The following is a 141191-nucleotide window of genomic DNA, read 5'->3' on the forward strand; positions in this document are numbered from 1 at the left end:
CTTCCTAGCACACGCGAGAAATGGACTATCCACGATAGCAACAGTAATAATATAATTAGGATATAACCACGAAGCCGGATAGAGATGGAGCCAGAATCTGGGGGGCTATGTGAAGTGATTTCTTAACGTATGTTGAACCCATATGTACTGGGGATATAATAAGTATTTGCCATCTAAAAAGGCCACTCCTTGAGAAGCCATTATTAGAATGTAACCTACATATTTACCACCGGAAAGAGAATTATGTCAACACATTTACCATTTTTGCTGATGTGGCAAGCCACCTCCTCGTGCCAGCGTGGATTGGCCACGTGCAATGACCCTGCTGCCCCTGCATCTCTCCCTGTAGCGCCTGTGAGTTTGCTTTCTTCCCCCTCTCATCTCTATGATGGGTGGGACCCACCCTTCTTCTTCCACCTCCAGTGCTCCTTCTGTGCCTAGGACGCCCGCTCACGCTCGATGAGTTTCGGATGCCGCGGCTCAAGGCCGGCAAGCTCATCGTCAAGACCAAAGGTCCCGCTCTTTTCCCTTCCCACCTGGCTCATTCCATTGCTTTCACTTCATTTCAACTTTCAATCTAGATGCAAACAATTATGCCTCTTATGCATGATGCCTTTATGGCTGATGGAATGGTGATTACTAGATGCACAAGCTCGGTGATTTGATTCATACGGGCAAGAATTCGAGGTATACATGCAATCTCATTCAAGAATTCTTCTCAGGCAGCTTGGGGTCATCATCGTGGGTCAAGATGCGCAGCTCCAATTCCAACTCCACTGCAGGCTCCACCTCCTGCTCACTCGTCGCCTCCGAGGCGTCCCTATGCCACTCTTTCCCCTCCTCATCCCTCGAGGACCTCCAAATGCTGCTCATGTCGGACTGCGTTGCGACCATGTGCTCAGCCTCCCTGTCGCTGCACGTGTTCCACTGCTCTGGATCCTACGTTCACTCCAGCAATCGACATCCCCCGTCATGCTCGCCAACGGCTGTGTAGGGGAGCTCCCCATCCCCGGATTGCGTTGGGGGCCGTACACGGGGGACGGCCGAAGCGGGATAGATCAGACGGCGCCCGCACGGGGCTAGATGCGTGGGGCCTGGCCAAAGCGCGGCGGTGGCGAACGACACACGGGGTCGGACTGGAGGGCGGCGGTGACGGATGGCGACAGGGGTGGTAGACGCGCGGCAGCCAACCTCTCCTTTGCTCGCCCTTGGTCACCTCCATCCTTGCTCATCCATGGTTGGCTGGAGGTGGAAGAAGAAGGGTGGGTCCCACCAATCATAGAGATAGGAGAGAGGAAGAGAGCAAATGCACAGGCTTGAGGAAGAGATGCAAGGGAAGAAGGGTCATTTTACCTGACCAATCCATGCCGACACGACGAGGTGGCTTGACACATAGGAAAAATGATAAATTTGTTGATTAAACTTGACTTATGTGGCTAGGTTCCATTTTAAAACTAGCTTCTCAAGGCAAATAATTAAACATTCCTATGTACCGTGGCAATGCTACTCCGCTTACTACACCTACACCAAAAGCTAAGCTATATATATATATGCTTGTCTAAGAGCAACTCCAAGAGAGTACTCCAAAAACTTCTTCCCCAAAACTATATATTGGGGGTTCTTCCAAATTTTTTTCCCCAAAAACATATCAATCCACAGCAGATCGCTAATAAATAGCCCCCAATATTTTAAAACAGGCCACGTCATCGTATTGGGCCCATCGAAAGGGATGCGCGAGCGTGCGGGAATCAGGATTGGGGGAGGAATGCCAACGCTAAAATATACGCGGTGGTAGGTTGTTTTTTTAGCGTTGCTAAAAAATTGGGGAAGATTTGGGTGTACTGTTGGAGTTCGTTTTTTCTCTTTTTTTCCCTAAAAAGAGTATTGGGGTAAGATTAGTAGACTCTTAGAGTTGCTCCAAGGTGTTGGACACTACCCATTGCCCATTGCATAGAGTAGACAACTAAAAAAAATTGAAAATATAGAATGGTCAGGGGCTAAATGGCTCATAGGCTCCTGTGCGCGCGGGTGGATCTTCACAATTTACTTGTTTGCTTTGCATTGGTGATGATGTGGCATGGCGATGCAATCCTACTTAAGATGAACATTTGTCAATAAGTATATGTTATCAGTATAATTTTCTGTTTCAGAAAAAAATCTGCATTCGCCACCTCTTGGAACATGTGAATTAATGTACAATTCGAATTGAAGAAAATTAAACAGAATCAAGCTATTTTTGAGAGGAAGGAAATCCATAAGAGCAACTCCAAGAGACCGCTAATCTTACCTCAATACTTTTTTTTTGGAAAAAAGAGAAAAAACGAACTCCAACAGTCCACCCAAACATTTCCCAATTTTTTAGTAATGCTAGAAAACAGCCTACCACCGTGTATATTTTAGCGTTGGCATTCCTCCCCAATCCTGATTCCCGCACGCTCGCGTGTCCCTTCCGATGGGCCCAATATGATGACGTGACCTGTTTTAAAATATTGGGGGCTATTTATTAGCGATCTGCTGTGAATTGATATGATTTTGGGGGAAATTTTTTTTGAAGAACCCCCGATACATAGTTTTAGGGAAGAATTTTTTGAATTACTTTTTGGAGTTGAGCTAAGCAGCAGTCAGCAGTGTTATTGATGGTGGGAGATATTCAATGGGCTGCTCTTATTGTGCGGCCTCAATGGGCCTCAATAGCACATGCGAATCAATTGGGCCTCAGCCAGCGGCAGCAGCAGAGGCGCCCGACGGGAGTTCGGCGTGGTCGAGAGAGAGACGTACGCCATAAACATCCGTCGCCCCCGAGCACTTCCCCTCGCCTGTGCTGCCCCGTTCCTTTCTCCTCCAGCAAGTAAACCCCGTCTCCACCGCACCGCCGCCATGCCGACCGGTGAGCTCCTCTCGACCCCTCCTCCTTCCCGCCCCAGCCTCTCGATTTCTAGCGCCACGGTATCGATCTCGTCGCCCCGGTCTCCTCCAGTTCAGGCTCGAATCGGCAGCGGGTTTTTAGTTTGATTTTTGTTTATCTAAGTGTTTCTCCCGTTTATGGTCCCGGCCTGCCGCTGCTCTATTCGATCTGCCTGAAGTTCGGGGATCGGATCGCCGCCGTGGCACCGGAACGTTCGTGGGTTGCTGTGATTTCCCCTCTTTTTCTTTGTGTTCCGGGGAGATTTCGCTTGGGAACATAGGGTTTGTTTCTGGAACCTGAGTGCTGGCTCGCGGAACTGCACGGCGCAATAGGCTCTCTTTTGCCGCATTTGCCTTTGCTGCTTGCCGATGCGTGCTCCAGTAAGCACAGCGTTGTTTGAGCCACGAAGCATGTAGAGGGCCGAATGTCGTCTAGAGCCGTGCAAATTTGTGTGCCTAATGGCCCATAGCCACTGATGTTTGTTGCTTTAAACGTGCCACCTCTTATGAAAACAGTTTCTGATCCACATCCTTAAAGGAGATAATGGAAAGCACACTAAGTTCGACTGGCTGACTTGATGTAACATTGTAGAACACCAAAAAGTCGACAAACATAGGCTTTGTAGTGAAAGATTAATTCTGTGGCTTTCTATTTTAGAAAGAGAGACGGGTAAAATGGTGTCATTCCACTTTTAGGCATTGTGAATGTATTCTCTTTGATGCCATGAATTTTTCACTGCCCAATAAACAACTGGAGTGCTGGACCTTGTACGCTGTCCATCAGTGGCACAATGCTACATGTGCTTAGGGTTGGTACTAGATTTTTTTCCCCGCAAATTGCTAGGGCTTATTGAATGTGGTAAATTCTGCAAGATATGAGGAGGCTATAGTGAACAAAAGCTGTGTCATGAGCCTGATGTCTTTGTTTTGTGGTTTAAATTGTTTATGTTTTGTGGGTTTACTGAAAACAATTATGTATTATATTGTTAATTAAAGATGGGAAGCTTTAAAACCAGTAAGTTAATTGCACCCACTTTTGCAATTTTTTTTTTGTTATGGTAGTATTGTATCTATCCTTCAGAGTTCCTTGCACTTTTTCTCTTGGCATCCTTTGATATATTGTTATCTGGATCATTTATATGAATAACTCTTTTGGTATACCTGGCATTCTCTATTAGCTCCTTGTTTTGTTACAGAGCTCAATAAATAATTTTGCATGAAACTTCCTGTTGAATTTCCTTACAAGTTGTCTTAATATATTGTACAGATCAATTAAGGAACGTAGTTTTCCATCTCTATGTAACTACTAGAAATAAGCTTTCCTTTTAACACCAGACTTTGGTGTTATCACCTACAATATAATATTAGCTCAAACGTATTTGCTTTCACACTATATAACTAATGCTTTTGTAATAATTTCCAGTAAGCGTAAAATGGCAGAAGGAGGTCTTTCCAGGCATAGAGATCGACACTACCCAGCCGCCTATTGTTTTCAAGAGTCAGCTGTACACACTAACTGGTGTACCACCTGAACGCCAAAAAATCATGGTGAAGGGTGGAATATTGAAGGTAAACTATTTTGTTAAATGCTTAAAGATTCAGCTATTTCCATGGTGCATTCATGCACTGTAACAACTGGATAACATGTTTGCTATGTGTAATACAGGATGATGCAGATTGGTCTACTTTGGGTGTGAAAGAGGTGAGATGCTTGGCTTATTTGATGTGCTCGTATTTTATTGCATCAAGTGCTCAAATGCTATTTATGTTTCCGTCCAAATTACAATTGAATTTGAAATGCGCTCTGTAGGGTCAAAAGTTGATGATGATAGGTACAGCTGATGAAATTGTGAAAGCTCCAGAGAAAGGTCCAGTGTTTGTTGAGGATCTACCAGAAGAAGAGCAAGTGGTCGCACTGGTACATACCCAAATCTTGTTCTGTGCATATCCAAGTTTATTAGTTATTACTTCTTAATCTTGACCTTTTGAATTCATGATTGCTTTATTATCCATTAAAAAATGGATCTGGAATGATTAATATGTTAATCATTCAATTGGAACTGATGCTGGTATGTTTGTCATGAATCATGATGATATGCTTCATGTGCACATCTGTCATTACAACTTCGGTTCAATAGATGGGGTGCCCGAATTCTATAACCTTTGGAGACATACATGAAAGGGGAGCATATGCTTTGGGCTTTTCAGTGGCATTGGAGGACAATAGGAGCTTGGATACACGTTCTTTAACTAGCCACTTGGGATTTTTAATGTATTTTATCATAATACAGTATAAATTGACATCTGAGAGTAGGAACTACAGGCACAGTTAAGGTCCTTATTTCAATATAATTTTGTATAAAATTGTGATAGATAATTCTTCCATGATTAGCTGGGATACTGAAATCATATCTTATTATTGCTAAGGTTGGTATTAGTGGTGTGACCTCTTTCTTTCTTGGTTAATATTCTCTTTGCTGTAATGAGTTTTCCCTACTGATATTTAGGGGCACAGTGCTGGTCTTTATAACCTTGGGAATACATGCTACATGAATTCCACGTTGCAATGTCTGCATTCTGTTCCAGAGCTGAAGTCAGCGCTACTAAGGTTCAACCAAAGAATTCTCTAAATATTAATTTTGAAGAGGCTTTGTATTTGGTGTTTGATATAATTCTCTTTTACTTGTCCAGCTATTCAGATACTGCAAGAGGTAATGGTGTTGACCAAGCCTCTCATAATTTGACTCTTGCAACTCGTAACACCTTTGGTGAGCTTGATCAAAGTGTCCGTCCTGTTGCACCTCTACAATTCTTGCAGGTTAGCACCATCATTAAGATATTTCATCCTAGATAGCTAGGCTAGTGAATATATTTTTTTCTCCTGTTGTGGATTAATAGATCTCATTCTGCCACTGTTTTCCTTGAAATTCTACGAGCCAGATGAAGGGAACTCTTTTGAAAATGTAGGTGGTCACGGTATTTGTTTGGTCAAACATCTGGATGTTAGTTTATGCAAAAGTTTCTAGACTAGTGACACATCACTAGATTTGTGACTAAATAGATTCCAATATGATAGTTGTATTTTACTACTAATAGAATATGTCAGACCCTATCATTGAGGACCATGAAAATTATTACAGTTACTCATTGAAGATTATAAATATTCTAACGACCACTAATATTTGAAAACAGAGTGAATCATAGCTTACTGTTTCAGTATTTCTTAAAAAAAAATCTGTCATATTTAGCGTATCAAATGAAAAGGCCTTGTATGTTTTTCCTGTAGTTTGTTCCTGTTTTGATAAAGAATTTGCTTTAGGTTTAGGTTCCAGTATATATTCTGATTTGAGTGGTTTCAGTATGGAATTTTATGCTTTATTAATTTATACCTTATTGAATTATATGCGATCTAGTTTAGTAAAGTGGACGATTTTGAGGTCTCATGTGGAGTCAAATGTACATTATACTAACAGATCTTTTTAAAAATCTGATTCTGAGCAGACACTGCGTAAAAAATACCCACAATTTGCCCAGCAGCACAATAATGTCTACATGCAACAGGTTCCTTCTAATCACCCATGATTAAGAGTTAGGGTATCTACTGTGTATTTGTGTAATGAATGTACATCTTCATTTAAATAAATTACAGGATGCAGAAGAATGCTGGACACAGCTTGTGTATACACTTTCTCAAACTCTTACATCAGATGCAAGGTAACCTGTCCAGTGTCAACTTGTAGCACTTCTCCCTTGTAACCATTATGTTTATCATATTTATCTGTCCCTTTTTAGTACTACAAAGTATAATGGAGTCCCCTGTAATTTTTTATGGCAACGTTTGGCTACTCTTTCTAAAACCATTTGCTTACTTTTCACCCCCTGTAGTGAATCTGCAGCTCTTTCGATGAAGCAACTGTTTGGGATAGACCTTGTGAGCAGGTTCTCTCTTCCCCTCTCTTTATATCTAATTTCTGTTTGTATTATATGCCCTATATATGTATGTTATTTTTCGTTATACAGTTGGTAGTTTGGTATGATCCTTTTTTATACACCTTATATACAGAAAAACAGATGATTCCACCTTACATCTATGTTTTGTTGTCCTTTAAACATTTTATGGATTTCGAGAGCAGTAAATGATATAAAACTGTAGTCCTATACTTTGTATCTCTATATAGCAAACACACAGGTGACTGTGAAGCCTATTTATGATCGTTTTAGTGCTGTATTGGCTAAATGTTGTTTGGGTGTTTTATTTTCTGTTTTTAAGGAAAATAATTTGTTATTTGCTTAATGAGTAGTTGTGCATATCAACATAGATGAACATGCCCTAGCGCAGCTGTGGTATTTGTTGATGATTTCTTTTACTTCCAGGGTCCACTGTGCAGAAAGTGGTGAAGAGAGCATGGAGACAGAGTCAGTTTATTCCATGAAGTGTCATATATCTCAAGATGTTAACCACCTTCATGAGGGACTTAAGCATGTAAGTAATATTCTGTTTAGTTCTTTGTTTGCTTTTGACAACAAATTGCTCATCGCTAGTGCTGATAGGATAATTCTTGTTACATGGATTGAAATCTCTTTGCCTATCTGCATGCCTTGTAGTAGATTTCAGCTTTACTAGGTTCTTGGGCAATGCTACTGAGTTTCAACTCAAGCTACTGATGTTTATTAACTTTACTAGTAGTTAGAACACATCTTTCAATTCCACTGTATTGCTTATGCCCCGAAAAGCCTTTGAGTTTGTTCATAGCAGATGCCTATGATGAGCCAGTGAACTGGCAGAGTAAGGAGATAGAACAATTAACACAGGGTCAAATCTGAAGATAGCAGAGATGAAAAATTACAAGTAGATAAATGTTCCATCTATATTTGAGAGTGCTCGTATATTAGTTCGACCAGTCTCCAAGAAACCTATTGCCAGATTTGATTCGTTTTCCTTCCCCCTACATGTTCACCCTGTTAACCCCCCAACCCATTTGGAATCCAAAGTTTTATAACAAGTTTTTCCCGCTATATATTGCAAATTCAAATTTGTAAAAGCAAAGATAATTTAGTTGCCGCAGACAACGGCGGAACCGGGGGGGCCAGCAGGGGCCACCCCCCCCCCCTCCCCCCTTCCCCTAACACCGGTGAAAATTTTTAACCCCCAATCGATTCTAAAGCCCAACAGGCAGGCCTGCTTTGCACTTCAGTCTTCAGCTATCACTATCATCCTTCACACTTCACAGACTGACACACCCAACAACATATACGGCGCATGCGATCCTCATCTAGCTAGGCAGCTACTAGCTAAGCTACTCCTAATCAACACCCAACCAGAAAACTCCACGTTACTACGCGCATGACAGCTTTCTGCCTTGGCTGCCTGTAGAATGCAGCGAGCAGCCCAGCACCGAGCAGTATGCCATGCAGTCAATAGTCACACACTTGAGCACTTCAACCCTCGGGAAGCAGGTAATGCACATGCATGATGCACATATGCTTCACGCATATATAGGCCATTAGGCATATTAAGCGATTGTTATTCTCAAATGTCTATATCTATTTTCCTTTGTCTTAAATGCACATAGTGTAATGGGAAAAGTAAAATATGATTAAATGCTTCATTTCCATTAACCTTTTCCCTGTATCGAAATTGTGATTTTTATGGGTTATAAATAATAACTATAAGAATTAAATTTTTTTTTATCACGTACATATAATAGATCTTGATATATATATTTTTGTCACATGTACAAGTTGTCGATAGTTTTTGACGAACCCCCCCCCCCCCCCCCCCCCCCCCCACTCAAAATTCCTGGTTCCGCCACTGGCTGCAGAGAAAGAACCTGGAACTAGCACCTGCTTTCCTCCTGTTCATTCCTAAAAGTTCATGAAAGATGATACCCATTCAAATACCTCCATAGTTGTGTGCTGTTGCATTTTGTGCTTTTCTTGTCTCTTCTATGTGGGTTTTGAGGGGAAGGTAAAAATTAAATGGAGTATTGTTTGTCATATCATGCTCAGAATTATCATAAGACGATCAGTGTCAATCATTCATATTCTTTGTGTACAGGGCTTGAAAACAGAACTTGAGAAAGTTTCACCTGCACTGGGTCGAACTGCGATTTATACTAGAGAGTCAAGAATAAATGAGCTGCCCAGGCAAGTACATAAAACCTTCACATTTTTACTTGTCCTCGCTTATCCAGAAACATTTTACATATAGACTCTTTCCTTTTCAGGTACTTGACTGTGCAGTTCGTTCGTTTCTTTTGGAAAAGGGAATCGAACCAAAAGGCAAAGATTTTACGAGTATGTTAGCCTTTTACTCCCTTGCACTTGACCAATGTTTTGATGATTGGGTTCTGTATGGAATCTTTCGTCATTTTTCTCTCTAATACTATGTGTTAAAAATGTTTACCATGTTTGCTAAAACAATCTCTTTTGTGATTCTTTTATTGCCAGAAAGTTGATTACCCTCTGGAACTGGATGTTTATGAATTTTGCTCAGATGAACTGAAACAGAAACTCCAAGCTCCTCGACAGGTAGCTTTCTCCTTTTGCTGTTCAGCTTTGTGTTTCCATCATTATTGCTACAGTGTTGAATTGGATGCTCAATTTGCTTGTGAAGATGCTGAGAGATGCAGAAAATGCAAAGTTTGGATTGAAAACACAGGGGAAAGCTAGCAGCTCAAAAGAAAATGAGGTAATGGTTTTCTGCTACCTAGGGTACCTTGAATCATCAGTAAGAGCTGTGAAGAAATAAATGGATCAACGGTCACATTATGCTCTCACATGTTTCTGGATCTTCAATCTGTGCTGATGCAATTATTGCATTTCATTTCAGGGGTCATCAAGTAGTGCTGGGGACTCATCCAGCATGGACATTGACAAAGGCAAGTTGTTTGTTTATGCCTTCATCTTGTAATGATAACAGTCTGTTTGATATCAAACTTGTTTTCTTGGGATTGCATGTTTATAAGCTACAAAAAGTTTCACCCTCTACCTTTATTGATCGAGGTAACTGCTAGGGTTACCAAATTATATTTAAACTTATTTTTCTTGCTTGTGTGTTAAATGCAGCTGATCCTTCTGTACCAAAGAAACAATTGACTGGTGTCTACGATTTGGTTGCTGTCTTGACACACAAGGGAAGAAGTGCAGACTCTGGCCACTACGTTGGCTGGGTTAAGCAAGATAATGGTCAGGCCAGCTAGTCTTACAGCTCGGTTACTAGAATAAACTGTTTAACCTTTCTTTTAGGGTTACTGAAATTTCATTTTGGCCTTCAGGAAAATGGATCGAGTTTGATGATGACAACCCAAACATTCGCAAGGAGGAAGACATTTTGAAACTATCTGGTGGAGGTGAGCCACAGCCTTATACATCAAGTGAAATAGGACCATTTTAATGCAGACTATGAACAATTTTTTAACTCAAGACTATTGTTTGCCTATACAGGAGACTGGCACATGGCTTATATCTGCCTGTACAAAGCTCGTGTGGCCGAATCAAAGAGTTAAGAGGTCTCTTGGCTATACGCCTATACCGGTTCTACATTTCTCATGCCACGAGTGACTCACCTTGTTTTTGTGCTGCATGAGTGATTGGGCTAATTATTTTTTCCAGTTGGATAAGTGGCTACTGTCGAATTATCTTCAATGCCTCTGGCCTGCGTTCACCTGGATATGTATTTTTAGAAAGTCAAAGACGGGTACATTTTGCGTTACTTTTTCAACGTATAGACCAAAAGGATTCAGTGGAAAGTTTTACGTTAAGTGGGTCAGATCCATTTGCACCAAAGATCTGTGGTTCATCCGTTTTGCATCACAGGAGTGTTTCCAGTCTGCGTAAACGCTGGATCCATGTGTCTCCACTTCCGGGGTCCGGCCAGCTCTGGCTGCGGTCTCAGTAGGGATGAAAGTGGTACGGTACGGATATTATCTATGGTTCGTATTTGAATATGGTTCGTATTTGAATTCGAACATTAAGTACTGTACCGGATAATGTATCGTATCCGGATACTCAAAGTTGGATTAACTTTGATTTTTAAGATCCAATAGGATCAAAGTTGGATTTTTAAGAGGATACTCAAAGTTGGATTTGGATTTTTAAGATCCAATAGGATGAATATCAATATTCAACGCATCGTGACACTATTTGTATCCAAATTCAATCTGTATTCGTATCTGCATGTATCCGTTCGTATCCGATCAGTTTGCCTCCCTACTCACCAGTGCTCTGGACGCTTGTCTTCTTCCGATTCAAGGATGACAGTGTCATCCTTCATTTTGCGTTGCTTTGTGCTTTTCTTTTTGCAAGCTAAAATAAACACCAAAAAAAAGTTCGGTGTTGAAGGATCATGTCAACGCTACCCTCTGCCACCGCTCCATTAAAGTCCGTTCGTCTACACCCAGTCGGGTTTCCTTCCCATACACAGTGCTAAACTTTAGCACTCTCAAATGGAGTGCTAAAGTTTAGCATTTGGGGTTATTTGGATACAGTGCTAAAGTTTAGCACATTGGGTGAGAAATGACTATATTGCCCTCATTTATGACTGGCTTGGGGAAAAGTGGAGAGGAGAGAGAGGGGAGCAGCAGGGGAAAAAATGAGCTTGGGACCACTTTTAGCACCCATTAGCACCTTTTAGCACTCCTTGGGTGTGCTAAAGAAAATGAGGGTGCTAAACTTTAGCACACCCCTTTTAGCACCTCTGTTTGGGAGTCCAAGTAGTAAAATATGCTAAAAAGTGAGGTGCTAAAGTTTAGCACCCCCTCCAAACGGCGCCTCACTAGAGCTCCAAGGAACAACAAAAGAAAGGAAAAAGGTCTACGGGCACGCTTGGTTTACCACCAAACCCACGCGCCCGCGAGAAATTGGCTGCCGCTCGGTTCAGTGCCTCCACGTGGCGCGTCGATGCGCCCACACCTGCAACATCACAGCCACGGTAGATTTTTTCGTCCGCTCCTCGGTGAAACCTGGGCGGAGGAATTGGCTACGCGTGCGCTGGCGCGCCCACTGTTAGCAGGGCAGCGCTAGGCAAAAAGCAAACGGCTCCTACATAACAACCCCCCTATCGACTCCTGATCACCCTTCACGTATAAAACTAAGTTATTAATTCCCTAAACTTTGCAAAACCATTTAAATAACCCCTGTCATGATTTAGCATAGTGATTTTGCCACACTGGAGTGCTCTTTGCAAAACCATTTAAATAATCTCTGTCATGGTTTAGCATAGTGGTTTTGCTAAGTTGGAGAGCTGAGGTGGACCGAGAAGCTGACGTGGACTGACCGACAAGTGCGGGATGCTAGTAAGTGGGCAGGTCAGGCGTCAAGTCCCTCTCGTCTTCTTGCCAACTAGCTTAGCGGAGGACAAGAGCTCGACCGGCAAGGTCAACAAGACTGGCACCATGCCGACAACTACAAGTCCACAAGCAACTGCGTCGACCAGCTCTTGGGATTCTACAGCATGGCGCAGTTGCTCAAGGAGCCTCCAAGTCCGTGACCTCCTGCACTTGCTACGAGAGCACCTCCTGTGGTCCACCTCCTTCGTAACCCTTCTTCTTCCTCAACTCCGGCCATCTAGTCTTATCTTTACTATTTCGATTCCGCTGAAAATCTGTGCTTATTTGTGCTCACTTGAGGGGCTACCCACTTGCAGTCAGGACTCGCTTGTCAGTATATTCACGTTACTATTTCGATCCACCTCTGCACTCTAGTGTAGCAAAATCACTCTACAAAACCACTATAAGAGATTATTTAAATAGTTTTGTAAAGATATCCGATTTTATACTTGAGAGGGTGATGTAGTCGGTGACGTTGAAGGATCATGTCAACGCTAACCTCTGCCACCACTCCATTAAAGTCAGCTCGCTTTCACCAATCGGGTTTCCTTCCCTCTATGCTCGATGATCCAAGGGAGACCGCCAGAGCTTTAAGGAGCAAAAAAAACCCTCGGCTAGTCGGTTGTATTCTAAATAATACACACATTGCTATTGCCGGAGTTGGCTGGAGATAGAGAAGAGAAGTCGCTCTGCATATTGTGGGAAAAAGAATCATGGTTGGAGCCGTGGAGAAGAAGGATAAATTTGAGTGTTTGCAAGGAAAAAAAACACATCTACACGTACTTACTCCAATTAGAGATACGAAGCCATCAAGTTTCCTAAGTCAAATTCTTTTCACTTTAATAATTAATGTATTAAATTTTACAGAGATTGACAAACCTATATATTTATAATTTTATATATTACTAGCAAAGTTGCTACGGTAAAAGATCAATTGTGTTTTTTCAAACTAATGACATTTTTTATTTTCAACACTAAATTTTTATTCCACTTGTTGGATATCTACACATTTAATAGAAAACTAAAAGAATTTTAACTTAATTATTTCCTCCCACTCGAATACCTATTAAATTAAAATATTTTTTTATTCACTCGAATACCTATTAAATTAAAATATTTTTTTATTCAAGCAAGAGAGTTAAATCAGCCTCTGATGGCTTTCGACGGGGGCTCTTTAGTTCTTCTGACCATGTAATATCTTTTCACATGCACCGTATTTCATCAAACAGGAGATGGCGCGCTCAAACTTTTCCATCATGCACATCCTGTTGTAGGTACGGTGGCATAGGTTAAACCTTATTTGGATGGACTATAACTACCTTTTAAATGGTTATTAGGAGTGTTTGGCAGCACTCGACTTCAATTTTTTTAGCTCCACTCCACTTCAACTTCACTCTACCAACTTTAGAAAAATAATGAAGCCGTCTACATGTTTGGCAAGAAGCATGGATCCAACTCTAGAAACAGGTGATCTTATTGTGAAAAGTCTATTATACCCTTGTGATTGGGATCCGTATCGGTCTCCCCCTTCTATCCTCTCTTAATTTTATCCACCGCCGCTGGCCCTTCTATTTCCCCCCTCTGATTTCTTCCCCCTTCTATCCTCTCTTCATTTTATCCACCGCCGCCGGCCCTTCTATTTCCCCCCTCTGATTTCTTCACGCAATATGCAAACAACAGCCTGCCCCTTTCTCTCTCTTGCTCAATTCTTCGCTGGTCAAGCAAGCAGCTTGCTCCTCTCTTAAATCCGAACAGCAGCGCATCGACGAGCGAAGAGCCTGGCGCGAGCGAAGCAGCAGCCCAGCCCCGGCCCTGACCTCCGTCCCGACGAGCTGAGCAGCATCACGTGCAGTGCGGTCCCAGTGAACGGCGGTGGCCTCGGTCCCGACGAGCCGAGCAGCAGCAGCGCGGCCCCTGCTCCGGCCCTGACCCCAGTGAGGCGACCCGACCGTGGAAGGCAGGGGCGGCGTGCCACGGTGGGAGGAGGCGACGGGAGGAGGTGAACGATTCTTTTGTTGCGAGGCATGATTCAGCGGCGGCAACGCTCGATTCGGTTGCGGGGATCTCCGATTCGGCGGTGGCAGGGCCCGATTCGGCGGCGGCGAGGCTCGATTCGGCCAACGCGAGCTCCGATTCGGTGGCGGTGGGTTTGATTTGGCTGCGCCTGCGCTACCCCGACCCCGGCCGTGGCGGGCAGGCGGGCGGCTGGGGCCGAGGCCGGGGAGAAGCCTTTTCCCCCTTAACCCCCTCCCTTCCCTCCTTTTTCCATCCGAGCCCCCTCTCTTCAGAATTTGGACTGCGGGTTGATTCCTTGAAAGTTGAGGGATTTTTTTGTAAAATAACCACGACATACGGAAAAAACTATGCAGAACCCTTACTTGTTTTAATATTAGGTAGAATACTTGCTTTAATATTAGGCAGAGTATTTTTCACAATAAATTTAGTTAGATTAGTTTTGTGTTGCTAAAAATCCTCATAATGGATGGTCAATAATTTCTTTAAGAAATAATTTCAAAATAGTTATGAGCATTATGAGGGGCTTGAGCACAACAACCCAATTCTTTTGTTAGGCTAAAGTAACTTGATTAAGACTAACTTTCTGGTTAAAATCCACGCTTGAAGAAGGGGAGGCTGCTGCTCTTGCCTCTCATCCGAACAAAGATTGGATCGGATCCCCAACTCCGGGATACCTCGATGCGCCTCGTCCGCGCGATCCTCCCTCTCGGTCGCACAACCACCACGGCGGCCGCGTCATCTCCAGCTGCGGTGCTGAGGGTCGGCGACGCCGTGCGCGAGCGGCGGCGCTTCACGGAGGCGGACGTGGCGGCGTACGCGGCGGTGAGCGGGGACCGCAACCTGGTGCACCTCGACGACGCCGTCGCCCGGAACGTTGGCGGGTTCCAGCGCGGCCGCGTGGTGCACGGCATGCTCGTGGCCTCCGTCTTCCCTTCCCTCATCGCCGCCCACTTCGTACGCTCCCCCACCCCCTTCGCTCCCTCTGGCATTCCGTCGAACAGCACATGAGTATGTGGACTAACAGTTGGTGCTGCAGCCAGGCGCGGTGTACGCGAGCCAGACGCTGAGGTTCGCGGCGCCGGTGTACGTCGGAGACGAGGTGGTTGCTCAAGTCCAGGCACTCCACATCAGGGCCATGGCGGCGAACGGCAGCATGACAAGCCGATACATGTATGTACAGCGCAGCCATCCTGGCATCCTCTCCAAGAATCCATCCTAACGTAGCTGGTATATCATCTCATGCCCCGCTTGGTTCCTTTGCAGCGTAAAGTTCGCAACTAAGTGCTTCACGGACGAAGACGAGGGCTCTGTCGCCATTGACGGGGAAGCCATGGCTGTCCTGCCCACACTGGACTGGAGTTCAGGGACAGCTAGCAAGTAGCAGTGAGAAGATCGGCTGATCGTAGCACAATGTACAAGATGTTTTAATTGCTTCATCAGAATTCTTCCGCTGTGCTCTGACCCTACAACTAAAAGGGAACACTCTTCAACTAGCACAAAAAGTCTAATTTTCAACCCATAACAATAAAACTGGACAACTAGGGCCATCCAATTGTCAAAACCGGTCAATGTTGGCCCTTTGGGTGGTTTTGCATTTTCTATAAATTTTAAAAATTTTAATTTCATCCCAAAATTTATAACTAATTCATTTCAAATTAAAAAATTATGAATTTGGTACCAAAACTTTTATAAAAATGTAGGCTATTTGTCAGCACTCTATTTGGATTTGTTTACATCTTATTTGTTACTATTTCTAGTGTTTTATTGCTCGTAATAAAATTCAAGGAACATAAATAAATAAGATTCAAATGATGCCAAATAGAACACCAAAGGATATGTTACATTTTCAAAAATATTTTGGCACCAACTTGATATTTTTTGATTTGTAATGAATTAGTTATGAATTTTTTAATTAAATCTAAACTTTTTTAATTTCTAGAAAATGCAAAACCGCCCTTGAAACCATCCAAAGGGCTGAATTTGTTTGAGGTTTTAACAGTTGGATGGTCCTTCATATCTGGTTTTGTAGTTGTAGGTTGAAAATCAAACTTCCATCGCTAACGCTTTCCTAGCCATTTTTTATCTAACTAGTGTAATCATATCTCGTATATATTTTTTCATGATTTCCTTATATTATTTGTTTGATTTTTTGAGAGGAATTTTATCATTTGTTCGTCAAAGCTTGTTTTGCAAATGAAAAAGTTCAAATTACTCCCCTCAAGTATAGCGAAAGTCTAAATAATCTTTTAAACCATATCTTGGTTCAATTTACCCCTTAAACTATGTTATTTAGTTCAACTTACCTCATAATGCAATTCGTTATTTTTGTTTCTCCGTACACAAGTTGAATTTTAATTTGAGACTTTGCAGGGTGGTAGTGGCCATCATAATCTATATTAAAAAATATTTTATGAATTTTTCATCATTATTTTTTATATTATTTTGTATCTAAGGATACATTTTATTATTAAATATCCTATCCTATCAAAATAATGATAAAAAAATTCATGATATATATATTCCTAACATGTCTTATGATGTTTGATATCTTCTTGCAAAATTTGAACTTAAGACTTACTTATGCATAGAGAAAAAAACAAATTGCGTTAAGGGTAAATTGAACCAAATGATATAGTTTAGGGGTAAACTGAACTAAAAAATACTTTAGTAGTAATTCAAACTTAAAAAATACTTTAGCGGTAATTCAAACTTTGGTTATACTTAAGGGGAGTAATTTGGACTTTTTTCTTTTGCGATTGGGGTATGATATGCCCAAAAATGATCAAATAAAGGGCCTAGATCAGTCAGTCCAGTTGGGCCGAATTGTCAAGCGGGTCGCTTGAAGCCCATCGTCTTTACTGCATTAGAAATAATCTGAAACCTGATCACGGGAGATGGCATGATGTCATCACGTCACATGGTTCTATACATGGCCAAACGGGCGGCCCGGCTCAGCCTGGCACGGGCCCGTATCAGCTCGGCCTGTATCGGCCCGGCTATAGTGTCGTGCCGGGTTGGGCCACCCGCCATGCCATCTTACAGGCCTAGGCCCAACCTCTTTAAACCTTATGCGGGCTGGGCTGGCATGATAGCCCAACAGGCCGGGCCGCCCATTGGCACGTCCACGGCAGCAGCCGCCGCGACGGCGACCGTGTCCCCGGAGTCAATGATGGAAGGCGTAATGAAGGGGGACTTGTAGACGCTGCCGCCACGCGCGGATGGGGCGAGGAGGGATGCCACGAGCGTCGCGTGCGGGGTCGCCGCCTACTCAAACGTGGTGAGGGACAGGGGTTGGGAGTGGGAGTTGGTGGAGGAGGAGGGGAGGCGGCGCTAGAGGTCGCGGAGGCGCCGGAGGCGGTGGAGGGAGCGGAGGAGCCTGTGGGCTGCGGCGGGGCAGGGCGGGGAGGGGATGGGGTAGAGGAGGCCGAGGCGGAGCGCCGGGGAGAAAGCGGCGGCGGCGGTGCCGGGCGGCGCGAGGAGGGCGACGATGTAGGGGAGCGCGTCCTCCGGCAGGTCCTCTGGCGCTGTGCCCGGTCCCGCTGCCGCCACCGGTGAGCTCCCCATGGTAGCGACGCTCTGATCTGGGGTGGGTGACCGAAGAGCACCTGAGGCGTGGAGGAAGAGGAGCGATTGGAATATTCAGGTGAGGATTCCGCGGGTGGGCGAGGCGTTCCGCACGGTGGGGGTGTGATGCCAATGCCACTGACGCGTGGAGGGGAGCCGTCGGGGTTATACGCCCGTTACACGGGCCTCTGTCGTGCCACCCGTTCCACGGGCCGCCCGACGTGCCGCCTCTTCGACCCAAATCTGGCCTGCTACCTCGGGCCATGCCGGCACGGACCCGCGTAACGGCGGGCCAAGCCGTGCTGGTGCCGGGCCAATACAGGCTGGGCCTCGTGCCGCCCGTTTAGCCCGGTCCATTTGGCCATGTATACACGGTTCCCCTTGCCCTCGCGCTACCAGGTGGATGGCTATATAACACAGGCAGGCAGGACCCATTAGAAACCACCTAGATCCACATACCAGGTGGTCGGCTATATAACACATGCTGGCAGGACCCATCAGAGACCACCTAAATCCGCATACGATTCCTGTTGCCTCCTCTAATCGGCACCAATTCGAAGATCCTCTTGCAGCGGATCCCTCTCGATCCCTCGCCTAATTCCGTTCCTGAAATAGATCTGCAATTTTGTTCGATCATTTGCTTGTTTTTTTTTTCGCTGCAGGTCTTCCTGTGTTTTCTCGATCGTTTGGCTCCCTTTTTTCTGGATGATTTTCTGAAAGGGAGTTCGGCCACGTACACGAGCCGTGGCATCCAGCTTCGATAGCTGCGGCTCCCGTGCCCCGACGCTCCCAGATCGATCCGATCCGAGGTATACGTAGCCTGTGCCCGGCGAAAATATGGGCTCGTCAGGTTATACGCACCTCGCACATGCGTCTCTTGCTGCTTTTCGCTTCTTCTCCTGGTGTGTGTTGTTCATCCGATTCTGCGGTTGTCTTCATCACTTTGGTTTTTTAGCATGTGTACGTATCTTTTTTGTTAAGCACCGTGCTTTAGATCCTATGGTGCCATTCATCGTCGCACCGTCACGTATCGGGTATGGATTTATCTGCACGAGATTCGTGGTCTTTTCCTAATGCGGATAATCTGAGTTGGTGGTCACTGGCCACTTCCCTCCTGGCCCTTTTATAGATTACTAAGTATAAATATCCGTGCGTTGCTACGATTTCTTATCTATTCTCAAATTATCATCCGCTAGCTCCTAGCTCCTAATTTAGTTTAGTATGTTTCATAATATTTGTATACATCTCTGATAATAATAAGCGGACAACTCCTTTGAATTCTACATGGCCTATTTGAACGATGAAATCTCAATTTATATATATATGTAATGTGTTCTACATCTGGTTTAAACATGCATTAAAACTTCTGGTAAGATTCACTACTAATGCAACTCCTATCTTAGCTTTTATAAATATGTAAGTTATTATGAATATAAGAGATTGTCCACAAAACTTTCAGCCTATGAAAAGAAAAAAATTGTAAAGTTAAAATAAATGGTCAGTCCTTGATTATAATATGCTCAACAATTCATGCATGAGTGTATACACCCTGACAGCCTGACATCATGGCCTAGTTGCTCCAAGAAACATGAGCAATCAACCAATGCAAGTATCCTTCTGCAATTTGCTCCTCATAATGTAGTCAATGATGACCAAATGTTCTACCTACAAATTAATTTTCAGATTCAGATAGTAAAGGCATAGCACTCGACCTACTATCTTGCGGCTAAAAATTTCAAAATATAAGGACAAATCATATTTAAGATTTGATTGTCCATCAGTTGGGCTAAAATCATAGTTGGGCTGAAGATTTGATTGTCCGTCAGTTGCACCTAAGGAAAACTTTTTTATTTAGAAACTTTTCTACAGTGTGAAGGTTTTGCACATCTTTAGTTAATGAGTCAATTAGCTAAGGTAAAAAACGAACCCCAAAAATATACGTTGATGTGCGCTTGCTCAAATACGTGTAGACCTGCACGTAATTGATCCCGCCGATCAAGCAAGAAAAACTAGGGTAATCTCGATGGCTCCGAAGATGAACTAAGGCGGAGTGTAATCTCGGTTAAGGCAGTTTAGCTTAGTTGTATTACGAAACTATTCTAATAATCACCTCGTTAGCTCCGTCATAAAAAATCACCTCGTTAGAAAACAAATCCATCAAAAGTACTCTCTTCATCCATTAAAACAAAACGTAATTTGGTAGGGGGGAATCTTCCGAAGTTAATTTTGATTCTTAATTTTCTTACAACATATTATTAATAATATCTACAAAATCAATATAATCTTAAAGCTACTTTCAATACAAATATGTTGATGCAGCTTTTGTACACTGAACATGTATATAAATTAACTAATTGTTGCTCAAAATTTGTAAAGTTTTGACTTTTTTCTAGTCAAAATATGCCTTATATTTGTGGACATACTAGTGGGTAACAACTTAGTTTTTAACCAAAGGGATACCCCTTCTGTTTATAAGGCGCACACGTATATCAAGATTCAAACTTTACAATCTTTGACCAATAATTTAGCCAACAAATTTTTATTTTTATAATATAAACTTGACATAGTTGGATTTGCAATTAGATGTACTCTCCAATGATTATAAGTTTATAAAAATAAACAATATAATATAAAATAAATGAATGGTCAAAGTCTAATTTGGAAAACCGTGAGCCTGATTGGTTTGTTGCCCAAATTTTGGCAAACTAATTTTTTGACCACCGTTTGGTTTGTTACCAAAATTTGGTAACTTCTCCCATTTATCTTACCAAAACATTGGCAAGTTTTTTCCCAAAGTTTTGGCATGCACAAGTTTTGACAAGCAACCAATCACGCTCCGTGTCATGTCATGTCATGTCACGCTTATAAACATGCCTTATAAATAGGAATGGAGGGATGATTGAGTGATCCGACTGTATTTTACAGGCACTGTAAGCAGCCAAAAAAATGGGACCCGCCATCATACAATAAAACAATAATATCATCGCAAAAAACACAGACGCAGGATTTTGGATCAAAAAGGCTAGTAAAATACTTCCTGACTCGTGAGTTCGGCAGTAGTTGTTACTCCTTCGTGGCAAGCCGAAACAGGGTTAATTGCCCGGTATTTAAAACAAAATATGGGAACAAGGTATTCAAGCAGAAGTTTCTGCTTCTCAAGAAGCAGCTGCAAAATCTTTAAGAGCCCTTGGTGCAGCTGCTTTCTGCACAGAAAATTTGTTTGGTTCCAACTTCCAGGTGTACCTTCTTGTGCTCACAAACTCAATTTCCCCTGGCCATTGCAGTACTCTAGTTTGGCTTTATTCTTTCGATAGCCCAAATATTAGATGTAGGTGTTAGCCCAATAGATCACTTTCTCAGTCCACACATCCCACAAAGGAGGATTTTGAGTACATATAGGCCAACCATGGTTAGGTGGCTTAGAAGCTAAGCAAAGCATCTATAGAGCATCTAAGTAGATAAAGTGCATACAGGCACATAGATAGGTAAATAGCACACCCACACACACATGACTTAGTCTATCAATCTCCTCCTAAGTCTTGCGTGTCTTGAGGACCATCCCAATCCTAGAGCAGAGTTCTTGGAACTCGATCCTTCCAAGGGACTTGGTAAGAAGGTCGGCGAGTTGATCCTTGATGTTGATGTAGTTCGTCCTGACACTCCCTTCCTCCAAGCAATCTTGGATGAAGTGGTACTTCACTCTGATGTGCTTGCTTCGCTCGTGGAAGATAGGATTCTTTGCCAGAGCCAGAGCGAGCTTGCTGTCCACCCTGAGCTCCACCGCTTCAACGTCCTTGCCAAGAAGATCACCGAGCAGCCGAGCGAGCCAGAGAGCTTGAGTCGAAGCAGAAGAAGCAGCAATGTACTCGGCCTCACAGCTGGACAGGGCCACCATCTGCTGCTTGACCGACTGCCAGCTGACGAGGCACTTGCCAAGGAAGAAGAACATCTCACTCGTGCTCTTACTGGTGTTGATGTCGCCGGCGTGGTCGCTGTCACTACAGCCGATGAAGTGTGCCGCCTCGGGACACCTCGGGTAGTGGAGGCCGTAGTCGAGAGTCCCTGCTATGTAGCGAAAGATCCTCTTGACGGCCTGCTGGTGCTCCGTCGTTGGTCGCTGCATGAGCTGACTGACGTAGCCGTCGGAGAACGCCAAGTTCAGCCGCGTGTGGGCAAGGTAGCGAAGGTTCCCCACAAGGCGCGGTATTGTGTACCATCCACCTCGTTAGCCATGCTGTCGCGGCTCAGCTTCAGCCTCTCCTCCATCAGAGTGAGAGCTAGGTTGCGGTCAGTGAGCCCACCAAGCTCAACGACGTGCTTGGCTGTAACATCCGTAAAAATCACCAACTTAAACCACCCGCTAAAAAGTTATTTTCAAAATCTTTTTACCGTTGAGCTCTTGAAAATCCCGTCTTCCTGGCGATTTCGCCATCTTGGCACCCAAAGCCGACAACCATCATTTTTATCCTCTCCACAAATTCCGCCGCGTGCTGGTCGACAAACCGCCGTGCGTGCTCCGACCATTTTCCACAATTACCGCTGACTCTCCCTTTCTTTTTCTCTTTTTTCCCTATTCCTTTTTCTCTTTTCTTTTTCTTCCTTCTCTTTCTTCCTTTCTTCTTCTTCCTTCCTCCTTTCTTCTTTCTTCTTCCTAGCGCAGGTTCCTGGCTCCCTGCGCACCGCATTGCCCCGGCCCCCTGGCCACGCCTGCTAGCGCCGGCCTCCCTCTCCTGTGCGCTCCCGGCCCCCGGCCCCACACGCCTCGCCCCCTACCCCGGCTCCCTGCGTGCGCCAGCGAGACGCGCTAGCTGCGCCTGACCCCCACCCGCACGCCGGTGCTGTCTGCCGCGCCACCGTGCTACCCAGGCCCCGCTCCATGCCACCCAAAACCGCGCCCAGGCTCCCGGCCCCTACCGCCGCCTACCGTGCCGCCCGGCGTGCCTCACACCGCCGTTGCGCCGGCCCCGGCCCCCACGCAGCCGGCCGTCGTCCCGCTCCCTCCCGCCACCTATAAAAAGGGGGCACGACGCCGTGGACCACGCCACTCCAACCCCGCCCAAGCTCCTCGCCTCCCTCGTGCCAAATCACCGCCACCAGGAACGTCGCCGCTGAAGCCCGCCCGCCGAAGCCCCTACCCACTGCCGATTCACCCAAGGTAAAGGCGAAATGGAACCTCCACGCCCTCCTCCACCTTCCCCCACCGTGGGCCTCACCGCCGGCGAGGTTGGCTGGCCGGCCGCCACCGGGGAAACCCCCCATCTCTATGTCACAGTCCAGGGAAAAAGAAAGGAAAATCCCCCCAATTTCGATCTAACCCCCTACTTTCTCCTATTCACAAAATAGCCCTCCCACATCTCTCATACTCTTTTCACAGAACAGCCCTTCCACCTTCCAAAAATATTTACAAACAAGTCCCTGGTTCCTCGCAGTTAAGCCCCTAAGCCTTGTTTTAACCCCTAAACACGCCTTTGCCTCGTCATTTCATGCGCCAAACTTTCTCCAATCAATCCCAAATTCGGCCACGTCATCCTCTACTATATTCCCGCTGAGTCATCTACAAATTCCATGAAAATACTCATTCCTCCTATTTTTCGTTCGCTTTCTCTGTTCGAGCTCAACGGGTAAAATATTTTTTTCTTTTATTTATTGTGTGCCCGATTGTGTGTGCTGTAGATCACGGAGTGCCCAAAGAGGAGCCCAAAGAGGAGCTTGATAATTAGTACCATGAGCCAGAGCCCGAGGACCAGCACCGCGAGCAAGAACTTCCGACCAACTTTAAGGACGGCAAGTCCAATCGCACCCTTTGATGCATATTTATCCCAGTTTTTCAAACACAACCTATTAGCCTATTTTACAAAATTGCATATTGATTTAGTACTGAAAATGAGGTTGGATAGCCACCTCTTGATTGCTATGAACATTCCTTGATTGTCCTATAATTATCTCTAAATATGATTTGTTCCGTTTGGATGATAATTACTGCTAGAATGCTTATGACCTTGTTACTCAATTGAATCATGACTATAGTATGCTTTGTTAAAGAATAAATGTGTGAGTGTTTTCAAATGAGAAAAATGGGTTTTTGAAAATAAAGGAAAGAAATGCTTAGATGAGATGGATGTGTGTTTCTTGTGTGAAATACTAATAAGTTGGGCTCGTACCTTTGTGATTGAGCAAGGTTGGGAGATATCCATCTTGTCACAGTTAAGGATAGAGTTGATGTGCCATATTGCCTAACCCAACTATCGTGCAACCACTCGACCGTTGTATGTGGTGGTGGCTTAGCATAAATCCCACTAGCTGGTTTGTTAGCCATCAGGAGAGCTGGTGAGCAACAGGAGACCATGGAGAAGGAATTCGATCTGTGTGACTTATGTCTTGGTTAAGACCTCGTTGGTAGGTTGTTAACCCCTTGGTTGCTTCCGTGTTGGCTAGTCAGTCTTAGCTAAGGTGGGTAATGGCTTTGATAGGATCTGCACCGATACTAAGGTGATCGTGTTGCGGTACCCTACTTGTAGGTAAAGTGTATAACCTCTGCAGAGTTAAAACCTATCTGGGTAGCCGTGTCCATGGTATTGGACGAGTTATGTCTTGGACACATAACTAGTGTTTGTGTGGTGGATGGTTTTCATGGTGTGAGTTGGATTTTGGAAGTTTCTAGCAGTTGTGCCGTGAGCTACCGTGGATAGGGAGTCCGGTAGTATTAAAACTTGGATCCTTTGTGTAGGATCAACCCCACTTAATGATTCAGTTACTAAAGAAAATGCTTTGTGAAAATCCTTTTGAAAATGAACCCTTGCATGTGTTGAAAAATCTAGCTTTGTTGCAAATAAACCTTAGCCTTATCCTTGATATATCCTGTGCATATTCTTGATTGTATCCCCCTCCGTGGATGGGGTTGGACTTGTTCAGTACTTTTGTACTCACCCTTATTTTGTTGCTTCAGAGGAAGACCTAGACTTCAACGCCGAGGATTTCGAGTAGGAGGTCGCTTCCGCACCCAACGCTGCCTGTGGTGTTGGCCTTTGCAAAATGCTTCCGCTGTCGTGTAGTCCCGAGTATTGTCTCTTGATAGTAGCTTGGCTCGCTGTTGTTGTTTATTTACTTATTATTTCTGCGTGACTTTCGCGCCCACTCCCTAGGGAGTTGTACGGTTTATGAACCATTTATCGAATAAATGTGTTATCAGCCTCCTAGGACTGATATTTGTATTACATTTAGTCTCCGGTGACGTGAGGACGCTTCGTTGGCGTAGGTGGTCTGTCAAAGTGTGATGCCGGAGTCGTCCTGGTGCACCTCGATCCCCAGCTAGAAGGAGAGAGGCCCCAAGTCACTCGTCTGGAAGGCGGTCTTCATCTCCTCCTTGAACGCTTCCACCTCCTCATCCTTGGTGCCCATGATCACTAGATCGTCGACATAGATGCTAACCAGCAGGGCATTGCCTCCATTGCTCCGCCGGTAGATGGCCACCTCATGCGGGCTTTGCTCAAAGCCCATAGTCTTCAGGGTGTAATCCAGTTTGGCATTCCAAGCTCGTGGTGCCTGCTGCAAGCCGTAGAGGGCCTTGCGCAACACCTTGTCGTCCTTGTTGGGAATGATAAATCTCGGCGGCTGGTGTACGTAGACCTCCTCCTTCAAGTCGCCGTTGAGGAACGCCGACTTGACATCCATGTGGTGGACGCGCCAGCCCTCCTGGGCTACCAGCGCGAGGAGTAGATGCACAAACTCCATCCGTGCAACAGGAGCGACGGCATCGTCGAAGTCGACCCCCTCCTACTGCACGAACCCGCGTGCCACCAAGCGATCCTTGTGCTTGACACTAGCTTCATCCTTCTTCAACTTGTACACCCACTTAAGGGTGATCACGCAATGATCGGGAGGAAGATCAGCTAGCTCAAGTATGGTTCTTCTCAACAACTTCCATCTCCAGCTTCATCATGGCGTGCCATGCCGCGTGTCCCTCAGCCTCAGCGAATGAGTGAGGCTCGCCGTCATCGTACGCGAGGTGCAGCTCTGCCTCCAAGTCATGAGGCACCAGTCCCGGCACCGGCTGGTCGCTGAGGATGTCCTCCACGGTGAGATACCTCAGAGGCTCACCGTTGTGGTACGCGTCGACGCGGTCCTCATCATGAGAGAGCGGAGTGGCGAACTCCACCGAGCTGTGCTCGTCGTGAGCCGGTGCTGGTGCAGACGTGCCCGGAGAAGTAGTTGCCGGTGCAGGGGCGTGTAGCATGGCCGGCTGTGGTGGTGGCTGTGGAGAGCTCATCGCGGTCGGAGTAGTACTTGCCGAAGTTGGTGGAGACCCGGGAACTAGGGTAGGCACGCTCGGCGAAGAAGAGCTGCCCACTCCTCTAGCTCCCTCGAAGTGGACGTAGTTGACGGTGAAGTCGTCGTACATCAGAGTCGAGCCGTAATCCACCAACTTACCCCACACCCAACCTCGCCCTTCATCAAACACAACGTCGCGCGCCGTGCGCACACGCTGTGTCTCCAGGTCGAGGATGCAGTAGGTATTCACCCCCTCAGCGTAACCAATGAAAACCCCTAGGGTGCTCCTATCGTCGAGCTTGCCGACGTGGCTTAGCTCCTTGACATACACGAGGGAGCTGAAGACGCGGAGGTGGGCGACCACTAGCTTGCGCCCATGCCAAGCCTCGTATGGTGTCATACTGTCGAGGGCCTTGGTGGGCGAGCGGTTGAGGATGTGGATGGCCGTCAGAACCGCCTCTCCCTAGAAGATGGCCAACATCCTCCTCTGCTTGAGGAGGGCCTGGGCCATGGCCACCACCATCTGGTTGTGCTGCTCAACGACGCCGTTCTGCTACGGGGTGTGTGGCACGGAGTAGTGGCGTTGGATCCCATCGTCGGCGTAGTACGACGCGAACTCATCCGCTGTGAACTCACCACCGTTGTCGGTGCATAGCACGTGCAGCTTGCGCCCACACTCATTCTCCGCAGCAGCTTCAACGTGCTTGATGGCATCCGCAACTGCTCTCTTGGTGTCCAGGAGGACCACCTACATGTATTAGGAGACATCGTTGACGAGTAGTAGGAAGTAGCGCCGCCCTCCAGGTATAGCCGGCGTCAACGGCCCGCAGAGGTCGCCGTGCACGAGCTCGAGCCGCTCCTTGGCTCGGAAGCTCGCCTGGCGAGGGAAAGGGTGTCGCCTCTACTTCGTCACAACGTAGTTGTCGTAGAGCTGCTCCATGTGGTTCATATATCTATGGGTTCACCAGAAGGTTTGGACAGTCCTAGATACGGGGTTGTACACCGAGACGTGTCAGACATGGAGACTACGGTGCAGGACGGCGTGGTCTACGTGGAGGATAAGAACTTGTCAAGGATTAGGAAACTACTCATAGCAATTAGAGTAGGACTCTCTAGTCAAATCCGACTAGTATTCTTGTAAACAACCGATCTGTAACCCTGCCCCTAGCAATATAAGGCAAGGCAAGGACCCACTCCAAACAAGTTCAATCAATACAATCCAACCAACACATCGGATCCTGATCTCGACGAGCCCCACGCATAAAACACTACCTCGGGTACCCCTCAGTAGGTTGCTGGGTCTAAACACCGACAGTGGTCGACGCACGGCATGCCCTGCACCATCTCCTTGGTGCTGAGCCACTTTAGGGCCTCGAAGTGGAGGTGCCAAAAGCGCTCGTGCCACCGCCAAGCCTCGTCGTCGCGGTGAGCAGCAAGGCAGAGGGGTGCACCACCTCCGTGTAGAGGATGTAGAGGCGGTTGCTCTGTCTTTCCACCTTGGTGAGTAAGCACTGTCGTCGATCCCAGATCCGGAGCACTCCGCCATCGATCTCCACGCGCGAGCCACTCTCATCCAGCTGCCCAAGGCTGATGATTGAGTTTCTTAGCGCGAGGATGTAGAAGACTCCAATGAGGAGTTGGTGCTCGCCAATCTTGGCGACGAGAACGACGGAGCCGATGCCCTTGATGTCCATGGTTGAAGAGTTGCCGAACTTGATAGAGCTGCATACATCGACGTTCAGGTTGGAGAAGTACTCCCTGCGCCCGGTCATGTGGTGCGTGGCACCACTATCGAGGAACTAGCCATCGATCTTGTCGTCGCTAGTACCGTCGCTGAGGAAGACGTGTGCATGCAGCTCGTCGAGGTGGAGGAGAGCCGTCGAGACTGATGCTGCTGGAAGTAGCTCGATGCTCCCGCGAGCCAGGAACAGAGCCAGCTCCTCCTCCTCCACACCCTGCGCGACGTGGGTCTGGCTGCGCCTCGGCTGCCAACACTCCCTGGCCTAGTGACCAGAACTGCCATAGTTGTGGCACTTGTCATCCCGTGACGGCTTGCACTCGCCAGCGGCACCGCCCTGGGCACCTTCTCGCACGCCGCTCTCGGCGCCTCCTCACGCCTTGGGCGCCTTGCGCGGCTTGCTGCGCTTGCAGCTGCCTGTCGAGAAAGAAGGCTCCCCCTTCTTCCGCTCCCTCTGATGGGCGAGCCACTTCTTCTCAGTGAGGTGGAGCTTGCCACCGATGGTGACGGGCCCACTAGACGCCATCTCCTTGCGGTCGTCGAATGCCTTGAATCGCCCCGTCAGCTCCTCGATTGAGATAGCGAGCTACAAGTACTTCTTCGGAATGACGTGCAGGAATTTTGCAACGGCTTTCTCCTCATTGATCTTGTCGTTACCGTACGCTCCAGCCGCTGCATCAGGCTGGAGAGACGGAGGGCAAAGTCGTTGACGTCCTTGCTCGGCTTGAAAGCCAGACGATTCCACTCTTGCTGAAGCTTCTACAGAGTGGACTTGCGGGTGTGGTTGCTGCCAACTTGGGCCGCAGCGATAGCGTCCTAGGCGGCCTTAGTAGTCCTCTTCCTCGAGAGATTTGCTGCCATCTCCATCAGGGCCGCGGCGAGCAACGCCTCGAGCGCTCGTTGGTCCTTGTGGCTGTCGACATCGCCGTACTGGACAACGTCCCACGTCTCCCGCACCTGGAGCTTCACCTTCATCACCGAGGACCACTCCATATGGTTGGTCTTCGTCAACATCGGCCACTGTGTGCTACCGACGGACTCCCGGATGATGGTCTTCACGACCCTCAGGGGTCAGTGCCTGGAGTCGAGGTCAGAGTTGTAGTTGGAGTCGAGGCCGAACTCGTGGATGGAAATCCTCCTGCTCCGAGAACGCCCGCCGTCCCCAGATTGACACAGGTCCTGTACCCACCGGTCCATCCCGCATTCCATCGCAGGTCCGCCTCCTCCAGCTTGGGGCGGTCGCCTACACCTCGGCACTGGTGTCTTGCACCGCGCGCCTCAGCTCCATCTCATCGCGCCACGCCATCTTGCGTGTTGCCTCCGCCTCCTCGCGTAGCCGGTCCACCTCCTCGCATAGCCAGTCTGCCTCCAGACGCCACTGGGTGGCTGCCGCCGCTGCCACGTGTGCCTTCTCCATGGCTAGGCGGGCTGCCTCAGCTGCACACGCCGTCATGGCCTCTACAACCGTTGTGCGCGCTGCCCAAGCTGCAGCCGCCTCTCGTGCCTCTGCATCACGTAGCCGCGCCACCGCCGCGACCTCCTCACGTGCTGCCACACACTGCTCCTCCACCACCGCCTCCTCCTCGGCCGCCACCCTACAGCGCCGCCTACTGGTCGTGGTCGAGTGGTGGGAGGTGGAGGCCCATGAGGCTTTCAAGCAGGCCGGGGAGTGAGCCGGGCGCACTGGTGGCACGCTAGCCGCGCGCTTCGCATTGTCCGCGGGCGCCGAGCCAGCGCCACCCGCACTGCCCATCACTGCTACCTGTCGAGAGCCTGCTATGGTTGGGGAAGCTCGGGGAAGAGGGTGCTGCTCTGCTGCCCTGCTGCCACGCGGGTGCGCCGCGCCGCCGCCGCCCACTGCTGCCGCGCACTGTAGCCGGTGTGCGCCGATCGCCGCCCGCCTACGTGCCGCGCCGAGCTGCAACCGCCGCTCCGCGTCGCCGCCCACGTCCGCTTGCGCCCGCTCGCCGCCCAAGCCTGCCGCTGCCACGCCTCCACCCTGATCCACGCGAGCCGCCGGCGGATCTGAGCTGTGGAAGGGTGGAGGAGGTGCTCCGGCTGCCGAATCTGCTATGGGAGGTGCGTCACCACCGGGGTGGGCCCGTGAGAGGGAGAGAGAGGAGAGCTCGGGCACAGGTAGGAATAGAGGAACTCGGGTGATAGCAGAGAGAGGGTAGATGGGAAAGTTAGGCTCTGAATATCAATTGTTGGCCCAATAGATCACTTTCTTATTCCACACATCCCACAAAGATGTATAGAGCATATGCTGTTTTTTGGGGTGAGCTCTTTTACGGTGCACAATACTACTAGGTAGTAGTATAGAGTATATGCTGTTTTTTGGTATGGGTAAAATTGTAATCTGCACAATATATATTATTCAGGAATTTTTTTCCGCACCCCGTTTCCCGCACGATCTCACAGCGCTAGGCTGCCGCCACTGCCCGCACGCCGTGTCGCCCGTTGATCTCCAGCGCTAGAACTTTATTGAGCTGGATTCTGGTATCCGATGATTCTTGCTTGTTGCAGGCTACCGCGAGGAATTGAGCCTGGCATCATCTCAAATCGGTGCCTCACTGGGTTAAACAGAAGGATTCCTTGATGGGCATCATCTCAAATCGGTGTCTCGTTAGGTTAAACAGAAGGATTCCTTGATGGGTGACACCATGGGGGTCAGCACACTGCAGGCACCATAAACTGAGGTTGGTTCCTACTATGTCTGTGGTGAATCTTGTCACATGATTCACCCCCACTTTTCTTTTTGGAGATTTTTTATTCGGAATGCTGATGAAATGTACTGTATGTGACTAGAGCCATTATTGCTGCTCATAGATGTGAGATTTGGTGGCGTCAGCTGGGTGGAGATTCTTGGTGTGCCCACAGACAGAATGCTGATTTGGTGAGGGAGGTCGTAGGAGGAGGAGGATGTCTTTCAGGAGCCTGATTCAGGACATGAGGGACGAGGTCGGCAGCACCTCGTGGCACACCCTGCGGTCCTGGTCTCACCGGTCTGCCGGCAACGCGTCGCGGGTGGCGGCCGCGGAGCCGTCGAAGGCCATGGATCAGACGAGGAGAGACGTGGAAATGAATAGATGAGAAGTAAAAACGTGCGAGATTAGGAAACGAGGAGAGACATGGAAATGAATAGATGAGAAATAAAAAGAAAGAAGATAGAATAATTAAGAAAGATTTGATATATTTCAACAATACCATTTTACATATTTCCAATCATATCCCTATACTACCTCATATTACTCATGCATACTACCTATAGTATACAATTAATCTTAACCGTCGGAAGCTTACATACGAGTTCTTTCGAACAGTAGTATAACTTTTCGAACAGTAGTATAAGGTAGTATTGTGTATAGGATAATCATGGGTAGGTAACTCAGAAGCTAAGCCAAGCATCTATAGAGCATCTAAAGAGCATCTAAATAGATAAAATGCACATAGGTACATAGATAGGTAAATAGCACATCCAACACACATGACTTTGTCTATTAGCAGGTGTGTGTGTTTTTTCCAGCAGACAAGCTTTCCCTGTTGTACGCCAAAGTGATATTGGCAAAATCAGTCAATTTCCATATAGTGGCATATAGGACTGTCCACAGATTATTCGAGAATTTTCTCTCCAGTTGAAAAGACATTCCACACCACTGTTCCTATTATGTACAGTACAACAGCCACCTTAAACACGCTGTCCCAAGAACCTGGAAGTTAAAAAGAAAATTAATAAAACGTAAAAGGAAGTAAGAACACATAAGGTTCTTTATAATTTGCTTTACTGAGGTGACTTTGTCAACCTAATCGTCACTTTTAAATAATACGTATCTTGTTTCGAACCACTGATTTTTTTTTTTTAGTTTCTTACCTTTCTGAAGAATGTAGCCAGTGGCAGCAGTACCAAAAACTCCTGCAAGCACGCCAGCAGTGTTCGACAGTCCAAGAAGTACCCCCTGCAGTTTTGGCGGGAACATTATCTAGTTAGATGCAGTTTTCTACGAAGATAGGGCCAAAGAACGCAAGGAACACCAGTACTGCCAGAATTAACACTAAGCCTCTGTTGTGAACTAGAGAACATTAGACCAGTAACAGACTACATGAGTACATTACCGCATAACGTGGGCCTATGTCTTGGTGGTTTGAATACAGCCCAGACTGTGAAAATGCATCACTTCCCTGCCAAAGAAAATGGACAGTTACACGCGCTTATACCACAGCAAGCACTTTTGGCGGAATCATCACCAATTGTTAAAGTATAAGAAGCTACATTGAGATCCATATTTTTTTTAGATAAGACATAGATCCACATGAATGGTCTTTCTGAAGCACATCAAACCTGACTGCAGGCCATACATAATACGGCCATGGCTGGAGTTCGGACTTTGCTCAGCAGTGTCAAGAACAAGGCTGGCCCAAGAAAACCAATCGATTGCATAATCTGCTTCAGCACATTTCAGAAGTATTTCATGATCAGTACCTTAATCATCCACTCTCAAATTCACACATGAAACAAAAATTACCGAAGGAGAACATACCTTACGGACGTTTGTTATAGAGACCCCTCTCTGAACAAGAGTATCAGCAATCCATCCACCAATATTCGCAAAAACTGCCATTGTCAGCCATGGCAAGACGCAGAGAAGCCCGGACTCGGTTAGATTGAACTTCAGAACCTAGGTAAAAGAATTGGGGAGCACAACAAACAGAATGATGATGTCATTGTAGGGTATTAGAATGAGGATTGCCAAACATTGCACAGGATAACTTTGTAGCAACCTGATTGTAGTAAGTGGGCATCCATGTTAGAAGAATGAATGTTCCCCAGTTGTGGCAAAAGTGTGATATTATGAGAGCCCACACTGGAGCCTTTGATAGAATCAGCCTCCATGGTATGGAAGTGACAGGCTGCTTGAAGGTACCACCACCCAGTATGTGCCTCTTTTCAGCATTACTTAGGTTAGGATCATCATCTGGAGAGCTGTGTGCCTAATTAAGAGTAGATAATGGCTGTCACTAATGAAAATAAGTGCCCACAAAAATCATTGAACTGTGCTAACTACTTCCAAAGTGGATGATGTGGTTAACAGATAAAACAAAATGGTAGCTAAACCAACCTTTTATGATGAAAACGTGTTTACTGAGTAGCCCCTATAAAACAAGAACTATATGACAGAATGTAAGGAATTAGAGCAACACTTAGGCTTTCTTACTTTGCTTTGCCACAGTGCAAACCACACACTTCCAAGGGATCCGAATGCATAAAAAACAGAAGGCCAGCCAAATTTGCTGATCAACATAGGTGAGAAAGCAAGGCCGGTGACTGACCCAAGGTACATTCCGCTGTACACTAAGGCAAGAGATCTGCTTCTCTCTGAAACTGGGATCCATTTGGAAAGGATGTTGTTCATAGAAGGCATGGCAACACCCTGTAAAACCAAATATACAAGAAAAAATTATATAAACGCAAAAGGAGAGCTGTTGCATTGTACTGTTGCAACTAGAAATTTGGTTCCTTAACAAAGACACGCCACTAATGGTATTAACAAATTAAGTTAGATGCCAAGTATGAAGTAGTCAAGTTTTACCAAAACTGCTATCATGCCAGATACATCACGTGTTTTACCTGAAATAATATATCTGATGATTTCAACCAGCAAATATCTTACATAATACAAAGTTTTCATCATTGCATCTGCCTTTCATGGATGCTACTCTACCTGTGTAACTTGGAGACATGTCGTTTACACATCCTACCTCAGATAAATAGCCCAAGTTATACAGTACAAAATGTAGAGACAATATAGCACAAACCTCGCCTATCCCCATGAAGGCACGCACGGTGAGTAAGCACGGAAGTCCAATCTTGGCAGCAATGGGTGTAAGAATCGTTGCAAGTGACCACCATACAACCCCAAATCCTAGCACAACCTTACCACCAAACCTATCGGCCCAAATACCTCCAAGAATCTGCAGCAGCAAGTTTCAATGTGAAATATCAGAAACTATATACCAAGATGCTCATGTGACTCTCAGCGTACAGTAAGCAATAGCAAAGAACCTGTGTAAGAAGGTAACCCCAAAAGAAAGATGATTGGATTAGACCAACAGTTGCTGGATTCCAGTTGAACTCTGAAGACATTGGAAGGATTGCAATGCTCATATTGACCTGGCATAAATCAGCAACTTTTCAGGAAGCAAAAGAAAAGGAGAACTGTGTAACACAATCGTTCTTATAAGACAAATTAGATAAAGCATCACTGTCCAACTTACACGGTCCATATTGCAAAGAAGGAATGCAAAGAAGCAGAGGAGGACAATCGTCCAGCGCTTTGGAAACTCCTGCCACCATGGAGAAACCTCATTCGTATCTCCAATCCTCACAGCCTCAGCAGGAACATCAGAAGGGCTCAAGGGTGATCCCGTTATTTCATATTGCTCGGCTTTACAGTCAGCACGTGTTCTTATTGGTAGTTTGTACTCTGGCTGGACACAAGCACTCTCCAAACTATTAAAATTTTCCCACCTCCTGGGTTTCAACCAGCCACTGTTTATTGGATCTGAAGACAGAAAACACTCAACCCTTGACACAACTCTCCTCTTCATGCTTGCACCGTGGAATGCCCGAGTCAAGTAGTCTCTTGAAGACTCCAACATGGGCTGTTGAAACTGTCCAGACATTTCTAGTGTTGCCATTGCAGTGTTCCTGGAATAATTTTGAAACTGGAAAAGTGTGCTCCTAGTAACATGTCGACCAAATCTTCCTCCTAGTAAAATACACTTGTTCTGTGGTAACGTGCAATATTTCATCTCATGTTGTGTTCCTGCATAATACCAAAATTGTTAGATTTAGAATGAAGAAGCCTTGAGTGGAAATCTAGTAATGAGCTGTTTCAGCATTTCATTTCAACTTGTGAACTGTTCAGGGGTCAACAGAAACTAATATTTATGGAAGAATAATTAAGGCTGCTCAATCACACTAAACACGTAAGAGATGGCAAAATTCTTAACTGCACAATGCAGCCATCAAATGATTGCCCCATATTCTTGCACAATCTTATGGAAAATGTAGCTACTGTACTTGTGATTCGTGAACTGGAATTTGAACTAAGTGGCGATTGTTTTCTGGTTGAGTTCTTTTATAGTGCTCCTATTACCCCTCTAGGGGCAAGAGGAACTTTTTATCTGAACCTCTGATTGGTATACTAGTTTTGTTAGAGTAAATGTCAAAAAGGAAGAAGGTTTCACTACAGAAAACTTTCCAATTGCATGTCCCATGGTCCTATGCAATCAATTTCATCCAAATAGTTATACCTAGGCTATCCCATTTCAAATTTTCAGTACATTTATGTCATGCTTGAATTAAATTTCATACTACTAAATGTCACAATATGGGTTTATTTTAGGAATATTATGTGTACATTAGAGTGTGTGCTACTTATACAATAATCCATATAAACACATTAATCAGCATATTGCAATTTTATATCAAGTTAAGATTTGTTGCTAATATGATTCTACACCTTTATTATAATTTGAATCCAAAATATTCCCTCTGTTTCAAATTGTAGTCGTTTTGACTTTTCTAGGTTCATAAATATTTATACGCATCTAGATATACAGTGCATAGTAAATATGCACATAGAAAAGCCAAAAACGACCTTAGCTCTAAGGGTGTGCATGGTGGTACATGTAAAATTTTCGGGCCATCGTAGCGTACCATAGCTGGCAGTGGTAGGCATCCAGAGCCAGTGAGTGCGGCACTTCACTTGTGGCAGGGTGGGGCGGGCGGGCGACGGCACCCCCACCCCACCTCCCCACGTCGCTCCACACCCCTGCATCCCCAGGCCCGGAAGGAGAGAACAAGTGACGGCGGCCTTCTGGAGTTGGAGAAGAAGCTAGAACAGGGGAGAAGGGGAGGGGTGCGGGCCGGCGGAGAGAAACGGTTGCTTAGGAGCAGGCGGTGCGCTGCCGCCGACCACGGGCTGGTGCTCACCGCGTCACCGAGCGCACCGTGAACGAAAGGTGGCAGCCGGGGAGAAACCAGGCCCGGACCTCCACCGGAGCAGCGCAGAGCTCTCTCGCTCACGGGTCACCTCGCTGTTACCCGCGGGAGAGGAAGAAGGGGCAGAGAGCGCGCGGTGAGGAGATAGGATGAGCAAAAGCAGACAGGAGACACCAAAAGGTCAGGGATGTGAGAGAACGACTTCAGTGGAGCTGTGGGGCGGCGATCGGGCTCGGTGGCACGCCCGGCAGGCCGGCACCCGAATATTTTCTTGTATATTTCTTCGTTTCTGAATATTTATCGTGTTAAAATATTATAGTAAAATTTGATCTTCAATAGTTTTTAAGATATTAATTTGGAAATATAAAAGTCGTTTTAGCAAAGAGAGGCACTTGCCAGGTATAGGGTGGAGATCCAAAGAAAAAAAAATAATAGCACAGGACGTAAAGTATTACGAATACGTGCAGCATCAACCTGTCTAAAGACCGATCGAGTTCAACATTTCCGCCTAGCACGTCTAAAGCTTTGTGCGTATTAACCCTCAATCCGGATCTCGAAAAAAAAGATCGCATCGGACTCGTGATGCCCAACCCTGTGCCGCCCCGCCGACCACGCCCCCGTGCGAGCTTGCTCCTCCGCTTGGACGCTGCTGCCGCCGCGCCGGCTATGCGCTCATGTGCTCTACGCGCGAGTCTGCTCCTACGACAGCTCCGGGGGATTGAACAAGTTGAATGCCGGCAGAGTTGGCTAGCAGGCCCCCTTTTCTGCTGCTTCGTCGGATTCAATTGGTAAACAAGGCAGCAATCTAACACCTAATTGGTTACTGAATTGCTTCTCAATGCTTCAGACGGTTTTTTGAGGAACAACTCTTTAGTCCGTTTAGTGTTCGTTCGTAAATAGCAGGAATTTGTTCAGAGGTTTCTACGTAGAATGACCACGAGCTGCCTGATACACCAACTTATCTGAACTTGATACCGAACCTGCGGCTCCAAACCTTGCACAAGCATCAGCAGAGCATATGCTAGCGGGCGTCTGCAGGTGCCCGCCTGGCCTGCTAGCTTGTTGCGGCAACGCCCAGCGGACGGAAGAGGGCTGCAGAGCATATGCTTGCAGGTTCCTGCAGGATAAGCTAACTATGCAGGTGTCCTGCAGGCTGCCTGCAGGCGCGCCTGCCTGCATCCTTACCTTAGCGGCCTCCGCCGCATGTCAAATGATACCATACAGAGGAATATTACAGGCTGGATACCACAAAAATCAAAGTAGGCGAGAGGGCAGTCCCAGAGGAAACCAGCGCGTGACATGGTCATAAAGGGGACATCGAAAGGTTTGCTACGTAGCAAATGTTACAAAGATGCAAATAAAACCTAAGAGCATGATCTCAATAGTTGCATAGCATGTGCACCTTAACTGCCGATTAAGCACAGATGGAACATCTTTCAAGAAATACAAGGTTATCTAATGGTCATCCCAACATGATGATGCGTTGAAGCAAACCATCGTTTCCAGCTGTAACTACACAGTAGTTCGCTTGGATCCTCAAGATGGCACTGCAGATTAACAACATAATAACACATCAGCGCTTGAGCACCCTTTGTACCATGCATGGCAGTTAACGACTATAAAATACAATACTTACTGTATGTTGAAGTGTCTATCTGCTCAGGCAGCTCCTTTATGTCAACCTCAAACCTTTCTTGCACCTTCAAGCATCGGATATATGAACTGTTAGGCTTTACTACGACACCGGATAAGTAAAAAGAATGGAGAGTGAGCAATGATACAAACTTGATTGAGAACATCAGAATCAGATGCAGAAGAAACAAAGGTTATTGCAAGTCCCTTAGTGCCAAAACGGCCAGCCCGACCAACCTGCAATGGTGAATGCATCAACAAGAGATAGTAAAAAAGATAAAAGGAACCCACGGCTTGCAACAGAGGGGGTGCGACAATTACCCTATGCAAGTAGGTATCAGCAGAATCTGGCATATCATAGTTTACGACAATGTTGACACGCTCAATATCAATTCCCCTACCAACCAAATCGGTAGCCACAAGAATCCTCTTGTGTCCTTCCTTGAAGTTCTTGTATCGGGTCAACCTATCAAAGCCACGCTGTTAGATTGGAAGACCAGCTGAAAAGGGAGCACAAAGTGCAAATGTCTATAGAACTTCACACGCAGATGTATCATCATCAATCTGATGAAAATATCAACTACAACCAATGGTTACATTGGAAATACCAACACATGGTAATGCTTAGGGCTTGCGATGAAATGAAGACAAAAATGATGATGTAATTCAGTTTTGCGTTTTAAACAATATTTGTGTGTTGTACTGGTCAGCACTGGCATCAGTCTACACCTAACTCTAAACATTATAACAAATACTCCCTTTGTATCAAAATATTTGTCGCTGTTGACTTTTTCTTGCAACGTTTGACCATTGTACATTATAACAAATACTCCCTTTGTATCAAAATTTATTGCAAATGTACATAAAGGATAGGTCATGCTTAATAAACTATGATGGTAAAGTAAGCCACAAATAAAATAAATGATACTTACCTAATTTTTTTGAATAAGAAGAATGGTCAAATTTCATAACTAAAAGTCAACAGCGACAAATATTTTGATACGGAGGTAGTATATGAATAATTAACTCTGGTGCCATCCACACCAACTTACATCCAAATCCTTAGCATTGTTTGTCACCACTATCATTATATTCTTTTACAAAATTAATGGGGATGGACCCACTGCCATGCACAAGAAAAAAAAAGTAAATCACCTACAACATGTGGAAGTTCAATGATATGTAAGACCTTAAATCAAGCTGATTGATTAGAGTCATCTACAGCACAAGCTTATAAATCACAAAGCATCAATCACACAAAAGCATGTAAAGCCTAGCATAATCAAACCAACATAACAATGGCACAAATTGATGATCAGACAGCAAAGGAGCACAAACCTCTCTTCCTGTGTCATTCCAGAATGTATGCAGATTGAGGGGAAATTGCACTCACAGAGCAACTTGTTCAGCTCTGCAGCTCTACTAACACTTTTGACAAATATCACAACTTGATTGAAATCGAGCGCATCTAAGAGATCATTCAACTTTCGATTCTTCTCTGCCTCACTTAATTTGATGTAGTGCTGAAATCAGAACCGAAAAGGTTAGCGTGAGACAAACACAAAGTTCAAAGAGCAACTTTCTAATGGATAGTTCACATTACCTGAACTAGACCATGAAGGGTCAGTTTAGCCTCGTCATCAACATAAATTTCCATAGGCTGTAAGGCAACAAATGATAGATAAAGATATTAGAATACTCGGACCAATGCAACTCGAGCCATCCCAAAAGGTATATCAGTAGATTCTGCTCGTGTCAGAATTTTCTGCCTCCTCCTGTAGCTTCAGTTATGCACTGTGTACTGGGATTTGACCATGCCAACAACATTTCTTGTGCTTGGTATAAGAATTCCAGCCAAAAGAAAAGCAGATATGTCTGAATTGACCATGACATGGTAGCACCAGAGGCAGTTTGCACCGATGCAGTGGAATCCCAGTACAAGTAAAAATGTGGGTAGACTACTGATAAAATCAAAACTGGCCTTGCATGATCTACCATATAATCACCCTCCCAAACCTAAACCCCACATTCTCCCCAAGCAGTTTATACCGACAACAGAAGATTCCACTTCATCATAGACAATAAGAATGTGCACATGTACCAACTGATAACCAACACCAAAGAAGTCACCAAATAACTTTGCTATCCACCAAAGTCGTTGCTTAAAGGTATTGACAGGTGGTCAGCAAAGCAACCAGCAATCCCTTCAACCTACTGACAACTGAAACACCATCTCCCATATCGATGTATGTGCATAACCACCAGAAGCAAGGAGGGACAGAGGACAGACAGGAGGAAGTGCAATTGAAATGAGTTGGGCCACAGGACATTACATCTTGCATGAATTTCTTGCAAACTGGACGAATTTCCTTGCTGAGGGTTGCTGAAAACATCATCACTTGCTTATCATGGGGAGTCATTTTGAAGATCTCCTGGACATCTCTACGCATGTCTGGAGAATACATATAAAATTAGTTAGGGAACTAAAGACTATGACACAGTGCAAATGAAAGAATTGGATACCTTACAAGGTCAAGATGAAATATATTAAACATACAAATATGCCAGGAAAGGGCAGTTTACCAAGTGATTCAAGCATCTTGTCGCATTCATCAAGAATGAAATGCCTCACGTTCTTCAACGGAAGGTCCTTATCTCTAGCTAGAGCAAGTATCCTTCCAGGTGTGCCAACCACAATATGCGGGCATTCATTCTTCAATAGATCCTTGTGATTCTTTATGTTAACTCCACCATAGAAGACAGCGACTCTTAATTCAGGCAGGTATTTGCTAAACCTCTCAAATTCATGGCAAATCTACAGGATGTTAAGCAGAGACAATCAGCATCTGCGGCCATATCAATCAGAGTAAAAGTAGCGAACCGAGAAAATACAAACCTGGTAAGCTAACTCTCTTGTGTGGCATAACACAAGCGCAGCTACTTGGCCAGCAACAGGATCAATCTGCTGAAGAGTTGAGAGAACGAAAACCGCAGTCTTACCCATCCCAGATTTTGCTTGACAGATGACATCCATTCCAAGAATGGCTTGAGGGATGCATTCATGTTGCACTGATGTGGAACCAAACAAAGTTGGAGCAGCACCCCAGTAAGAAAAAAATCAACCTTCTATGCCCATTAATGTAAAGCTATACCATTCTCCTCCAGAAGAAAATGTCAAAAGAATTTGTACCTGCACACCAAGAAGTGGAAATTTAACTACCATACTATTACAGGAGCAGATCAACAGACAATTTATATGCAAGGATAGATACTTGACTAGTATTCGACCTAATTCAACTTTAGATAAAAAGAAAATGCAACAATTTTGTACGTGCACAATTAGTTTTGGTCGAATTTTCATTTCACCTTCTTCACACCAGCATGATTTGGTAATTTGTATATTGTAGAGAGAGAGAGAGAGAGAGAGAGAGAGAGAGACTTTGTGCAAGATTATAGATGCCAAGAAGCACTCGAAAACATAAGCCCATATCACATAATAGACTGACATAGCAGCAGCATTTCAAAGGGGTTCATAAACCTATAAAACAACAGGTACTAGCCTTAGTTGCTCACTGATGTGAAACATATCAAGGAATTCTTGTACTACTTCACCAAAACAATGGAAACTCTCATGAGAAACCCTCTTTATTCACCATTCGGGCTCAACTCCATGCGGAAAGGGTTAAAGCTCCAAAAGCTAAGTAGCTAAAATCTGATGATAGATACGTACAATTTAGGTGTTACAAACATGAATAAGAATGCGAAGGGATATGCTACTGGAAAGTGTAGACGAATAGGCAACAGCAATACTGAAACACATCAATTTTTCTGGACTGGCAACTTCTGAAAGTGACCACCGAACTGAACCCAACATAACACAATTAGATTGCCGTACCATATCCAGTTACAACTCCAGCTATCAACTCTATGAAATTCAAATAAAGGTTCCCAAACCCCAAAGCCTAAAGCAATAAGATGTGTAACCATAGCCTGGCGGCCTGAACAAAACTCACAATCAGATATTCAGATGCACTTCAACACATACTAGAGGGGTGAAATAGCTAGATTTCGAGCCCAAGACCATGTTAACATAACCCCAAATAACCACAACAGTTTAAGATGCCATAGCATGGGTTGGAGTCAGATAATTCAATTCAAGATGCTATGCACATGGTCTACATATATTCAATTCTGGGGCATCCAAGGCTAATATGACTGAGAAGGCCATCATAAGCAGCAGCAACAGTGAGGTAAAGCTTGCCTTCGGAAGGATGCTCAAATCCGCAGTCCTGGATGGCACGGAGAAGCTCCGGCTTGAGCAGGAAGTCTCTGAACCCCGAGCTGTGGATCCCCACGTACCCCCTGTTCACACACAACAAAATCCCAATCCGTCAGATCAGAATTCCAAACCACGAACCCTAGCAACCAGAAACCGCCCTGTAGCACGTACTTCTTGACGACATCGGCGGAGCCGTTGGTGGGGACGCCGTCGGCGACATTCTCTACCTCCTCCTCGTAGTCGACGAGGTCCTCCTCGTACACCTCGTTGTCCTTCGCCTCCACCATCATGCCTGCGGCGGCAAAACCACGAACGCACGCGTGTGAGCATCACGAAGTACGGAGCACGCGGACCTGATGAGGAAGTCGCAGCAGCACCAAAACAACTCACCTCGAGATCTCGGGGACGGAGGAGAAGAGAACCGGCGGGTCGCGGTGGAATCGGCTGCAAAGAGAAGCGTGAGGCACGGAGATTAGGGGGATGACGGGCGGTGGATTTGAGATCTAGGGTTCGTGGAGGACGAGTCGACGAGAGGAAACTAGGGTTTGGAACCTTGGGTTGCGGATTCGAGCGCGAGCCGAAGAAGGCAGAGGAAGAGGACACGACACGACGCGGGGCGATTTGCGTCGGGCGTGCGAAGCGAGAGACGACACGACGCAGGTGACACGGACCGCGAGGATTTTGAGAGGCGAGAGGAACCCGATGCCGTGGATGCGACGGAGACGTGCGGGCATCCACCGTCCATGTCCCATGGGAGGTAAGCATAAGAAACTTGGAATTTCGGGAGAGCTTAAAGACCTCCTAAAATTCTCTTCACAACGAATGTTTAAATACTAATTATAAGTATTAAATATAAATTAATTATAAAACCAATCGCACAGATGAATTTGCAAGACGAACCTATTAAACCTAATTAGTCCATGATTTGACAATATGATGCTACAGTAAACATGTGCTAATGATGAATTAATTAAGCTTAATAGATTCATCTCGTGAATTAGCCTCCATTTGTGTAATTAATTTTATAATTAGCTCATATTTAATCCTCCTAATTAACATGTTTGAACATCCGAAATAGTAGATCCACTTTTCTAGTAGTGCCTAATCACATGTTTGAACATCCAAAATCACCAACCGCAACGTCGTAAAATTGTTATATTAGAAACATGGATCTCAACACGTAGGATAGCCAACTTCCCCTAAAATTGGCCACCGGAATGAAGCTATTCGATGCCCTTTCCGGTGGGATGGAGCTCCTAGCAGCCCGAATTAACCACATGCTCGCTATGATTGATCTCTTCCTCACTCTCCTGCTAGGATCGAGGTCTTCATCGCACTACCTTGGAGATCATGCTTATCACGCGCCAGAATCAACACCTTGTTGTTGGCATCGAGCTTCTCGCTACAGGAATCGGCATCCTCTACTCGATTGTGAGCCTCTCTGCACAAAATAATCTCCTCTTTGATGGGATCTAGATCAACCAGGGCTGAGTGATGGGAGGGGAGAAGGCAGAGTGACGAGTGAGCGACAAGAGGTAGGAGACGACTGGATAACTCACAGGCAAAGAGGCATTTTTTTCCATGGATGGTAACTGTCCACGTATAGGGAAGGTCAGGCTGAATTTCCTCACGTGGTGGGTCTGCCCGGCATCATCCAATTTGTACGATCCCATGAAAGGCTTGAAGCATTACCGTTAATTTTTACTCCAAGGATACCACCACTAGGCTAGAGCAATGCAATAAAACAGCTCATTCTCAAGTTCTCCATTGTTGGACCACGCATGTTTTTTTTTCCAAAGTTTGGTTCAAACGAGTTTGAGAATAACGAGAATAGAGAAGAGTTCAATCTGAACGAGTTCGAGAAAAGCAAGAACAGAGAAGATTAAAAGAAGAAAGAACAATGAGGACAAAGACCTCCTGTGTGTCGTGCCTCGGCACCCTCCCCCTTGCGCCGCCACCATGGCACCGCTTGTCCTTTGCTGCCGCCTGGCTCCCAATCAATCTCGGGACCTTCCTTCTCTCATCCTCTTCTCCCAAGGTTGCCGGCGAGCTGCCGGTGGTGGCGTGCCACGCGGCGACGTCGCACAGGGGCTCTAGTTCGGGGCGAGAAGAGACAGAGCAGTCACATGCTTTGCAACTCTTCTCCCAAAAATTTGAACCGTGCGCCAATTGAACTCTTTAACAAGTTTCTGCCCTTGAACCCGTGCACAACTTTGCCAAAAGAAGTTAGATCAAGATCGCAACGGATTGGAGTAAAAAGGCTCCAAGGTTGAACTTGTCTCACAGATTTAGAGCTCTGGCTGGCTAAGGAAAAATAAAAGTCGAGAACCAAGGTTGCTGGTATTTAACCAGTTGGACAACTTTCTTGTCGGTGAAACTTAAAGTTGTTGTGCAAACATGTGGTTTAGGATGTAAACAGCAGTTAAACTCCTTAAGGTCATTGTGGTCTTTTTGCTGTGAAAGCTGCTAATCATTAGCTCAAAAAGACTCTAATGATCTTGCTGATCTTAAAGATGTTCATTAGAGAGCTCAAACGTTACGATTTTAGTCCTCGGTTGGCCATATAGCTCAAGCCTCACATTGTTGCACATCTGTCGTGCTTCCTTCTGACCCTTGAATGGGGGTCATTTCCAACTTTATTCGGCAGGAAGACACACCAGACGCTATGCTCATTGATTTCAATCTCTTTGCCACTACCGAGCTCTAGCTTCATAGAATCTGGATTGAATTTGTCCATGAGCCATATAAGAAACGACCTATCCAATAAAGTTGGCTTGAACTCCAGCAACCCGCCAAAGCCCATGCCGCGTAATCTGTCCTTAATTTCATTATCAGTTGCTTTGACAAGATCTGTAAATTTAGAAGGAGAGCATCAAAGTGAGACTCGCCTAGTCTTCTTAATATGTGGGTTGTGCAAAAAAAAAGAAATATCATTCAAATATTGAATATATATAAAATATTCACATAGAAAATAAACAAAAAAAGTACATCAAAAACTTTTTACCTCAGCAGTATCTACTGGGTGATATATGCTGGAACTGGCCTCCCCACGCCACCTCTTTCTAGTGGTGTGGGCATCGAACAATGGGATTGTTTCAATTAGATTTGAGACAAAATCATCATCATTGTCGTCGCCACTTGGCAGGGGCTGTGTAGGATAGGGAAGCTCATCATCACTTGGCAGGGGCTGTGTAGGATCAGGAAGCCTAAAATTTTTCCTCCAATGTTGCATCTTGAGACGAGGGGATGAACGCACAAGCTCCATCCTAAGCGCTATTATGTATAAAAAAAGGTTAGTGTGTGCTTTGCAAAAAATGATGATAGGGAGTGCTATGTAATAACAATTGGGTATACAGTTTGCAAACAACAAAACTAGATACAGGGCATAAAATTAGAGATTCATTAAAGTAACATACACATAAATAAAAAAAAACTCCAATCGCATCACACAAAATTCAAATGCCACAATAAAATATTAGAATTGCAACAATCATACAATACCATCATACAGTGACTGGAAACTACAAATTGCAAAATACAGAGTATTAAATTTGCAACTAACCAGGCAGTCCGGTACCATGAGAATAAAATAAGAAATCAATTTAGGAACAACACATTGGAAAAAAAAATCATACAAACCTTAGGGCATACAGTGCCATCATACAAAATGCAATCATATAGTGCCATCATACAAATTGCAACATACAGGGCATTAAGTTTGCAAGTAATCAGGGAGTTCAGTACCATTAGAATTGCAACATACAGGGTATTACATTTGCAACATACAGGATATTACAATTGCAACTAATGATGATAGAATTGCAACATACAGAGAATTGCAACACAAATTGCAACATACGGGGTATTATATTTGCAACTAAACAGGCAGTCCAATACCATAAGAATAAAACTAGAAATCAATTTAGGAACAACACATTGAAAAAAATCATACAAAATCATAAGGCATACAGTGTCATCATACAAATTGCAATCATACAGTGTCATCATACAAATTGCAACATACAGGGTATTAAGTTTGCAAGTAATCAGGGGCTCCAGTACCATGAGAATTGCAACATACAGGGTATTACATTTGCAACATACAGGGTATTGCATTTGCAACTAATGATGATAGAATTGCAACATACAGAGAATTGCAACACAAATTGCAAAATATAGGATATTATATTTGCAACTAACCAGGCCGTCCAGTACCATGAGAATAAAACTAAAAATCAATTTAGGAACAACACATTGGAAAAAAAATCATACAAAACCCTAGGGCATACAGTGCCATCATACAAATTGCAACATGCAGGGTATTAAGTTTGCAAGTAATCAGGGGTCCAGGACCATTAGAATAAAACTAGAGATTAATTTAGGAACATCCACATAAAAAGGAACAACAGATTGGCAATCATACAAAACCCTAGGTCATGATTGGGGAGAATGGTGCGCACACGAGGAGGGGGATAAGGGGAATACCTTCAGGAAGATGATCGAAACATCGACTACGGCGAAACTCGCGGTGGCGCCCCCCGACGTTGGCGATACTTGTTCGGGGTGTTACTTGGGTGCCGACAATGGCGCCGTTACTTGGAGTGTGGGGTCAAAGGGAGAGGAACCGCGATCGCGAGACCCCCCACGCCTCCTTCGGGTGGAGCTTCCTACAGCCCCGACGACAAGTTTCCCCGACAATGAGGAGCAATGCGTGGCGGAATCCCGACGAGCGCGTGCAGCAAGTGCGACGGAGAAAAATGGTGAGGAGGAGACGAAGAAGGGAAGAAGCGAGGAGAAGCAGCGGAAAAGGAGCAACTGCTGGGAAATTGGTGGGGCCCTTAGGGCGTGCGAGTTAAATGTCAGGTGCAACTGGTCCGGGAGCGCGCGCGAGCGGGAGTGGTTACAACTTGAGCGCCTGCAGAAGCGGAAACGGTTCGCTGGTTAATTGGGTGGCTCGGGCAGCTTGGCCTGGCCCAGTGTCTATCTACCTATCTATCTATCTATCTATCTATCTATCTATCTATATCTATATCTATATCTATATCTATCTATCTATCTATCTATCTATCTATCTATCTATCTATCTATCTATCTATCTATCTATCTATCTATCTATCTATCTATCTATATATATATATATATATATATATATATATATATATATATATATATATTGCCGAGCTAATTAAACGGCACAAGCTAGCATATGTGCAAATACTAAAACATGTCCTGAAGCCATTATGTGACATGACCAAAATGAGCGTGTACCCCCGGCTGCTAGCCAACGCACGCAAGTATGTGGGTACGTTGATGACGCCTGTTACATACATGTACAATTTTATGGTCAGCGACACGTACAAACTAGAAAAAAAAATTCATTTCACCTATTCAATTTGTCCATCCCACCCTCTAACCGAAATATAGGCTTAATTTACTCCCTCCTCCTATTGATACTAGCCTAATTTACACCTAATCCGAATTTCTACATGGTTTTGCCTACACGGCATGGTTTTGACCGGTTTCAGCGGATTTGCATATTTGATGTGAACTGCATGTCACCCAACCGAGCCGTTCCGAGCGTCGCACTAGCTTGCGCCCTTCCCTCGCGCAAGCCGAGTTGTAGTGACGCACCTTGCATGCGGCCACCCTCGCGCTAGCCAAGCTGCAGGGGCGAACCTTGCACGCCAACCACCCAAGCCCCGCACCTGGTTTCTTGCTCGGCGCACGCATGTACGTGCAACTTGTCTAGTCAATCGCTTCTACCTGTGTTGTCAATTTGAATCAAAATAAAAAGGCACAGCAACACCGCTCTACTTGCAAGCCTTCAGGAAAATGCAGGCTTGTCTGCTATCATGATAAGTTTGAGCAGCTTCGCACGAAAATGCATGCGCCCTTGTCAATTTCACAGGAACACAAATAATACAGGATAAAACTTTTTCCAATTGCGGCAACACAATTGACACCCAACGATCTGATCCATAGAGTACATCATTTAGCATTCTATTCATGCTGAATAATCGAACAAAAAATTTAACAAAAATGAGTCCCAATAGGAACACACAGGAACATGCTCTGGAAAAATCTCAGCCACCTTTTTTCTACATGGTATTGTTTGTTCTGAATATTTTGAAGAGGGAACATTAGAAGTGAAAAATAAGGACTATCAATGTACATTATGTGCATAGTAACATTAAACATCCATTTAGAGTAACATAAGGACTAAAACTGTACAAAAATGGAAAATAACAATAAAAAGGATTGCAGCTTTCTACTCCCAAAACGCTATCACTTTTAGTCAGTTTAAAGACAGACAAATAAGGAGAAAGTTTAAGTAATTCTGCCACTTCAAGTAATACAGCACACACTAGTATGTTAGATTGCCAGAGCTTTCGATCAATCAGTTAATGCTACTGATGTGAGTTTTTTCCCTAAAGTGACAACAAATTCTCCTGAAGGATGCTGGTAGTCATCAATTTCGCAGAGACCATGAATGTAAAACGCCTGTTCAGACTTCCTGTGTGTTGAGAAAAAAACAATCACGGAAGGCATAATAAAAATGATATAGCTGCATATCACAATTCACAATTTCCGTCTATTGCATTTCAATTTAATCCCTAATCTCACACCTTCAACAACCGATTAATGGGATGCCTAGCAAAGCGTTGTTCCAATCATCTAGATTGCGGTGGCATAGAATGGTGGGGTGAAGGGAAAACCGTCGGAGGAAAGGAAACACAAGTCGATCGGGGAACTGGGGTAGCGAGGAGCTCGTCGAGTGCACTGTAGCTCAGCTTGAGTCGAGTGTAGCTGACCGGGCACAGGTGGCTCGGCTAGACTTGGTGGCTCGGCGCATGCAATCCACGTCAGCTGAGATGGATCAAAACAATGTACATGTGGGAAAAACCGGGTGGAAATCCAGTTTAGGGGTAAATTAAACCGGTATTAATAGCAGGCTGGAATAAATTAAGCTAATATTTTAGTTAGGAGGTGGAACGGACAAATTGAATACTTGCCCCTAACGGATCAACCGACTAGGCTATCATTTGTTTTGGCCCACAAATCAGTCAATGAAGCTTGTAAACTCCGGTCAAAAATCTTAACGACCTGACTAGGTCCACGGGATACTCCACGAGCCGCACGTCGCTTGTTGTGCGCGCTCGTCCGCAGCGCCAGCGCTGCTGCCGCTCGAAACCTCCTCAAGTAAATCGCCTCCTCTCGGCTCTATAAGTACAGGGTCACCGGCAGAGGAAAAGGCCCCGATCGATCAACGCCAAAAGCACCGCCAGGCTGCAGAAATACTGCACCGACGGGCACAACACACAAGCTCCCCCGCCTCATCGTCCAAAAATCGCCGCCAGGCTGGCCCGGCTGATCATCCAGAAAAGGCTGCTGGCAAGAGCATCCACCGGTCAATCAACAAAAGCTCCGTCAAGCTGCAAGGGCGACGCGTCGGCACCAATCATCGCCAAGCTCCTGCGCTTCCACGCCGATCGATAAGCACTCGTCAGGCTGCAGAAATACTGCACCATCGGGCATCGACACCAAGGCATCGACAACCATTGATCAAGAGGAGAGAAGGCCCTAAAAGCTGCTGCGCTCTCCATCAACATCGGCTAAGAAGGCACTGTCAGGCTACGGCTGTCAGGCTATACTCGCCGGAAGAAATCGCTGCTTGAAGGTGAGAAACTCCATCGGTCTCCCCGTGCCATCGGTTTGGTCATCGCGATACAAATCAAAAGTGCAATCTTGCTCCATCTCATATCTTATCCATGTTCTTGCCCTTATGCCGTGCATGAGCTCTACGATTTGATCTAGCCAGTGGATACAAGCCACGAATATTGGCTCGATCCCTACTATGGATACAAATTGAGGCCGGACGCGTTTATTTTATCATCTAAGATCGGTTCTCTCCCTTGCAAATTGAGTTTAGTAAAATTGTGTCATACTCATCGCATTTGCATAAGCAATTTGGCATGAGCTCTACAGTTTGGTCTAATTAGCGGATACGAGCCACGAATGATGGTTCGGTCCCTACGATGGATACAAACTGAGGCCGTGCGACGTACCATGTTACAAAATCAGCTGGAAACGCATATGGCTTTGATCTTCTTTCAAAGATAAATAAAAGGATATTAGAAAGAAACCGTGCATGCCCCACAATTTCAAAGGAACAGATACACCGCACGCACACATACTAAAGTGCCAACGGTGAAATTAAACATCAAAGGGGTAATCTCGTTTAGGGTTGCCAAGCCTCATGTGTCGCTCAACAGACAGGCACAATTTCGGTCATATAAAAATCAAAGAAATATGGGTCAAGCATCGACCAGTCTGAAACATTATGGATCGGATAGTCTCCATGCACGACTGGGATAATCCTTCTAGGAAAATAAATACGACATCAACTGAGCCATATGCATGCTGCAATTAACCAAAATGAACAAAAAGGGTATGTAAACAAAGTACCCCCTCCAAAATACACTACGTGCGCATTCGTCACAGCGCTGGTAGTAAAATAGTAAATGGATAGATCTCTCCAGAGATGCATTGCGTGATCCTCTCTGGTAGTGAAAATAAGTGATAAACAAACAAACATTTCTTAATCCTCGATGTACATGCGTACTACTCATATTAGCAGCTCATCAAGCTACACGCACGTAGACGTGAACTATATCGCCGCGTCTCAAATAGACATCCGACGACGGTCAAGAGGCAATCTACTACGTCGACGTCAAGATTGAAGACTTCTTTTATCTTTATTTATCCCATTTAAATGAAGCAAAATTGAACTTGTCTGTGCTGATGCGGAGGCGGGCTGTTCCGGCCGCCCGTTCCCCACCCTCACCTTCGAGTTCCTAATCTCGACGAACCCCACCAATCAAAACACTACCTTGGGCACCCCCTGGGTAGGTTGCCGGGTCTAAACACCAACATTCAGTTAGAGAAGCTATGTATGAAAGTTGTAACGCTCAACGAGGTCTAAATGTATATAAGTATATATAAATAAATGAGTATATGCGTGAGTATATGTATGAGTACATGTGAATGAGTTTAATGGATGTATTTTTTGAAAAAAAATCATGTCATCTCGGATGAATACAAACTTTATATTAAAATTGTAGAGCTCGACAAAGCCTAAAACTTTATAGTTTGTAACTTTTGCATTTGAGATCATTTAGTAGCTCAAAAGTTCATTTGAGATCATTTAATAGCTTAAAAGTTCATTTTAAAAGAAAAATAAAAATGGAGAAATAATTCTAGAGGCGAGTGATGGTGCCTCCCACTTCTGGAAATAATTTCTAGGGGCTGCTCCTGGAAATCATTTCGTGGCGCGGGTGATGGCATGACCCACCCTAGAAATGGTTCCACGCGAAAAAAAATCTTAACTTTTTCACATGATGATCTCGGATGAAGATAAACTTTATATAAAAGTTGTAGAGCTGGACGAGATCTAAAGCTTTGTAGTTGAGAATTTTTTATTTAAGATTGTTTGATAGAAATGGTTATAATCTCACGAAATAAACGCATCCTGCCACATCACCGATCCACACCTCCAAAATTGAGCCCTCTCATTGGCCAAGTTTCTCTCTTGCATTCTCTCTCACGATGGGGCGCGGCTCCCAGTGGGGGTGCGACCGCTGATGGGGGCGTGTCGGCCCATGGAGCGCGACTCCCTGTGGAGGCGCCGCTGATGGCGCAGGCTTCAATGGCTCCCTACCAGGGGTGCAGCGGCTGGCTTGGGCACGCGGAACCATAGCTCCACACGGGAGCGCCCACGGGGCCTCGACGGTCGGTGCGGCAGTGCACGGGGGCGAAGTCCAGCGGCACACCCGCCGATAATTTTTCATTTTTTTATATTTTTTTAATCGATGACTAGGGGTGGGTGAGAGGGTGACACACCCCTATACATGCCATTTGAAGGGGCGGGTTAACCCCTCACCAGTCCTGGAAATGGCTTTACTGGAGCGGATACGTTACCCACTTCTGCAAATAGCTATTTGTAGCTGCGAAAATCAGGAGCGAGTAACACCCCACTCCTGAAAACCCCTTTTCAACCGCCCCTACCAATTTTTTTTAGTTGTGTATGTTTCTTCCCTACAGAAACAGAGCCACAACTTCAAATTTTGGTTTAACTATTTGCAATGTATGATTTCCATGTAGCAACATCGGTTGTTCTCGTACCATGACAGGCATACATCTCGTATCAATAAATACATCATACATGCCGTCTTGCAGTTACATGCTGTCAGCTTCAGACCTAACATGTAGCTAATTAACATGTAGTTAATCGATTTTCTCTGTGCAGGATGTTCTATGGACCTGGAGGAGCATATACGTTGTTTGCTGGTAAAGATGCCAGGAGGGCATTGGTCAAGATGTTCATTGAACTGCAGGATCTGAATGGTGATATATGTAGCTTACGCCAATGGAGCTGGGTTCCTTGAATTGTTGAGTGTACAACTGTACAAGTTCACTAGCAAGTATGCGAAAGTAGGAACCATGAGAAGGGCACCGCCCGCAGCTCCGGCACAGGCTCCGGCAGCAGCAACCTCTAGCCCCAGCCTCCTCCAATTTTTTGATCATCCTCCTCTAGCTTTTCGATTGGATTCGATTTGATTCTGTTCCTAATGGTATAAGAAATAGGGATCCTCTGCACAATCTTTTTTTAGTTGCAAAAGCAGCCGCAACAGATGCTGAACCTTGAGCCGGTAGCGACAAGCTTGTCTTCTTCGAGGTACCCTCACATTTTATTAGGGAGGACTTCTCGCAAAAAAAAAAAGAAGAAGAAGAAGAAGAAATTAGGGAGGACTACAATCTTCTTGTCGTCCCCTGGGCCCTCGTGAAGTTGGATCAAAAGGGACCTTGGAGCAAGACAGTTGGTTACGAGCTCTGTTTTGATCGGGCATATTGCAACAAAATTATCAGTTCCATCTGCATGTTTAGTTATTTTACCTTTTATTGTATCTGTTGACATGACATACAAGATATGGTTCTATTACGTAAAAATGTTTGGCAATTATTAGCTAAAGTTCAATGAAATCTCCTTCTGATCTGATTTGAAACATATTCCATTAGGTAGTGCTTTTTTCCTTAAGTGAATGCCAAGATAATTGAAATGTTGATTAATCGTTTTTATGTCGTTGTCGTTTTCAAGCGCATCTCTCCTTACGCACGGAGGTGAGAATATATAAGTACCTGTTATATGTTTTTTTTGGTGTATACTGATGTGCATAAAATTGTTCTCCACAACTGAAATTCCTTTTCCATTCCAGCTACTTGCACTTGAACAAAGCACACTTGAAGTGCCCCTTGTAAGATGGAAAGCCACAAATTTTAGCTTAGTTTCTCTAGGTGAACTGTTCATTCATGCTCATGCTTACTCTTTTCAATGTTGAAAGTGCCTTGAAGCTGATGGAGAATGCATTTTTGAGATTATCTCAAATTGGGTGCATCAATCTATTTAAATTGGGTGGAACCAATAATAGAACTCTTAGTAGTTTAGGTACTTTGACCTTCAGAACATATACTAACTGCAGCATCTATTTGAATTATGTGAATTTTTTATTTTGCTCGTAGCAATCGCACGATGCTAATCTCTTAAAAAAAACTCCTGTTTGCCACTGCTCCAAATAGGTTCAGTTCATGAAGGCCGCTTGCAACCTTAAGAGACAGAATGACAAATACAAGGTGCCAAACTCAAAATCCTCTTGTTTAGTGATCCAAAATAACAAAATAAGTTATTTAATTATTTTAAAGGATCATTTAGGTTTTGTTCTTATCTCAATTGGAGGGATCTGTGCGAATTGTACTAACAATAGATATTTTTTAAACGTTCAGAAAGAGGCGCGCTTCTTATCGTACACTTGTAGATAGGACCGCTAATATCATGGTGTGCATAAATTATATATGGAAGTCAAGATTTCGTACGCGGGGATATGATAACATCCTTCCACATTTTCACCACCACCATGAAGATGTTTTCCTAACAAACTTCAATTTTATGTGGCGTGTGCTGTGAACACGACGTGGACTTTTTTTTGGCGGCCATGCATATACTCCATGTCCAAACTAAAACCTTGCAGCATTACTACGAGGAACCCAACAGCTATACATCACCTAGTAGAACTACTGCGACATTCACGAAAACGTTTTAAACCTCTACACCACCATCTATCCCTCCGACCGACGGGGTCACATTGTAGGTGTGGTCCTCTAGCTCAAAGTACGACATGTACAGCCCAACCGCCCATGAGCTTCAGGACAACCGACATGGATTGATACGCGTCACATCATCTGAACTGTTTCATTTGATCTAGTCTATCTCTAATGGAATTTCTCTTTTTTTTATCTTCAAGTGCGTTTTAATTTCAAATTTTGTCACTTGACTTCTAACTTGATGCTATATGTTAAAATAATATTTTAAAAATTTATCATGATTATTTTCGTATAGTTTTGTATATCTAAGATCGATTTCGTATTAAATATTCCTAACCTATGAAAATAACCATGAAAAATTCTTAGTATAATTTTTTTACATAAGACTTACAAAATTTAAACTCAAAATTCAACGTACATTAAGAAAAAAAGAGAAATCTAATTAGGTGGTAAATTGAACTAAATGAAATAGTTTAGGGGATCAGAATAAAAATAAGGTGAGACTATATTTTATTTGGGGTTTAAATGGACAAAATGTGTAGGTAAGGGGAGTAAAACGTTTTCATAAAAAAGAGTAAAATGGATTTTTTTTTCCAAAAACATATCCATATTCACATGCCACGGGATCGGAGATTTTTCCACGACACATGCGGCGCCTGCTCCTCTCGGTTCCTGCGCAAGCCCAGAGCTAAAACCGCGAGGCCAAGCCACCACTCGCGCGCACAGCAGACGCAGGTCACACGATCGAGTGGCCGCCGCCGCGAGCACGGCAAGAACAATGGCCGCCGCAGCCGGGGGCGGAGCGGACGGGCAGCTGAAGGTGCTGGGCGCGTGGCCGAGCCCGTTCGCGAACCGCGTGCGCGTGGCGCTGCACCTCAAGGGCCTCGAGTATGAGAACGTGGAGGAGGACCTGACCAACAAGAGCGAGCTGCTCCTCGCCTCCAACCCCGTCCACAAGAAGGTCCCCGTCCTCCTCCACGGCGGCCGGCCCGTGCCGGAGTCCCTCCTCATCCTGGAGTACCTCGACGACGCCTTCCCCGCCGCCGGTCCTACCCTCCTCCCCGCCGACCCCTACCACCGCGCCGTCGCCCGCTTCTGGGCCGCCTACGTCGACGGCAAGGTACGCAACACATTTCCTTTTACGGATAGGCCGGCAATAGTGACATGATTCTGTGTACACGGTGCGGCACGTGCAGTTGCACGGCGTGATGGTTGCGGCGTTGACTGGGGCAACGGAGGAGGAGAGGGCGGCGGCGACGGCGGACACGTTCGCGGCGCTGGAGACGCTGGAGGGCGCGTTCGCGGAGTGCTCCGGCGGGAAAGGATTCTTCGCCGGCGACGCGCCCGGGTACCTGGACGTCGCGTTCGGGGCCTTCATCGGGTGGCTGCGCGCGTGGGACAGGATCACGGGCGTCACGCTCCTGGACGCCGGCCGGATCCCGCTGCTCGCCGCGTGGGCGGAGCGCTTCGCCGCGCTCGACGCCGCCAAGGGGGTCATCCCGGAACCGGAGCACATCGCCGAGTTCGCCAAGGTGCTGCAGGCACGGGCCGCTGCAGCTGCGAGCAACTGAGCTCGCAAGTGAACGCGGTTGCAGCTGCACCACATATCAAAGATCGAGTAATATGTTCGTGTGCTCGCCTCGTTCCCTTTTTTTTCCAAAAACTATCGTCAAGAATTTGGGAAAAAACTTTGTTTAAATAACATTTTAGTATCAGTTTCTTGCGATATCTCAGAGCTTATTATTGCTATAAAGAATCAATCAATGTATTAAAAGATCTATGAATATGAATCTACATGTAACTTTTATACATTGAACATGTATGTAATTTGACTAATTGTCAATCAAGATTTACAGGGTTTAACTTTTAGAATCCTAAAACGTCATAGGAAAAGAGACAGAGGAAGTATTTGCACGGTGTTGCTCATGATTTGTGCAACTTGAGTTGCCATGTATTATTGAGTCCCCCTATGCAGATTATAGGATTTGTCCCAGGTTGAGGTGATAAGGCCAGTATGGTAGCATGATATTGCTGGAAAAAAACAAAGGAAAATAAAAATTAATGGATATGCTGGGTGGTGACTTTCGTTGACACAGATGGGACATACTCCGTATGGTGTGGATGGCGGTTAATATTTTCATGGGAAACTTAGAGAGAAACCTGTTAGATCTGTAAAAGAATCGTGTGTGGTGCCTCCATGATGATATTGTCGGATAAGCCGACACACGGACAAAATTGGAATGGGTGGTCCTGCGTGAATAGACTATTATGTTCACATTCATAGAGCGCAGATAAGAGTAGAAAGAAATTAACAAAAGCACAATTATTGTTGGACTCGAGAAAGGATTTTGACCATTTGTTTTTATGTTTGGGTGTTTGGCAATATGCATCACTCTACAAAAATTAGCCATTTAGTGATAAAATGTCATATTTTCCCTCCGTCCTGTACAACTATTGTACTCCCTTCGTTCCAAAATGTAGATTGCTTTGACTTTTTTAGGTGCATAATTTTTACTATGCATCTAGATATAATGTATGTCTAGATACATAATAATATATGTGTCTAATATGGATACTACTCTCTCCGTCTCAAATTATAGATCGTTTTGACTTTTCTAGGTGCATAGATATTATTATGCATCTAGACATATGGTATATCTAAATGCATAACAAAGCCTATAAATCTAAAAAAATCAAAAAGACCTATAATTTGGAACGGAGCGAGTAGAACTTATCTAGTGGACACCATAACCGCGCCTTTCCACCACCCTATTAAGAGGTGATCCTTTAAAAAGGTAGCACGTCCACAAAATAATTAATTTTTTACAAGACATGGTTAGTTTTTAAAATAAACTTTAGCTATTAATAGCTTTTAAAATATTTAAAAACTTATGTAAAATTATTTTGAAGTTGTACATTAGATTTGTAAATACATTTGATGAAGACGTCTTATCAAAACTGGATATCCAAAAAAGAGAGATGGTAATCTGTGGGCTTAGTTGTCACAGCTCTAGAGATTCAAATTTGTATTTAATCTAAATATTTTTATTTAATATAAATTATAAACAAAATGATTTATCTTAATGCTCTCGACGTATTTCTAACTGCACATCTAAGTTTTTCTTTAAGCTCGGTTCGAATCCTTGTCAAACTTGTATCTAGTCGAATCCAACCCTTTAAAAAAAAACAGTCGAATCCAATGGTTTGCGCCTTCTCCTTCACTAGAGGATCCTGATCCACTCACTGCTGCCAGAGTCAGAGGCACATGCTCACTGCATTACAGCTAGGGATATTTCCTCCTAAATTATTTAGGTAGGATATCGTTCTAGTTCGTTTTATCAACTTTTTGGATCGACCCAATAATAACTTGCATACCTAATTAAAGCGAAGGTGGGCAGTGGTAGCTAACATTCTGCCAAGCCAGGCCACCCGCGACCCAAGTCGTGCAACAACCCTCGTGCCTCTCGAGTTCTTGACTTCTCGGTGTTCCACCGCCATTACTAGACAAATGACCTTCTGTAACGATTGGGAACCCCCTTTAGTACCGGTTTTACAACCGATATTGTTAGTTCGGTACTAAAGGAGGACTTTTTAGTACCGGTTGAAATAACCGATACTAAAGGGGTATTAAAAAATAAAAAAAATTGAAATCCACCCGCTGGCCCCCAGCCGCCGCTCCCGCCCGCCGCCGCCTCACCTCGCCCCGCCGCTGCTCTTCACTGGCGAGCGGAGGGGGAAGGGGAGGGGAGGCAGAGGAGGAAAGGATGAGAGCCTGCTGAGAGAGAGAGCTAGAGGAGGGGGATTTAGATGCTGCCTTAAGGATGGGGGCGGGCTTTTCTCAGGTGGGCGGACGGATAGACAAGGGGGCGCTCTTAGTATCGGGTGGGAAGTTCACCTGGTACTAAAGACCACCCTTTAGTAGTACTGGGTGGGAGTTCCACCCGGTACTAAAGGAATCACGGGGCCTCCGTGTTACACACGGTACTAATGTGAGTATTTGTATCGGTCAAAAACCATTCGTACTGAGGCCGAGGACGAATTCCCATATTTCGTGCGACATCCATTGACATTTGACCCAGCCACGAGCTCACGACACGCGCACCAACCACCGTACTTACCGCGCGCGGCACCTCGCGCCGTGATCCAACAACGAGACCCGTCTGCTAGCTAGGTGCGCCGGCGCCGGACCAGCTCCCCCAGCCATGGCGTCGGACGCCGCTGCTCCCGACGTGCGCGTGGTCGGCGGGTGGGCGAGCCCGTTCGTGATGCGCGTGTGCGTCGCGCTCCGGCTCAAGGGCGTCGCCTATGAGTTCCTGCAGGAGGAGCTAGTCAAGAAGATCGACCTGCTCCTAGCGTCCAACCCCGTGCACAAGAAGATGCCCGTTCTCCTCCACGGCGGCCGCCCCGTCTGCGAGTCCCTCGTCATCCTGCAGTACGTCGACAAGGCCTTCGCCGGCGCCGGGCCGCCGACCCCTACGATGGTACGACCGCGCCGTCCACCGTACCGCTTCTGGGCCGAGTACACCGACGCCAAGGTGAGGTACCATGGCACAGATCCGCAGCCATTTCGGATGGAAATCGAGTGCTCGATCTCGTGACTACTGATATCCCCGTGCTGTGATTCGGAATTGAACTTGCGCTTGCAGCTCCCGACGGCGCTCCAGACGTTGCATGGCGACTTTTTTTAAGCCTTTTTTTGAAAAATTCACATAAATACGCTCCTGGCAGAATCATTTCAAAATCTGAACCCTTAGCTTGGCGTCATCCACGCTAGCGCCAAGGTCCATGCGCAGCTGCGCCGTGAATCTTGGCGTCGTAGATCTTGGCGCCGAGCAATTTACCCCTCTTAGCGTTTTGAACGAAACAAGTATAATTATTCCGAGAATTATGCAATAAACTATGTTGCAGTTCAACTGGTTAGGATATGGACTTTTTATCCTAGAGATCTGAGTTCAAACCCTTGTGTTGAATCTTTTTTTCTACATTTTATTTTTTCTCCTCCCAGATCAGCAACAATGAAAAGTATAAATTTCACATACATCATGTTAGAAGCTCATGTCCTAACTAATTGAACCGTAACATAGTTTGTTGCACATTTCTCGGAATAATTATACTTGTTTCATTCGAAACGCCAAGTGGTATGGGGTAAATTGCTCGGCACCAAGACTTACGGCGCCAAGCTCGGCGCCAATATCTACGGTGCTAAGGCTTGGCGCCATGATTGATGGCACCATGATAGATGGTGCCAAGCTCCTGCCACGTCGGCATCCGCGTCAGCAGCTGCGCATGGATCTTAACGTCAGGATGGCTGGCGTCGAGACGTGTAAGCTTGACGCTAGCGTGGATGGTGCCAAGCTTTCAGATTTTGAAATGGTTCCGTCGGGAACGTATTTGCAAGAATCTTAAAAAAAAAAGGGAAAAACAAAAAGAAGACAGATTGCGGGGCATGATCGACGGCGACAAGGCCGAGGCGGCGGAGCAGGCCGCCGCGGTGCGGCGGCGGAGCAGGTGGCCGCGGCGCTCGGGCAGCTCCAGGAGGCCTTCGCGGGGTGCAGCGAGGGGCGACACTTCTTCGCCGGCGATGACGTCGGGTTCTTGGACATCGTCCTCGGGTCATACGTCGGGTGGTTCCGGGCGGCTGAGAAGATCACCGGGCAGCCAGTCCTCGATGAGACCAGGACGCCACGGCTGGCGGCGTGGGTCGCTCGGTTCTGCGCGCACGAGGCCGTCGGGGACGTGATGCCCGACGCCGGCAGGCTCGTCGAGTTCGGTGAGGCGCTCCGTGCGGCGCTGGCGGCCAGTGCTTCACGGCCGTGACGGCGAGGCGGCAGTAAGGTCTCGGCCGGGAACGTGTTGCTAATTCATTCCGGCCTTGGTAGGCTTGCTTGATGCATGTGTCATGGCATTTTGCCTTCTCTGAATAAATTATTGGCAGCGACTGCAGAGGTTCCATAGCAAACGATTCAAGATTCACGGTAGACCTGCGAAACTCTTATGCGCCAAACGAAGCCAACACTCGCACTAATAATCCCTCTTTGGCACGGCTCATCGAGCTGCTTCTAGAGTAGTTTTTGATGAAGCCATACCAAACGCTCGAAGCTAAAACGGCTTGCGACCGAATGCCAGAAGCCCCGCAAAATGCGGTCTCTGCATTCCTCCACCCGCAAGAAGCCAAAAATTGTGGCTTATTCCGGCTCCTCCTCGTCCCCACGACTCCATTTCCATCCTTGTCCCCGACGCTAGTGGAGGGCGGACGGCGACTGAATGGCGGCGGGTGTGGGGCAGGCGAGGCCAGGGCGGCGCGGCCGCGCGAGGCCATGTCGGGGGATGGCGTAGCCGCGTGAGGCAGGGATCGAGATGAGGTGGGCCGTGTGGTGCCGCGGTAGGGAAGACGGGGCGGGCAGACACGGCCGAGCAACGTGCCTGCATCCGTGGCTTGGGATGGCATGCTCACGCGAGGACATGACCGGGACGAGGCGGTGCATGCGTGGGGGCATGGGCGCCAGCCAGGTCTTGACCATCTGGTGCGGGTGCCAGCACACATAGAGAGAGAGAACGGGTGTGAGGGGAGGGAGAGAGAGAGAGAGAGAACAGGTGTGGGGATGAGGAGGAGAGGTTGACCGGATAAAAAAGAGAGGAGGGGAAAGAGAAATAGAAGGGGGAGAAGGAAAGAGAAATAAGAAAGGGAAGAAAAAGAAAATAAAAATAAAGAGGAAGAAAAAAGAAAAAAATTGAAAGAAGAAAAAAGAAAGATGAGGCTCTAGGAGAAACTGTTCTGCTAAATATTTTTCTAATAACACAAACTAAAGTTAGAAAAAGTTGCTTTACCAGAGAAGCCAAAGGCAAAACTATTTTCGCAGGAACCAGAGCTGTAAAACCATTTTCGCAGGAACCAGAGCCGTACCAAACATGGACTAAATCATTTAAGAATGCGCACTTCTTCGTCAAGAAAACGAACACATGCAAATTAGAATACACGGAAACTATTCCCTCCGAAACCGAGTCTTAAAAAATTTTGACGTTTACCATCAGTAGTTTGGAAGCACCTAAGGGGGTGTTTGGATACGAGCTACTAAACTTTAGGAGTGTCACATCGGATGTTCGGATGCTAATTAGAAGGACTAAACATGAGCTAATTATACAACTAATTGCAGAACCCCTATACTAATTCGCGAGACGAATCTATTAAGCCTAATTAATCCATCATTAGCAAATGGTTACTGTAGCACAACATTGTCAAATCATAGACTAATTAGGCTTAATAGATTCGTCTCATGAATCAGACTTCATCTGTGCAATTGATTTTATAATTAGACTATATTTAATACTTCTAATTAGTATCCAAACATCCGATGTGACGGGTACTGAAGTTCAGGACGGTGTTGCCAAACACCCCCTAAGTCTTAAGCAGACCAGAGATCGAACCCTGGTTTGGCTGGCACCATTTTCAGATGGGGTTTATCCCCCGTTGCCCACCCTCATTTTTTAAGCAAACTATTCCAGCCGCTGAATTGAACTTTCTCACTAAAAGTTTGACACTTGATTGGCGAGCCCAAGCTTCGGTGCGGCAAGCATTATTGGGAACCAAATAGAGCCTCCTCGCAAAAGAAAAACAAAAAACCAAACAGAGTCTAAATTGCATTAATTCAAACTTCACATGGCGAAACTAGCAACTACGGTGTCTTTTTATTGGGCTGCTATTTTTCTTCTTGATGGTACATTTTTTACATAGAAATATGCACTTATGCAGATAGCGGTAATATCCATACACCGCATACATAATGGTACCATCTCTAGATTGAATCGTTGAGTCATCAAGTTATAATGAAGTTATGTGATCTTGTCATGTTCACCTTTATATTTGTACACACAGCTCTAGCGAGACGTGTTGCGGTTCAAATACCCTACTACAGGTCGCAAATGTGACAAGCTACACCGTGACAAAGAAAACAAGGATGGTAAAATGCACATTATATAGACATAGGAAGGGAGATTATGTTAGATATACATTGAAGGGAAAACATTAGGGATTTCTGATGAAGTTAGCCAGCACAACATCTATAAATATAAGCATTTTTAGAATTTTTCTGATAGATTTGGGTGTGTAAAAAAACATAACCCTCATCGAATGCGTCATGTCTTGTTTTCGTGCGCGTTTGGCGCAGCTCCATGGAATAGCTCCAGCTCCTGCTGCAGTGCTCCGGCAATGAAAAAAGAGCTTCAACTCCATTTAGATCCCGTTTGTTTCTTTAGGAGCTCCTAAAATTCCTGTCACATCGCATGTTTAGATACTAATTAGGAGTATTAAACATAGACTAATTACAAAACCAATTGCGTAGATGGAGGCTAATTTGCAAGACGAATCTATTAAGCCTAATTAATCTATGATTTGATAATGTGGTGCTACAGTAAACATGTGCTAATGATGGATTAATTAGGCTTAATAGATTTGTCTCGGGAATTAGCCTCCATCTGTGTAATTAGTTTTATAATTAGCTCATATTTAGTCCTATTAATAGCCTCCAAATATTTAATGTGATATGAATTTTAATCCGAATCAAAATCCAAATACCCCTTATTTTTCCCCTCACAAGGGACAGGAGGAGCCGGTGGAGCCTTTGGAATAGCTCCCGCAGCTTGCCGGCAGGAGCCGCGCCAAACGCGCCCTCACGTGAATGGGCATGTACAGTACTGCGCTACTGCGGCAGATCCAGTGAGTTACGACGTGTACCTGGGCTGGCATGTGATTACGATTTGAAATAGACAAAAGTACAAGGACTTTAGTGCAAGTCCTACTCTTCTTCCACCAGGTAGCGAAACGACATCGCGAATCCCTAGCGGAAACACAGCTACGGCGGGCGGACCGGGATCCAGTCCGGCATGAAGCCACCCCGGCGATCCGCCGGCGGCGCCGCGTCCGAGGCCTCCTCGGCGGCCGGATCGGACGCCGAGGACGACAGGTACTGCAGCGCCAACTCCGCCCTCGGCACGCCCAGCTCCTATGCCACCATTCTCCCCTCCTCCGACTTCTGGGAGCACCAGATGGACCTCCTCCTCGATGACCATCCCGCTGTCTCCGGATTCCCCAAGAATCACCAGCTCAGCCGCCTCCAGGCGCTGGCGCCGGCGCAGTCGCGGCCGGAAATCGGTCCTCCTCCTCCGGCGGCCGCCGGAGGCGGCGCCCTCGCGCAGCAGGGGTCCAGTCCTGGTTCGCCGGCTGCTCCTCCGCGCCCGGATCACAACCAGGTGGGTTCTCTGGTACTTCAGTTACCTGATTAAAGCTGTGAATTTGAGCGGATAGCTGTCAATTTTTCATGCCCCGGCATCGTCAGCTTGGTTAGGATTGGTGTCTAGCAGCATTTGCTGATGTGGTTCCTCCTATAGGTACAGTACGAGTTTAGGTGTTAGAATCTGTCGGCTCACAAATTTGGATTATATTGTCCTGGGCTCCTAGACAGCTGGGGTGAAGGCTTTTTTGCAGGGGAACAAAAATATGTCCTCTAAATTCATGCATAGCTTGATAGTAGCTTCTGGGCTTAGCAACTATTCTGATCTTCGTTCCTGAAATTTTTAATGCAAATTTACATCAACAATTGTTTGATACTCATTCATTTCGGACCTCATCTCACTTTATCTAGTCTTAACTTAATGGAAGAGAGGTCATCAATGCTACTATCCAGATAGCTAAACACAATTGCACTGATTGGTCTGTATGAAATCTTGATTCATGCGTATGTAGTTTTTATGAAAAGTAAAATCGGTTTTGGTTTGGTGCTCCTTTATGTGTATCACAGTATTCTGCCAACATACATGTGCTCAACCTCACTCTTAAATTAGCAGTCTCATGCGCCCAAAAGAAAGTAAAAATGTCTTGTAGCTCTGCTTGATCAAATTGCAGTGTTAAATGAATCATGATTGTGTGTATGCAACCATATTATTGGATTGACACACTCACATTCTAACTATAGGTGGGCATATTTGATGACAATGATTTATTCGATGATATGGTCCAAGAGATGGAACAGATTCTGCTCAATTCAGGGGAGCCACATGAAAATGGATCCTTTACAGATAATCGCAGGAGCAATGCTCGCCAGGCTCACCATTTCAGAGATGGCAGCACTACTGCCTCTACTTCTGGTACAGATGATGCCTATGTATACCCTCTTCCTCAGTATCCTTCAAGAATTGATTGGGTGGAGGTTGTGGGAGCAAAGCAAAGAACTGGTGATGTTTCTTTCGGTGAGCGGATGGTTGGTGTCAAAGAATACACTGTTTATTTGTTAAAAGTGAGGAGTGGTGAAGATGAATGGGAAATTGAGCGAAGGTACCGTGAATTTTATGCACTTTATCGACAACTTAAGGACTTCTTTTATGAGAGAGGTTTGAGTCTTCCCCCTACATGGGAAAGTGTTGAAAAAGAGTCAAGTAAAATATTTGGGAATGCATCCCCGGATGTCGTCGGGGAGAGAAGTGGTCTAATTCAAGACTGCTTGCGTTCTTTGCTAGTTTCGAGTTATCCGTTTGGAATTCCGACCCCTCTGGTTAATTTTTTGTCACCAGGGAGGCCTGGTTATGAATATAGTTTTTTGAAAACTCTCATTCCACGATCTTTGCAAAAGCGAAGCAGTGATTTAAATTCCAAAGATTCAGAATGCAATGAAGGTGCCCATGATGATTCTACCTCAATGGGCAAGACCATATCACTTATTGTGGAGGATAGGCCACGGAAGTCGACCAGACAGTTGTTAGAGTTACAGCACTACAACTGTGCAGGATGCCATAGGCATTTGGATGCTGGACGCACATTGCTGCAAGAACTGGCGCAAACTATTGGATGGAACAAACCTCGATTTTGTTCTTACACTGGCCAATTGTTTTGTGCTTCTTGTCACACAAATGACACTGCAGTTCTGCCAGCAAGAGTTTTGCACCACTGGGATTTTTCACTATATCCAATTTCACAGTTAGCAAAAGCATATTTAGACTCCATCTATGACCAGGTAATGATAAGTTGATAACTTAAACTGTGTTATTTATTTATTACTTCTGAAATGCACTATAAAATATGAAGCAACTTTCATACTTCCCTCGACCTTAAGAAAGGGTGATTTGCATTTTCAGCCTATGCTCTGTGTAAGTGCTGTCAATCCTTTCCTGTTCTCTAAAGTGCCAGCTCTGCTCAATATCATGAGTGTCCGGAAGAAAATAGCAGCTATGCTTCCTTGCGTCCAATGTCCTTTCCGGAACTCCATACTTAAAGGACTAGGAGTTCGAAGATACCTTCTTGATGGGAATGACTTCTTTGCACTTCGTGACCTTGTTGATCTCTCAAAAGGGGCTTTTGCAGGTATTCATTTTCTGGAAGATTTTTTTGAAGTGAATAGTCCAAACTGGGTGTAGACTTTTCTGCAACTTGTTGGTTTTAATGTTAAATTCTGATAAGTATGTCAATAAAATAGGGTTTGTATTATAGCTGCATCTATGTATGCTGCTCCATTATTAAGCATCATAGAAATCTGCACTAGGCTTATATTTCTTTCCAATTATGTACATCACAAATCACAATTGAAGAATTGTGTTTCTTCATGCTTTTGGTCTATCAGAGTTTTATACCCAGCAAATTACCTCCCCATAGTGGATGCCTGACTTTTATACCCCCAAAAAAGTGGGAACCGTGAGTTTTAAACAATTTTTAGGTATTGTTTCTTATGCTGCCTCTCTGGCTATTGCTGAAGACTTGACTCTTGATAATTCAAAGATTGGAAGGAAAATCATGAACCTTTAGATGATAGTCACAGTAATATTCTCGGTGAGTTGGTTGCACTGACTGATACAAATTCTGTTTGCTTGAAACAGCACTTCCAGTTAAGGTGCAGACCATATCGAACAGGATACTTGTGCACATCACTGAGCAATGTCTTGTGTGCTATGACGCGGGTGTACCTTGTGCTGCTCGACAAGCTTGTGATGACCCCCTTTCCCTTATATTCCCATTTCAGGTACTCTGCCAAGTCTTTGCCTTCTAATCCCTTTCAGCTTTATATTTATTGCTGAGGAAATCTGTTACAATTGCTGTAGGAGGATGAAGCTACAAAGTGTGGTTTGTGTGGGTCAATCTTCCACAAGCAATGCTTTAGGAAGATTAGTGTGTGCCCTTGTGGTAAGGCATCCAACGCTGGCAGGAAGGTGGTGGCACTTGAGCAAGCTGGTGGCACGGGCATGCCATCAACAGAGTCTGTCCAACCTCCACCATTCTCTTCATCCTCTGGGTTTTTCTCCGATATTCTCTCGAAAGCAAGGCCAGATAAACTTTGGAGACCAAAAAATAGCAGTCCTGTAATCCTTATGGGTTCGCTGCCAGATACGTCTATATGAGCTCAGTTGTATGTGTTTATGTTCCATTGATTATCGTGATTTTGCCCCCAAATACATTCATACCGTGCATTAGAGGAGGTTCTCCCCAATTGTTCTGAATGTAATGTAATGCAGCGTAAACCTTGGATTAATACTATGAAGGTGGTACAAGGTCCCATAGTTATACATAAACACTGATCAAACAAGGGAAAATTATATGAGCAGGTTGAGTTGGTGACCAGAAAATCACATGTACGCCAATGTAGACTGGAACACCGAAGCTGGAGCATGGAGAATCTTTTTTAGGTGCGGACCGGAGAATTGGTTGGCAGGGGAAAGAGGGGAAGGCAAGAGACCATGATTCAAGCGCCCGCATGTAAGCAGCCACTATTCGTGGACAATTTCGTCCAGACGGAAAACCGGGACAGCACAAAAATAACTTTCCACATCACTAATGATATCAGCCACTTCCAGCAACAAACGATCTATGATGACAATAAACACAACATAACATGGCATAAATATCGCTGGTTTTGGTTCACAAACGGCACAGGTATCACCATAACATGCTCCGCAACCATAAAAACTGGTACAGTAATTTAACGAGATACAAATGCATTTCCACATTCTCAACTTAGCGAATAGTTAGCTTGCATAAATTGTCTTCTTGTCACAAGCTGATGCAGGAGCCACGCCGCCATTCTACATTCACAGAATCAGTTATCACCATTCTGCGTAGCTGCAGCACTTGATCGAGGATCATCCTCAGCTATCTCCCCATCCTCATCTATAACACCTTCCTCCTCATCCTCTCTGCTCTTGCTGTGGCGTACAGGAGATGCAGGGTTAGGTTTTTCAGAAGCTTCGACAGATTTGGCATTACCATCTGGCTGACCGTTGGGGCTCTTTGAACCACTGGCTTTGCCATTGTACACAGGACTATAAGGAGCAGATTTGTCATCTTGCGGGCTGGGCGAGCGATCAAGATCAACCTTTTCCATCTTCCCATCTTCCATGTGATGGTCGTCCTCAGAGTGGTTCACATGGTGGTCATTCCCAGACTGGGACCTTGGAGGGCTTTTGTGCTCTGAGTGCCCTGAGTTAGGCCGAGCAGACCCAGAGACAGCAGCAGCTGTTTCATACCTACGACTACCAACAGGACTACGGCTCCTGCTGCGGCTAGCACGGCGGTTTCTAGTATAGCTCCTGCTCCTGCTCCTGCTCCGACTCTTAGTCCTGCTTCGACTGCGACTCTTGGTCCTGCTACGTGTAGCCTCATGACGCCGTGCCCTCTTAGGACTTGGGCTACGGCTTCTACTGTCACTTCTGCTACGGCTTCTACTGCGACCCCTAGCAGATCTGCGAGATCGCCCATCAGTTTCACCATAGTCATGCCTGTCAGCATTACACAAAATCAGTAAGGGTCAGCATTTGAACTGAAGGAACTGTCACTAAAACCATAAAACATGTTTAAGATGCTCTACCCTTGATACTAATTTGAAATCATAATATCAAATCAGATTATTCAAAAAAAAAACTAAACACTGAACTAACTGAGGGGTCCCATAAGCTATGGCACAGTAGGGTGGTTGAGTGAGAGAGGGACTTGAACCCCCCATCCAAGTTATACCCTACCTTTGCTTTCAGTGCATTTTAAAGATTAATAACATTTTCAAACCCTCATAATACAGGCATAGCACCTAACAGGAAAATTACTAATTCAGATTTGAAAGTTGGTAGCGAGTGTACCTGCCACGACCACCATAATCATCCCTTCCACGACCGCCACGTGGTGATCTCCCAGAGGCATCTCTGCCACTGTACCTAGAATCCAGTTCAGAGCGTGAACCACCCCTGTCTGGGCGGGATGCCCAACGGTTCCTCTTCCTACCTCGCCCACCACCACGAGAAGCCATGTCCTCTAAATCACGGGGTACCTTTTGGTTTGCCCCTTCCAGGATTTTGATGAGGTCAGCAGCATATTTTGAATCCTGATCACAGAAAAATGTATATGCGACACCAGTGGCTCCAGCCCTTCCTGTCCTGCCAATCCTGTGAACATAGTCTTCAACACCAGTGGGGAAGTCATAGTTGATCACAACCCTGTGTAAGAAACCAAGAGGTGAATAGTTTGATGCAAGTCCCGACAAAAAAAAAGATCCACAAAGGCACAAAGTGAACAAACTGATCTCAGCTTTCAATACATAAATAACACAACTGGCAATGTACTCGCAACCACTTCCGGCAGTTTGTAAGTAATACCCCCGTGATGGTTCAAACCTTCCTTGCTCCTCTAATAATGGAAATCAATAATAATACACAAAAATACTACCGCTGGTCATTAAAGATGTTTTAGACAACCAGAAAAGTTTTTAGTGTTGCTTCTCCTTGTCTGAATGTCAAGCTTTTTTGACCCCAGGTAGTAATGCATAAGGCATTATACTATTATGAACAAATGGCAAGTTTTTCATAAGGTTATGTGTACATATGCAATAAATATTGATGCAATGGATGCAAAATGATTTGAACTGGAAAATATAATCAATGGCAATAAAAAATCAGCAGTCTCTCATGTAGATGAGTGACAAATAGACACATTGACATTTTGACTAATCCATGCACAATTAACCACTTGAGTTATGATGAATGCCCAAGCAAATTTGCTTTTCCGTTATTCCTAAATTGCACGACATTATAAATCAAGACATACAAACATGCATAGCAGATCATGGAATGACAGTCTAACCTGATATCTTTGATGTCCAAACCACGCGCAGCAACATCTGTTGCAACCAAAATAGGAGACCTCCCAGATCGAAAATGATTCAGAACCTTCTCTCTTTCACTTTGAGACTTATCGCCATGAATGGCCGAAGCTCCAAACTGCCTGGTGAGTGTCCTTGCAAGTTGGTCACACATCTTCTTGGTGGTACAAAATATTAATACTTTTGAACCTGAATCCTGGGATCGCAATATTTGTTCCAGACGTCGAAGCTTTTCTGAGGGTGTTATCACCTCCACATGCTGCACAGAAAAAGAGATAATAACAGGAACAGTTAATGTATGACTATACATCGGGTAATAGATAAATAAGAACAGAACTATGAATGCACCACAAAAAGGAAAAAGAATATGTCATGATTGATCAACAGGTCTATAGGGCCAGTCCATATACCTGAGTAATAGCGCTATTAGCAACAAGTTCATCAACACTTCCAATTGTCACCTGGACAGGATGAACAAGAAGATCGTCTGCAATCCTCCGGACTTCCTTTGGCCAAGTAGCAGTGTACATAAGTGTTTGACGACGGTGAGGTATCTCTTTCACTATCTTCCGTATTTGTGGCTCAAAGCCCATGTCCAACATACGGTCAGCCTCATCCAGAACAAGATACGACACTTGCTTAAGGCTTACCCTTCTCATCTCTAGAATGTCATTTAACCTTCCAGGTGTTGCAACAACAACATCAACTCCTCTATCTAAATCTCTCAACTGTGGACCTTTAGGAGCACCACCATATAGGCACTATAAACAACATAAAAAAAAACAATTGGTCAGAAGATAAAAATATAAACAAGAGATTCATACACTGAGCCTGAAACATTATAAGATCAACAGTATATAACATCAATACTTAACAAGTCAACAGTTAAAATTCCCATAAAAGATTCTTCTGAATTAAAAAGGTTTATCAAGGTTACAGAACATGAAGTCCAAGACCATTTTGTATATTGAACAAAATAGAGATAGAAGGAACAAACCGTGCAAGAAATTCTCGCTGATCTCCCAAACTTCACAGCTTCATCCAGAATCTGTGTTGCAAGTTCCCTTGTTGGTGCCAAAACTAGCACTGTTGGACCATTCCTTGTGCTGTTCTGCAGGCGCTTGATATGCATGAATCCAGGAAGTAGATACCCAAGAGTTTTGCCAGATCCAGTCTTCGCAATAGCTACTACATCTTGGCTCTGCATGGCGATTGGCCATGACTGGGCTTGGATAGGTGTTGGGCTTGCAAATCCAGCACGCTGTATCTAAAAACAGTGGAAAATAGCAACAAATGCAGGCAAGTAAGGACAACAGCAGAATTACTATATACTGCCCAAATCTGAATAAAAAGGTCCCTTTTTAACTCTTCGTTGCGCAAATAAAGACAGTGCATGAGGACGATTTAAGAGCATACAAATAAAGTGTGCCCGCAACGCGTAGACTTGCGGACACAAGGCGAAGTAGAAAAGGCTCTAACAGAGTCCCTGGAGGCTCGCTCAGCCATGGATCGTTCATCCACAAGGCCCCTTCCAGCAGCTGCCACCCAATCCTATGTATGGATGGATGTTGACAGCCTGGGCCAGACCTCCATGGGTCGAGCCCCAGAAGAGGCCCATCATCCATGCGAGGAGCCTTTTCCAAGAACTGCACGCAGAGCAACGAATCGGCCACCGTGGGTGCCACGAGTGGGTGCCCCTTCGCGCCATGGGCAGCCCCCCGGGGAGGGAACGAGCAGCCTCGGGCGTCCACCCACCCTTGGCAGCTCCATCAACGAGACCGGCCCTCAGCCCGTCGCACTATTGGCCGAGGGCGCGTGAGGCAGCATACGACATTAGCTCCACCTCGGAGCAGATATCGCATCTGCCACAGAGATGGAGATAAGCAGTCGGTCTCATAGGCAGCCCTGATTTAGCACAATCAAGTAAATAAAGAGAAACAAGCAACAGCTGGAGCACACGCCCACAGTCCATCGCGCGCTTTGCTCACTGGAAGATCTTGATCCTTCGCATGCGACTCTGTTAGGGTTAGAGTTAGATCATGAGTCAGGGGGTTCACCAGCGGAATTTCGTACCTCCTTCAGAATTTCTGGCGGAAAGCCACCAGCCTCAAATGAAGTCATTGGAGCCGGCACGTTATCCCCCTGCAATAAGCAGAGGCCAATCAACAAGGGAGTAGGTAAGAAAACATGTTTCGAGCTCGAGCTGCATCTAACATTCTATCCGGAGACGTGGACGTGCAGAATTCATACCGTAACAGTGATCTCGTGGCGGCGGCGGTACGCCTCGGTGGACGGATCATCGGCGACGGCGGCCGGAGCAGGATGGTGGTGGGAAGACGCCGACTTGGAGGACGCGTGCTCGTCGTGGCGCCTGTCACGATCACGGTCGCGGTCGCGGTCCCTGTGGTCGCGCCGGGGCGGGGTGCGGGAGCGGGATCTGGACCTGTCGCGGCGGTCGCGGCTCCGGGGAGGCGGGGGAGGCAGCGGGGGCGGAGGCGGCGGGAGCTGGTCCTCGGGGGGCATGGGCTTCTCGTACTGCGTGACGTTGGTCTCCGGGTTCCAGTAGTAGAGGTAGCCGGTGGTGCCGTCGACGAGGCCGCGCCACGGCTTGGGCAGCGACGGGTCGTCCGGCGCGTACCGCGGGGCCGCGCGCCCTGATGAGCCCGACATCGGATCTGGCCGGATCTGTGGCCTCCGGCGACGCCTGGGGGCGGAGGCCGCGGAGGACAGCCGGGATGAGGGGTGTGGCTGCGGCGGCGGCGGCGGCGAGGGGCAGGGCGAAGCGAGGGTTTCGGCTTGTGTTTTTTTAGCCCTAATTTCACTGTGTATCTCTCGTTTTATTGCGATTTTTGGGTGCTCGTGGTCGACTTCGAACCGTCTTCCAATTCAGGCTCAGGCCCAAAGGTGGCCCACAGGTTGCTCTATTTTCTCTATCGGACTGCCGCACCTTGCTCTCTTCCGAACGCGTCAATACCAAAACGACAGTGAATAATATTTCCGGCCATAGGGCCATGGCAAACTATTGATTTGATTCCGTGCGCGATGCTGCAGGTCGAACCAAGTCAATAGAGTGACACGGAGTAGCAATAGCATCGCTGCGTCTAACTGTGCCAGAACAATGGTTGGAATCCTTGTCTGAAAATGAAAAAACAATTGTAATTAGTCTCGATTTCATGATGCTTTATTTGTTGATGCAGGTGTTAAATAGTGTAATGAGTAACAGACAATAATGGTCGCCTGAAACCATGACCCTCGAAGGTTTTAACCATATATTACTTACTTGTCACCGTCTCGTGTCGGTCATGCTTGGGGTGTGATCCTATATGTGAGATTTTGCAATATCAAGCTACAATAAATCTCGTCAACATTGTACCGAGTGTAATGGTTAATATAATAAATTATTATATAGGAAAGAAAATGGTAAAAATGTAATCAAGATTAGTTTTAACCTTTTAGTTGTAGAGAGTGGCTCGCAAAAGTATGGTGCTCATCTTTATGTATTTAGCTGTATCTCTAAAAGGACTAAGGACTAAGTTGATGTTTTGCTTAAAAAAATTGGATGGCGTAAAGTAAGAAGGGGGAAACATGTTTGGCCCATGAACAATTCATACATGACATCAAGAAACGAGCGATCAAATCGAATGAATAATATGCCTGTATAAAAGCATCTTGATCTACTAACCCCAAAGTAACAAGTACCGCCAATTAGTCAATTGTACTTCATTACAGATTTTGAATAATATCATATTATGATGCTATCATACCCAATATACAAACCATCAAATATATCAAAATTAGAAAACATAGAGAATATTAATGACTTCTTTATAACAATAAGAATATAAGCAAGTGACAAAATTCCATAAGTACATCCGTCACATTTAATCTATTGAACAGCAACATACATGAGGTTCACCATAAGCAAACAGTAGCATATAAAATGCAAATATATTTGTGTACTTGTAAATTAATTTGTCTAAAAATAAGAAAAAATAGAAGATATAATTGTAGTGGAGCCATTTGATGCCAAACATAATGACAGAGGCCTGAGCAAGCATGGTCCCATACATGTCCATGCGCAACATAGCACTAATGTGAAAAGAATTTGTGCATGAGCGCAATCCTATTAAGTCTATTGGTGTATTGTATAATTGCATGTTTATCGACTCTGGAGGACAACAATATGTACAACTTATCACCTTTGGATCAATTAGGTGAACACCTTAAAATCATTGCACCTATATCTTAAATCTATACATTCCATCAAACAACATATAAGCAAGACTATTGTTGACATTTGCCTAAAGACAGATAATATCAAACAACATGAATCATTTTCCATGACTACAAGGGCCACGTTAAATATAAAAACTCAATATGCTATCGTTTGTTATATTCAAGCTCACTCAAATTTTAGATAAAAAATTATGTTCGTGTTGAAGTTAATTAGTTTCAATAACCTTAACAGCTAACAATGACGGACACACTATGCAAAGCATCTATCATACAAGACATCTTAGAAATAATATATTGAATTCAAATTTGAAGGAGATAAATATATATTCCTTGATGATCCTTGCTCACTTGAATTGGTAATTAAGGTCCATCCTCTAAGCCATGTTGCCGTACCATAGATCAAAACAAAGGGAAAAATAAAATGGCAATCCATTTTAAGAAAAAGTGCACAAGCTCAAACAAAACCACGCAAAATCCGGGAGCAAAGGAAAGAAAATATTATCCCAAAAATATATAGGTGATGTTTTAGACATGAAATCAATATCCCAAAACAACACTTTCAACAATTTAAAATGCATCAATATAAATACTTAATAGTACACAAAAGAATGTGACATTATGAACAGTTTTCTGGATAAGTTTTTGTGTCAATTTCAAATATTCAATCTTAATAGAGATAACTATGACTATAAATTGGACTATTCGATTGCACCCAAGACAAAACATCACATATTTGCGGATAGAGGTAAGTGTCAAGTATCGTTGCTGCTGGGGAGGGTATGGGGACGCCTGCACTTACCCGCACCCATATCCAAAATTCAATTGCCTATTTTTTACCCTCCCCAAATTTATCCATACCCATTTACCCATACTCATGGATAACTGATCGGTAATTGGGTAAATTAAAATATGTGCAGGAACACATCTTAGCACTTCTGTGTTCTGCACGCAATGCCAAATTAGCTGGAAAAAATCGGGATTAAGATCAATTAATAGACAAATATACATAGCGCAAAGAGGAATTAGAAGAGCGGTCACCATCTGGCACAATCGAACTGGAAAACAGGTAGGAACGGACATCCATGGCCAAAAAAAACTCGAAGAAACCTTACGTCTGACAGTACAGTACAGTACCTAATCGAAATCCATGGCTGCTCTGTGAGCTCATCGGTGGTTGGCTGGTTGCTCACCGTTGCTTCCTGTGTTGCCCTTTTGTTAGCGATTGCTTCTCATCCTCCTCCCATCCCTGAAATATGGGGCTCCTTGCCGTAGAATCACATCTGGAGATCCATCTTAGCTGCGTTGTTGTGAGGTCTTGCATGCTTGCACAGAGCGTGCATGTAGGGCGACGCGATGGAGATTATGGGAGCACGTAAGAGGTGACGGAGACGGCAAGAGCTCGCCCAGCCGCCCAAGAAGTAGGATTTTGCTAGAAGTGATAAATAGACTTGAATTGAAGGGAATAGAGCAACAGAAAGAGATCAGGATACCCTCCCCATACCTGTTATCTGACGGGTATATCCATAACCTACCATCCTACAAACAGGTAAAGAATTTTCCACCCATCCCCAACCTATTCCATCGGGTGTGGATTTGGGGAACGGGTAAGGGTACCCAACGTCAACACTAGCATCAAAGGTGTAGACCATAAATAAAGTATTTTGAGGGGTAATGACCTAGCAAAATCGGTAACACGCATAAAAGGTAAACTATAGACCAATTTTGAAATAATATCACCAAAACTGATAATTACAAGCAAGGATACCATGGTGTATAAGGCTACAATTCTCAATAAGATTTCAATATTGTAATGTATACATTAGAAATACTCCATTGGTTATGATATCTTGTCAAGTTTTGATATCCATGTACTCAGGGTTTGGCTATTAACAAATTTCGTATATATGCGGGGATATAAAAACTATAAGTTTTTATTAGGTTTTAAAAATATGATCACATATTAAAATGTGGTCCAAGTAGCCTCTTGAGTCTTGAATATTATGGTGCCGTCCAAAATGATAAGTAGTTGTGAGTTTGTGACTAGAAAACAATTATTACGTATTAAAATTGACCCGAGCATATCATAAAATCATTTCGAATAAAATGTTATGTATTTATACAAATTTTCTTACCCTCATCAATTTATCTTTCCAATAAACTTAAAAGTAAAATATTATATTCTTATTATCAGGACAAGTCTTAACCTTTTGTTAAACTTGAATCTTTAGAATTTTCTTCCTCTTTCTTTGATTCCCCCCATTTACTACAACCATCCACCTTGTTTCTCCACCATTCTTTGTACTCAACAATCATAGGTAAAGAAACATATATGAAACATCATGAAATAATTTATGTTGGTTCTTCTTTCAAATTTCATCACATTCCCTTAACTTGACCCTTTTTTGTCCTAATGTTATCCTCCTTCCAAATCCATTGCCTTTGCTCCTAATTTTCATGTGACAGATCAAACTAAATCATTATAAAATATTCCAATCGAAGAGAAGAGCACACATGCTAAGTTTTTCCTTCAAACCTTCCTGATTAGATCTCATGATCGAATTCATCCACACCTTTGTTGGAGTGTGATGCTATGATCATCTCCATCTTTGCTCCAGCCATTCAGGAGAATAGAGAGATAAGCTAGCATGGGAAACGAGATGTGAGTAAAGAACGACAATAGGAGGAGAGGATACCACATGGATGAGAGTAATGTAGATACCCCAAGGCTTCCATTGCTATATCATGGTCAAACCTAAGGCCTAAATTCATTGCTACTCTATACTGTGGCACTATTATCATAGTGCCTATGATATACCCTTCATTAGAACAAGAAACTATCAAAAGCATACCTATAGTGACAAAAGATAGATGCGGATGATGCAAATATAGAGAGTATATGTAGGATGGCATACCATATTTAGATGATGCCAGGAGGGTGGTAGAACAACCTTGACATGAGGAGGTGCTTGCAGCACACAAGGAACAAGGAGGAGGAGGACAATTGCAAGGAGGGTGTGGAGAGATGGTGCTACGAGGGAGGAAGAGGTGAGAGGAAACAACATTATGTGGAGAGATGGAGGCAGTGGTGACGAGGAAGGAAGATGAGGGTGATGTGAGACTCAAGGTAGATGCGCAGAGGAATTAGGGTTTCAACCGTGCCCGCTAAAATACAATCTGATGGCTACAACTTTTTTGATGATGTGCCCATCACCCTTTATTGGAAAAATTAACTTACCTCACATTTGATCCTATATTCTTCGGTCCTATTTCTCCCTCCTCTACCACCTATCTCCACTAAGATCCGTGTTGCCCTTCATTGCCATAACTTTCCCCTATATACAGATTCCCTTGCTCTCTCATCTCATTCTTTTGACATATGCTCCTAAATTCCTCTTTCCAATTGAATCTTGAATGAAGCATCTCAAAAGAAAAGAAAAAAAGCAGAGAAGGGAGCTTTGGATTGAGAATGGTTCCACTCTACTGTGTGATTTCTCTTGGACGCACTTCTGTTGCTATGCTTGCTCACTACCATTGGCGTGCTCGTCCATCTAGAAACTATCCCATAGACATGTTTTTTCACCGCTCTCAATGCACTCACTTGCACCACCGTATTTGTTGATGTCGTCCACCCACATGCGAATATGAGGTCCCATTGATGTTGCTTCAAGTGAGTCTCATTTTTGCATTATGGTGGAGGTTTGATTTTGCTTTCATTTGTATTGTCACAAGGTCATGCCGAAGATGTAGTTTCATGCTATGCAACCTTGCAGAGAAGAGAGGTGAGTGGAAATAAGGATGAGTTCATCGGCGAGTAGTAGCCATTGGTGCTTGGCCATGGAAGTGGTGAGTTGGAGTCGTAGACTAGCTGAGGGCCAAAGTAGTCCTATTGATGTCTTTTATCTCCAATTGCATGCTTTCATTCACACTATTAAAATTCTTGCACATAGAAAACTCTCTCTCTCTCTCTCTCTCTCTCTCTCTTTCTCTCATGCAAAAGTATAAGATCAGAAAGGAGGTTGACATTTGAAGTGTGGTCACCCTATAATAAGTGGCAAAAAAAATTAAAATTTACCTACTATATATTTTGCCCTTAGCATCTTATGATTATGCCTTGTAAAAGAATCACTTTGCAATACCGCAATAAAAAATATAGTGAAAAAGCATGTTCTCTCAGTAAAGATGAAAGGAATAATGATGGTATGTTTTGGGTGTGTGATGTATAGCATGATTGATGGTGATTTATTTTCTTTTAGCACTGCAAGGTTCATTTACTTATTTGTAATACAAGAGGAATAGAGTCTTAATATGCCAAAAGTATTTGTGCATGCTTGCCACTTGTAGTTTAATCATGAATCAAAGTATGCTTGCCACTTGTAGTTTAATCATGAATCAAAGTACACAAAGGTAAAGAAAAAACAGATTTACTCATTCTCAAATGCTTGATTTTTAGCTACCTCTCAGTCACCTAAACTTACTAGTAACCGTGCACGTGCGACACACACGTGCTACATTTTGATATAATAAACAAAATTCTATAATGGATGAATAAGTTTTTTTATAAGTATATCATGTTGATTTCCTCGCCTATACTTTGTGACATCCTGTAATTTTATAACTTTGTTCCTCTTTTGGATCGAGCTCCAGTATTTTTCAGTCGACCCTTCGTTGTCACGCTCACGGAGGGAGGGAGAAAAAAAAGAATAAAATGTAGCAAAAAAGATTCAATGCTGGGGTTCAAGCCTAGACCTTTGGGATAAGATGCACACGTTTTAACCAGCTGAACCATAGTGTGGTTTGTTGCATGCTCCTCGGAATAATTATACATGTTTCATTCGAAATGCCAGGAGAGCTATGTGGTAACAGCTCGGCGCCAAGATCTACAGCACCAAGCCCCCCCGCCATATCAGCACCCACATCACCGACGGCGCAACGACCTTGGCACCAAACCCTCTAGCGCCGAGACGTGTAAGCTTGGTGGATGGCGCCAAGTTAAGGGTCTAGATTTTGAAATGTTTCCGCCAGGGGCCTATTTGTGAGAATCTTTCAAAAAAGGGCTATAAATAAAAAAGTCGGGTGTCCGTCCTTGCCCGGTGGCTCTGCGTCTTTAGGATTCTACCCCCGTCGCTCTATTACTGCGTGCGCCATGTCTTGTTCCGTTGGGTAGGCCGCCGTCGCTGTTGTGGCCCTCCGGGCTGCTTGCCTGCAGGCAGAGGCTGCCATGGCCGGCTTGACCTTGCTAGTGGTGACAGGTCAATGACGGTGGCCGGCGATCGACGGTCAGGCTCGACCTTGCCATCTTCCTCTATCACCGTCTCCATCGCAAAATGAAAGGCACACCGAAGGCCACCGGTGGCTTTGCAGGGAAGGAGCGTCAAGCGCCATCAGCAAGACTGCCATTGCCGAGGCCCGGCCAAACTCCGAATGCATGGATTGGGAGGGCGGTGGACTCATGGGTCGAGGCACAAGGGGCGGTGTGGTAAAAAAAGGATAGGGTGCTGAGAAGGAAGGAAGCGATGCTTGATTAGCGGAGAGGCGCGTTCATCGCGGGCGGAGTTGGACGTGGGTACGGGGGCGGGTAGAAAATTTTCATGGTGAAAAAAGTAGAGGCAAAACGACAATCATTTTCTAACTTGTGGTTTTTACCCCTTTCCAACACTTTCCAACGCCCCTCGACCTGCCATGTGGGGCCTCTATGAGGGATACGAGAAAATTGTTTTGGGTGGGAAACGTTTTCAATTATGTAGGATCTTTATAGTATAGATACTGGAAATTGAATTGGGGATTGGGATTTGGACTTAGGGATTTGGGGTGGGGGTTACCTGTGGCCTTCAGGTCTAGAAGGAGATCCGGGGAGGCTTGCCTGCCGGCGGTGGAGCGGAGGTGGCGAAGCGCCGCGCGAGTCGTTCGATGGAGGATCCCCGGTGGGCGGTGGAGGCGGCGGCAGCTTCTGGATCAAACGGGTTAGCGTTGGGCGGTGGAGGAGGGCGGCGGCAAAGGTGTCGAGGGCTGCCGGAGCCAGGCGAGAAGCGGTGGCGGCAGGGACTTCACAACAAGCGGTGTCGCGGGTGCGGGTGGAGCGACATCGGGGCGTCAAGAGAAAGACGGAAGGAGGAAGAAGGAAAGAGATAAAAGGAAGGTTGAGGATGATATGGACCATTAGATTTAGATCCAATGATTGTAGATGGTGATAGATAGAAAATCAATTCTCAAGATAGATCCCAGAAAAAAATGGTGGATGGTGCCTATTCATAAAGTTGGTGTGCTTTGACCATAATGACTTATGATGGTTATTGTAGTGGGTGGTGTCCACTTATAATTCAATGCACTTCATACAACTTTAATGTCTAGAAGTAGGTAGGACCGTTGGAGTTTGCTTCGTTGCCTTAAAATTAATGCTTTGTTCTTCTTCCTTTCTTGCCAACAAACTATAAAATTATTAACACACCAGAAATCTAATTTGAAAAAAAATATTAGTGTACATGACTATGAGTTATGATGATTGATGATAGGTCTTTTCTATCTAACAAGATTAAATTGAACGTTCATCTAAAATATGTAAAAACATTGTATCTTTTGTCTCTCAAGAGTAGCACGTGATGATAAAATGATACATTACAATCTTTCATGAGACCCTAATTTATCATAAATGAATCTTATGCTATTTTTTCTTATATGGTAACTCTCCTTTCTATAACTTTAACCATCTCTACGTTGATTTGTACATGAAAAATTATGACTGGGTTGCGGTTTGCTCTTAAATTTTGCCCTGAACAATCCATTTTATATAGTCTTGACATACTTAACATGCGTCAGTCAGTCCAATATTTATAGTGTCATATGTTTTTTTACATGGTGATTCAAATCTATACAAGCTTGCATATGTAAATAATTTTTACATACCTACCACATGCTAGTCAAATCTATATTTATTTATTTATTTATTTATTTATACTTACACGTGACATATGGCACGCCATATATCAATATTGTTCTTTTGCATGCTTACCATCATATTGTTCTTTTGCATGCTTACGATTTGGCAGTCCTACACGTGCATTTATTAGTACTAGTATTTCTTTTGTACCTTTTTCTCATTTTTCTAGGACATCCTCATTACGTGGTAACCTCTTAGATGCATGCTTGCCATCTGTCCAAAACATAAGACACACGTATAAATTATTGTAAGTGTGACTAAATAAATAAAAAAAGATATATAGCACGATAACTGTGAAGCCATGATTCTATAAGAAGTCCAAAGTGACATGTATAAATATCTGCATAATTTAATATATAGTGGTATAATAATTGTATCTATAGACGGAGAATTTACGTTTTGGCACAGTTGCTCTGAATTCTGTTCCCTCGAACAAATTTGGGCGAGATCCCGTGGCCGCACGCAAAGTCTCAGACAAGTGGATCCTCATCTTCCTCGGAGCCCGTACGATCCAGATTCCAGAAGCAGTTGCATCGCCATTTCGATTTCGCCATGGCCGGAAATGGCCTCTTTTCAGTCTAGCGCGAAGAAGCGTGTGCGCCCCCACAGGGAAGGAAATAAACCCGCAGGCGCAGCGCTTTCAGCGCAGGCCACGAGCTCCCCAGCGAAAACCCAAATCGAGCTCCCTCCTCCCTGCCCAGCCCCCAGAGAAGAAGGGGGGCGCGTGCTTTGGCAAGCGTCGATCCCTCCCGGCGCCGGCGACGGCGATGAGCTCCGGCGCCGAGGTGATCGAGCTCTCCAGCGACGACGACGAGGGGCCCGCGCCCGGCACCACCGCCCTCGCCCGCTGCGCCCCGTCCTCCCCGCCCGACGTCAAGCCGCACCTGCCCGCCGACGCCGATGTGAAGCCGCTGCTGCTCCCGCTGCCGCTCCACCCCCCGGGCTACGGCGCGCTCGTGCCCGTGAAGACCGAGGACCCCGTGCCCGTGCCCGTGGCCACCGCCTCGCCGCCGCCCAGGGCGCTCCCGCCGCCGCGCCTCTGCCGCCAGTTCTGGAAGTCCGGCGATTACGTCGTCGCGTGCCGCAACCCCGACGCGAACGCCCCTGGTAGGCTACTGGCCGGGGAAATCTCGCCCCCCGATTTCTGCCGTCTCTTCGCATTCCTTTGGATTTTTTTTGGTGGGGGCAGGCTGCAGGTGAGAGATTTGCGATTTGCGTGCAGGTGGGCGAAACCGGCTCCGGATAAACCCCAAGTTCCTGCACTCGAATGCGACTTCCCACAAGTGGGCTTTCGGAGGTATGAGGCGATCCCCCCTCATGGTGTCTTGTTACTGGAATTTAGGAATGCTACTGGCTTCATGAGCACGAATAAGTAAACTAACATAATTGTACCCCTGTTCTGCTATCTGTCTGACTGTCTCTTTTTTTAAGAAAATCCCGATATATATATGCTTATTATCATGGATCTATTCTCTCTTTTTTTTTTTGTGTTGACAGCATCTATCTATTGCTGGGAACTTAGTTTGGATTATTGTATCTTCACTCAAGAAAATTAAACTCTCGCTTCTAAATGAAGTACTCACCTCAGTAATACAAAAAAGAGGATATTAGATGTGCTTTGATAGTTGTAGATGACTAAAATGGGAATTTATCTTTGCCATAAAAAAGGCAGCCAATCCCACTTGTTCTCACAATGATCATACTTGAGATATAGGTGTAAAGATCTAAACCATTGTACGCCTATGAAAAAAAATAGCATTTTTTACTATCTGGCACATTATGGTTTCTACAATTTTATGCAAAAGTGTAGAGTTCTCAGTGCATTTTCAACTGTATCATTCTTTTTTGGACATATAGCATTGTCTTTCAACACCTCCTGCATGCTTTAATATTCTACTTATTTTGCTTTGCATTATATGGCACTATCAGTACATGATCCATTCAATAATGTTCTCCCCCATTTTCCTGCAGCCATTGCTGAGCTTCTTGACAATGCAATCGATGAGGTAATCATTAAGGATCTCTTTTCACATATACAGGGAGAAACTAAGATATAACATGAGTGCTAAGTATTGTTATTTGTGGCATCTTTTCTCTCAGGTGAACAATGGGGCGACATATGTCCGTATTAATAAATTTACAAACCCACGGGATGGGAATCCCTCATTGTTGGTTCAAGGTTGCCATATCTATAAGTTAATCTCTTTATTTGTATACATGTTATCTCAATTGTAACCTTGTGGTGTTTTTCATTGATAAGATGATGGAGGGGGGATGGATCCTGAGGCACTGAGACGTTGCATGAGCTTTGGATTTTCGGATAAGCAGTCTGATGCTTTCATTGGGCAATGTATGTCTTGGTGTCATTTCTTCTCTTTCCTTGTGAAACACGTCTTGAATCCCCAACCATTGAATTTAAATTGCTTCTTGTATCAGATGGAAATGGTTTCAAGACTAGTACGATGAGGCTTGGAGCAGATGTGATTGTTTTTACACAAAACCAAAATAACTGGTATTTTTCCTTTGCATTCATCCTGGAGGTTTCCTTTTGACATTAATACATTACATTAGAAAGAAGCATTCATGGTGCTACCTTTATCTTTGGTAACATAAGGGACTCGTGAAACTTGACTAACATTTTATCTTTCAAGGGGACATACTATTAAGTTCTAAGGAGAAATGTTGATCAATAGCAGTTGCAATATTTCCTTCCTCTCCTCCCATTTTGAGTAGATATGTTGCTGTTGTAATTGTAACTATGATTTATAGAAGGAAATGATGGCATGTATCTTTTTTTTTCAGTTTTCGTGTACTTGGAAATAAGTATCACTAAAAGCTGGTATGATAACGATGTGTTTAATACATTATTCACTGCATGCTGCTGGTCAGACAACTACCCATGCTAAGTTCCACTGATCCCACTACTTTATGTGTTGGTCTTTTGGGCCTGTTTGGCACAGCTTCAGTTCCAAGAATTTTGGAGCTGGTCACCTGTAGCTGATTTTTTTTTTTTGGAGCTGGAGCTCTGGGCACATCAAAGGTGTTGTTTGAGCAATTTGATATAATTTTAGGTTAAACACATGTTTAAACTGCTTTATTTTGTTCTATAAACTCCAAATCTTGCACTAAAATCAAAGTTGGAGCTGTGCCAAACAAGCCCTTTATGTCATTTAAAATTGGATGACACCTATTTAGATTCCTCTCTTGCTCTACTAATATGTCTCTCCACCTAGCTCATGCATCTACAACAACAACAACAACAACAACAACATAGCCTTTCAGTCCCAAGCAAGTTGGGGACCTAGCTCATGCATCTACTGAGTTAAATGCTTCTGTTTCTGTAGGACGCCGACTAGAAGTATCGGCCTTCTTTCTTATACATTTTTGATGGAAACAGGTTGCGACGATGTGTTGGTGCCAACGGTGAGTTGGGCACATTCCTTTTCGTTTGATTGCAAGTTCTGTCAAGCTGAGCTATTTTTCTAGTTTCATCTACCACCTCGTGACCTTGCGTTTGCCTTGCTGTCTTGCAGGTGGACTATCAGTACGATCTAACAACCGCTTCATATATTCAGATGTTGCGTCATGATCAGAAGCTCTTCTCTTCTAACCTGGGAATCCTTCTTAAATGGTCCCCTTTTGCTAGTGAAGCTGAGTTGCTTAAACAAGTATGAAATGAATGTCTTTATCTTTGAGATATTTAGCAAACTGTTGAATGATTCTGATAATCTTGTAAAAAGGGATGAGCTTGATAAAAGTTATGGAGAATTGGGAGCTGTGACAAATTAACTAGTAGCCCTAAGGAAGGAGATGGTTTAAAAATGTGATGATGCCCAAATGATTTTGTTAATTCTTTAAGTTTTACATGATCTTTTTTAGCATTCTAGGAATATGTTAAGGCTAGTCACATAATGCTTAATAGTACATATACTTGCTAATTGAAAATCTGAAACTATATCTGAATTTAAGTTTGCGACAATTACGGCAGTATGCACTCTTGGCAAAAGTTTAATGGATGTATTTGTAGGTTCTTTCTTTCTAATTTCGCCAAGTTGTTTTCCTAGTTCACATAAATTCTTTAAGGGATGATTCCCTCGTAGAGTATGTATTACCTATACTTTGTTGGATATCTATTGGTTAGGGCCAGTTTACCTAGTATAACTAAGATTCACGTTTGACACAGTTTGATGACATGGGAGAGCATGGAACAAAGATAATTGTATTCAACCTCTGGTTCAACGATGATGGGGATATGGAGCTTGATTTCAACTCTGATGAAAAGGTTAGTAATGTTGCAATTGACTTTCATTTGCTCAAAGAATACATTATTTTGGAAGGAAAGTAAAACTGACTTGAATTAGAAAACCAACCACAATCAAACTTAGCAAAAATGATGGTGCTTCTCCTTCATTGGTGCCTGATTTGGTGGTCCCCACCCTTGATGGGCTGCTCATCGGTTTGCTGATGCAATTGGACAAAAATGTAGAAATCCTGTTGATCTGTTTTGATGTTAGCTATCGGAGTAGAGGTCTTCTCTTCTATTGTTATCAATGTTGACTTCTCTCTAGGTGACGATGCCGTTATCTCCTTTCTTTAGTATACAAGGAATAGATACACCAGGCTTTTTTTCCTTGTTTTACTTTTATTTCTGTGTGAAGAGTGATATGCGCTTTATTATCTCAGTCATACCTACATGGGACACATCTATAATTTTTAAAATAAAGATCATACATGTTTGTCTAACTACAGCCTTGATAGCACATCTTTAATACATGTTTTGGATCCACTTATACACTTACAAATTGAAGGACACAATACAGTTGACTTTTTAGTTTCACAAAGATATACAGTAAGACAGCTATTGAGTAGCACAACAGAAATACAAGCGAAGGGTGCTGCCAATGGGAAAATTACTTTTAGACATGAAATGGTGACTGAGGAGATGCATGCTTAAGAAATTATTGTGGCAGCACAACTCTCACTACATGCTACCTAATGAAAGTGTTTGTTAATCCTGCAAGCAACATGTTTTGTTTTATTCTTTTATTGGTCTTCCCTTGCATTTCGTTTTTGGGGTGTATGACCAGATCAACCATTCCCTGTACATTTATCATTGAACAGTTGGTCTATACCTACTATCTTAGGATATCCTCATTACTGGGGCACACAAGAAGTTGAAAACAAATAAAGCAGAGAAGATCGCCAAACAGAACTATGTTTCATCTCGGCTTCGCTATTCTCTTAGAGTTAAGTACTGATTCCCATTTACTGGTTTGATACTGTTTATTTCTTTCTCATGCTCACATTATTGTTTCTTTTGGATTCAAACAGGCGTATGCATCTATCCTGTATCTTCATGTACCTGATAATTTCAGAATTATCCTTCGTGGATGTGATGTGGAGCCACATAATATAGTTAACGATTTGATGTATCGTGAGTGCGTGTTGTATAAACCGCAAATTGCTGGACTTACAGAGGTACATTTAAATCGCGATAGCAAATCATGTTGTGCATTTCTTACCATTTTGATCGACGGAATAAACCCTTTTATTATGTCTAGCTATTTTCGAAGCTTTTCATCTGATGAAATTGAAATCTCTGGGTAGTCAACCGTTTAGAATGACCTATAATTTTCTGATTTTCATCTGTGCTTTATGACCGGTTGGTATTGTAAGAATCATGAACTACTTTATAGCATGTGGCTTACTAGTACCAATAGGTTGTGCATTTACTTTTTATAAATTCCTCATGTTGGTGGCCACTTGTAGAAAGTGTGACCTCCACATGAAATTCTTTGTTAAACAAGATAAAGGGGAAAATCTATATAAAACAATGTTTCATCTGATAGAAATGTTGCTTATCTAGTTCTTTGTCTTCAATCTCACTGATGGAGTCCAAGGTACTTTTTTTTGGGTGAAGTATAGTCAAGTCAGGCTTAGTGTTTATTTTTGTAACTTCGCATCCATGACCATTATGTATTCAAGAACTGCCAAATGGATTTTCAGGTGCTGTCACAACTGCCCCCCTCTGTGATTGCTAGTTTTCTCTAACTCATTTTAGTTTTTAGGAAAAAAGGATTTTAATATATTCTCTGGGTGAGGCTATATCCTAGAAAGTGGAACTGAATCTGTCCTAGTTGATGGATCAAGCAGCACTTTAGCGGTTCCTTGATTTATACTTCCAATGAATATGCTCTGAATCCTTTGGTCTTGTGTGCAAGTGTAGCTTACATTTTATTTTTACTATAATTTTAGTTCCATGGAAAATCTCTGATTAGCCTCATGTTTTGAGTTTTGCAGTCTTCTGTAATCACGACCATTGGATTTGTTAAAGGTGCTCCAGACATTGATGTACAAGGATTTAATGTATATCACAAAAATCGTTTAATATCGGTGAGAGCTCTCTACTTTGTATGATACGCATGATGTTTCAATTCCCTTTCCTTTCCTGTTGCTTGCTTTATATGTTTGTCATGAACCGTGTCATATTCATTTGAAGATTGAAGCAGAAACATTTGTGTGTTAGTCAAATCTTGCTTAGTTTTGAAGCCTTAGCGTGTGTGTAAAATGTTATTTTAATCTTGTAAGAGAGTAGAATGGTTCTTCCAAATAGTTATTTTGAGAAGTAGCATGTTATATAGCAGAGAGTAGCACAGATAGAACATTTCTTCTTCATTGTATCCACTTGTACTTTGTGTTTCCCCATCAGGTTAGGTATGCTATCAAATTCTATAAGAAATTTCCTTAGGATGTGATTAACTTGATAACCTAATTTAGGTAATGTCTGATATACCATTTTCCAGAATGACATATACTTGGTAAATTTTATGTTGCTTCTGCTTAGTGGATAAGTCAATGTCTGATTGTTCTTTTTGCAGCCCTTCTGGAAAGTTGCAAACAACTCGTACGGGAAAGGGCGAGGAGTTGTTGGTAAGAAATATTCCACTGAGTTATCCAAAGCAAGATCTCGGATGAAAAATGATGTGTATTTTGTTTTGTCGGCCTTTTCAGGCATTCTGGAGGCCAACTTCATTAAACCTACCCATGATAAGCAGGATTTTGAGAAGTCTGTCCTTTATCAAAGGCTTGAGATTCGCTTGAAAGAAATGACCTATGAATACTGGTAAAGCTTTTAGTTGATTTGTTTTTTAAACATTTGCAATGTTGATGTCAACTTTGTCAGCCAACGGGCCTCTAGCTGAGTTGGTTAGGTGGCTTTAGTAGCACTCCTCAGGTCCTGGGTTTGACTCCCTGTGTGAGCGAATTTCAGGCTGGGGTTAAAAAAAATCCCGGAAAAAGTCTACATAACCCCCTAATGTATGGAGTATCGACTACATCACCTCAACTATAAAACCGGATGTTTAACCCTCTCATCTTTGTAAAACCATTTAAATAACACCCTAAGGTGGTTTTCTATAGTGGTTTTGCCACATTGGTGCGCTGAGTTGGACCAAGACGCTGATGTGGACCGACTGACAAGTAGGCCCCATTTGTAAGTAGGCAGGTAAGTGTCCTCTTTCTCTCTCTTCTTCCCCACTCTTGCACAATTGCTCTAGGGAAGACATTGCTGCCCTCAATGGAGCCAAGCTCCACGTACCGGACATCTTCTCCAACATGTCGGCCTCCGAGCCCCTGCTCCTCATCATCTCATCCGGCACGGCGAACACCGTGGGGCGCAGGGGGTGATGCGGATGTCGGCTAGTGCTGCAAGAGCGAGCAGGAGTGCGGCGGCACGGAGGGGCCTTCGACGGCCATGGACAAGGCCGTTGCTAGAGAGGTCGTGGGAGTAGATACTCTGCTTGGGTGGGTGTATCTCAGGCTGATGCTGTTCTGGGACCTCATGTTCCATGGCCGTCGCTATCTGGATCGGCGCAGGCATCTTGTTCTTGACTTGCGTGGCGCTAAGGTCGGAGGCGAAGTGGCGAACGACGCCTTCGTGGGGTCCCCGCCGTAGGTGCCGCCGCATGTAGTGAGCGCCATGGCCGGCGGAACATGTTTACCTAGGACCCGCTTTTGTCGATGTACGGCAGAGGTCCGGCCGCCTCGTTGACGCCCGCGCTGCATTCGCCGAAATGCCCGAGCCGGACGCGGTCTCCTGGACCGTCATGGTCAACGCCGGCTGCTTCTGGGAGGCCGTGAATACGTTTCTGGACATGGCTTGTGAGGTGCTGGTGCTGATGCAGTACACGGTCACGAACTCCTCTCGTTAAGCTTGAGCTGATTAGCTTTGTGCCCGTGGCCAACTCAGTGCTCAACATGGACGGCAAGCTTGGGATGATGTCAGTGCGTGGCGTATTGAGCTTGAATGCCATGGTCTTACCCCCTGCAGGTCGATTTTTTTTTATGTCAACTTTGTCACATTCCCAATCTTCTATGCACCCATCTTCCCACACACATGGCTGTACCCATAACACAAGGAAAAGTGCTGTGCACACTTGAAACATGCAAGCAACCACATGTCCCTTTGTGAGCATGACCAGCCCGCGCCATCCGCCGCTAGCAGGTGGGTGGTGGTGGTGGTGGTGGGGCACGAGGCATCCTACATCTGCCTTCGGTCAGGTAAGGCATGGAGGCTTCATCCCATCTTGCGCGAACAGTGGAACAGTGCTGCCCCCGTCCTGTGCGGCCAGGGATGTGCAAGCTTCAAGTACAAAGTGGTTAGGAGGAGCAGGGACTTGGGGCAACGGTCAGTAGGGGACACAGGATTAGAATGGCATATTGTAAATAGTATGGAAGAAGGCATGTAGAAGAGGATATGCGATGTATTTGTATGGTGGGTCCTAGGGCTCTCCCTGAGTGGTATATAAGGGTAACCTTGGGCTGGCCCATAGGATGACTCTTTGTGCAACACACAACACACAAGCAGGATTAGGGCTTTTATTTATGTGCAAAGAGGCCTGAACCTGGGTAACCCTCTTCGTGTTCTTAGCTAGATCTTACAGCTCCAGCTCTTCTATCCCCACTACCGAACTCCACATACTATGAACTCCAGAAAACCCCCGACAAAGTACCTTACTCCACATACTATGAACTCCAGAAAACCCCCGACAAAGTACCTTTTTTTTTCTCTACGGTTAGTAATCTGATCGAATAGTTTATAATTCCACATCCTATACTATGGACGCCTGAAAATGGTGAAGGTTTGCAGTCAATCTGTGTGAACAAGTGTGAACTTGGCGTGGTTAGGTTTCTGGGTTTCTGTCGAGGGAATTGGGCCCTACAGCCTTATAGGGGAGCTGCATGCAGTAGGGAAGGCCCGGTGGTGGAGGCAGGAGCAGGGGTGGAGCAATGAGGTGGCAGGGCCTCCACTGGCCGTGGGCTGGTATTGGATGGCCAGTGGGCCAGTGCCGGGTGGAGGAACGGGCAGTGGAGGGCAGCAGCCACTGTTCTGGTGGCAGGACCTCTGGAGTGCGGTGCAGTAGGCGTGGGACAGAGGAGTGGGAGGAAGAAGATGCACTTGTGCTGCCAGATTGCAAATCAAGGGCTCAGATCGATGACTGAAGGAGATGATGTTTTCAGGCTCCTGAAGGATAGCGACACCCTTATAATACTGCATAGAACAAAGCCAGTGCCAGACCTGACATTGCTGCCATCCTTTGACACTGCTGATTATGCCAATTTTCAATCATAAACTCATGCTTCAGATTTTAATGCAGCTGGTTATGAAAAAAAATCAATCATAAGCTGGATGTACGGAGTTTTGCATGCTTCACAATAGAACTACTTGTGCTAGAATCTCTTCATGAAATTTTGATTTACTATTGTCTTCAACTTTTATGCTATTGTTGGCAGAAAATTCACATTTTCAGTTATGAATCCAAAAGCATGTTTTGTAAATAGTCAATGTAGAATTGCTAGAGGAGATGCTAAGAGTTTGGTGTTATATGCCCAAATCAATGTATCTGCTGAGACACTAGATTTCATTACTTGTTTTAATATGAAACTTGACTCTAAAACTTGTGAAAAAGCTGAATAATACTAAACCTCTCCTTGTATTTTTTTTTTTAAATTGTGTGACAAATATAGTTACTATGAGACTCTTAATTATTGATCTGTTATTTTTCCTTTTTGTCATTCTCATGCTCTTATTTTGAGGGATGTCTTAATGTCATTCACTAATTCATGCCTGAACTAATTATTCATGCAGGGGCCTTCATTGCCATCGTCTTGGTTATGACAACAAAAGTTTACCTAAAGCAACCCGTGCACTCCATCGTGCCAACCATATGAATGCTCGCAGTTCCCCAATAAGTGCTCCACCTCGGTTGCTTGCGGCTGATATTCCAACAAGCAGCTGTGGTATACCTAGATTATCAGCCTCTGCAGCAAGGGAAAAGATCAATAGTCTTGAGTCTCATTCTAAGAGCAGTGAGTAATACAATCTTTAGGTTCATTTTGTAAAATGCCACTGTGTTTATTAATGTATTGACTCTTAGCAGAGATGGGATTGAAGAGGAAGTTTGATTCCGCCATGACGGATAGTGCTGATCAGGATGGGCTAGATCATACGAATGGAGTTGTAAGTATTTATACGACAGAGGCAGATGAAGACTAATAATCCCTCCATTCTTTTTTTAATTGTTTTACCTTATCTAGAGTGTTTTTTTTTGTCACTATATGAATCTGAGGAGAGACATAACAACATGTCCTTAGCATATTTAGTGTTTGTTATGATTACCAAGACTTCATTCCTTCGGTGGTCACCATGGGTAGCTGGGGTGACAAATAAGCTTACAGCTTTCGAAAAGGACTGTGCGGTTTGTCATTCCTGTGCACTAGTCTAAAGCGATAAACAAAAAAAGAACAGAGGGAGTAGCTGATATGCGCAGCCTAAATTCGTTCTGTTTACTAGTGAGCAAGAGTTAACTGGGCATCTACAAACCCATGTCCACCACCCACACCACAAAAAAGGGGAAAGCCAAATCAATTTGTTTTCTTGCACTCAAGCTGTAGACATGTGTATGTCAGCATCTCCAAACAATATAGAAGCAAGTTATTTCAATGATAGATGACAATATCTAATATACATACTTGAGGGCTTCATATATGACTAATTTGTTGTTCTTGTTTGACAACATCAGGATGTTTCTCAACGGAAACGGTTTAATGAATACAGGACTTTGACCCTGGAGAATGACAAGCTACGTAAAGAGTAAGTATTAACACAACTTGGACATTTCTCATAGATACTTTCCTTCTACCAGTTGTAATGCTATTTTCTGAGGAACTAACTACTGAGAACAATTAAAAGCAAGCCTTTTCCTCTGTGCAAGTCAACTCTTGCTAATGCAGCTTATGATGAATATTAGTGCTTTTGCTGATAAGAGGGTTCAACTGCTCATTTATGTCCGAAGTGCTGTTGTGCTGGGCTTCTCTTGGTAATGTGAGCGTAGTTCGTGAACAAATGGAAATCCCACTTAAGTAGGAATAGATAAGGCTCCTTCAAAATAATAATTATCTTGGCCTAGTTTAGGGCTTTAAGGTATTGTTAGCTGGTTACCTGCTAAAAATAACTCTTTAATTATCGGCGTAACTGTGTATCATGCAATGCGTGCTAGCTTTGTCCTTGGTAGTGTCCATTTGTCCAATTTTACTTCTGTTTGCATTATTCAATTTCAAATACTTGTTATTTGTGTGAATGCTTGGTTTTCAGGAAAAAATGTTTTAGTAAAAACTAGTAGAACTGCAAATACTGGATGGAAGTTTTGGTGTTACAACTTCCTTTATTTCTTTTCTTTTTCAGATGCTTACAATACGAGGAATCAGAGAAACAACTTGTAATGAAGGTATATCTCTTCTGCAAGTAAACTAATGCATCTAACTTTCTGTTGCCTTCACAAAACGCAATGTTGGGGACATAACTGCTCCAATCAGTTGAAATTACATAGTGGCCATCACGGCCCCAAGTATGATAGTTTGGCCAATTGTGGATTTGTTTGCATCTCTTGCCAACTTAAGAATATGGATTTTTCGCCTTGCGTGATGTTGGACAGTTGAAGTGGTGCAAAGAAAGTATCACTAGTAGTTTTTTTTTTTTGCTTTGTGCCGGGAGTTTTACTCACCCTGCATTTGAGGTTGTGGAGTTCTCTTTTCACATAATCATATCAGCGTCTAAAGGAACCTTCTCCATACTGTTTTGTTAAAATGTGTATCTCTTACTGTTTGTAGCAACATAGCAAATTCTTGTGTATTCAGTAGCGCCAAAGAACATGCTAAACGAACTAAAATATTGCACTTTGTAAAGCATGGTCCACTTTAACTGTTATTTCTCCTCAATGTTCTCTCTAGAGCTTGACACGAAATTTTAATGAACTCGTATGTTTCTCCTTAAATGTTGTCCCTCTGGAGCTTTGGCTTTCGGAGGACTGATTTACAGAAAGAGTAAAATATCATTCTCATGATTTTAGGAACAAAAGCTCCGCTCTGAAATTGCTGAGGCAAAAAAGAAGTATCAGGAGTTGTTAAAAGAGCTTGGATCATTGGATGTGAAGGAAGAGAAATCGTGAACAGTTTTCTCCACTTCTGTGCCTGCGATGATTGCTCTTCTAACTTCTCACCTGACTTGTGAAGATGATGACTCGCTTACTTTCCAGACCTGCAGTATGGGAAGAACTGGCCTCTGGACAACTGATATCTACCGATTACCGTTCACTCGGTACTTGGTAGGGATGTACAATTTTGTGTCACTAATCTTTGTAGGGTCTCTGTGATGATGGAAAGCGAGCATGTACTGTGTTGTACAATTATGGAACATTTATCGGAGTGTACAGCAGCTGTTTCATGATAGAGTTAGAATTAGGCTTCTACTGTTTAGTATGGATAGTGTTTTAACATTTCGCCATGGCGATCCTAATCTTTGTTATTTGATGAGTTACGATGGATAAAGCCTTTGTTCTTCACTCACCAATCGTTTGTAGGTACATTACATTGTAACTTGTACATGTGAAAAATAGTACTCCCTCCGGCTTAAATTATACGTCGTTTTGGCTTTTTTAGATTCGTTGTTATGCATTTAGATATATCTTATGTCTAGAAATGTCTAGATGCATAATAATATCTATACATCTAGAAAAGTCAAAACGGTCTATAATTTGGAACTTAGCTGTCTGGTTATTACTCCATTTCTTTTTCATACTTCCTATTCTTTGACATGTAATTAGGTGGAGAGTCTACCTTGTGGGATATAAAGTTAGCATTTTTTTTTGCGAATCATAAAGTTAGTATTAGTGGATGCATATTTGAAGGTACTTCACATGATGCTCAAAAGCTAGTATGTCGTTGAAGACCATACTGGGCAAAGCAACCTTGTTCTTCCATTTTGATATGCAGAGAGCATAGAGTATAATGCCTCTCCGTTTTTTTCCCCCAATTAGAAACCATCCAAGTTACAGGACTCAGCATGTGTAGTTAAAAGGCTGGGTCAGTGGCATCGCGTATCCGTTGCTCCTCTGCAAGCACCCGACGCCGAGCGGCTCCATCGTCCCCCGCGCCTCGCCGTAGGAGTTCCAGCACAGCGGCGCCACGGTGCCGGGCGCGCCCGCCGCCGGCGACAGGCGCACGTCCACCATGGTGACGCCGGTGCACGGCCGGGCGTCGCTGCACGCCAGGCGCGCCGGCTGGAACGAGTAGGTCCCGACGACGCGCCGGTACGCCACGCCGGCGATGGCCACGGCGCCGGTCCGGTTGGCGCACCGCGCGCCGCCCCGGTCGCAGTAGAACTGGTCGATGGCGATCGGCGTGGCCACGTTCGCCACCCTGACGTTGGAGAAGGTGATGTTCCGCACCGAGCCCACGCCCCCCTGAGGAAGGACAAGGCGACCATGTCATTGCTCATGCTTGCTGGTGACCCATGGCGTGGCATGAAGAGACCTCTACGATTTTGTAGATGCCGACCCTTACCTGCCATGTTTTGATCCTGACGGCGTACAGAGCGTTCTGCACATTGATGTTCTCTGCAACTACATCAGAGACACATGCCAGACTGTTGTCCTTCCCGAGTCCTCCCACACTACAGCAACAGCATTCCAAGAAAGATGGGGATGATAAAACAAACGTTAGGCCATGTTCAGAACAGAATGTGTTTTCTTGAATTCTCCACGAACTGAACTGCTTTCCACGAAATTCGTACTGCAGTTCCAAACATTATCTCTGACACTGGTTATTGCTTGCTCACACACCTGATTCCGTGGCCTGGATTGCAGACGACATTCTTCATGTGAACATTTGAGCACCCGGTCTGTATCGACACGCAGTCATCGCCTGCAAAATTAAAATGCTGCGCAGATCAGGCTTTCATTCTGGGCCATATCTGGGCTAGGAGTTCGCAAGATCAGGTCATGCATTTACCGCAGCCGATGCTGGAGCTCCTGATCTCGACGTCTCTGGTGTTCTGAAGATGGATGCCGTCGGTGTTGAGGCTGTCCCCGGGGGAAGAGATGGTGACGTTCTTCACCTTGATGCTTCCGGAGCTGTCGAACTTGAGGTGGCACTGTGGGCTGTTGCTGATCCTGATGTTGCGCACGGTGACATTGAAGCTGCTGTAAAACCTTACAAGCTGGAGGAAAAAAGGGACAAATTTTGAGTGTGATCCTACGATCCAGATCATGCTGTTAGCAAAATGCTTAATTATATGCAGCTGGCTCGTTTTTTTCATAATCATACCGTAGGCTTGGCTCCTGATGAATGCCAGTGCCCAGTAGATCTCTGCATCACAAGACATAGAAGATACACACGATTAGTCATCATCTTGGTGCTGATCATCATGCATGGTCTGAAGTCTGAACTCTGAAAGTAATGTTTTTTTTTTCAATTTTCATGGTGTAACTATGACCTGAGGAGCGTTAGCTGGTGATGAGTTCTGCAGCGAAGTGATGCTCTGGCCGTCGACCGTGCCAGCTCCCTGGATGGTGAAGCCGTTGAGCCACTTGAAGTTGAGCCACTGGAGAGGCCTCCTGGGCTTGGGCCAGGAGTCCATGTCCGGCGGCGCCAGCACGGTGCCGTCCACCTGGAGCGTGAGCCGTGCGCTGCAGGGGCCCTGGAGCGTGACCGGCGAGACGAGGAACCGGTGCCCGGACGGCAGCAGCACGGTGGCCCGCGGGACCCGGCATGCCGCTTGCCAAGCTGCTACAAGCGCCTGAATGGAGCAGCAAGGAATTGAAGGCAAACTTCATAACCCAACTTCACGCAAAACACAAGCTGCCGGACTTGGTAAAATACTTGTACCTCGGCGTCGTCGGTGACCCCGTCCGCCGCCGCTCCGAACGACAGGACGCTGAGCGTCGTCGACCTCGCCGCGGCCACCGCCGGCGCCGGCAGCGCCAGGCACAGGAGCGCGGCGGCCAGGAACGCAACCGAGACGACGGAGCTCCACATCTCGGCACACTACTGTACTGATCGAGCTTATAGCTGCTTGAAGCAAATTGAGTTGCGAAGCGTATGGCAGATACATATACTGTAACCGCCGGATCGAGTTTGGCAGCATGCATGCATGGCTGATGGACAAATTAAAATCGCGGCGAAGAGAAAAAGCTGGAGGAGGCTTGCTTTTGCGTTCGCGCGCGTGGGATAGGTTTTGGCAAATTAAATGGTAGGCGCCATACTCTCATCCAGCTTTTCCATTTGTGGAATTAGCGGCGTGCGGTGTCCATCGGCAATGGGTCTCATGTGTGAGCATCTGCTAGCTAGATGACGATGACACGTTTTTTTTTCACTCTCTTTATTATTAGTACTAATAGTAAAGCAAATTGCCGCACATCATCTCCCAACGGGGAAAAAAATTAGGAAAAGAACATGACGACTGTCCAGCGGCCTTAACCCAACTAGCAGAGTTCGGATCCAGCCATGTGCTCGGCTGGTCTGGGACTAAAATCTGAGCCTAGAACTGTACACGCTATACGAGCCGACTCAATGTTCGCATCAAATTGTTAAAGAAAAATATTAAACGGACAAGGTGTCTCTTTTTTGGTGGTTCTCTTAATGAATGAAAACGTTAGCAAATCATAAAGCAAAAAATTAATTTGCTATTGCCTATTGGCAGGGGTATCAGTGATTGTGGTATCTAAGCTGTATATCCACAGCCTGACAGAAAAAACCCTTGTCAAATCCTTTCTTTTTGGTCGGCAAACCCTTCACCCTTGACATAGCTTGCTCTGTTTCAAACATTTTAACATTCACCTAAGTGAGATCTTTACGGTTACTAATCTGACGTTAAGATCTAGCCACACCGTCCCGCGGGGTCACATAGGCCAGTGAATTCTTTCTAAGAGCATGTGGATCGGTAAATATAGGCCAGTGAATCAGGGCGTGTGCAAGCGGGTGAGATTCAAAGTTGAGTACCGTCTACTTCTAAGGCGGGATAAAGTTGGACGCAATTTGCTTTAATATTCGTAAAACTATTTGAAATAATTCGAACAAATTAAAAATGTTGCCACAACATTTGAGTGATACCTTTTTTACCCTCACTTAAATGCAAACACATGCAGTGTTAGAGTTTGGGACAAGAATTAGAGAGGCCAACACTAGAATTTACATGGTTAAGAAAGTTTGGGGGTGGCCATTTTGAAGCTCCATTAGCTAAATTTTAACATTCTATATAATTGCATAAATCCAGGAAGGTCATGGCCTACTATTGCCACAATGAAGATCCGTCTCTGAACACACGGTCTGAGAAGGGGTGTGTGTTTCTAAATTCTAAGGTTTTTACGTAGACCCAATGATTTTAAAAAGTGACTTACACTTATTAATATAACTTCATGAACGCTGATAGAAGTGAGTAAAGAATAATCTCGTCCATCCATGTATAGTTGGGGAGTTTTGGTCGGTAGTCAAACCTTGCCACGCGGCCACGCCTATAGTTTATCGAATTGGACCAATTAGAAAGTAGCAGCTGTATCGTTATAGCCACAGCTATAGAATTATTTTTACTAGCTTGGTCCTATGCGTCAATTGTTGGGACTGATGCCAACATCGTGGGGTGTATTAGTCGTTGGATCAGTAGGTACAGATCTCATCACAGATTAGTATCATAACAATAAAAGATACATAAAATTATAGAAAATGGATTTCACCTTTACGTAGCGGAGAGCGGTGCGGTTATCCATTCCACAGGTAGAATGAATTTATAGTAAGTCCTAACCCTGTACAAATCAAAGCAAGCCTATATACTTATGAATGGTACTCAACAAATCCTAGCGTTGAAATTATATTATATGCAGGGGTGATCAAGGAAAGGTATGAGGTTTGGTTTTAATAACAAACCTATTTTATGCAAGGTGAGGTGAATTTTGAAAAAGAAGAGGAAGAAAGTATGTTGTTTTTAAGTTGTTGGCCCTGGAGGACGAATCTTACTTCCCCTGCCAGTTCCTAAGTTTTGAAGAGCACCAGAGACCATCGAGGTTGCCGGCTTCCGCTTAATCCATATTAATCTCTTTTAGGGCCTCGACCCCATCTTACCATACTCAAGTTATGATTGCTAATCAACAGGAGCTTTGACTATGTGGGCTCGTGACCGAGAGCCTCGGCTATCTAGATAGATTTGACTCTGCACAGAGGTGTACACTTTACCCATACGTTCGATCAGCCCATACCTCAGCTTCAAGCGGTACTAACCTACGAGACCCGTACCCACCAGCGTCTATCTCTAGACAACATTCCCTAGCTCCATCCACAGGTACGGCTAGAGTCTAAATAGGGACCATACTACATCCATATTTGGACACTATCCCGGGAAACAGATGCATCATAATGTGACATACAATGCCACCAGGGTCCTCTGGACCTCAACCTATGACCCATGCTGAAGGTCCTGCTCTAGTCTACCTATTGCCCACCGTGGCCCCTTGGGATAGTTTACTAGGTTTAGCTGGTGGGGTGTGAATCAAGGCCTCACATTAATAGCCATTCCCGAAGGCTGTACCTTTTTTTGGCAAATATGGTTGCCCGTTTCACTAGAAAGACTTTCTCGCGAGCCGGTTCTTACATGACCGAAGTAAGCATTGGGACAGAATCCTCCAACGAGGCTGCCCCCTTACTCCCATGTCTTGTCCTTAGGGGTTTTCTAACTTTTTAGTTGGTTCATTTTATTAAACTCACATCTTCTAGGGGTTTCCATAAAAACATAATGCTTGTGATATTCCTAAGGAATTCTATTTCTAAATGACACTCGATCATCGATCTTGTCGTGACCGGGGTTATTAGTGGGATTTCTGGCTAGAAATGGCTTCAAGTCAAGGTAAGAAAGAAAACAGATGTGGGTTCCTATATGTTTTTAAAGAGATGCAAGTCAAATTATTATCTTGGTAAATTTTAATATCTATGTAAACATAGGATAAAAATATGAACAAAAGGGTGGGTGCTAAGACTTGCCTTCATTGAAAATCCCTAGCGCGTTTCCTAGGTTGACCAGGGTCTTGGCTTCTCACTTTCTGGATTCTTAGCTTCTTGTCAGAGCCTAGTTGGCTAACTTGTCTACTCGTCTTCTAGACGACCGGAACTTCTTCGGGATCCTTGGCTTCCAGCCGGATCTTGGTCACGTCCTCGGCTCCAACAAGTATGCAATCATACAAGTAATTTAACAATCAATTTCTAGCAATCAATATATGACTAATGGAAATGGAAAAAGAATGGATAATGGATATTTTGGGAATTATCGAATTTCTAAAGGAGAATCCCTAGATAAAAGATCAATGGTTTCTTAATTATTTAGAAATAAGTTTCTAAATAATTAATGGATAGAATTGTTGAGTTTCTAAGAGAATTGGGAATGGATTTTTAAAAGAATTTCTAAGAAATTTACTAATGGATTTCCTAGGGTTCTGGACGGGTAGCATAATGGCTAGGTTTTGTTGATATCTAGGGTTTTGATTGCGTAGCATTTCGGCTAGGATTTGGATGATATTTGGGATTTTGGTTGGGCATTATAACGGCTCCGTTTGGTTGATATATGAGGTTTGGGTTGGGCAGCATAACGGTTGGGTTTTGGAATAGATTTTTGGTGTTGGGTGGTGTGAACGGAATTTAAGGCTAAGAAACTTGCATTGTGAGCTCAGCTTTATCCCGAGGCCTTGCCCTTCAATGAGTGGAGCTCTGACATGTTCCCTTGGGCTTGGGTAATGCTAGATCTAAAGACTTGAGAGCTTGCGTGATGGGCATCACTTCAACCTGACCTGGTGCTAGGGGATAGCTACTCAGCAATTGGTGGAGCCGAGCAAGATCAAGTGGAAGCCAGAGATCTTGCACGATGAACTCACTTCAACCACTAGGGTGGAGCTCGGACAAGATCGAGCGGATGAAGGTCTGAGCTTGCTCGACAGACTCACCTCATCCACTGAGGTGGAGCCTGGGCAAGGTAACCAAAGATGGGCATGGAAATAGGTTTAGATAGCCCTAAGATATTTTTAGGAATTTTCCTAGGGTTTTTGGAAGTGAAATAAATGAAAAGGGAATTTTTGGTGTACACTAAATGGGGTTTTTCTATTATGTGTGGAATGGATGATTTGGAAAAGGGTCTATATGGGAGGAACTATGGAAAATGAATACATGGATGGGCTTAGAATATTTTATAGTATTTTTGGAGATTTTTGGGAATTTTTTGGAATATAGGAAGGGCTCTAAGTGAAAGATGGTGTACACGTACTGGGTGCACCAAGCATTTTTAAGCTAGCTAACAGAAGGGGGTGAGGTGCCCGATGTACTGTTCCGTGCACCGGGGTGGCTTGGGTGAGTGGTTTTGGTGCGCCTGGTTTTGGAATGAGGGGAGGGGGTGGGTGGGGAGGGTCGTGGTTAACGGAGGGGTCTGATGGCGTTGGATAGCTAGGCCCACGCGTTAGGTTTATGTAGAGAGGAGGGTGACGATGGAGGGGATGGCGGCAGACGGCGCAGCCGGGTCAAGCCAGCACAGGGCGGCGCTGCCGTGCGGCCATGCCCACCACCGTGTGGGGCGTCGGAGACACACCGGAACGACGTTCCCAATGCTGTCAGCCCCTGTAAAGGCACTGGGAGGGAGAGGAGCGCACGGGGAGTGCGGCTAGGGGGTCGTGGAGGGGAAGAAGGGTGGGGAGAGGCGCGGCCACTGGGGGACAGTGAAGGACTGGAAAGGCAACCAAAGGGGTGTGTGTGAATGGGAGCCAATTCAAATTTTCTCCAAGAATTTCGGCTAAACTCCCCCAATCCTCTCTTCTAGCAAAATCAAGTTCACTTAGCTATGCATGAGCTAATGGACCTAGGAATGATGCTACGAACCCAATTTGAGAATAGCGGAAGCAAGAAAGAGTCCAAATGAGTACCAGAAGAAGGACTTTGAAAAACAACACCTCTGTGCGGAAAAATCCGGCCAAACCTTCGTAAAATTTTGGATTTTCGGAGATTTCCGGAGAAACCTTCGGAAACTTCCAGAGGTCCGGAATTACTTCCAGAATATTCCGGAATCCCAGATTTCAGCCTTCGTGAGAGAAGAAAAATCCAAAAATTGACCAAATGACCTCCAAAAATCACGAAATTTGAACCATAGCCTCACAACAATATTCCAAAGGTGTTCCCAAAGTTTCAAGTTGAAAAGCTCACGAATTGGTCACAAGATTCCATGAATTTGGAGAAGGGCACAAGAAGGGAATTTTTGGGAAATCTCAAAAATGCAAGGTGCTCGTGCATGGAGTTGCTAGGGGATCATCCTAGATGTTCTTGCACATGTCCTAGCACCAATTTTCCACAAGAAAAACACCCCAAAATGCTGCAATCGTGAGATAAAAAAATTCACCCAAAAATGCTCCGAAAATAGAGAAAAAGATAAATTTCAGATCTTGAGAAGGAGAAGCGATTAAGCACGAAATTGATTCTTGGATTACTCCACCATGTCCGGTTACAAGCCACTCCTAAGCACAATCCAAGTTAGGATGGCAAAAAGATCAAAACAAAGATTCCTGCTTTCTCCCTCTCTCCATCTACCAAAGGCTCTCACAAAACAAATGAGAAAATCCCCACCAAATCAACCAAAGGGATGGCTGCCCCAAACACCCCTCCTACACATATATAGGCATTTGGGAAATGTCCAAAATACCCTTACATTAAGCACACAACCCAAATACCCCCAAGAGGTAAAGTCATCCAACTTTTTCTTCGTTCATCGGGCGGACCCGGCACCTTCACGACTTTGCTTCGCCTTGAAGCAAGCTTTGCGATGGTGCCACGCGTCCTCCGACTCGATGCTATCCAGCCGCACCAAACTCGCCCCCGGTTTTGAGGCCCAAACCGGGAAACCTGCCTGCATGGTGGTTTTAAGGCCCAAACCACCAAACCGTCTGCACACCCACCTGGTGTGACTCACCCCCGATTTTGAGGTCAAACCGGTCAAACCCTCTGCACACCCTCCTGGCGTGACTCACCCCCGATTTTGAGATCAAACTGGTCAAACCCTATTGCACGCCCCGCAAGGCGTGACTCACCGATATCGACGCGTGCCCGGCCTCCGCCAAGCCTTCAACGCCTCCAAGTATTTTGCTCCCAGCTCCCGGGCTGCCAACTGGACTCGCCTCTGTCCCGCTTGACTTGACTGATGTCGTTTGCATCCCGTCCGTGTACTCTTGCACTTCTATGCACCATGTGGATCACCCATGACTCTGCCCAGACTCCTCGGGTCCCTTGGTCCAAGCCTACTCGTGTCCACCCTTCACAGCCATAATACATCAGCATGAACCTTTTGCTTGAGCTTCACCTCATGCCGTCGACCACCATGTCGTATCCTACACATGCATATCACAAGCTAAGAGACACAACACACAAGATACATTTTATACAAACATCGCAACACAACTCACACCTCTGGTTAGTCGTTAGCATAATCAAGTGCATATATGGAATATGGACTCAACTGGTAAAACCTCAAATCATCTAGTCAATCACTCATCACAAATAGACCAAGGCACTTCTCAACTTGGTCTCTCAGACAGTGGTGCAGCCCACCTCTTCCACCCTAGGTCAGCTGTGAGTGCTCCGGGGAGGCCTTGGCTCCCTTTTATAGGAAAGGAAGATGTCCGGAGAGGGGCTAGAGCTTGCTTGGCGGAGAAGGAGGGGAGGAGGAGAGGGGGGAAGCACGACCGATGAGGGGGGGGGGGGAGGAGATGGTTGGTTTTGCACGGTGAGGGGGTGATGAGAACGGTGGCAGGCGGTGTGGGTAGTAGGGTGGGGTAAGGTGGTTTGGTTGCAGGGGAGCTAGGTGGTTTTCGTGGAGGGGCAGAAGGAGCAGTAGTGAGGGGGCATGCTCTGCCGCGCCATTAATTGTGGTGGTGGCAAGGATAAGGATGGGAATGAGGTGGTAGAGAGGATAGGGAGGAAAGGGGGGATGGATTCCTTGGGAGCCAAGGCGGCGAGAGGGGATCCTCCGCATCGGTGCAGCAGTGCTGGGTGAGGTGGCGCATGGCGGCACGGATGGGATGCCGGCGACGGCGGCGGCGTTAACCGTGGGTGAGAGGGAACGGCCTCATGGGCTAGTGATGAGAACATCACCTGCTCGGATACAACCACATTGGCAAATTTTGATTCAAAGGTGAAAAAATACTTTATCAAGATTATATTTGATACATTTGATGAATTGATGCTGCACCATGATGTGTGTTCATTATCATTTTTAGAAATACATACGTGGATAAAAAGAGTGTTAAACACACATGGAAGGTATGAAAGACAAAAGAAGTTGATTGGGGGCCAATTCCTAGTATTCCCAACGTCCTCCACTAGGCCACCACTTCACTTTTAGCCCAAGGAAAGAAAGAGATTAAATCCAACACGTTTTGGGGCTGGATTCGGACTGCAGCACTGCACCAACTTGCAACGGCCGCAACGACCTCATGTGGACTCTATTTTGGGCGTTGAAGTACTCTTTGGAATCCTAATAAAGTCAATTTTCATATGGATCTAGACTCATATCGATATATTTCTTGAGGTGACTGCAATGATTAAATTACTAATGAGAGGTTATTCATCAAAGGTGCTGCGTCACCTTATTTTGGCTCGATGGGCCTTGTATCAACTCGGGTCCAATAAGGACATGTCCTAGGGTTGGATCACGACACCAGGACCCCCCTGGTTGTCCTCCTAGGTATTAATAAGGATTAGAGCCATCGCAAATAGATTGGGTTTTGTTTTGTCGAAAGTTTAGCCATTGCTACTTCCTTGTAGACGCGTGTGTTGAGTAGACCATCCGTTCTACTCAATTCAGAGCCCCAACTTTGTGATTTTAGATTAGTTTTTATCTCCATATTTACAATTGAGTTGCTTTTTCTACTTGTTCTTGCATGTTCCTCAGTTGCTTGTAGGAATTACCCTAGTGGTTTGGTTGATTGTGCTCCATAAGATCGCAACGATCATTGGAGGTGGTGTATCGGTTGCTAAGGTGCAGCATCCTTGGATGGTTGTAGTCGGGCCGTGAATGTCATCTCCATCCCCAAATTGAGTTATCCCCGTTCTCTCATTGAAAGATCGGGAATCAACCCTAGCGGGTTCATATCAGTTGGTAATCAGAGTAGGGTTGATCGGTGAGAGACTTCTAGTTCTTTGCTTTTTTTAATCTCCTATAGTCCAGAAAAGACAAAAAAATAGTAGATTAGTTTCTCTTAATCCCAAAAACCCTTTGAGCTTGATACTATTACTGCTTAGTTGGACTTATTGAATTAACGGTTGCATCGTCGTGTCAAGTTGCTGGTCTTAGCGTCTAGTCGTTTAGAGTTTTGAGTTCTAGTCACGTTTGTATCACTATCGTAGATTTGAGTTTATTTGTTTCTCTCCACAAATCAGAGTGGATTTCTAAATTCCTTTGTTTTGTTTACCACCATTACCCTAACCACATCCTTGGAGGTTTCATCCACATCCATACTTCCATCTACAAAAAGGAAATCCAACAAGTTCAAAATAGAATTGGATTCGGAGTCCTATTTTTTTCCTGAAAAGAAAAGAACCATATTTCCTTTGTCAGGTATCTGAATAGGGAGTTTAAATACAATCTAGAAACCTTAACTTGTGCTCTATCCAATGGATCCGACCTTGGTCCCAAATTCATTCTGAGCACTTCGCAATCGCCCTGGAGATTTGCACATGTGCTGGTTTTGCAAAACAGCCACTTGTTTGACTTTTCTACTGAATCACCCTTCCCAAGGAGACATTTAATTGCTGTAAGTAGCTTGTTATCTCTTGTTGCAAAATTTCAGCTTTGTGCTACTTGAAAGAAAAAAAATAGAAAAGAAAGATAGACAGAAAGAAAAGAAAGAAAGAAAAGAAAGAAAAGAAAGAAAAAAAGGAAGAAAGAAAAGAAAGAGAAAGAAGAAGAGAAGGGTTTTTCTTTTGTTGTTATTCATCTCCTTGTGATCCTTCTTTGCTGCACCTCAGTGACTTAGTTTGTATCCAGGCTCGCGTCTCTAGCACATACTAGCCTAGGACCAGCACAATAACGTTGTTAAGTGTTTGTTCAATTTGCTTGCAACTAACGTGGTTCTAGTATTTCCTTGCTTTAGCCCAAGTACAGCTCCACATATTTGACTACAGCTTGATAGGGGTTGTTGCTTCGGCACCAATATACTTTTTCTTCAACGGTTGCAGACTTGTTGGTTGCCGTCACCTCCTATTTGGCTTGGTAAGAACATGTAAGAACTTGAATGGACAAGTTTGAATGAAAATAATAATCTTCCACCACCTATTTTCTTTAGTTGGTAGGCAACTTCTTGTGAATTTTTCTGCTTTCCGCTAACAATGGCAGGCCTGACAACACACGTGGGAGCTGAGAGCCCTCACCTTGGGTGTTCACAACCTCGACAATATATGGGAGCATACCCACTGGAGGTACATGGTGATGTTCTAACTGAGGTCAGTAATACTCTACCTTCTTTTGAGGGAAATTTTGACCCTCGTGCATACATTAATTGGGAGCTTAAGGTAGATGCTGAATTTGATAATTATGACTTGTCTAAACATCAAATCATTTTAGCTGATGCAAGAGCTTTAACGAAATACGCTTTGAGTAAATGGAAACATATTTGTAGGCACAACAAAGTTCCACCAACTTGGAAAGATTTTAAAATGCTTTTTCGAGATGAATATATTCCCTCATATTATATTGATCATTTGCTTAGCAAACTGGACAAACTAAAAAGGGATAGTAAGACTGTGAAAGAATACTACCATGATTTTAAGATTTGTATGATGTTTGGTGGATTAGATGAACGCGTGGAAGATGTTATGAGTAGGTTCATGAGAGGGCTCAATTCTGAAGTTCGAACCTCGTTGATTAGCAAATCATACAGACATATTTGTCAATTGTTTTGTCTTGCTCTCAATGCTGAAAAGTAGATTCTATTATCTATGAATACTTGCAAGAATGATGACGGGTCCGTAGACCCGGGGTCCCCAACGGGACTGCCTTCCCACGACACTTAGCCCAACGAAGAGCACAACCACAATGTACACCTGGGTCGGCCCGTCTACGCGTTGCCAGGTCGAGGCCTCGATTCGGCCATTGGCCGATTCCTCCGACCAGGAAGCCTAGTCGGCACCCCGACCATAAGGAGCTGGTCGGGGGTGGGGCCACGGTCCGACCCCGGCTGGGCTCTTCCGACTGGGTTCTTCGATTGAGTTCTCCCGACTGAGTTCTCCCGATCGGGTCCTCCCGACTGGGGATGTGTCGTACCGCCTCTACCACTCCCCCCGATCGACTTGGTCAGGGCCAACTGGGACGACTGACCGGGGACGCCTGCCCGATGTGGGCCCATGGAGCAGGTGGGACGGATAACGAGGAAGCGCTAGGGTTAGCCGTTCGTACGTAGAGCCGTACCGCGCCATGCCCTGCGCACGCCTTGCACAGTGCCACCGTAAACCTACTCGCTACGACGGAGCGGCTTGACGAGGAGAACAGGGACCGAGGACAGAGGCCATATCGCACCAGATAACGTGGGCCTCGACAAGACTAGGCAGCGCCCGTACACTCACTCTCTTATCCCCTCCGACTTGTAAGGCCGTTTCCATGTACTATAAAAGGGGATGGACCCTCCACTTATACACACTCGAACACTCTCAGACACAGACTCTAGGACACACCCACATACGCACTTCTTACGCTTTCGCATTCTCACACACTTAGCGCACGTCTGAGCTCCTACCACTCTCTTCCATTGAGATGAGAACAAGGCCAGGGCTCAGGCACCCCCTCTCATACTCCTCTCATTTGTACCCCCACTGTAAACTTTGAGCACCTGGGCTCAGGAATAAAGTCGACCGACTGACCCGAATTGGACGTAGGGCACATTGCCCGAACCAGTATACATCCTGTGTCATTGTGTCTATGGTTATCGCTCCTACCTAGTCATTTTGGACGACTTCTCGCATTTTTGTTGGATGTTTCCTCTAGTTCACAAGTCTGAAGTTGCCTCACACCTCACTAACTTCTGCGCCTATGCTCATACGCAGTTTAATCTTCCCGTTCGAAGCGTCCAAGTTGACAATGGGACCGAGTTTGTTAATAAGACTCTCACATCTTTTTTGACTTCTTGGGGTATCCACTTGCGCCTCTCGTGTCCCTATACTTCTCCCCAAAATGGGAAAGTCGAGCATGTCCTACGCACCCTCAATAACTTGACTCGCACCGTGCTCATTCACGCCTCCATGGCCACCCCATACAGGGCCGAGGCGCTCGCCACTGCCACCTATCTTCTGAACCGGCACCCTTGCTCTGCCGTTCAGAATGACATTCCCTACTGCCTCCTCTATTTCTAGCCTCCCGAGTACTCTCACTTACATGTATTCAGTTGTCTTTGTTACCCTAACCTCTCAGCCACGACACACCACAAGCTTGCTCCTCGTTCCACAGCCTGTGTCTTCCTCGGTTATCCCTCCTCTCACAAGGGGTACTGCTGCCTTGACTTGTTCACTTGTCGAATCATCATCTCTCATCACCATGTTGTCTTCGACAAGTCCGTTTTCCCCTTCTCCTCCCAACCCACTCACCCATCGCTACTCGACTTCCTCTTGTCCAGCCCCTCCGATGCTCTTGCTCCCACCTCGGTCGCCCCGTCCTCGAATGTCGAGCAACCGTAGCCCTCACCCGTTGTTTTGCCGGAACTCACTAACGACGACCTTGCCATCTTGGTCCGTGGACCGACTGTGTACCCCACTCCATCTACGAGCGGGACGCCACTCTCTCCTTCACCGGCGAGCGCCTTGCTCTAAGGCAATGACGCCTGAAGAAATCAACAAAGACATGATAGAGCTTGACATACTATAAGCAGCAGAAAACCTTGATAAGTATCAACAAGAAACAAGAAAGTGGAGGGATAAAAAAGTAGTCCAAAAAGAAATCAAGGTGGGAGACCTGGTTATCAAAAAGAGAAAAAACTTGGAGAACCTCGGGAAATTGCAAGAAAGTTGGGAAGGGCCATATGTTGTCACTCGAAGCAACAGGTCAGGATCCTTTTACCTCGCATACCAGCTTGGAGCAGAGTTGCCACACTCATGGAATGTGGACAACTTACGCAAATATTACCCTTAGTCGTCACACTTATCAAAGCCTTCAACTTGTGAATCTATAAACAATGTCGAGGGCACCAAATTTACTTTGTTATATTTACTTTTCCACAAACGGATTGTACTCTTTTCCTTGCTAGGGGGGCTCCACACTGGAGGCAACGTTTTTAATGAGCTGGATTCATGTAAACCCTTTACTTTCTAATGAAATACAATTCCCCCTATGTCTTGCGATTGTCAAGCCTCAAAGAGGCTATTAACTTGCGTTTCTACGCAAGATCTATAGTAAAGTAACAACAAGTTGCGGAACCTCGCATTTCTGTGTGATGAAAACTTGCGTTTCTGCGCAAGATCCACAGTAAAAGCAACAATAAGTTTCAAAACCTCGCATTTCTGTGCGATGAAAGCTTGCATTTCGGTGCAAGATCCACAGTAAAGCAACAAAAAGTTGTGTAGCCTCGTTTATTTGTATATGACAAAAACTTGCGTTTCTGCGCAAGTATAAATCAAGAACAACAAGTTGAAACATTCGAACCTCACACTCTCACACGATGAAAAATTTCTATCTAACGACGCAGACCAAGGGTTTTTATAAAAAATCTACCTAACCTTAATGATTCATAAGCTTTACGGTCGAAGCAACCAAGAGTTGCAAGTTCGACCCAACTTTACGTTAGATTTTTAAGTCAACAAAACTCGAGAACAAGGTTTTGTCGACTTATCTCCAAAATATCCGAAAACTCAAAATTGTAACCTCACCTCTAATCAGAAAGGCACCAACCAACATCTCTCACGCAAAGGAATAAAGGAGGGGGGGAGGGTGACGTTTTTTTAACAAAAAAGCTCTTCATCCCTTTGCGTGAAAAATACACTAAGATAACAAGACAAATAACTTTTACTACAAATAAGCATTGTCAATATTTAGATACCTAAGCAAAACCCTCGCACAAAGGAATAGGGGGGGGGTGACTTTTTTCAAATAAGAAAAACAATGCTCATTCCTTTATGTTACGAGTTTTGTTACAAATCCGAAAAGAGATTTGATCGCGCAACAAAAATCTCGAGCATGAAACCTCACGGTCTTGAGAGCCAAGGAACTCGAAGCCTCAGAAAACAAGCCAGGCAACAAAGCACAGAACCAACCTCGAAGCAAAAGGATTCGTAAAGGATAGCGTATGAATCAAAAACAAGATGACAAGCACAAATAGTTAATAACATTAAGACAACTAAGGTTAAACAGCCATCATTTACACCAAAAGTTCACAACCAACAAATATTACAGACATCAAATGTTTCATGATCCTAAACTTCTAGCAATCAAATGTTTCATTTCCAGCCTCGAGCGTTATGCCTCGTGTTGCCCAAAGCCCCCAGCTTCACCTTCGTTCATCAAGCCCTCTCTCTTAGCCTGTCCAAAGAAGAACCAGTTAGAAAACAACTAGGAAAAATGCAAGATCAAGACAAGAAAAATAAGAACTCAAACCTTTGCAAGTCATTCTTGGGCAACTAGCCTCGCATGATCACGCCCAGAAGCTGCTCAGAGTTGTTTTAAGAAATTTTTCTTCACAATTCTAATATTTTTGGATATTTCTTGCTTGTCAAGCTTCGAGGATAAGGGAAACTAATAACTATGTGCTCCAAACTTTAGAAAGCTAGAACAGCCCTCATTCTCCAGCAACTTGAGCATGCCCTCAAAGCAAAAAGAGGCAGCATAGTCGCTAACTCCAGTTATAACCCCGGGCAAATACTCGAACTCCTGGTCCATCCAATCGAACATTTCCTTTGCACCCTTATCGATGGGGAAAGGAAGAGGCTCAACGCCAAACTCTGCTAAAGTCGCTTTATATCCATGTAAATCTGTGTAAATCTGCTCTTCAACACTTGTTCCGCTTCATCAATAAAAACTTCCTAGTTCTTGAGGCTCTTGCCAAGCGCATGAATAACTGTGTCTTTTTCGTCACAAGCTTTCTCTTTTTCAGCACAGGCTTTCTTCAAAGACGAGATAGTTGTTGAGTCCTTCTCAATGGTACTTCGCAGCTTTTCCAAAATGCCAAGATTATCTTGTGAATTTTTCTCTAAGTCTCCACCCTCTGAACGAGGTCGCTGCATGTTTCCACTAGCAAATCCTTATTCTTTTTCAAATCAGCATTGACTTCGGAAAGCGAAGTCTTGAGATCATTTAAAGCACTATTTTCCATTTTTAGCCTCACAACTATAGCCTTGAGTTCTAGAAACTTATTGCTGCGGTTAAGTTTGTCTTTCTCCCTCTCCTGAAGCCTCTCAATAGCTACCTTGCCAGCAATTACAGCCTGAAAAGGAGAAACAACGAAAAGCAAATAAAAAAGAGAAACAACGAAAAGTAAATAAAAAACTGAGAAAAAGGTGCAAATTGATAAAACCACCAAAACCTCGTTAGTTGCAAAAATAATACCTTATATCCGTGGGTAGCTGCTATCCTGGCCAAGTGATCGGGATCAAAACACCGCAAAGACTTCTCATACTCTGTCAAAACGAAGAACATTATATAAGCAAAGCAAGAAAACAAAGAACAAACAAGGCAAGAAACAATCAAAATACTAACTCTCAGGATCAAATGCGCTGCCTCGAGCATCATCTTCAACAGATAGCTTAGACGTTGTAGGGACCTAAGGAACTTTATCTTTTTCTTCTTTTTTTTATGCCCTCCTCAAGAACCTCATCTTTATCGGCCTCAGCCTTCCCCAAAGCTGCCTTTGCTATCTCATCTATAGCACGGAGTGAGTCCTTAGAACCCCACAATAGTGGTGGATTGTAAGGGTCATCATCCTTACTTGACCCGGGCACATGAATAGACAACAATTTTTCTTTGATTTCGGTGCCAAAATTCTGGTTGTAGCCAGCAACAGTCGGAGGCAAAGTCGAAACCTCGGGTAAAGGGTCTACTCTGAGAAGAAACGAGGGCTCGCTATACACCTCTCCAGCTGTGCCAGCAGTATTTTGCAATTTCATCAAAAACTTAACAGAGGCACCGCTGGAATCAACAAGGCCTAACTTAGGCAAGAATTTGACAATATTTTTACCTGGCTCAGTAGGCACCGGATCAGGCTTGTCCATCTTGGCAGAAGTAGTAGCCTCAAGGTGTACCTCTTTTAGAGGACACTTTGCTTTAGCTTTAGGGTGCTGAGACGAGGCCAAGGATAAGTCCTCGTCCAAAAATCCTTCATTGTCCTCTTCATCTACAACACTGACAGTTCTAGCCCCAGTCTTTTTGCTGGCTTTCTTCAAGTTCAGCCCAGCAAGAGCTCCGGCAGTCCCGAGCTCTGGCTTCGTAGATTCTGGCCTAGCCTCGGGATTGTGCATTGCAGGAACAAAACTCTTGACAACCCCGGGCTTTCTGCAAAAAATGCTTAGCTGTTGATCAACAAAGGAGCCTTGACCGAGCAAACTTTTCTTTTTAAGAGCTTCAAGGTTAGAGTCTTGGACTTCTTGCCGACCTCGATCACAGGCATGGAGGCTAAGTCCTTAGCTTTCTTCTTTTTCCCTTCACCACCATTCCCATCGATCTCAACGGAGCCAGTCATGCCAACCTTGCACATCCGCTTGGAGGGCTTGCGAGGCTTAGCATGAGGATCGACCTCGATACCCATCTCTGAAAGAACACAGTTCACTCGGAGATCGTGCATAACAAACTTGCGAGCATACAAGAATTCGCTCTCATGACAGGGTCCAATAATATCCATGGCCCGCCTTTCAACCTTGTCCACAAAAATGCCTACGTTAACCCCCTCCGGCAAACTCAATCCAAATATAGGATAAGGGACTGGCCTAGGATACCACGGTATAGACTTCATCACGATTTCATTTGGTGCCCATCCACTAGAAAGGGGCCAAATGTCTTCCACCAAAAATTCCTCAACTAAATCTTGCCCAGCAATTGATGAGGAGGCAAGGACAAAAGCATCTTCGCATTCTCGAAAAGCTTTTGACCTTATAAATGAAGGAGCAGTTGTAACGTTCAAAGGAGACATCAAGGTAAAAAATGGATAAAACGGCTGGCCATAGCCAGAAGTCTCAGACATATCCATCATAATATAAAACCGATAGCTAAGCCACTCGTCGTCCCACCTATTCTTTTGTGCTGAAGAAACTCAACCCTGGAAATTTTCCTGCTTTCATTCTTCCTTCGGGTCATGAACGTGCAACAGCCAAATTGCATTTCAAAAATGCTCTCTTCATCATCAAACTCGACCCTTTTCTTCTGTACATGAAGCTCAAACAACCCGCAAATCCATCAACATCGATCATACCTCCAAAAGTACGGTGAACCCAGTAAAATTTGGAAAGTGCCACGAAGAAGTTAGGGGTAAGCTGGTGAAGCTTGGCATTGTATCTCTCCAAGATCAGAGGCAATGTTTTGTCACAGGGAAACCGCATGCCAATGGTAAAGATGTCCCTAAATACCACAACCTTGCCAATTTTTGGTTTCGGCACAAGCTCATCACTAGGAGACCTATCAACACCCTCGGGAAAGTATCCCTTGCTGACACAGAAGTCAATAGTGTTCTGCGAAGCCAAGGATCGCCCGAAGCGCAGAGTTGGAGGGAAATCATCCTTGCCAGCCATTTGCTCTGATGGGTCAGCCTCTACGTTTGTAAGATCCTCCCCACTTTCAGTATCGGAAGAAACCAAAATTTCACCAGCCTCGCAAGACTCTTGTCCCTCAGCAGCGTCGTCACGCAACCTCGTTTGTTCCACTTGTTCTTCGGAAGACATCAACCTCGCTATTTGCATAATCCGAGCTAGCTAAAAAGAAAAAAGTAGAAAATAAAAATAAAAAATAAAACAAGAGGTAAGCAAGAATGAAAAATATAGATAAGATCAATACCTTCAAAGCTTTGAAGATCAAGGAAAACAACAGAGGAAGAACGAATCTTAAAGCACTAAGCAGGCAGTGCGCAAAGTAACAGCAAAATGCAAGGGTAGTCCTAAGCAACTTGCACCCCCCGCCTTTTATAGGCGTGCTAATGGGCGTGAACGGGCGTCTCAAACCTTGAACCGAAGCTGAAGGATCAACCAATCAAAAGTCAACATGTAAGGCGCAAAAAGTAACCATTGGCTCATCTCTCCTCCAACGGTCAAGGGTAACGTTTTTTGGTAGAGCGATCCTTTGTTGAGGGTTCAGCCTGCCGGAGTCGACGCTCGCCCACAAGGGGCTACTGTTGGGGATCGCCGAAAAACTACACAACCTCGAGCGCTTTCTGTAGGTAAAAACAACTTAACCTCATAAGTTCCAAGCCCAAAAACAAAACTCGTTAACCTTGCTAGTTCTGGATTGACAAACTAAACTCACCTAACCTCGCATCTTCTTTGCTACTTTGAGATTTCGATGCTAACAGCTATTGGCTGATAACTAAGCTACAATTGAACTTACCCTCGAGTGTTCGAAGCTAGTCTTGAACACCAGGCTTTCAACCCTGCTTTTTACTCAGGATCGGAACTAGACTAGGTGCCATGAGGTTGAGCATCTCTCTTAGACCAAGGATAAAGGCACGAGGTTAAAGGTTTCGTTCAATGCGGGGGTGATGATACGAAGCTGATTGATGTAGAGAAGAAGTCTTGAGGTCAAGAAGATGAAGGCATGAGAAGCGTGACTACATGAAGGCATGAGAAGCGTGACTACATGAGGGCGTGAGAAGCGTGACTACGTAGGAGAATTCAATTTGTACACGTTACCCCAATGACCTTTATGTACGGCATATTCTAGGAATGTAGTAGGTGAGAAAGGACATTTCTGGGATGTAAAGTGGCTCACAGGTCACTATAAAAGGGGAGCCCTACCCCGTTGTAAAGGGAGACTCATTGTTTTTTGAGAACTTACAAGTGTTTTTGCTTTCCTACACATCTGTTGGTGTCAAATCCCTTTGAGACCAACACACCTCTTTCCTCTCACCAAAAAAGGAAAAGAAACTCTAAATTTTCCTTTCCTTCTATGATAGATGGCACAAGGTGAAGATTGGGATAACTGGGACAATTGGGTTGATGAAGAAGGATGGACCCACAGACATTATATCTACAAGATTGGATTTACAAAAATCTTATGGGAAACCATACAAAGCCTAGGGTATACACCTTATCCTGAGTATAATGGAAAGGAATCCCAGAAAAATGGAATAAGTAGGTGTGATATGTAGCTAAGAATTCACGGTACCCAAGCTCAACCCAAATGGGCCCCTTGGGTAGAACAAGTAGAGGGGACTGAATACTCCGATTCCCTACAAGCCGTAGCATTACAAGCTTTAGTAAAAATGAGCACCAAATGTATCCAAGAATTAGAAGGGACCCCAGACAAATATTTCCTTATCCAGGATCCAACCCACCCTACCTGGTTAAAGAGAATGGAGTACCTAGAGTATCCCCAAAACTCCATCTTAGCCGCTATCATCCAATACAACACTACTCTATATAACCTCTATAAACAAAAAGAAATGGATTTCTAGATGAGCCGAAGGAAGCCAAGGAAGCCAAGCATAGAGAGAGAAGCCTTAGGTGTAGATTGATGCGCACTAAAGACCAAGCAGCACAATCCGAGTGTCACGCAGATGAAACAACCATGAGAGAAATGACGACTACTATAGACAACCTCCATGCCACCGTGAACGACCTCAACCAATCCTTGCAGCAAATATATGAAGAAAATAAAGCCCTTTCTGCAGCTTTAGAACAAGCACAACCACAAGCACACACCAACCAAGTATATGCTGACCAAGCACATGCCATAGTGGCAGAAGATCACCAAGAAAACCCACTACTCCCCGAATTCCAAATATATATTGATAGTGAATCGGGAGAAGAAGAGGAAGAAGAAGAAGAAGAATTTACAGAGGAAGAAGTTTCTGGATTGGATTCCACCACACCCATCCCCTCAGCCTATACCCCAAAGCCCGCAGAATCCACTACAGAAAACCCAATCAATAGGACACCTGATGATGACATAACCTCTAAACTACAAACCCTTGAGAAATCCTACCTAGTGATTGGAACCCGTGAGTGACTCTTAGAAATCTTTAATCGATATTGACTCACGGAGGAAGAGCTGAACCAAGCCCAGCTGTAACATCAAGGTCGCCCCTAGGATGAGAATGTAGCCTAAATAATAGAGTACGTGTGAGTATGTAAAAAGGGATAAATAAGGGCAAGGTGCCCAGAGTATATTCTGTAGAAGGAATATATTTTGTAAAATAACTTTTGAAGAATAAAAGTTATTTGGTATTCTGTTGCGGTTCTAATAAAATAGAATGAGTAAAAATATGCGGGAAACATCATAAAGGATTCCCTACCATCCTGAAACAATGTCTCGAAGATCTTGGTTTTGATCCACACCACACTCTATATTATGGTAGCATGTATGGACTTAACTAGGAAAAGGGCACCACCATGCTTACCCTAACCGTACCCGCAGCCCCTAAGAATCCAGAACACCGACCCACTTAAGTAATTGTAGTTGAAAACTCACTTTTCCTAGCCACTCAATCCGCATCCTGAAAAATGCTATGCTTGCTCCACGCAGAAAATCTAGAAAGATTCGCCCACTCCTCATACCGCCTACTACCCAGCTCCTTCCAAGGCCCTAGGGACAAATACCAAGTAGCAGAGGAGATGGAAGAAGCCTCAGAAAACGAGAAAGATCCCTACCTTAGAATTATGTGACAATATGTCTTAGCCCAACATAAATACATCTTAGAATTAGAGGGTGAAAAAGGAGGGTATCACATGGAGCTAGAAACTAGCAGCAAAATTTTGAAAGAACTTAGGGAGGACATAAGAAAATTGGAACTTAAACAAACTGTGTAAAGGGGACAAGCCAACACTTATGAGAAAATATTAGAACAACAGAATAAGAGAGCACGAAAATACCTAGAAGAGAGAAACACCCTCGTAAGGAAACTTAGGAAGCCCAAAAGGAGTGTGCAAACTAGCAAGCCATATTTTATGAGAAAATAGAAGGGCTCCAGGAACAATTAGATGCCCAAATGGAAGGAAGTAGTAATAGAACCCAATACTAGAAAACCGAGCCCTAAGGCATAAGCTAGCAAGACAACAAGGCCATATGGCTGACACCTAGGTCCACCTCATCACCCTCACAAAGAAAATAATTTACCTTTATGATAAAATAGAACGAATCAAGAGAGGATGGTAGGAGTCTAATGATAAGAGAATACAAGAGTTAGAGCAACTCAATAGTAGGCTACCCCCAAAGCTTTGGAGGAAAATTTTACCAGGAACCTTTAAATTCTGGAGCTGACCCTAAACTTAGGAGCATGCGATAAGGACACCCATCCTACCCCGCCCCTCACCCATGAAGCAGAAACCGCAGCTCACATAGCCATCTGAATCTTCTCCGAGCGCAAAACCCCTGTTGAGAAGGAACATATTGTGCACACCATATACAAAGATCCTGAGGAGGATGAAAACATGGACGAGATGGAGGAAGTACAGGCAATAGTGGAAACATAAATTCTCCCTCCATACTAGAAGCATATGTATACAGGTGTAAATAGTATACGATATAACTAGAATTATTGTGTAGGATAAGTTCTTTTGTTTCTTGTAATATAGTTTGTATGGTAGTTTGCTTGTAAATTAGAAATTGGAAGTTGTCTAAAGTGTAGATATACTTCCAATATGTAAGGTGTGTGATTTAATGCACATATAAGGAATAAATCTCCACGAGCCTCTTCTTTCTATACTATATACTCTTGAAATTCCATAACCCTAATAGCTACAAATAATAGGAACAAAATAATAAAGTTAAAAGTAAACTTTAGTGAACAAAGTTACAACTTCAATCCCATAGGATAAGAACATAAATCAGAAGGGAACTTCCCTTAAAAGAGAAACGATAAAACATATCATCATACCAACCCCTCAAAATAAAAGACACCTTAGGCAAGATAATATCCTACAAAAAGAAACACAGAAAATGCAACCCAAAATAAGGATATCAAGAAAAATATAATAATAATAATAATAATAATAATAATAATAATAATAATAATAATAAACTATAAAATAATAGGATCCAAACACGAATAGGAAAAACCTACATGCACCAAATATACCCAAACTATATAGAAGTCTTGAAGTAAATTAACAAGTAAAACAAGGAAAATGGGACCTAGAATTAGAAACTAGAAACTTAATTATAAGGAACCCCAAGAACTATATTAAGCAAAATACCATGAATTAAGAATGAATTTAATGATTAAAGAGAGGCAAGCAAGTTTCTTGATAAAAATATAGTTTAAACCCACCAAGAAAAGGACCAATTTAGCCATTAAAAAGACTTCCAAATAAGGGAAACATAACTAGCACTACATATTAAAAGAGAAATCACACCCCTAGACACTTAAGAAGAATCACCACACAAAATTCTCAACAAGAAGTAGTCACCCAAGTTCACCACCATAGATAAGCCTACCTCTCCAAACTAACCCAAAGGAGAAACGGTAAATTTAGATAAAGGAAACCCCGAATAACCAAAATATTCTAAGAGATTTGCCCTAAGAAAGCCTTAAGGTTTTATCCTTTCACCCCGACCGGGAATAATGAAAGGTAAGTTAGAAATCCTTAAGTGGGGTAGTAACCCAAATACAATAGAAACACCAGATCCCAAGAACTTAAGGATTAAAACAAAATAGGAAAAAGATATTCACCCACTAAACACCTAGGATCATCAAAATATACTTTAACTCTGAAAATAGTAAGAAATAAATATGGAAAGTTTGGGTACATCCCCATACTAAAGATAAGGGATAGAATCCGCGAAAGACTATAAATAAATAACCTCCTTATAAGCATAAAGAAAGATAAAAAAGAATGAGACGGGTTGAAAGAAAACCTTTCATAACAGAAAACTCCAAAAGAAATCTTAAAGTACAATAAGACCATAAAAGACTAAATTAGAGGTATAAAACACCTTAAGTGGGGTAGCACCCCATATATAGAAAAAAGGGGGAAAGAATAAACACAAAAAACATAAATTAACATAGTAAGCCCGGGAAGGAATATCCAAGAAATACAATAAGGTCATAAGAATAGAAAACCCCAATATAAGGAAGAACTTTTAAAGATAAGGTCAAAAACAAAGATTACCTAACAATAACAACTAAAAAATAATCCATCTGGGTAAGAAGTCAGTGAAGAAACTTGAGGAACTTAAGGATAAAAAATATATATAGAACTAAGGTGACCAAACTCTACCCTCAAGACTAAGCAAATAAACAACATAGTATCACCCTCAAGGACCCAGGGCAAGATAAAACCCAGGAGACCCAAAATACATAAAGGCTAAGGAAAACATGAAACAAAAAAAAAGAGAGACGGAAAGTTCAACACACTAACAAAGGTAGCCACCTATAACCCTTAAAATAAAAAGGGAAATAAAAAATAAATCAAACCAAAGACACATAGGGGCAAAGAAAAGAAAAGTAAATAGGAAAAATTAAGAAAACCTAGAAGTTATGAAATAAATCATAAAGATTCGAAGAAATGAATAGCACCCATACCCTTCCTTTTTAACCCTTGAACCTCGAGGATGAGATTCCCTTAAGTGGTTTAGATCTGTAACATCCCGAAATTTGACATATTTAAAAATGAGGACCTTTTAAAACTTTTCTGAAACAACTTGAGAATTAACCTTCTTTCCTTCTTAGTATTCCAAATTCTTTCATATATATTCATATTTATGCATAAACATCACAAGAATGTGCATTTGTGTCTCGCCCGGTTTTAAGGACAAAACCGAACACACCCTTTATGCATGCTCAGGATCAATTTTCATGCATAAAGTGACATCATCAGTGAATATCACAACATATATCATTACAAAGTGTTAATATTACAAAATGACTAGAGGGTCTAAATAGAAAATTACAGATTGTTATACTAATCACAGCGGAGGGCTCCATCTTCCACAGGAACATCGACCGGGGGCACGCCAACCTAGACACCAGAATCTTCAAGGTCCTCATGATCCTTCTTCTTCTTCTTGCACTGTATCTACCCTACTTAAGACTGTAGCAAGCGTAAGTGGACTTATTATGCCACTTAGCAAGTGGGAGGAAAAGATATGACATGAAGGCTTGAACAAGGAGAGGCTTTATTTGATGGACTGCGAAGCTCATATTTTAATTGGTCAAGTTTTAATTAAACCATTCAAGGCACAAGTCACCCACCTATCCTGATCCTAAGGTTAAAACATCTTGCAACTATAATTAGCTCCCAAACCACAGTTACCACCACGGTGGTCCACCCAAACCACCAACTAACCATGTGAGGGTCTAGGCCGCCCTTGACCGTGAGCACGACTATTACAATAGTTTTTTTAACACCTGCAAAGGTTGTACAACTTTACCCATGAGTCGTGAATCCCGTCACGCTGAGGCGGCCAGACCTCTTACACACTTCCTAGGTATGTTGGCATGGGTTCACTACGAGGCCTTTACATAGGTTCACCAATGGCGCATTAACCTAACTCCGGGTTTAGGTACCCATCCTCGTGCCACAGACTATTGGGGGTCAAGCCACCCTCACTGGAACCAGCAGCTTAATGCAGGCTGCTGGATTTCCTAATTTACCCTACTTCATTGGCCAAGACCTTTGCCCATCCTATCCTTGTGGTTGTACTATAAGTTCGGGTGGTCGCTCCATAGACCGGTCCTTGTAAAACTAGCTCAGGCAAGGCCAACAACAAACAATCACAAGCCACCATTCAAACCACTTGCCTAAGTCGCCTAGGGTTTCATGTTTCTAACCATAACCCATATTAACATGTTTCATATATCATTAGTCAAATTAAGATTATAAACCAACCCATGTTGAGCAAGCTAAGCATAAACTACCCACAAAAAGGTAGCCTCTAGGGGCTTCAAGGAATGATCAAACAAATCTTGTAAACAGCCTATATAGAATTCCCATCAAATTAGACTTCTAATGCAAGCAAAAGTAAATAACATGTGACAATTATGTGATAATAATCAACTGGTTGTAAAAGTATGATCAAGGAGCACTTGCCTTAAAATAGATTCAAGGTTCCCACTTGCTTCGATCCTCAATGCAAACAATTCAACTGAAACAACAATTAAGGCAACTAAGAACAATACATCAAGCAGTAAAATAGTTTTAGAAAAGCGTGTTACTATCTAACACTAACTAACTACGAACGCAAGAGCACAAGGATTGACTGAAATGGAGCTACGGTCGCAAAGGCACAACTATCAGGAGATTTACATTACAAGGAAAAGACAAGAACTATATGCTTTGTTTATTTTATTTAAGAAAGATAAATGTAAGGGGTATTTCAAAGAAATGCCCTATATTGGAATTAATTAAATTTAAATTTGAATCTAAAAACACGAGTTAAACCTAGTCATAATTTATTTGTAAAGGCTGCAAATAATTTATACCATTTAACCATTTACTTTCAGAAAAGAAACACTATTTGAGAGCAGCTACTCGAATTATACCACGTATCGTGTTGAGCTAAACATATTATAAATAAAACATATTTATGTTCAAATTAATCAAGTTAACTTTTATTAAGGAAAAGATGAAGGTTAAACCTATATTTGATTTTATTCAAATAAACATTGAATTGCCCATTAATCAAATTAAATTAAGTTTAATTTTAGAAATAAGTAACATGATGAATGTCGCTGCTAACACATAGAACTCATCGAGACGAACCTAATGCAACTTGAACGAACTTAAAGGGGCTAAGACGAAGAGATGGCGAGGGTTTAAAGGTGTAGGGGTGTTTACGAGATTATCTATCGACGCTAGGGGCTAGCTGGGGGTTTCCGCAAGACACTTTAAACAGTAACGGCGAATAGGTTAAAGGCGGGGGATAGACCTGCAAAATAGCCGGCTGGACTGGGTCTCAAGATGAGGGGTTTCTAGAGGGGGTGTTCTGCGAGATGTTCAAGACACAAGGTTCAGGGTTGGGTTTAGAGTGTTCTTCAGGGGTTAAACTGCAAAGCAACAAGAACAGAGCCATGCATGGGACTCGTTCCTGTTCGGCCAGAACAGGCCGGTGGCCGTGGTTTTGGTGGCCGGCCAGCCTGGGCTCTAGCGAGCAGGGCTCATGCGCAAGGCAGGGAACAGAGAGAGGAGGCCGAGGGCGTTCCGTTTGTGGGCTCACCGGACATGATCGGAAACGGCGGCGACGACGTCGTCTGGCGGCGGCGCTGTCGTGCATGGGTGAGAAGAGGACGGGAGGCGGCGCGTGGGTCGGGATGTGGCTCAGCTTGGCCATGCAAGCGAGGGCGACAGGCTGCGACGGCACTGCACGCACACAGGGACAGGCGGCGGCCCGGCGCGCGGGCATGCAGCGGTTGCGGCTGGGTGTTGCGGGTGGACGCAGCGCAGGGGCCGGATCGGGGGTGCGCAGCACAACGGCGACGGCGGCGCGAGGTTCTGCTCTTGCGATTGTGGTGCGCTCGCACCTCGGTTTAGGGGTGGGCGCCGGTGCAGGCGGCGGCACGAAGCACAGGGACGAGGTGCGAACGGCACGACAGGGCAGTTAGGGCCTGGCGCTGGTGTGGAGATGTGCGGGCAGGATGGGGGCATGCACGGCAGGAGGCGCGGGGTCGTGCTGTTGGAGAGCTTGGTGCCTGTGCACAGAGAGCGAGCGAGAGAGGAAACGAGGACAGGGCTCAGGGGTCCTCACCGACGGACGTGACGATGGGTGCTGCAGGTTCTCAACGAGATGGATCAACGGCGACGATGGCTTATGCAGCGGCCGAATGGCGACGACGAGACGTGCGCGGCTTCTTGCGTTGGGCGGCTCCATCATGGTGCGGCAACAGCAACGGAGGGGCACGAGGAGGTTCTCACCGAGGTGGACGACGGACGATGCGCCGATGACGGGGAGGCCGGGTGTATGAAGAGGATAATGCCGACGAGATCCTCATGTGCATACGAGGTGGGAGCTCCACGACTCATCTGCGGCAACGTAGCAGGATCGGGCTCGGCCACAGCAACAAAAAGAAAAGGACAGAGGAGGACGAGCTCACCAGGGAAGATAACTGGAGACGATGGCGACGGCACTCTGGTGCTCCAGACGGTGCGGCGCTGTGGTGAAACGGAGTCACGGCATGGTGGGCGATCCGTTTTGGATGAGATGTCGGAGGAGGGATGGATGTGGAGGGGTACAGCCATGGCAAAGGAAAAAGGGGGCAGGAGGAGGCCGGTGTTGGTTTTTCCATAGCAAGAGCAACTCCAAAAAGACGGCTAATCTTACCTCTAATATCTTCTTTAGCGAGAAAATAGAAAAAAAAACTCCAACAATTCCCTCAAACCTCCCTCAATCTTTTCGTGACACAAAAAAACAGCTGCCCACATCGTATATTTTCGCGTTCCGTTCCTCCCCTGATCACGATTCCCGCGCGTGAGCCCGCCTTTTTCCGTGCGTGCGAGCAGATATCCCTTCCCCGCGTGGTCTCTTCCCACGCACGCAACGGCGGCGGCGGGGCGAGCGGCAGGGTGAGGGGCGAGCGCTAGGCTAGGTGAGGGGCGGCGGCTGGGTGGACGGTGAGCGCCAGGCGGCGGTACGCTCCTCTCCTCCCCTGCGCAAGAGGCCGGGCAGCGGTACACTCCTCCTCCCCTGTGCAAGAGTCCGGGTTCCATGCGGCGGTGGCAAGCAGAAGAAGGTGCGTCTGTCTCTCTGACTCGCTCGTCTCTTCGTATAGTCAGCGTATAGTCAGGGCTGCTACCATCTATGGGGTTCTCATGGTGGATGCGCTTATTTGTTTTTGCAGAAGTGGAGCAAGGGAAAGCAAAAGGAGAAGGTGAACAACTCGGTGCTGTTCGACCAGTCCACCTATGACAAGCTGCTCTCCGAGGCGCCCAAGTACAAGCAGATCACCCCCTCCGCCCAAGTACAAGCAGATCACCCCCTCCGTCCTCTCCGAGCGTCTCAGGGTAAACCCCTCCTTCCAGATCCCGAGGACCAAGTGGTAGATGAGTAGTGGGTAACTGTAGAACGAATCGTATTTGATGCCTGCAGCTCCTTGGCTCATCTGATGGCCAATTGCATAGCAGCAATGGCTTAATGTGCCAGTCTCTTATGGGTGTTCTGTGAATTTTCAATGCCGTGAACGATATCATAATCACTAAGCTTGACAGTTATGAACAAGTCATAGGTGGTGCCTGTAGATATCTAGCGTATATCAGATTTTCAATAGCTGAGGTTTTCCTCACATGCTGCATTGATCTAAAGTTGCTGTATGAACCCATATGCGAATTAGATTATTTTTGCGGTAATGCTTGTCTTGTTTCAGTATCTTGGTGATCTTTGCATACTGCCTTTTTTTTGTCATGCACTGCTCATTAGGTTTTGCTTCTGTGGAATTAGATGTCTGCTGTTTTTACAAATGCTAGTTTATGCATCTGTGTTCTTGCTGGGTATACTAGGTGTCACAGAGGACGTTTACCATAAACGCGATCTAGAAGTTGTTGCCGTAACATTGTGTATTGTTTTTTTATCTTGATAGATGTATCCCTTTTGTTTCCTTTTAAAATGCCAGCTCTCGTATATAATCTAAAGGTGATTCCTTCCTGTGCAGATGCAGGCACCACGGTCAACCGCTCCTGTCCGGCAGGACCAAGTAAGGCGTGGTGGAGGAATGCTTCAACGGTGCGTGGTACTCGTCGGCGGCTAGCACCCTCAATGGCCCGGCGGCGACCACATGCCTCAGTGGACCGGCGGCGGCACAAATTTGCAGAGGTGCAGCGTCAACGACCTCGACCTGCCTGGTGGTCCTCCGATGGCAGCCCTTGCCAGCGACGATTTGGATTCCGTCGACCCCTCTGCTGCCTTCGTAGCGGCCAACGGCAACTCATTTAGGAATGGTATGAATCATAAGCCCTTCGTTTCAATTCTCTGTGATATTATGATATCTAATTACTAGTTAACATATCTGATGAGAGCGTAACCAAGCTGTGCAACAATGTCAATTTCAGTACTAGGGAACATAGACATTGTCAATTTCAGTACCCAGTTTTATTTACCAATTCTGTTGGATAATGTCTCACAACTTTTATAGCTGTTTGTTGTCTGGCATATTTCTTCTCTGTTGATGGGTTATTTGGCATTACTCCTGAACTCTCTGACCTTGCACACAGAATATGAGAGTTATGTCCCCTTTTAGATGGGTTGCGTGACAAACAATATGCACTGCTGTGAGCTGAAGAAACTTTGTCAACAGCTGACATGCATGGAGAATTTCTAGAACTTTCATTGTTATCTGCACCAAGAGCTTGCTTGTTGGATTGCACCAGTTCACTCTCCAACTCAGTATGCTGGTCATGAGTATTAAGATAAAATTTTTCACAAACAGCAGTGTCATGAACTTTGGCGGCATTACTTGAACTTGTAAGCCTTGAGCAATCTACAGATTCTGCCTTCCCAGTAAACTGAGAATATTCTGCAGAGACCTCTCAGTAAAGCTTGGTGTTTTATTTCATTTGTTCTCCGTATCTGTTCATTGAGCTTTGATAGAAAACTTATTTGCATGAAAGCTTGGTGTTTTATTTTCTTTGTTCTCCATATTTGCAGGAAATGGATATTTTTCGAACATGATGATGGATGAAACCAATCTAGGGGATTCTAATAATTATAGCAACACATATGATGACCAACAGTCATAGGCAATTGAAGTTGGTCCAGCAGCCCCCTCCGCAAGGCCAAACCATAAGAGATCAAAGGATTTCCGTGACCACGAAGATGAGGTTTTGGTTTCAACGTGGCTGAATGTAAGCTTGGATCCGGTCGTAGGCAAAGATCAAAAAGGTGGCAAGTATTGGTCTCGTATCTATGAGTACTTCCATGGACACAAGACATGCTCTTCAAAGCGTACCATAAATTCTCTCATGCATCGGTGGGAGACCATACAAAAATGTGTGAACAAGTTTTGTGGCCGTCTAGTACGGATTGAGTTAAGATGTCAGAATGGTACTACAATGAAAGGCAAGGTACTTACTCATTATGCAATACCACGATTTGTTTGGACTATCTTATTTTTATATATCATATATGAATATCCTTCGGATGTTGGTGTAGGTTGCAGAGGCATGTGCTTTGTACAAGTCTGAAGATGAACATCAGAAATCATTCCAGTTCATGCATTGCTGGAATAAGCTGAGAACACAACCAAACTAGCTTTCTAAAATTGATGAATTGGCTGCTGGTAAAACATCTAACAAGAAGCAGAAGACAAGCTCAACTGCTGACCCGAGTGCAAGTTTACCAAGTGAAATAGGACAAGGTGAGTTTCAAGGCCCAGAGGATAATGCATTGACAAGGCCAATTGGTAAGAAGAAGGCAAAAGTAGCACTGCTGCAAGAGAAGAAAAAAGTGTGATAGCAACCTTAGAAAATATGTGGGCATAGAAAATAGAAATTGATGGGGGAGAAAGAGCTAAGAAAAGAGGAGAGGTTCAACAAAGCATTTTCTCTTGAACAGGATCGAGTTGCTCTTGAATAGGATCGAGCTGCAAATGAAGAACTACTTCTTGAAGTGAGGAGCTAGGAGGTCCAGTTGCAAAAAGGAGGGATGAAGAGAGGATTATGACCATGGACCTTACTGCCATGCTAGATGAACAAAAGAAATACTACATGTCCTTGCGGGCTGAGATCATGAGACGACTATCTATGCCTAATACTTAATTACTATCATGTTTGTGTTCTGTTGATTTTAGGAACTATTCTGCAATTTCAAACTTGTTTTATTTTCTTTGTCTATCTACCTGTCACTTTAAACCTATCAAGATCAATAATCCATGCTTTGAGTTTCATTCTCCTACTGTTTCGGTTCCTCTTCCTGTTGATTTGCTTGAGCTATATGTCAATTAGACAGGTGAGTTGTTTAAAGTGACATCATATTTGTATGGGGACTTGGACGTTAAGGTGCAGTCAGATTTCCACTTTAGTGTTATGAAAGGATAGAAGATGACAATTTCTTGGGTAGATTCTCAGATCAGTCTTTACAAAATTAATCTGCAAATCTAGGATTCTGGGTGCCTTCTGCATCACATGGTGATTTTGCTGGATTTGTAAACTGCTGAGATAAGTTGCTCACATTTGTTGGTAAATTGTAGTTAGTACTTAGCACATTCCCAAGCCCCATAACCAAGGTTCTACCACTAAACCATCCCCTAACCCATGAACCTACACCTAGAAAATCACTTGAAATATAGGAGAAATCACATGAAAAGTAGGGAATCACAAGAAATTGAGGAAAGGCCATCTTAGTCCTATCCCATAGCTCAACCCCCTTCAGAACCCTTCTTAAATCCCTTATGTTGAGCTTTGGATTACTTTGATTGGTGATTGATTGCATGTTTATTTCTTTTGTTTATATAGTAACTTAAGCTCTCTCCGGAAGGATCATATTCCACCTCGGAGATAAACTTCTGTTTAAGGACTCGGGTTCTCCGCTCAACAAGCAAGGCATGTCTTAACACCAACCCCTTGATCATGCTTTTATCCTCTATTTTGAATACTAAAATTTACCCAAATAATAATATGATTGCTTGTTTTGTCAGGTCTTCTAGGGAGCTAACTTTCGTTTTTTCCACTACGCATTGATTGCTGCTTGATTAGTCCTTAAGATGACACCATCATAACCCTTTCTATTTTCTCCCTTCTTACTTTGATAATCATTCCGATTAACGCTGGTGCCGGATTGTGGTCTAGGAAATGGCACTGTATTGCTTAAGTGGGGACGCCCGAGGGGCAGTCCCCACAACAAATAGGCTCCCAGCCCCCGAGCGCGAGGACTGGTGGAGCCACGGAGGTACGCCAACTTGAAATAGGCACCCAACCCCTAAGTGCGAGGATTGGTGGAGCCACGGAGGCACGCCAACTTGAGATAGGCACCCAGCCTCCAAGCGCGAGGATTGGTGGAGCCACGGAGGCACGCCGACTTGAAATAGACGCTTAGCCCCCGAGCGCGAGGACTGGTGGATCCACGGAGGCACGCCAACCTCAAATAAGCCCAGGCCCAGAATGCGAGGACTGGTGGAGCGATAGAGGCACACCAACCTGAAATAAGTGTTGAGCCCCCGAGCACGAGGACTGGTGGAGCCATAGAAGCACACCGACCTAAAATAAGCGCCCAACACTTGAGCACAAGGACTAGTGGAGCCAAGGAGCTGGGCACACCAACCGGAGTTAGGCACCTAGCCCCTGAGCACAAGGACTGGTGGAGCCACACAGGTACGCCGTGAAGTGGATCTGGACAGAAAAGCCACAAATTCCGTCGGTTGGTGGTTTGTCAGGAGCGTGGTAGGGGGCAAGTACGACAGAAAACCCGCGGTTTCCGTCAGCCATTGACGCCCGTCTTGTTGATGCACCGATGTCGCTAGGTTTTCACTATCCACACCTTCAAAAACCGAAGGGGCATGGTTTCTTTTTCATTTTGACTCCTCTCGTCCCCCAAACACCGCCGCCGCATCCACAAGCCGGATCCCACGCCTGCTCACCCGCAAGCCTTAGCCCTCGCCGTCACGCCTCAATTTTGCATCGTATGCACACCAAGAGGCCCGCCTACATCCGATCTGCATCTCGGACTAGAGACCAAAGAGGTGACCAGTGAACAAGCACCAGACTCATCCACCTACTAGGTCAAATCCATCATGATGGAGGAGAAGATCCAGGCTCTCATCGACTGCGGCCTTCTTGGTCCCAAGGCACTTCTTGAGTGGAAGGCGACCGCGGGCTAGGAGTTCCCCTCTGAGTATAGGACTGAGGCCATCGTCTTCGTGGCTTCCTTCGAGCAGGGATTTGGAATCCCAACCGGAGACTTCTTCCGCGGGCTCCTCAACTACCACAAGATTGAGTTGGTACATCTTAATCCTAACTCAATCTTGGAAATTGCCGTGTTTATCCATTTTTGTGATGCTTTTCTTGGAATTCCTCCACACTTCAACCTCTAGAGGTACTTGTACCAACTGAAGGTGGTGACAACAAAGGGAAAGACAAGGGTGATTGGCGGTTATGGGTTTTCGCTATGTCCCAAGAATTGTCTAGAGTATTTGGATCTAAAACTGAAGGATTCAAATAAAGGATGGCACAAAGAGTGGTTCATTGTTGCCAATCAGAAGCCCGAGCTGCCTACCGGATTTGCAGAGGTGACAAAGCCAGAGTGGTCAAACCAGCCAAGGTCCATGGAGCAAGTCTAGGTGGATCAATTGCTGAAAGAGATTGCCGACCTGAAAAAGCGTGGCCTCATGGTTGCGACTGTGAGTATCAGTTTCAGCCAGAGGTTGACGCAACCTATTAAGGATAGGGTTCATCCAGGCTAAGAGTTCTTCGGGCCACTAGATCCAAGTCGGGAGCAGCACCGTAAGGTCACCTGGGATGAAGTTAATGTTTGGGTGTCTGAGTTCTTATGTGGTGTCATCAAGGACAAGCGTTGTCCCAAGGCCTACTCCCTCAAGAGGCCAACCGACCTGGTAAGACTTTGATTGCATCGATTGACTTGTGTATCTTGTTGTTCATTGTGTTTTATCACTCTATTATGTTCTTCAATAAAAGTCGAGAGTTCAAGTTCTAATATCCAGCACCACGGCCCGGGGGCAACAACGATTAACGGGCCAAGATCCACCTGACCACCGAGGGCGACCAACTGCCCATTGCACTCAACTGGGAGTCAGACTCTTCCATTGACGTCTCTGACGAGGATGTGCCAGACCAAGGCGGCAAGGGCAAAAATGAAGGCAATGCTCCTGTTGGGTGACAGACGCGCCAGGCTGTGCGCAAAATGTCAGAATCCAGGGCACCTGAGCCAGATAAGAAGAAGAGAAGGAAGTGGGGGCCATGAAGCCCAAAGAATCATCTGTGATGACTGCTTCGCCTGTAGAGACCTCGTCTAGGGTCTTATGCGACGACTCTGGGTCGCCCAATCTGGCCGAGAAGAAGAAGGATGACCTTATTGAGGCAATCGCCGCCGATGCGGAAAACCTCAAAGAGAGACTGAAGATGGAGATCCGCAGGGGAAAGCAGAAGGAGCCCACTGTGCCGCTGCTGGCACCACTTCATCTGAAGTTCCAAGTTAAGAAGAGTACCATGTAAGTGTAATCTTGATGATGCTTGTTGCTGGAAGTTTGTTCTTAGACTGCTTTGCTTGTTCCTCTTGTCATGCCGACCGAGCAGGAAGGCCATGGAATATGATGAGCCTACTTCACCTCGGGTTGCCATGCCAAGCTGGGTTGGTGGGTCCGGTGATGCTCACTCTCCAACCCAATGCAATTCGCCCCTAGTTGAAGGAGATGCTCAAGTGAGCCGGCTAGGGGAGAAGGTCGTATGGGATCTAACTCCACCGCCAAACGTGGATGAGAGTGTCAGGGCTATTGTTGGTGCCAAGGTGGTGGAGGTAGATGCTACTAGCGTCGGGACTGGCACTCGGGCGGATGAAGGGCTTGTGGATGACCTGTTGCTAGACCAAGCGGCCGAAGACTTCGACATCAAGGTGCTCGAGGCAGGGAAATCCTTCTATGCTGGACTTTGGTAGCACTTGACTTGCTGAGGGCATCCAGGAAGACAAAAGGGAGTTTGCCAAGCTGAATAAAGCGTCGTCGACGATTATGACATGTTTATATGTACGTGTGCTGACCTCCTTTGTTGTTGTTCTCTACTGCTAAATATTGGCTTGTAAATTTTGAGGTGGGTCTATGTAGAATTTGGTAGCACATGTGCAGAAGAGGGCAGACGCAATTCACCATGCCGAGGAGTACCGCCTTAAAGCCGGGCACCTAGAGGCCAAGCTGAGAAGGCCAAGGAGGACGCCACGAAGCAGCTCAGGCAAAAGGATCAGGAAATCGTAGAGCAGAAGCAGGTCACTAAAGAGGTCCAGGGCAGCCTTGACGCCTTATTGAAAGGTATCAGATTCGCTACTTGCAGATCTAGCTCAAGCATGTGGAGAACCCTTATTCCTGTATCCTGTTGCTTTGCAGATGCCCAGAAGAAGGAGTAGCTCAAGAAAGACCTCAAGGAATGCGAGGCTACCAATGCTCGACTACAGCAAGATCATGATGTTGCCATGCACTGTGAGTATGCTGTGTCATAGAAACTCACCTATGAAGCCAGCTTGAGCAAGGACATGGACCGGTGCTTGATCGTGGCCATGCATAGTCTGTAGCATGATCAGTTGGTGATTGTAGGGTTGGAGGTGGAGCTGGAGGACCTGCGGTTAGCCTTCGGCTATGTGATGGACATGATCCAACCTGATGCCAACCCGACCAAGCAAACGCCGTTGCTGGATCATCTAAAGAGCATTCTTGGTCGGTTGAAGGACCTGATGAAGGAGGCAGCTATCAAATGCGCCAAGAATGTCTTGGCGCTCCTAAAGACACACTTTCCGCTGAGTGGGGGAAGCCCCCAAGCATAAGAGTGAGGGTTATGGTCTGTCGATCAGGTAGGACAACCCCCGAGCGTGAGGAGGAGCTCGGGTAAGAGAAAGCAAGAAGGTAGTAGCTACGCAGGAAACTTCTAGGGCTTTATTGATTCAATGAAATAAAGTTTAAAAAGTACATAGCTTTTATTTCCTAAGGGTAGAAGCATCACATGTGCTGGATGTTCCATGGGTTGGGTACGCTTGAGCCGTCCGCCCATGGCAGCCGGTATGTACCCGGCTGGATGACTTCTTTGACGATGAAGGGGCCCTCTTAGGGGGTCGACAGCTTGTGCATGTCTTTGGTGGACTAGATCCGACAGAGCACCAAGTTGTCGACGTTGAATGAGTGCTCCTAGATGTTCCTGTCATGGTAGCATTGAATCTCCTGCTCATGCCTCGCGTGCTAGATGAGTGCCATCATGCGGTGTTCCTATAGGCTGTCAATGTCCACCTACCGGATTTTCTCAGCTTCACCCTCCTCGTAGTATTGGATTCGTGGAGCTCCGAAAGTGACATCAGTTGGTAGCATGACCTCTGAGCCATAGACTAGGAAGAAAGGAGTATAGCTGGTGGCTCGGCTTTTTTGCATCCAAAGACTCCATATTATGTGGGGACACTCACGAAGCGATTTGGTGGTGTATTTGGAGGCGTTGTCGAAGATGCGTGATTTTAGGGACTGGAGAACCATCCCACTGGCAGGTTCGACTTGCCCATTACAGCGCGGGTGTGCTACTTAAGAGTAGTATACATCAATTAGGTTGTCTTGACAGAAGTCCCAGAAGTCAAACCTTGTGAATTTCTTGCCCAGGTCGGTGATGATCCTGTTTGGAACCTTGAAGGGATGGGTGATCTCCTCGACGAACTGAGCGGCTTTGTCTAACTCTACACTAGTTATAGCATTCACCTTGATCCACTTGGTAAACCTGTCAATGACCACAAAGATGTGGGTGTATCTGCCCAAAGCGGTTTTGAACGGGCTGACCATGTCGAGGCCCCAGCATGCGAAAGGCCAAGATGGTGGTATGGTGCGAAGAGTTTGCGTAGGGAGGTGCTGTTATTTGGAGAAGAACTGACACCCTTTGCACTTCTAGATGAGCTCTTTTGCATCGACGATGGTTGAGGGCCAAGCTCGAATGGAATGCTTTCCCGACAAAGTTAGCTGAGGTGGCATGGCTTCCGCACGAACCTGAGTGGATTTCATGGAGGAGCTTGAGGCGTTGTGGAGGATGCACTTCATTAAGATGCTGGTAGATGCGACCTTCCTAAACAGCTCCTTACCGTCGACGATGTAGTTGGCACTACGCCGTGCTCGCTTCTCATGCTTAGCTTTATCCTCCAGCGCCTTGTTGTCGGTGATGAAGGCAATGAAAGGTGTGTGCCAATCTTCCTCCGCCTCAATCATCATGACATCGGTATTTGCTGGATCAGCTTTGGCTGACCGCACCCTCTTCAGCCTGGCTCGGGTCCAGGATTTTGATGGATGGTTTTCTTAGATCCTGAATGAAGACGTCGACTGGAACTTGTGCTCGCTTGGAGCCGAGCTTAGACAGGACATCGGCGGCGATGTTGTGCTCCATAGGGACGTGGTGAAACTCGAGGCTGTAGAAGTGAGCCTCAAGTTTGTGAACCTTTGCGCAGTAGGCATCCATGGTTGACTTGCTCTATTACGACCTTGGAATCATCGTAGGCCAAGATGCACTTTATTCCTAGGGAAGCAGCGATGTGGAGTCCGCGGATGAGAGCTTCGTACTCAGCCCCATTGTTGGTGGCCTTGTAATGGATCTGGAGGACATACTTGAGCTGCTCGTGTTTTGGAGATATAAAGAGGACCCCTACGCCGGCTCCTTCAAGGTTGTGAGCACCGTCAAAGTACATCATCCAGTGCTCCGACCTCTCCAGGGAGGGCGGCTCTTGGATCTTAGTACATTCAACGATAAAGTCAGCCATGATCTGGGACTTGATCACATGTCATGGGCAAAATTCGATGTCGAACTCCCCAAGCTCCACAGACCATTTGACGACTCGGCCGTGGATGTCTCGGTTGTGTAGGATTTTGCCTTTTGTAGAATTTCGCTGAGTGGATAGGAGGAGACCACTCGGATCTTGTGCACTTGGAAGTAGTGGCGCAGTTTACAAGAGGTAATCAAGACTGCATAGAGGAGCTTCTGGACCTGCACGTAACGGACCTTTGAATTGCTTAGGACTTCACTTACATAGTAAATTGGCCTTTGCACCATGTGGGTGTGGCCGAGTTCTTCGCTTGCCATGACTAGTATCGTGCTTACGACATGGTGGTCGCAGAGATGTACAGCTGCAACATTTCTTGGTCAGTCGGGGGTGTTAAGACGGGAGGAGTGGAGAGGAATATTTTGAGCTCTTCGAGGGCCTTGCGGGCCTTGTCGTTCCACTCAAACTTGTCTGCCTTCTTGAGCATTTTAAAGAAGGGGAGCCCCTTTTCTCTGAGTTTGCTAATGAACCGGCTCAAGACCGCCATCATGCTTGTTAGCTTCATGATGTTCCTCTCTTCACCAGGTTGCACCATGTTTCTGATCGCGTTGACTTTGATAGGACTGGCTTTGATGCTGTGTTGGCTGATGATAAAGCCCAGGAGCTTTCTGAATGGGAGACCAAAGGCGCACTTGCCTGAGTTGAGTTTCCATTGATACCTCCAGAGGTTGTCAAAGGTTTGGGCTAGGTCAGCGATGAAGTGTTCTTCATCTTTGGTCTTGACAACCACATCGTTGACGTAGGCTTCTACATTCTTGCCGAGATGCTTCTTGAGGCAACTCTGGATTGCCTTCTAGTACGTAGCACCGGCATTTTTCAACCCAAAGGTCATGGTATTGTAGAAGTAGATGCCGTAGGGTGTTATGAACGTGATCGTATCTTAGTCGGCGGGGTTGAGGGCAACATGGTGATAGCCCGAGTAGCAGTCGAGGAAGCATAGGAGGACGCAGCCGGCCGTGGAGTCCACGACCTGGTCGATGAGAGGAAGAGGGAAGAAGTCCTTAGGGCAGTGCCTGTTGAGATCGGTGTAATCGATACACATGCTCGATTCACCGGTTTTCTTTTTTACAAGAACTGAGTTTGCTAACCAGTCGGGGTGCTTACATTCACAGATGAAACCGGCGGCTAAAACCTTATTTATTTCTATCCTAATGGCCTCCTTGCGATCTTGAGCGAAATGGCGAAACTTCTGCTTCACCGGCCTTGCAGTCTTGCTTAGTTCCAAGGAGTGCTCAGCCAGCTCCCGCGAGACACTGGGCATATCGAATGGTTTCCATGTGAATATGTCCAAGTTATCCCCGAGGAAGCTGGTGAGCGTGTCTTCCTATTTAGGGGAGAGGTCAGCCCCGATGAGGGCCATCTTAGAGGGGTCTTCCAGGCCGAGGCTGATCTTCTTGACTTGCTGGTCGGGTTGCAGTGCCAGGGGCATCGGTTTTGTTTCTGGGATCTTAAGCTGGTTCTGGTCGACATTCTTGGACTCGACGAGCATCATGGTGGCATTGGCCGAGTACTCCAGGGTCTCGATGAGCTGTATGGCTTCTGTGCCACAATTGTAGGATGTCTCGATGTCGCTGAAAATGAAGAGAATGCCTTTGGGAGCTGGCATCCTCAAGACAAGGTAGGTGTGGTTGGGTATCACCATGAACCTTGCCAGCATGGGCCTACCGAAGATGGCATTGTAGGATGTCTTGAAGTTGGCGACCTCAAAGGTGAGGTGCTCTGTGCGGTAGTTGTCTAGCGTGCTGAATGTGACGGGCAGGACAACTCTTTCGATAGGATAAGATCCTTTGCCGGGTACAATACCGTAGAATGGGTCTTCACAGGGAAGAAGCCGATCAAAGTTGGAAGTCCATACGCTTCAGGGTCTCGGTGAAGATGATGTTGAGGCCATTGCCACCATCGATCAACTCCTTGGAGAGGACTCTATCTATCACGGGGCATACCACAAGCGGGTAGGACTCGGGATCCACGATGTGAACCCAATGATCTTTCCTAGAGAAGGTTATGTGCATCTCCGACCGGCACAGGTACTGGACTGGTGCAATGGAGATGAAGTGCACCTCTCTCTTCTGTAGCTTTTGCTTGCGCATACTGCAAAATGCCTGGGGCCATCAATGATGATGCTGACCTCCCACTCAACACGCTGGAACTCACCGTTGTCATTTCCCGTGCCTTGGTTTGCATCGAAGTTATGCTGCTCATGGCGTTCTTCTCTGTGATGGTCGTCGCGGCGACCATTGTCGCATCGGCGATCGTCCCTGCGACGATCGTCGTTGCGCCCGTCCATGCAAAAGTCGTTGCGTCGAGGCCTCTTGTACTCGACTGGAGCACTGAGCTCTTTCTTCAGGATATGGCAATCACAGAGATTGTGTCGTGCGTCCTTGTGGAAGGGATAGGGAGTGTTGAGTGTGTCATCAAACTCTTCCTTGAGGAAGGTTGACTGCCTTTCTAGATCTAATCCGGCAACTAGGACCTCAGGGGCCCTCTTCCGAAGTCGGTAAGGTTCTAGCCGATGTTGGCGCTGGTTCTCTTGATGGGTTAGCTGTTCATCGTCGTCATTGCGGCGGTTCTTGTCATCTTGAAACTCGATGTGCTTGGCTTCATCTATGTCAGCGTGTAGGTTGACGATCTGCATCATATGTCCAACCGTCTTTGGGTCGACCTGGAACATGGTGCGGAACATCGACCGATACTTGAGGCCGGTGCGGAAGAAAAAGATTACGTCGCGATCTTTAACGCCGGCCAGCCTGTTGCGGTTGTCGAAGAAGCGGTTGATGTACTCATGAAGATATTCATTCTTCTGCTGGCAAACTTGGCTGAGGTCTTGCATGCTTCCTGGCCAGGCATACGTAGCCTGGTAATTCTGGGTGAAGGCTCTGGCAAGCTGTCCTCATGTGTCGATGCAGCCTTGGGGGAGGCCTTCTAGGCACAAGAGAGCTGTGTTCCCCATCACCATCGGGAAGTACACGGCCATCTGGTTGTAGGTGCTGTGTGTAGCCTTGACCGTGGTGTAGTATGTCTTCAGCCAGATCTTCGAGTTGGAGCGACCATCGTACTTCTCGTTGATGACTGGCTTGAAGGTAGGTGGCCACTGGACGGCCCTGAGGCGAGGGGTGAACGCTGCGAGCCCGTCGATGTCCATGTCGTTGTCCTCCATTTGATGGTACTGCACCGGCAGGGCCCTAGGGTGTACGTTGTTGTTACGTTGGAGTGGGTTGGGCACATTGCTAGGGGTGTCGTAGCGGTGATCGTACTTGTTGCGAAAATGCAGCTCTTGGTCGTCCCGGCGATTCCGGGCCTCCTGCTCAGTGTTGCAATCGAGTAGTGGGTCACGGAGCCCTGGGGCACCGAAATCATGATCGTACTAAGCCTGGCGTCATAGTTCTTGTAACAACTCTAGGTTAACTAAACCTTGTTTAAGCCTAGGTGAAACTTTTAGCAGCAAATTAATCGAGTCAAAGGTCAACTTTGGCCCCTAAAAGCTTAAAAAGTGTTTAAGCCATAATTTAAATTTTTATATAAGAATCTGAAATTTTATCCAACTAAGAGTTGTTAAACTCATCTTTTTTAACAACTTTTATTATAAGTATTTTGTTTTAAATTGAGCAGAAGAGATCCAAAAACTCAGATTAAAATCAGTGGCTTTTTCAAATCACTCAAAATCCTAAGTGCTGAAAGGCATGAAAATCCGCAACTTTGAAGCCCTGTTTCTCACGATTTCTAATATGAACTCAAGTCAAGACTTACATAAAAATTTTATTTCTACAAGCCCTTAACAACTTTGCTTATTGGAGTTAGGCCAAAACCTGCACAAAAGCTTTTCAAAAATGAAATCAAATTGAGCTAAAACGGTCAACTCTGCCAAATCTAAATTTTCACTAAGTCTGAATTTTTTGCCCGTTCTAGTAAAGTTGGGAGATTTCTAAGTTCAAAATCAAATTGTTTTTGACCAAACACCCTTTGTAACTTTTGAACCTGGAGGTTAGCTCTACAAGTCGTAGAAAGGTAAATTCTCAAGTGCCATTCAAAAATCCAAAGTAAAATGGTCCCAAAGACCGGCCCTTCACTTTGACCAGCGAATCCCTCATGCCCCTGCTTGCGCCAGAGCGTGTGCGTCGCACGCTCCGCTCGCCACCCGTGCGTGGCTCCCGCTCACTGGCGCCGCCCGTCACCCAACCCGCGGCCGTGAGCTGACCCGACGAGTGCCGCCTCGCCCCATAGCGTCGCCTGCCCGCCCCATCCCTTCCCGAGCCCCGCTGTGCCCTATCCCAGCGTTGCAACGCGTGCGCCCCCGCGACGCGCCAGGTGCAGGTCGCCGCCGCCTTCGCCCAACTCCAGCACCCGATGCGACGACTCTTCCTCGGCCTCGCCAGTCTAGCGCCGCAGCAAAGCCGCTTCTCATGCTCGAGGTTGCCCTGGCCCAATGGCCGCAAGAAAGCACTAGGGAGCTCGTGCCCCTCTGCGCCAATGGCCCCCGGCCACCGCAGTTCCCCACTCGTGAACCAGCCCCACTCAGCAGCGCAGCCCCGCCCTCCCTCGATCCACCGACCAGCCGGAGCTTGCTCAGGGCTATAAAGCCTCGCCCGCGCCCGTCCACGCCACCTCCTCGCCCTCACACACCTTTGCTATCGCTAGGCTCCACCCACCTCTGTTCCACGCGCCGCTGAGCCCGCCGTCGCGGAGCCCCCACCTCTGCTCGACCCCGCACCTCGCCGACGCCCCCAGCCGCTTCGCCTCCCCCTCGCAAAGCTGCTACGCCCGCCCATCACCTCCGCCCGGACCTAGCCATGTCGGAATGCTGCCGCCCATCACCACCGTCGCCGCACGCAGTTCGTCGCCCGTTCGGCCCAGGCCGAGCCTCCCCGTCGCCCCCAACTATTTCAAATAGGCTCAAGGTGAGCTCGTAAGCCTCCCGACCCCTTACCATCCCAAGGCCGCCGGCGAGTCACCGGAATTTCAGCCAGCCGCCGCCGCACGCGCGCCCAGGGACCTGTTTGTATTTGGAGAACTCAATTTAGGACCTAAACGTAAAAACTGAGGGTATCGTTGTGATTCTAAAAACTTAGAAGGGCCCAAACGTAAGTTTCCCAAGAAAAACCATGCGAGGGCATAATTGTAAGCTCGCGAGGGCATGGTTGTGAAAACAGAAACTTTAGGAGGACCGGATGCGAATCTATTTTCGGTTTAATGTTTAAATCGGTAGAAATATTCTTTTAAATTTAGAAATTCACCAAAAATCACAGAAAATTCATAAAAATCTCAAATTAATTTTGTTAGACTCAGTATTCTATGTAGTTTCATATAAAAATAAGTTTGCACAATATTTTGTTAGACTCACTATTAAAATTTCATATCCAGATTGATTATGTTTGATGAATTAAAAATAGTTAATTGCATTCTACCTTAGGGTAATATACCAATTTTTTTTTGTGCACCTCTAATGGACCCCAACTTTTTACAGTAGCTTAGTAGTAATAAGGATAGGTTGCTGGTAAAGTTTCACCTTCTTTTGTTGCTGTTTGGTTAGTCAAACTAAATTTGGAAGATGAACCGGTTTATAATCGATAGAGAAAACATAGAATAATAAAAAGGATAATGAGGGTATATTGGAAGAAGCACATAGAAACACTCAGAAACAGGATGACTTTCCCGATGAACCTTGAGCAACCCTAGAATGACCCCACCCTTCTTCATGAAGTCTAAGTTGTAAAACCTTATATGTGTACACAATCACCATCAAATCAACCCCATGTTTTATACCACAACACACCTTACCTTATGCAGATAAAGAAGGTGTAGAACCTTGTTTAGGTGAATGTGGTCATAATGTAATTTACACTTTAGCAATAATTCATGTTTTGCATCCTGTTTGAGAAAGCAAGGAAGTTTGAACTTGATGCATTTGCATTTCGTGTAGAAGTGAACCTTGTTGACGGCACATACGAGCTGCACCCGGCGCCAGAAGAAGAAGCTGTAGCGGATCTGCACCACGCTGGAATCGAGCCCATGCCAGAACAAGCCAAGGACCAGTTCGCTAACTCCAAGTGGGAAGGCAAGCCTCGGAGCATGATTTCCTATCTTTAATTACTTGCAATACAATTGATTGCTTTGATTGCGCATTTATGTTCCAAGAGTTGATTGAAATCGTAGATGCATGAACTTAGTATCCTTGATATGAACACTAGTATATTAAGTCGAGTAGTTGCAATGCTTAATAGGACTCAGTAAAAGTCAAGTGATTGTCTGTCACTCGTGAGTTATAGGAGTTGATGCTTATGTTGCAACTATAAGGATGATGGACGGGGCTGAGCTTATGTTCGGTACTTTGGTTTGCCCCGTCTGTCTACATGAAATTGGACTAAGGTCGAGATGGGATAGTGTTCGTGATCAAGTATTTGAAAGTACTAATCTCATACTTAGTATGGGATGGGGAAGCCTAGTACCTAATTGAACCGGAACGTGAGAGGATCGTTCCATTGTCTCTGGAATGGAGTTCCCCTGCGGCTGCATGTGGTGACAGCAGAGGCCGGATCTATGGAAACTTGTACCAAGGGAAGTGGGCCCGACACGGGTTCGGGAATTGATAGGGATGGCTGACAAATGAAGCGACCACTCGTGGTGCGTGGATGTCGTGGGATTAGGTTCGCCATGCATGGTTAAGAAATTAAAATCGATTCGTCTACCCCTCACATTTTGGGACTGCTTGATCACTATGCTACATTGAGTAAGAATGAAAGATGATGATGATCTAATATTGTTACCTGTATTAATTGCTTGGAAACTATGCTTGGTTTAGTATAGTTGCTAATTTAGAATGGTAAAACAACAGTACAACTTGTGGCTAAAATATTGAAAGTAAGGACCTACACTAGTCACTTTTGGAAAAAGCAAACCCCAGAGCCAAAAAGATTGCATGTCTAGGTGTTGGTGGAGTAGTACCACCGGTCGGTTAAGTCTTGTTGAGTGTAGTCACTCAGCCTTGTTGTGGCACATCTTTTCAGGTGATGTTGATACCCCCGAGCTCGCTGCAAGTGGCACTTGGCCGACCCAACTTCCTCCTTGTTGGACGGTTGAGTGGGATCCCTCCTCGGACGGCGAGGACTGGGATCATTGATGTCATGATCGGCTTCGTCATGATATCCTGCAACAACTCTAGACTTCTCTTATTTATTTCTGTTATTTGGAAACTCTGCAAACCTTGCTTGAATTTCAAACTTGAGGTTGTAATAATTTGATGCACTTGTTTACTTGAGATGGACTGTTATAATCTCTGTAACCACTCGCCTTCGTGCGAGTCTTGCTTTCTCGATCTTGAGATAAGTGGTTTATCGAACGAAATCTGATGGATGACTAAGTTGATTTGTTTAAAGTACATGATCGTGTGTTAAGCGGCTTAAGTGTGCTTTAGCCGAGTTAATTTGGGCGGTTCCGCCTTGTTCCGATCCAGGTGGCAGTTGTTGAGCTCGCTATGGAGGTCGCGCCGGTCGTGGAGGTTGTGGCAGAGCTCATGGTTGGGCTGTTGACCAAGTTGGCCACGGCGCTTGTCGTCTCTTGTCTCATTACTGCGGTGGGCGTCGCGGCGATCGTCATCAGGGTGGCAATCTTCATCATCGGGGTGGTGGTCATTGCTCTGGGACTACTCCACCTCTTCTTGGGTGGGATCCAGCCAACCTCCCTTGCGGTGGCCCTGATCAGCTCGACTGCGATTGGATCTACTCTGGGTAGATCGACTTCAGGAGTATTGGGTGGATGTAGATCTGGAGTGAGATGACCGACTTCTCAAGCATGCGGGGTCCCAGACCTATTCTTCGATCTGGGCGTGGGCAAGACGAACGTGTGCCCGAATCCGTTGCAGTTGCTTTGAGTTTGGAAGGTTTTCTAGATTGGCAAAAACAGCCCCCAGATTGGCCTGAGGTGTAGCGAAGGCGTTGTGGCCATCTTGTTCAAAGTCGTTCAGGAGGTTGCGCGTGTGCACGGGGTTGGGACGCCTGCGCCGACCTCCTACATCATCTTGGGTGCCGTTGCCACTGCTGTTCGACTAAGCCGACGGGTCGAGGGATGCACTGGCTGTTGCGGGAGCAGCGAGCGCTTTACGAGCCTGCAGGTTGGCTCGTTCCTGCTAGCGCAGGACCTCGCGATCACGGTTCCTATCGTTGCAGCCTTCCTCCATGGAGGTTCATCGTTAGAGAAGAAAACTTCCCGATCTAGTGAGACGAAGCTTCCATCATCACCCTCGCCATAAGGGTTTGGAGTTAAGGCAAAGTGAGGGACCTGAAACTCGTGGCAGTCAAGAAACTGGATGGGTTCGGGTGGGTCACCAATTGGATCTGAAACAACGGCGTGAGTTTCTAGAAAAACACGTCAGCCGAGTTCTTGAGGCAAAAAGGGGCGCAGGAAGGTCCCTGGCCCGACCTTCCGGGGCGTAGAGCCGACTCGAAAAGGTTGATGCACTCAATGATGGTGCTGCTGATGAGATCTAGCCCCGTGATTAGAACGAAGGGCGAGGGTGGGTGAGTTTCCACGAGGGTGTGCGGAACTCTCTCCGAGAGAGAGAGAGAGAGAGAGAGAGAGAGAGAGAGAGAGAGAGAGAGAGATCCCCGAACTGCTGGATGATCGGCATGATGATCCTCGGGTGAAGACCGTGCTCCGTCGATGCATATTCGACGCATGCCGAGCTGGTGAAGGTGGCGGTGGAGTCGGAATCCATCGGCATGCTTCCAAAGCGAAGTTGGATCGGATTGGCGAGGAAGTCCTTCATGTTCTCAGGGAAGATGACGCCGGGGTGAGATGCCATCGAGCTCACTGGGGAGGATCTTGCGATCACCCCTACCTGACGCGTCAACTGTCGGATTTAGTGACTGGCAGTCCACCAAGGGGGTACTCAGGTGGTAAATTTGTAAGCGAGGGAGATCGTAAGACCAAGAACTCAAATGGTAACACAGAGGCGCAAGGTTTAGACAAGTTCGGACCACCAAGGAGGTGCAACACCCTACGTCTTGTGTTCTGCTGGATTGTATTACTGGTATGATCTGAGTTGGGATACGTTACACTCAGGGGATGTCCCTGGTCGCCTT

At 45.2% G+C, this 141191-nt stretch overlaps 10 protein-coding genes across 11 annotated transcripts; 6 read left to right on the top strand and 4 right to left on the bottom strand.

Annotated features, from left to right (window-relative positions):
- The first annotated feature begins 2725 nt into the window (after positions 1–2725).
- On the top strand, positions 2726–10618 carry LOC117857653 (ubiquitin carboxyl-terminal hydrolase 6). Its single transcript, XM_034740440.2, has 18 exons — positions 2726–2887; positions 4328–4473; positions 4571–4606; positions 4715–4822; positions 5412–5512; positions 5596–5722; positions 6406–6465; positions 6554–6618; positions 6790–6843; positions 7279–7387; positions 8963–9051; positions 9132–9201; positions 9355–9435; positions 9521–9595; positions 9737–9785; positions 9973–10092; positions 10182–10256; positions 10351–10618. Exons 1-18 carry the CDS (start codon positions 2878–2880, stop codon positions 10410–10412), a joined length of 1437 nt encoding a protein of 478 aa, XP_034596331.1. The 5' UTR covers positions 2726–2877; the 3' UTR covers positions 10413–10618.
- A 4277-nt stretch (positions 10619–14895) lies between these two features.
- LOC117858988 (3-hydroxyacyl-[acyl-carrier-protein] dehydratase, mitochondrial) lies at positions 14896–15953 on the top strand. The gene is made up of 3 exons (XM_034742151.2): positions 14896–15203; positions 15286–15419; positions 15513–15953. Exons 1-3 carry the CDS (start codon positions 14928–14930, stop codon positions 15628–15630), a joined length of 528 nt encoding a protein of 175 aa, XP_034598042.1. The 5' UTR covers positions 14896–14927; the 3' UTR covers positions 15631–15953.
- Positions 15954–30995: 15042 nt separating this feature from the next.
- Positions 30996–35990, bottom strand: LOC117855076 (probable anion transporter 4, chloroplastic). The gene is made up of 11 exons (XM_034737350.2): positions 35540–35990; positions 34093–34643; positions 33881–33988; positions 33634–33789; positions 33033–33248; positions 32599–32808; positions 32358–32495; positions 32159–32260; positions 31933–31998; positions 31691–31775; positions 30996–31529 (listed from the first exon to the last, which is right to left on the bottom strand). Exons 1-11 carry the CDS (start codon positions 35658–35660, stop codon positions 31432–31434), a joined length of 1851 nt encoding a protein of 616 aa, XP_034593241.1. The 5' UTR covers positions 35661–35990; the 3' UTR covers positions 30996–31431.
- A 1114-nt stretch (positions 35991–37104) lies between these two features.
- LOC117855077 (DEAD-box ATP-dependent RNA helicase 15) lies at positions 37105–42410 on the bottom strand. Its single transcript, XM_034737351.2, has 13 exons — positions 42288–42410; positions 42126–42179; positions 41907–42027; positions 41718–41818; positions 40353–40525; positions 40040–40271; positions 39790–39908; positions 39060–39116; positions 38795–38979; positions 37778–37922; positions 37610–37693; positions 37461–37524; positions 37105–37371 (listed from the first exon to the last, which is right to left on the bottom strand). Exons 3-13 carry the CDS (start codon positions 42023–42025, stop codon positions 37361–37363), a joined length of 1290 nt encoding a protein of 429 aa, XP_034593242.2. The 5' UTR covers positions 42026–42027; positions 42126–42179; positions 42288–42410; the 3' UTR covers positions 37105–37360.
- A 12114-nt stretch (positions 42411–54524) lies between these two features.
- Positions 54525–55700, top strand: LOC117854883 (probable glutathione S-transferase GSTU6). The gene is made up of 2 exons (XM_034737145.2): positions 54525–55011; positions 55088–55700. The coding sequence occupies exons 1-2, from the start codon at positions 54670–54672 to the stop codon at positions 55460–55462; spliced, it is 717 nt and encodes a 238-aa protein (XP_034593036.1). The 5' UTR covers positions 54525–54669; the 3' UTR covers positions 55463–55700.
- Positions 55701–58093: 2393 nt separating this feature from the next.
- LOC117856338 (probable glutathione S-transferase GSTU6) lies at positions 58094–59871 on the top strand. The gene is made up of 2 exons (XM_034738723.2): positions 58094–58431; positions 59324–59871. The coding sequence occupies exons 1-2, from the start codon at positions 58094–58096 to the stop codon at positions 59706–59708; spliced, it is 723 nt and encodes a 240-aa protein (XP_034594614.1). The 3' UTR covers positions 59709–59871.
- Positions 59872–62688: 2817 nt separating this feature from the next.
- LOC117854893 (uncharacterized) lies at positions 62689–66440 on the top strand. The gene is made up of 5 exons (XM_034737157.2): positions 62689–63137; positions 63860–64894; positions 65016–65241; positions 65751–65893; positions 65973–66440. Exons 1-5 carry the CDS (start codon positions 62772–62774, stop codon positions 66267–66269), a joined length of 2067 nt encoding a protein of 688 aa, XP_034593048.1. The 5' UTR covers positions 62689–62771; the 3' UTR covers positions 66270–66440.
- Positions 66441–66736: 296 nt separating this feature from the next.
- On the bottom strand, positions 66737–71828 carry LOC117854892 (DEAD-box ATP-dependent RNA helicase 40). Of its 2 annotated transcripts, XM_034737155.2 has the most exons (7): positions 71264–71828; positions 71087–71155; positions 70011–70280; positions 69424–69774; positions 68995–69272; positions 67998–68351; positions 66737–67643 (listed from the first exon to the last, which is right to left on the bottom strand). In XM_034737155.2, the coding sequence occupies exons 1-7, from the start codon at positions 71681–71683 to the stop codon at positions 66965–66967; spliced, it is 2421 nt and encodes an 806-aa protein (XP_034593046.1). In that variant the 5' UTR covers positions 71684–71828; the 3' UTR covers positions 66737–66964. The 2 variants fall into 2 exon arrangements, with proteins under 2 accessions (XP_034593046.1, XP_034593047.1); XM_034737156.2 differs by lacking the exons at positions 71087–71155; positions 71264–71828 and adding an exon at positions 70430–70756.
- An 8803-nt stretch (positions 71829–80631) lies between these two features.
- LOC117856800 (protein MICRORCHIDIA 6) lies at positions 80632–93086 on the top strand. The gene is made up of 19 exons (XM_034739197.2): positions 80632–81290; positions 81406–81480; positions 82155–82189; positions 82284–82362; positions 82444–82533; positions 82620–82695; positions 83528–83606; positions 83717–83851; positions 84367–84465; positions 85328–85429; positions 85515–85661; positions 86484–86576; positions 87062–87113; positions 87195–87306; positions 90331–90551; positions 90623–90702; positions 91265–91335; positions 91927–91969; positions 92591–93086. Exons 1-19 carry the CDS (start codon positions 80951–80953, stop codon positions 92687–92689), a joined length of 2028 nt encoding a protein of 675 aa, XP_034595088.1. The 5' UTR covers positions 80632–80950; the 3' UTR covers positions 92690–93086.
- Positions 93087–93428: 342 nt separating this feature from the next.
- LOC117856801 (polygalacturonase At1g48100) lies at positions 93429–96063 on the bottom strand. Its single transcript, XM_034739198.2, has 7 exons — positions 95406–96063; positions 95014–95316; positions 94845–94886; positions 94530–94737; positions 94361–94442; positions 94083–94191; positions 93429–93982 (listed from the first exon to the last, which is right to left on the bottom strand). Exons 1-7 carry the CDS (start codon positions 95553–95555, stop codon positions 93578–93580), a joined length of 1299 nt encoding a protein of 432 aa, XP_034595089.1. The 5' UTR covers positions 95556–96063; the 3' UTR covers positions 93429–93577.
- Between the last annotated feature and the right edge of the window lie 45128 nt (positions 96064–141191).

This window comes from Setaria viridis, chromosome 5 (genome assembly GCF_005286985.2).
Source record: "Setaria viridis chromosome 5, Setaria_viridis_v4.0, whole genome shotgun sequence".
Lineage (NCBI taxonomy): Eukaryota > Viridiplantae > Streptophyta > Magnoliopsida > Poales > Poaceae > Setaria > Setaria viridis.

Bases quoted from the DNA above. Each gene is read 5' to 3' on its own strand.
- LOC117857653 (XM_034740440.2), top strand. The intron at 4,607-4,714 runs GTGAGATGCTTG...TGCGCTCTGTAG, and splicing joins CTACTTTGGGTGTGAAAGAG to GGTCAAAAGTTGATGATGAT. The intron at 5,723-6,405 runs GTTAGCACCATC...GATTCTGAGCAG, and splicing joins CACCTCTACAATTCTTGCAG to ACACTGCGTAAAAAATACCC.
- LOC117858988 (XM_034742151.2), top strand. From the start codon at position 14,928: ATGCGCCTCGTCCGCGCGATCCTCCCTCTCGGTCGCACAACCACCACG. The intron at 15,204-15,285 runs GTACGCTCCCCC...TTGGTGCTGCAG, and splicing joins CCCTCATCGCCGCCCACTTC to CCAGGCGCGGTGTACGCGAG. The intron at 15,420-15,512 runs GTATGTACAGCG...GTTCCTTTGCAG, and splicing joins AGCATGACAAGCCGATACAT to CGTAAAGTTCGCAACTAAGT.
- LOC117855076 (XM_034737350.2), bottom strand. From the start codon at position 35,660: ATGCAGGGGTGTGGAGCGACGTGGGGAGGTGGGGTGGGGGTGCCGTCG. The intron at 33,790-33,880 runs GTTCTTTGCTAT...TTGCTGCTGCAG, and splicing joins GGGGTTACCTTCTTACACAG to ATTCTTGGAGGTATTTGGGC. The intron at 32,496-32,598 runs GTTGCTACAAAG...TCTTTTACCTAG, and splicing joins TGCCCACTTACTACAATCAG to GTTCTGAAGTTCAATCTAAC.
- LOC117855077 (XM_034737351.2), bottom strand. From the start codon at position 42,025: ATGATGGTGGAGGCGAAGGACAACGAGGTGTACGAGGAGGACCTCGTC. The intron at 41,819-41,906 runs GTACGTGCTACA...GTGTGTGAACAG, and splicing joins TCCGCCGATGTCGTCAAGAA to GGGGTACGTGGGGATCCACA. The intron at 39,117-39,789 runs GTAATGTCCTGT...GTTGCCTTACAG, and splicing joins GCAAGAAATTCATGCAAGAT to CCTATGGAAATTTATGTTGA.
- LOC117854883 (XM_034737145.2), top strand. From the start codon at position 54,670: ATGGCCGCCGCAGCCGGGGGCGGAGCGGACGGGCAGCTGAAGGTGCTG. The intron at 55,012-55,087 runs GTACGCAACACA...CGGCACGTGCAG, and splicing joins CCGCCTACGTCGACGGCAAG to TTGCACGGCGTGATGGTTGC.
- LOC117856338 (XM_034738723.2), top strand. From the start codon at position 58,094: ATGGCGTCGGACGCCGCTGCTCCCGACGTGCGCGTGGTCGGCGGGTGG. The intron at 58,432-59,323 runs GTACCATGGCAC...AACAAAAAGAAG, and splicing joins TACACCGACGCCAAGGTGAG to ACAGATTGCGGGGCATGATC.
- LOC117854893 (XM_034737157.2), top strand. From the start codon at position 62,772: ATGAAGCCACCCCGGCGATCCGCCGGCGGCGCCGCGTCCGAGGCCTCC. The intron at 63,138-63,859 runs GTGGGTTCTCTG...TTCTAACTATAG, and splicing joins CGCGCCCGGATCACAACCAG to GTGGGCATATTTGATGACAA. The intron at 64,895-65,015 runs GTAATGATAAGT...TTGCATTTTCAG, and splicing joins TAGACTCCATCTATGACCAG to CCTATGCTCTGTGTAAGTGC.
- LOC117854892 (XM_034737155.2), bottom strand. From the start codon at position 71,683: ATGTCGGGCTCATCAGGGCGCGCGGCCCCGCGGTACGCGCCGGACGAC. The intron at 70,281-71,086 runs GTACGAAATTCC...CACTGTTTTTAG, and splicing joins CGCCAGAAATTCTGAAGGAG to ATACAGCGTGCTGGATTTGC. The intron at 69,273-69,423 runs GTATATGGACTG...TTTTCTGTGCAG, and splicing joins CTAATAGCGCTATTACTCAG to CATGTGGAGGTGATAACACC.
- LOC117856800 (XM_034739197.2), top strand. From the start codon at position 80,951: ATGAGCTCCGGCGCCGAGGTGATCGAGCTCTCCAGCGACGACGACGAG. The intron at 82,363-82,443 runs GTTGCCATATCT...TTCATTGATAAG, and splicing joins TCCCTCATTGTTGGTTCAAG to ATGATGGAGGGGGGATGGAT. The intron at 84,466-85,327 runs GTTAGTAATGTT...CTACTATCTTAG, and splicing joins ATTTCAACTCTGATGAAAAG to GATATCCTCATTACTGGGGC.
- LOC117856801 (XM_034739198.2), bottom strand. From the start codon at position 95,555: ATGTGGAGCTCCGTCGTCTCGGTTGCGTTCCTGGCCGCCGCGCTCCTG. The intron at 94,887-95,013 runs GTCATAGTTACA...CTTGTGATGCAG, and splicing joins CACCAGCTAACGCTCCTCAG to AGATCTACTGGGCACTGGCA. The intron at 94,192-94,360 runs GTGTGTGAGCAA...CTGTTGCTGTAG, and splicing joins AATCCAGGCCACGGAATCAG to TGTGGGAGGACTCGGGAAGG.